This window comes from Hirundo rustica, chromosome 5 (assembly GCF_015227805.2).
Source record: "Hirundo rustica isolate bHirRus1 chromosome 5, bHirRus1.pri.v3, whole genome shotgun sequence".
NCBI classification, from domain to species: Eukaryota; Metazoa; Chordata; class Aves; order Passeriformes; family Hirundinidae; genus Hirundo; species Hirundo rustica.
The window spans coordinates 38,821,792-38,926,575 of NC_053454.1; the positions used below are offsets into that span (position 1 = coordinate 38,821,792).

General features: G+C 42.9%; 5 protein-coding genes across 16 annotated transcripts; 1 reads left to right on the forward strand and 4 right to left on the reverse strand.

Annotated features, from left to right (window-relative positions):
* Positions 1-1,143: 1,143 nt before the first annotated feature.
* Positions 1,144-60,274, reverse strand: SLC20A2 (solute carrier family 20 member 2). 7 transcript variants are annotated; one of them, XM_040065357.2, is made up of 13 exons: positions 57,374-57,520; positions 38,640-38,783; positions 38,473-38,557; positions 32,250-32,800; positions 27,402-27,542; positions 26,080-26,165; positions 24,005-24,101; positions 21,881-21,997; positions 21,008-21,211; positions 18,986-19,574; positions 8,234-8,419; positions 7,428-7,512; positions 1,144-1,590 (listed from the first exon to the last, which is right to left on the reverse strand). In XM_040065357.2, the coding sequence occupies exons 4-13, from the start codon at positions 32,536-32,538 to the stop codon at positions 1,426-1,428; spliced, it is 1,959 nt and encodes a 652-aa protein (XP_039921291.1). In that variant the 5' UTR covers positions 32,539-32,800; positions 38,473-38,557; positions 38,640-38,783; positions 57,374-57,520; the 3' UTR covers positions 1,144-1,425. The 7 variants fall into 7 exon arrangements, 6 of the variants coding, with proteins under 6 accessions (XP_039921291.1, XP_039921295.1, XP_039921290.1 ...); XR_005701047.2 differs by lacking the exon at positions 38,473-38,557 and adding an exon at positions 6,838-6,922 and having other exon boundaries at positions 1,453-1,590; positions 57,374-57,526; XM_040065361.2 differs by lacking the exons at positions 7,428-7,512; positions 38,473-38,557 and adding an exon at positions 6,838-6,922 and having other exon boundaries at positions 57,374-57,527.
* On the reverse strand, positions 58,069-60,558 carry SMIM19 (small integral membrane protein 19). Its single transcript, XM_040065362.2, has 3 exons — positions 60,387-60,558; positions 60,172-60,296; positions 58,069-58,984 (listed from the first exon to the last, which is right to left on the reverse strand). Exons 1-3 carry the CDS (start codon positions 60,548-60,550, stop codon positions 58,911-58,913), a joined length of 363 nt encoding a protein of 120 aa, XP_039921296.1. The 5' UTR covers positions 60,551-60,558; the 3' UTR covers positions 58,069-58,910.
* Positions 60,559-68,240: 7,682 nt separating this feature from the next.
* On the reverse strand, positions 68,241-70,937 carry POMK (protein O-mannose kinase). Its single transcript, XM_040065806.1, has 2 exons — positions 70,470-70,937; positions 68,241-69,962 (listed from the first exon to the last, which is right to left on the reverse strand). Exons 1-2 carry the CDS (start codon positions 70,755-70,757, stop codon positions 69,189-69,191), a joined length of 1,062 nt encoding a protein of 353 aa, XP_039921740.1. The 5' UTR covers positions 70,758-70,937; the 3' UTR covers positions 68,241-69,188.
* A 147-nt stretch (positions 70,938-71,084) lies between these two features.
* Positions 71,085-83,201, forward strand: HGSNAT (heparan-alpha-glucosaminide N-acetyltransferase; the record flags this gene model as incomplete). The annotated part of the gene is made up of 17 exons (XM_040063999.2): positions 71,085-71,309; positions 71,579-71,718; positions 72,228-72,349; positions 73,290-73,359; positions 73,953-74,022; positions 75,102-75,208; positions 75,666-75,742; positions 76,342-76,372; positions 77,238-77,398; positions 77,734-77,843; positions 78,550-78,671; positions 79,056-79,182; positions 79,302-79,388; positions 80,494-80,571; positions 80,683-80,753; positions 80,891-81,003; positions 81,997-83,201. Coding segments are annotated over 17 exons (1,893 nt in total), but the record flags the coding sequence as incomplete, so codon positions are not given.
* Positions 80,718-104,511, reverse strand: INTS10 (integrator complex subunit 10). Of its 6 annotated transcripts, XR_005700780.1 has the most exons (19): positions 104,359-104,511; positions 103,404-103,471; positions 102,616-102,719; positions 101,525-101,664; positions 100,944-101,025; positions 100,496-100,636; positions 99,907-100,078; positions 99,285-99,454; positions 95,639-95,772; positions 94,740-94,896; positions 94,012-94,094; positions 92,977-93,129; positions 91,759-91,867; positions 91,288-91,367; positions 90,676-90,838; positions 89,547-89,640; positions 85,576-85,653; positions 83,345-83,680; positions 80,718-81,087 (listed from the first exon to the last, which is right to left on the reverse strand). XR_005700780.1 is itself a non-coding variant. In XM_040063995.2 (18 exons), exons 1-18 carry the CDS (start codon positions 104,485-104,487, stop codon positions 83,524-83,526), a joined length of 2,211 nt encoding a protein of 736 aa, XP_039919929.1. In that variant the 5' UTR covers positions 104,488-104,511; the 3' UTR covers positions 83,301-83,523. The 6 variants fall into 6 exon arrangements, 5 of the variants coding, with proteins under 5 accessions (XP_039919929.1, XP_039919928.1, XP_039919931.1 ...); XM_040063995.2 differs by lacking the exon at positions 80,718-81,087 and having other exon boundaries at positions 83,301-83,680; positions 94,740-94,893; XM_040063994.2 differs by lacking the exon at positions 80,718-81,087 and having other exon boundaries at positions 83,301-83,680.
* Positions 104,512-104,784: the final 273 nt, after the last annotated feature.

Consider the following 104,784-nt stretch of genomic DNA (forward strand, 5'->3'; position numbering starts at 1 on the left):
GTCTTTTTATTATAAATTTGGTATGAATGACCAATGGAAAAATCACAATGGAGTACCAAGAACATTTTATCAAAATTTTAGCAGCATTTAAACAGTAACAGATTCCCAACCTCCTCTGGGCACCCCGTGCCCTTTGCCTCCCACCCACAAACCAGTAACCTTCACTCAAATGTGCTTTCCGAAGGCATGCAGGGGATGTAGCCGGCCATTTTCCCCTGAGCTCCCGCGAACAAAATCTCATCCCAAATTCAACCTGCATCTACACAGGGCCAGGCTCCCGTCCCCTCCTTGCTGTAGGCAGCACCCGCTCACATCCTCCCCCGCGGGGATCGGCACTCCCGTGGGCGCCCATCGCCTCCAAGCCCAAATCCAGGGCCGAGCCCTTTCCCTCTCGCTGCTGCCCTTCGCTTCTGTACGCGGGGCTGCCGCGCGCCCCACGGCCCCGCTCCGGAACCTGAGAGTGTGTGCTTGTGTCCGCATGGAGAGGAGGAGGGGAGGCTGCGGTCTGTCCTCCCGCAGGAATCGAGAGAAGGGCAACCGGGAGCGGAGACTCGAAGGGGAAAGGTAGAAGGTGAGCAGTGAGATACTCAAGTATCAACCCACAAAATGAAGTCAGTCTACTATCAGCTAATGTGGAGAGCCACGGGCTGCCTACTAAGTCACGAGAACTAATTTTTTGTGCGCGCTTTTTCTTTTAAAGTTACATTAAGACATGAACAGTACTATCCCAGCCTCACTGGCCGGAGCTCGGTGAAAACAACGTTGAATCGGAGGTGGGGAAACACAACACACGTGGAGACAACAACATGATATCGGCAAGCTATTCCCTGCTTCTTTGGTACTTCCTAAACTTTCTTATCCAAAATATATAAGGGAAATGCACCATTTAAAAGTTACTGTTCATAAGTATTTACACAGCCATAACCACCACGCTATGATACACGAAGATCAATATGATATGAACAAAGTTATTTTATGAAAAGCACTTCTGCACATTTTATTTTGTTCCAGTATCGTAATAGCTTTAAAAAAATTCATGTATTATGCAGTCCTGTACCTCGCTTCTTCTTATATCAAATGGACAAGAAACATTTCCTAATCCATACTCTTCTTCAAAAGATTAAAAAATAGCCACCAAAATGATACACTATGTACAAATTTTACTAAATATTAAGTTCTAGGCAATTATTTTCACCTCACTGATGATATAACTTAGGTATTGTTACCTACTATATGCATATATATTTCTTTAATATATAAGAAATGGCACCACATCACCATGTCACCAATATGACACATTGTTATGTACAGTAGATAAGAATTAGGTGTGGAAGATGGCTCCTCTCTGGCCGCTTCTTTCACGGGAACGCTTCTCCCATCGGTAGTAGCTTGGCCGTTTCCCCATTTCCCGGCAGAGGAAGCTCCTCAAATGTAAGGCAGGATCCCGTACATCAGCAGCGCCATCACGCCGGCGCTGAACAAGCCGGCCACCGGCACAGTCACAAACCACGCCAGGAAGATGTTGCGGAAAAGGCGCCAGTCGACGGCTTTCTTGGAGCGGATCCAGCCGACGGCCACCACGGAGCCAACCTTGGGAGCGTGGGGAAGAGGCAGGGAGACAAGGTGTGAAGGCTAGGTCTGAGCACCCCTACCATGCCCATGGCCACACCAATGCCAGCCAGCTGATACCAACCAATGCTCTGAGATAAAAAAGCCCCTGAGGATGACAACGGTACTGTTCTGGTGTGGTGGCAGGAGAGCGACACTTCCAGAGTACTTAAACCTTTGTTTTTCAATGTCCTCCTGTTTTTCATGGCTCTTGGGGTCAGCCAAAGGCAATAAAACATGCTGGTGAGTTTTTCTCTGCCCTGCCAACTCCCTTGTGGCAGCCCTCCACCTGACTCAGTCCACAGGGGAGAGAGCAAGTGTCCACTGACTCTGGCCTGATTGCAGCTGAAATCAGGAAAACACCAGGAAAGCTGTTCTTAAGGCTCTGCTGGAGAGCATTGCATGGGGCAGGCCAGGATAGCTGGTATGGTTCCTGTCCCACCTGCCTGTCCTCTTGCTGCTTTGGGACGCCCTGCCTGTTCCCCCAGCAGCGGCGGAGCCTCTGCGCAGCTCACAGCCCCGCATACAGCGCCGACACAAAACACCACATCCATATTCCAACACTGCAGCCTTCAAGCAGGATGGCAGCGGCAAGGTAAAAGCAGCTGAGCCCACCCTGTGGCAGCGATGGTGGCTTGGCAGGGGCCAGACAGACAGTGCAGGCTTAGACCCAGCACATCAAACCCAGCAATCTGAGCCCTGCGAGGGAAACCGGCCCTTCTGGACCAGCTAGCCAAGCAAAGCATCCAGAGATAAAATCCTGTCTTGCAGACAGAGACACCAATACTATGGGGCACACAAACTGTTCAGACATCAAGAGGATGGTGGGGAATGGATAAAACACCACGATATCCTTCAAAGACACCGCTACCAGGGCAGCTGAGTAGGTCAGTGTTTTTTAGACAAAACACACTGTGTTATGGGCAAAGCTGCAACCTTTTCTTCCTTCAAAGGTATTTTCAGTTCATAAGCTCAGGTATAAACCCAGCATATCAGTTTTTAAGAAAAAAAACATGACCGAGAAAAACATTTCCAATGAAAAATGATACAAAAACTTCAGAAAGACTACATTTTCTTTCTGCCCTGGAAGTGCTTTCCATGCTGTTAGCAAAACAGTGTAAGTCTATTCAAAGTGCACGGTAAAGCAGCAAGAAATGTGGAAGAAATATCCTGTTTTGAAGGTAAGGAAACTCCAAGACACAGCTGGGCATGTGCTCCCTGAAGTGCCATCCCTGCCTCCCTGCTTATTTTCTTAATGGGAGTATCAGTCCCTGCCTATAGATCAAAAGATGGGCTGCTCCCCTTGTACAGAGCCAGGAAAATGATACATGCCAGGAGTACAGGGAATCAGGGAAAGGTAGCATGGGGATATCAAATCTGCATATCTTGCTAACACCTGTTTAGCTTCTATCTACTGCTTAACATTTCTTTTTGGAGAAGAGTTACTTGTGGAAGACCCTGTAACTTTAGGGTGCCTCCGACAGAACAAGGGAAAACTAAACCTGATATTCTGTAACCAATAAGGCCTCTGTTGAAAGTTTGACCCAGTAAGGAAATCTGTTAGATAATATTTCATCTGAGTACTCCTGGAGTGCACTATATGCTGTTCTGTAATTAGGAGGCATAAGTGTATTTGGGGGGGGTGGAGGTGTATCTAGGGTGAAGAGGAACCCCACACTGGTGACTACATCAGAGCATTAACCTGAGGAAACAGCATTTGGGTTTTCAGCAGCTCAGCTGTTAGGCTCAGCTTTACATTTTGTGTGTCCTTAGCATCTGCCTGTCGTGCTTGTAACAAGAAGTGTTACTTATTGAACAAGCCTGCAGTCCAGGCATGCTAATCTCCGAGGCTTCCTGAAATTTAAATGGTATCAGCAGCGATGGCATTGGCAATCTGTTTTAAACATTATTAAAGTTTAGTTTATTAATAGTGATTTTTGATAGACTAGAGGTTAGGAGAGTAGCTAATCCTTGGGTGTAGGCACACTACACCTTCTGTAGAATTTCAGATGGTATCTACTTTGAGATTGGTTTGAAACCAGTGCAGTTTGCCTTCAGTATGCTCTGCTTACAGCATTACAGAAATGCTTTTGGCTCTCTTGTTCCTTGTTCCAATGGTGTATAATAAGAACACACAGAACATGATAATTCAATCATAGCAACAGAGAATATTTTTCAAAACCGCAAAATCATAATGACAAAATGGAGCTGACAGAATGACCTCAGCAAAGTCACTTTTGCAGAGGAAAAGCATTTAACTGCTGCACTCTTATTTTATCTGTAAGTGAACACACTCTGTTACAGCTAAGAAATGCTTATCTCTAAATCTCTAATCTGAGAACAAATAACAGGCACTCTAAGACTCAATATGACCATTTTTCCACCTGGGCAGCAGAAAGGGAAGGTATGCATTCACACCACACTGGCTTTTCAGTGCTAAATCCCAGGGGAGGCTGCTCAGCTACAGCCAGAGAAACGTGGCTACTGCATTCTGACCCACAAATTCCTTTGGAGGCTCAAAAGATTAGGTCTTTCCTCCAAGCCCTCTTGACTTGGAGGCTTTCAAGGGTCTTTCCTCTCCCCTTGGACCTGTGACAAATACAAAGGTGCAGTTCAGGCTCTCAGCAGGCACTGAGAGTGAAAAAAGCTGCTTGGTCACAGATGTGGGACAGGCACATCAGGCAGTGACTACCTCATGTAGACCAAAGGCTCTGATTTAGGACCAAAGGCAGATCCTGATCTGAGAGGGCTTGACAAACCTTCCCCAGAAGCTAAATGCTTTTATTCCTGCTACCAACCTCCAGTTTGCCTGCTACAAGATCTGAAAACTGCTGCTCAGAGTTTCCCTTCACACTTGGTTGTGGGCCTGACATTTCTAAATCTGAAGAGTTTTTAGCCTGCTAGCAGCGCTAACTGTTTCCCAAGGGAAAAGTTCTCAAAAAAGCCTCTTCTCAAAACAATCTTGGCAAAACCACTACCCTTCCCAAAACAATCTTTCTCCAGGTGGTGTTTTGCTGTTTCTCTGGTTTCACCAATGGTATTAGAGAGGTGTCGTTCCGTGTCACCAGTCATGTTGGGTATGTGTCGGAACACCTTATAAAAGGTAGTAAAAACTAGACAATAAAGCCTTCTATACTCTTTGCCTTCTGAAATACTTGGAGTCTTTCGTCTTTCTTTCGTGTCCTACAGTGACACTTGGGCTCCATTTTTCATTACAGTCCACTGTTTCACCTCAGAAAGGTTTCCCTCCACCTCGGCTGTTTCATGCTGCTCCTTATTTGCCATCGGTTTATCCAGCTGCTCCACATTCAGTTGACTGACACCCCTTCAGTAGGGTTCCCACTCGAGCAAATGTTATTTTGCAGTGAAGCAAATATTGAGGAAAATAATAATTCCCTATCACTGATGCTGGAGGCTCAAGATTAGGCTCACCTCAAACGTGTTTTCTTTTGGATTTCTAAGTCAAAATAATTATTTTGCTGCTTTTTAAGAAGACGTTTTTGACTCAGTGGCTGACAGCACTTTCAGCGAGGTATTTTCACATGGAGCAAATGGTATTTAACGACCCTTTTATTCCTTCCCTGGGCCCTTGAAGAAAACAAGGGATACAAGAATATATCCGTTACAAGTGTTTGCTTTATCTTGTGTTGCTCACTTAGGATCTTTCAACTCAGGAGCTCATTTTGCTGAAACACAGAGTCAGGTATAATAACACGACATCCCTGGAACAGTCTAATCCTATTGCAAAGTGGATCTTCCCATTAAGAACGATCCATCTCATGAGATACAGCAAGCTACAGGGAGCAGACACAGACTAACCACATTAGCTGCCTTTATGGAAGTATTTTTTAAAAAGAACTATTTTGTTCTGCAGTTAGAAAAGACCAAGCTTTTAGCTGCATTGAGTGAATGAATACCCCTCTCATTAGCTTATAGCTTCCAAGACATTTTCTTTTTAACTTCAGTCTATTTGTTTGGACCAAAGTATGTTTTCTCTTTTACAACAGTTGGCCAGAAGTGTTTCAGGCACACAACAGGGATAATCAAAGCTGTATTATTCTCCCTGGCAAATTCTTCATCATGCATTTGATATACCAGTCAGCTTAAAGGGAGGTGGTTTCAGGCTAGCATTTTTAGAAGTGGATAACATTGTTATTATTTTTCCCCTCCCCGCTTGATTTAGAGGAACCAGAGTTCTCTGGTCAATGCCAGGAAATCTCAACAGCCTTTCAGAGCAGCTCAGTCTTGGCTGCTTCTCAAAGAGCACCAGGGTAGAAGAAATAAATGATTTTGCAATAGAGGAAGGCCTTCTGAAGAAATGGTTTTCACTAGAAAAAGGCCAATTGAACCAACTTTGGGCATTTTGCAGGATGAGTGGATTTCATTGACTCTTTTACTGGAAAGCAGGTCAATGTCACAGGCAAGGCTGCCAGGCTTCTTGCCAGCCTGCCTGCCATGCCACAGAGCAGTTATCCCCAGAAACCCGCCTGCCCCAGCCAGGGGCTCCTGGCTCTTCAGGGTGCAGTGGTGAATCCTACAGAGATTCTCCTATGGAAAAACAAAGGAAAAAAGCTGGGATATTTGACCTAAGAATTTCCCGGGGAACAAAATTTCAAATTCCCATTATGTTCTTCCAGTACTGTAAATGTCCACATGCTCCCTTCATGTCTCCAAGCTTCATGTCTTCAAATGACACAACTAAATTGTGCTCATTACCCAGCCTGTATCTATACTACAAAGTGGTCTTTAAAAAAAAACCAACAGAAAAAAAAAAAAAAAAAGAAAGCGAAGTACCTTGTTCAAAGGACTAATTACAAGGGCCTGATTCTGTATTACAATGCACAAAAATGAGGACAAGTTGGTTTAAAAGAAGAGAGACATTAAAATATTAGCTTAATGATGTAGCAGTGTTTTTCAATACGGGTGGTTTTAAAATACACATAACTGGGTTCACACAGACTACGAATCTACGTTATTTTAATATGTCTATGTTAGTTCAATACAACCATGGAGGGGTGAAGGAAGTCCAGACTTTTGTGCAATTAGTTATAATGCTGACTTTGCTTGGCTGTACTGCCTTTAAAAGTGAGCCCTGTTATTTTGCGGTCACGGTCTGCAGGGCACGGCACAGTGAAGGCAATCTGCAACAGTCGGTATCTCCCAGATTTTGTTATGGTTTGTCCTAGTGATGTGATTTACTGATAGTATTATCACTGCAAACTCCAATACCTTGCAATGGGTGGAGCTTATTGGAATACCCACATTTGAGGCTACAAGTACCGTTAGCGCACACATTACTTCAATGCAAAATCCACTGTGAAGAAATAAAAAAAAAAAAAAAAAGACAGATGGAAAACCTGTAGTAAAAGAGTTATATGCAGGAAATCCCATGCCATGCACTTATCAAGAGAGTCAAGTATAAATGATGAATGGTGCGCAGCCTCTGAACAAGGGAGAAATGTTACCCGACCAGGTTCAAATGGCACTGTCAGAGGAAACCAGGCTCTTCCTTTCAATCATTTGCTTTAAAACTGAGGTCATGCTTTTGTACATGCTATTTTTCTTCACCAGCAGCTACGGAGTTTTAGCTGTGGCCAATTCCAGTGACTTTACTGTGACAAATCTGACGCATTTTTTGGAAGCCTGATTACTTTCCCACGTGGCTGGCATGACCGAGACGTGCTGACGCACCCCTACCTATCCATCCTCTGCCAGCGGCTGTTTTCCCCTCACCATGCCATTATCCCTGGCTCCAGCAGCACAATTTTAAGATGAATAGTCCAGACTGCCTTGACTGCAGTCGCTGGGCAAAGGCATACCTTGCAGTGTGTAGTACTGACAGGAAGTCCAACATTGGAAGCTACCACAACTGTGAACGCCGAAGCCAACTCAATAGTGAATCCACTGCGGGAAGCATAAGAAAACACTTCACAATCACTCTTTGCATCAGCTCGGACTGATACCATGCAGCGTGCCAAAGTCTTACCCGTTTCTTCTTCCGACTCTTTTATCTCCAACTGATTTTTGTCACGTGAGTAAGTTAAGAGAACAAGAAAGGGCTGAATAATGGGAATGGCACAGGCTAGTCATCTGCAGTACCCCGTCTGCACGGCTCATTGCGTCAGAGACCTCCACTACTCTACGCTGCGGTGAGTCGTGCCTAATTAGTAATTCGGTTAAGCACCAGCAGAGGTCGAGTACGCATTTAAGATGAAAATTACTGTAATAAATACATATGGGTTTAATAGTCTGAAGCACACTGGGAAAGCCACTGTAATCTTGCCATTTCCAAATGCACCTTCTACCACGCTAATTAGGTCATCAGCAGAAGACTCTGCTGTCTGTTCATGCAGACCTCTATGCCTTAAACACATTTAGTATTACAGTGTTATCTTTTTTCCTTTCTCTTTTTCCTTCCTTTTCCCATTCTTTCTTTTTCTCCTTTTTCGCTTATTTCTTTCGTATTTTATTTTAGAAAGACAGAGAAGTCAAAGCCAGGTTATCATTAAAATCAAAGCACAGCAAATACAGAAAACTGCATTACAAACGAAATACTGGAGCAGCAGTTTCTCAGACTGGCTCACACACCAAGTTCACGCAACCACAATGACACCTGTGGACCTACCTTGATGGCGTGATTGGAGTGAGGTCTTTACCCATAGTCTGGATTACTCTTCTTCCCCAGACCCAGAGACCCACACAGATCCCAACACCTCCATAGAACAGCAGCCAGACGGGAGTCGATGCTTCCTGCATTACGGCACCTTGCTCGTAGATAAGCCAGAGTGCGACGAGGGGACCGATGGCATTGCTGCAGAAACAGAAATGTTGCCACCCGAGTTATAAAAATGCAGATAGTTGCCTTGAAAGAAGTCTCTTATTTTCTGCACGATTTTTCTTCATCATGGGTGCAGCGCTACTCTGACTTGACCCTACAGGCAACACCCTTTCCAACTTGGAAAGAGTGCAGCAGGCAACTCTCACCATGTTGCTTTTCTGGTTGTCACTTCTTCACTGATAACTAGAGCAAATCCTGAAACAAATTTCTCTTTTACAAATTGTTTCCTGAAGTGTCAGAGTCGGTAGTACCTCACCAGGTCTGTTCTGTGACAAATATCATTATTTCTAGCACTGAAACCATCTCAAAATTTACCAGTTCAAGACCTGTGCATCTTTAAAATTCAAGTATCAAATTAGCTCTTTTTGTCAAAGAGGAGAAAATAATGAATGACATTACCACTGCAGACAAGAATATAGAAATATAATCTAGTTTGACAGCCTGTAATATTTGGGATATGATCTGAGTGCAGCTGGGAAGGTGACTGAGTTATCTTCAAAGGTGCTGTAGAGTGAGTTGGACTGGATCAGAGAGGACCCTTCAGTGACACAGAGCTGGTGTAAGCCCTTTTTGCTACCCTGCTGCTGCTATCTGGAAAAACAGTGGAAGTCAGCAACACTGAAGTTCCCACTCTTAATGCAGGTCATCTAATACTGGTGTCTGGAGTCAGACTTCTGACTCTTGTTTATTCTAAAAAAGCATCAAGTTTCTAGACAGAAACTTCTAGCTAGAAGAAGAACTTGAAAACCAATATCCAGTTACTTTGGAGGCTTAAATACTAAAAAGCAGATAAGAATTTCAACATCCCTTTTGTTTTCAGCTCTTTTACTAACCAAGTAACTGCTTGCGTTGCTGAGCAGTATTTATTCACCACCCAAAAAGCATAATTAGTGAAGCAGTGCTATATTTATGTCTAAATAATCAGGAGAAGAGCAGAACAAATCTGACAAATGTCATTCCAAAAATGTGAAAACCATCAGGGAAGCCCCCCCCCTTTGTAAACCAATGGGAAAGCAGGTCACAGCGAGCACCACAGGCAGGACTGACAGCCATGCTCGCCCTGGAGCCAGGACCTGCTAAATTTAGTTCCTGGTTCCACTCCAAAGCACACAGATGGAGTAAGGGCCAGTTTTAATGTCAAATGTTGTGCAAACCAGGCCACTGTATATGGCAGTTAATAATTTCCTTGAACCCCATTTTTACCAGAGATGAGGTGCCAGGGGCTGAGTGGTGATTGCCAAGAGACGAGGGTCGCCAGCAGTGCAAAGCTCGGCACATCTCAGCAACACGAGACCCTCCTGCTTTCATCTGGCCCTTGAGAAACTGAGCTCTGCACCCTGAGAAGTGATCCTGAAGCAATAAGGAAAAACTTTTCCCTCGTAAACACACATAGCAACATTCAAGCTGTGAGGGAAATGAAAATAGTTAAAAATGCCCTTTGATGTAAAAAAGAATTAATAATTCTTACGGTTTTTGAGAAGGCGCCTGAAAATAAATTAGTGAGCTAACACGAATAATAAAATCCAGTGGGTTTAAAGACATTGGGTAGTACGATGAAGAACTAAAGACTCTTTAAATAAAGAATGATTTCCACTAGCTAAAACACTTTAAAATTCTGGTCTGATACTGTGCCCAAGTAAGCATTCAATTTGTTGAGTTTTGGAAGGACAGTATGTGAAAAGTCCTTAGGGCCTAAATGCAAGAATTATTTTACTTCCATGGAAGAAGAGATTCTTGATTGAAGCATTTCTAATATTTTGAAATCAACCTGAAACTGCTTTTCCAGTGTTTTCCAGTGTGGATTAAATTACTTGAACATTTAAGTGCCTTCTTGGGCACAGAAAAAGAAAGGTAATTCAATGTATGAAGGTACACGAATAAACTGATGGATGATGAAGGATGGATAAAGGCAATTAATACATTGATCAGATGAATAAAGGCAAAACTGATCATCCCTTTTTATAGTGCTGTATGGCATGGAAAAAAGTTCCCTGTTGAAAATAACAGGCACATTTTGAGTGAGGTCAGGCACTGATTCCTGACTGTTCTAAAGAGATTATGCGTACGTATTTGTCAGTCCCAACGTAAATGAAAAGGCAGAAAAGGCTTCAAGAACTGCAGCAGCAAACCATGCTCTTCCATATCAAAATCCAGTTTTAATTATTTGCAAATGCTACGCCTCTGTGAATCAACCAAGCTTAATCCTGGAGAAAAAGATTCTTATTTGTGGCAAGGGAAGACAAGGCAAAACTCTCCCGACTTACGCTCAGCCTCAAGAATCTGATTGGCTGATTCTGTCCAAGGGATCAGAAGAGATAACACCATCAGAAGAGATAACACAGAGGCAGCATTTCTGTAAGAAAGCCGAAGAGCACTGGATCCATACAGGCTTGGAAAGGCAAAAATATAACTAACCTCATCTTCCTTTGTGAGCATCTACCTCCCTGGTTATCTACGCCAGAGGGACATTTCTCCTCTCCCAGTAAATCATGTTCATTGTGACTTCAATGTTCAGCTCTTAGGGATTGTGGCATTTCCCAGCCTGAGTATCTGCAAGTGGCTACAAACACCAACAACAATGGCTTGAATCTAGCACCATCACAGCTCTCCAAAGGGGCTCCTTCAGCTTCTAGATTTGTTCAGGAGGTGCAGTCCAAAGGCCTTGTGGTATCAATGCTCCCTATGCCAATGGAAAACAGCTCTAGAAGAAGCTGCTAGGCCTGTCCCACCATGAAACTGCCAAAAACTCGCAGCAAACACGTCTGACTGAGGCACTGCAAAAACTACGGTCTTGGCTCTGCACAGAGGTAGAAGACAACCACTCCCAACAGCACAGTAAGAGAGGGTAAGAAAGAAACAACACATTAAAAAAAAAAAAATAAAAAAAAATAAACAGCAACAAAAAAGGCATTGTTAGATAAAACAGTTTGCTTAACAGATGTCTCCTACAGCTGAGTGACTAACCAGATGAACCACAAGGATGCTGGCCAGACTGAGATGTGGCTTTCACAGTATTTCCCACTGGTTCTAGCTCATTTGATTCAAGACATGACTAGGAGGAAAGCAGACCTCAAATCTTCCATGCACTGGCTAAGACTCACTTCACAAGTCTATTTTCAAGAAGTTATTTTCTCTTACTCTCCCACACAGGTTTCTACTTACCTTAACTAACCCTCCTTTGTGCTGGAGCTCCACATTTTACCCATGGTAGTTTAGAGAAGAAAAAAGCCTGAGATGGTCATACAGGGGCTCTGAACCCCCATCCACATCTATCTAGAGATGTAAAACTGCCCACAGGTTCCCATGAAACTGAAGTGCTTTAGAGGATTTGCTGTATTATCTAGCCATTGGAGCTAAAACAGAAAATAAGCTGCCTCTGTCATGGTATCACTTTGATTTTGCACACTTACTAATACACACTTTCCCACTGAGCACAAAGTGGGGGGCCAGTACGAGTTAATTTCAGGATGAGTTTATAAAATGTTATGGCATTAGAAGCCCATCTCCTGAGTCTGCCTGCTGCAAAGTGTACTCTCCGACACCCAGTGCTTCCCCCCACCTCTGCCAGGCTCTGCCAGCCCGATTACTCGCTGGGCACAGGGCTCTGCAGCTGGGAGCTGCGCAGGGGCTGTCTGCCTTCCCTGGAGGCGCAGTGCAGGATTTAATGCCACCCACTGCAGTTCTTGCACTGGCAGATGTGTTCTGTGGTGGCTCACTGAAGGGCTGCTCCGTGTTTCTGAAGTGCTGCCTGACCCTCGTGATGATCTTGCTGGCGCTCTTGATTAACGTGAAACTGGCACAGCTTCTCTTCTTCTGCTCGCTCGTGCCGGTTTAGAATCCGTCACACAGCATTTATAAAACCGTTGTGAAAGACAGCATTTGACAGTGAATCTGAACTATAAATAGAGCTGGCTTCTCCTCTCCCCTGTGAGACAGATAGTATTACCAACAAAAATAACCACCCCACATTCAGCTATCATGAGACAGGCTTAGAAATGACAGCTTCCCATGCACACACACACACGAGCAGAAATTTCTAGGTACTTCTGGGTCACAAGTCCAAGACCTTCTCTGGAAAAATAAGAACTAACACTTTTTTTTTTTAGTAAAAAAAAAAAAATTACTGGCTTTTTCCCAGTAATTCAGCCATCAGCTGAACATGCTATGGCCAAACCCCATCAAACTTGTCATAACATGTTATGAAGTAGCAACACTGCTATTTCCCTGCTGTTGTTTGAGGGGAGTAGTGAGTGGCTCAAAAAGAAAATTTAATTGTATTTGAAAAACTACATTCTGAATATGTTTTGTGAATAATGCATAAACACCTTGATGACCGTGCTTAGATTCTCTGCTGCCTGAAAAAGGAGATTGCTTTTAGACACTTTTTCTAGTTGACTGAAAGAACCTTGAAACGTACATTACCAACAATTAAAGCTGAATGATGAGCAAAACAGCCATCTGAGAAATCTGTATTAGGTGTCCAATATTACAGATAGATTTACAAAATGTCCAGCCATTTGACTATTTCCCAAACCAGGATTTCACAAATCTTCCACTGGGAAAATCAGTGGGATGATATTTCTGAATAGGCTGCAGTTATGCCTTGAGACATCACCCAGCTGAGCAAGAGTGAAAGATACGCCTGTATGTAGCAACAGGAAAAAAAACATGCCCTAATCTCCAGGGATATCAGATTATCAGGAAAGTTTTATCCTACTTCAAATAACTGGACAGCCTTGAAATAGTGCATCTACCACAGCACAATAAAAGTGTGTCAGAGCTGTGCCCTGCAAAATGCAAGCTTTGTGTGTGTTAAGGAGTCAGGGTGGACATGCTTTTATCCCTGCAGCTCATCTCTGTGTCCTGCAAAAACTGGCCTCGAAACCCCACCTCCCTGGATCTGGGAGGGTTGGGTCCATCCTCCCCCATGTCCACCAGCATCAGCTTTTCCTCTGGCAAGGCCAGCCGTGGGCCCTGCTCACAGAGGGATGGAGAGGGATTCCCGTGCCCACTGGAGACCCGTTTCTTGCTGCTCTTCTCTGACTTGCCTGCATGGCACAACAAAAATGTCATGTACCTGCACAATTAAGGGCAGAAAAGAAGATTCACATCTGCTTGGGGCACAGGCTGGACTTACAGGATGGACTATTATTAAAAAGGGAAGAAATCAGAAATCAGGATTCCCTCACTAAATATAACAGACAGATTAGCTTCCTAAATATTCTAAGTGATCTTGACTGCAGGTCTCAGGGAGGAAATAAGAAATACCTGTTTTGTAATCCAGCCTTACTATAGCTCCTTTAGACTCCTTATTTAGCCAAGAGGCTGAATCCCACTAAGCTCTGCGTGTGCAGAGAGATACTAGCAATGTTCTGGTCCTTCCCTCCTTTAATCCCATTGCATTTACTTTAGGAAGAGGGGGAAAAGGCAAATCCTACTGCTCTTTGTGCGCTCTGACCTAAAACTCCAATGAAATCTATATGAAGGTGAGAAGAGAAAGCTCTTCTCCATTTTATTGGGCAAGCACACATTTCCTAGTTTCTCAAACTGTTTTGTTTAAAAATTAATTTGCTATGTAGTCGCAGTCAGCTTTCCTAGAACCACTGAAAGAATGTGCAGAAATATATAAAAAATATCAAATATTTTTACTATAGTTCTGAAATGGTTTTAAATCCCGTTGTCAGTTATGTAGCCTAAATTGTTTGGATAATGACAGCCATTCTTTCTCAAACTTGTGCCATAAATCCATAGGGCATTACCTGCAGACTCTCACTCCAATGACCCCCTTTTTCCTAAGCTCTAAGCGTGAATACGCAAGGGGAGTCCTGAAGTCCTCCACAGGAGATTTAATTAGAGCAGACACATTCAAACAACTCAGGAGAACTGAGACCCTGTGAAACGACCGCAGGCAGGTTTCTCCTCCTACAGCATGTACCTCAGCGCTGCCTGTCCCCTGGCACACACAGACACGGCGGTGGCACGGTCCCTGCTCGCCCTGCTCAGCTGGAACACCACACCTCCTGCCACCCTCACCTTCCCCCATGGCCCAAATCCACGGGCACAGGGAGCTGCCTGCCCACACAAGCCAAGGCACACAGCCCATTCTGACACCCCCAGGGTTTCTCCTGTGACAGCAGGAGTGACGGCCTGAGGAAGAGAAGGAGGGTAGTAAGGGACAGAAGAGGCTCCCATTTATAGGATAAGGAATCCGGGTGAGAAATGACTAAACGCGTGCATGGACAGGTGTGCAGGAGTACAAGGCTCAGGCTTTCCTCACAGCATAAACGGCATGTTTTAATCAGCAAAACTTGCAGTAACCTACAGCATCTCTCTGTGGGTCATCCTGCTTTGACTGCAAGAATTCAAGGAATAACAGGCTCCAGAGATTGCTTGAGTCAACAAAAGCATCTTCCCATTTGCCAGGACAGGACTGTGGGGCAAACACATTGTTTGCTCATAGCTTTCTCATTCCCAGCCCAGTAGCAGAGCAGCCACAGCTACTGCTGTGCTGGGCACCAGAGAAAACATGACTCCTGTTCCTTTTAACACACAGCTGCACCAGCCAGCATCCCTGCTGGTGTCAGCCTGAACATGAGCCCTGATGGCTACAAACATCAGCTCCTACAGCACAGATGGCTGATTTTGTTACGAAGCTAAAAAGCATCATCTCAGAAGAAACTGGGGTCTAACTACCCCAGGAGTTAGTTAAGAATTAGTTCTGCAGATTTAACCCTTCCAGGTCTGTGGGTAAATCCTGGACAAAGAAACAAGAGAGATCTCCGTATGATCTTCTGTCCACTGAAGTGCTGTCCAAACTATATGGGGCACTTCTGATCCATGAAATTTTCCTGAGCTGCATCATGGTTCAGTCTGTACTGTATGCCCCACACTTAATTATGCTCTAAAACAGGTCAATCATTTACCTTGCGATCACCTGCACTTTTTAAGTTTCATATTGGCTTTTTGGGGTTAGCAGTCCTTTCTAGCCTTGTCCAAAACAGCCTGCCCAACTGCCTTTGTTTTTGAGAACTAGTTAATTCAGACATGCTTCCAGACTTTAAAACACAGCATAAACCCTACAGCTTCAGCAACTGTTCTGCCATTTGTTATTACACAGGTAGGCTGCTGTGCCTGCAGCACCGAAGCTCCAGATCACAATTCCTGCTGAATCAGCCTATATCTACAGAAAAATAAGCTCAGTCCAACTCAGCCATAGGTGCATATAATCCCTGCAGGCCAACAAAGCCCAGCCTCCTGGCCTCTCTGGAAAGCTGCCTCTGAACAAGCATTTAGAAGCTGGCAGTTCTCCTTGTGTCACGCTCCTGGCCCAGGTCTTTTTTCCATCCTGCCCTTTTTATTCTCCCGTTGCCCTTGCAGTGACCTGACGCACTCCCTTTGTGCTCGGGTGCTGAGCCAGTGGGATCTGCTCACTTGGCGCCGCTAATTAAGTTCAACAACAACATTTTTTTCAACGGTTCTGTCCCAACACATTTAGTTGGGATTTTAAATTCTTCAGATTTCATTCAATCCATGTGCATGGTGGTGTCACAAGGCTCTTGGCCTGGCTCAGCTGGTCCCAGCCCTGGAAGGGCTCCAGCACCCTTGACACACTGCACATAAGCTCGGGGGCAGGAGCGGGAGAGGATGGTCCGAACAAAACAGTCACCCAAATAAGGAGCTACCATCGCTCCCTGTTTCCTTTAACACACAGCTGCACCAGCCAGCATCCCTGCTGGTGTCAGCCTGAACATGAGCCCTGATGGCTACAAACATCAGCTCCTACAGCCACAGACAGCTGATTATGTTACGAAGCTAAAAAGCATCATCTCAGAAGAAACTGGGGTCTAACTACCCCAGGAGTTAGTTAAGAATTAGTTCTGCAGTCAGGGCAAAACACTGATTCAGGGCAAAACACTTTAAATCCTGGACAAAGAAACAAGAGAGATCTCCATATGATCTTCTGCCCACCCAAGTGCTGTCCAAACTACATGGGGAACTTCTAATCCATGAAATTTTTCTGAGTTCAGTCTGTACTGTATGCCCCACGCTTAAATATGCTCTAAAACAGGTCAATCATTTCCCTTGCAATCACCTGCACTTTTTAAGTTTCATATTGGCTTTTTATTTTTCTCTCTTTGTTCCTCTTATCTGCTCCTGTCCCTTCAAGGAATACCAACAAACAGCCTGATGGAAAATAAATAGAAAACATGGCACAAGAGTAAGTTCCAGGATATGGAAAGAAAATATTGCAGTCAAGTCCAAAGAAAAAAAGTGGACAATGGAGGTGCTACCCTAAATATATGAGTGAGGAGCTTAAAACCAAATGCAGGGGAAAGCAGGATTTTAACAACAGGATTCAAGGCTGAGAAAAAAACGTTAGAGAAACAGCTTGATAGCAGCACCTAAAATGAGCAGAAGGAAAGTGTACGAAGGAGGGAGATGAAAAGATGGCAGTCGTCAGTGGAAGATGGACTGCCAGGGCTTACTTTCTTACATAAATGTGAACAGAAAGCTGTGCTATTCACTAGATTCTACTGCATTGTTTTTTAAACAATGCACTGCCTTTTGAGCAGATCAAAAGATGTTCATGCAACACGTGGTGGAGCCAAGACATCTTTTGCTCTGATAGACAAAGACTGGCAAAACATCTCTGCTATACAATCCACAGGATAGATATCTGCATTCCCAGAGAATTTTACCTACTAAATCTTTTAGGCATATGAAGGGGTCTTTAATTTTATTGTTTAGCTGGAATTCACTAATTGCAAAGATGGGTTCCTATCCAGTCCTAGACACATGATCGTCTCCCTGCTTTTCTACCAGCTTTGACAAAATGAAGCTGAATAGTTCCTTCGTTTTGCAATTACACGAACTCAGCTTAAGAAAGGTTTTGGAATAAACAGCATTTAATAAAAACATGTTTCCTGGCAAATTGATAGGATCACCAACAGAAGTAGGGATCTGAAAAACACTAAAAATGTGAATTTTCACAAAAGGATATGGCCAAGGTAACAAGCTAGTCCAAATGCAAAATTCTAAGGGAATTAGGCTGTAAGATGCAACAACACATACAGCACAGAGTCTGAACTTTGTAATTCATCCTGACCAGCTCCTGTCAACACCAAATCTGATTTCTGAACTAACTGCATCCTTACAGATTACTTCTAACTAAATCGACTACCCTTTCCTCCTACCTAACAGGCAAGTGATCCTTGCATAAACATGTGAGTCCTTGAGTAGTATGTATAAACATCACCTGCAGGGAAAAAAGGAGCTGCAGCACCTGCTGAGGTAGGCTCTGAACTTCCTGCACTGGTTTTTCCCAGGGAACATTACAAGAAATATCAGCAGTCTTTGTCCTTATCCCTGTGTTCCCTTCAGCACTCGCTGCTGGCCACTTGCAGAGCTTACATATTGACCCCCATGGATCTTTGCTCTTGGCCAACATGCTCAGAGCAAAGGTCTTTAACAACAGAGACCATCTGAGAGGAAAGAAAGCTACACCACTGCCCTTGATCCAGAGGATGAGGGGACTCTGGACTTTTTCCCAGAGCCAGATCCCTGCGGATACCAAGGAAGTACAAAAGGCTCTTCAGAAAGCCCTGTTCTGAATTCCCAGGATGCTGGATGGATGGGGAGCAAAGAAACTTGTTTGTAAGTGATTTCACAATGAGTGATGAGTTAAATTAGGAGGCTGACAAGAGCAAGGAGCAGTAAGTGTTTTCCTTGTAGAGTGGGACAGGGTTTGCCCAGAAGGCCAAGGAGGACAAATGAAAGTTATGAACGCTGTAAAGTCCTGCTGAAAACAGAAACTGACACCGTCAGGGCACGGCTACCACGGCAAGGGTCCAGCAGGAAGGGGACTCGGTACAGCCCCAGCCACAAATAAGGACAGCTGCTTCAACAAGCCACTTGAGAGAATTTCTCAGGGGATCTTATCATGATACTGGAAAAAGCATCTATTAAATACCAAATGGATTGCTCCAGGTCTAGGGAAGAGGCAGCCAAGCCAAATCCTAAAGGAAAAATACACAGTGCTCCCAGCGGCACAGCAATCCCACCCACACTGCTCTTTAGCCACATGCCACCAAGATGGTGAGGTGCGGTGTGACAAGAGATGAAATTCATCTAGCGACAAAAATAGTCTAAAACCTCTCGTCTGCTGGAAGTTTCTGTTTTGTAGTTAAAATAGGCTGCAAATTCTGCAGGGCTGGGACTCTCCTGTTTCCTTTTCCAGTGGTTGGCATGCTGGGTGGAGTCTCAATGCCTCCAAGACTGCCAAAATGAAACGTAAATTAAACTAATTACTTCACAGTTATTTAGCAGCGAATAAAAAAAAAGATTTTACCCTTGAGAAGACAAGAAACCATAGACTAAGCAGTGGAATTCCTGGAAAGCACCGAGGACACTGATGATACACAGCCCTAATGATCATCTACCTGCAGAAATGAATGGGCTTTCCAACCAGCCAAGCTAGCAAACCTTGCTCCACGTACTTAACCTGTAAAATTGCTGGCTTGTGAGATCTCATCCTCTTACCTGACATCATTGCCTCCATGGGCAAAGGATCCAAAGCAGGCTGTTAAGATCTGGAGGAAGTGGAAAAGTAGATGGACCTGAGAGGTGTCTTTCTCTTCCTTATCCTCTTCCACAGGATCAACAGGGGGCCGGTTAGGATCTGCGATTTCAGAGGCCAACTTCATTTCCACCCCACCTTCCTCTGCCTCAATCTCTGCCTCAGCCACCGCGTTGCAATAGCTGGAGTAGCTGTCGTAGCGGACCCGCTTCTTGGAGTAGGACACAGTGTCTCCCACCAACTTCTCACTGTCTTCTGGAGTAGAGGTATCGGCCGCCTTAAAGGAGGAGTGCACGGGCATGCCACAAATAGCAGCAGTGTAACAAGTGTAGCTGTTGTTGCGCCGTAAGAGTTTGTAGTTGTTTTCTGCAGTGGGCCTCTCATCGTTGGCCCTGTCCAGGTGTATTTTGTGGAGCAAGTCTTTGTATAAACCTGAGTCCTTGTGCACAGTGTGATAAACGTGGCCATCGCTCCTCACGTGGCCATCGAAGCTGAAGGTGCCGTTGGAAACAGGTGATTTCACCGAGGTGTGCGTCACTGAAAATGCCCTTCCTAAAAAGGCAGAGATTTAGAGGTTTTGTTTACACAAAATGCAATACAAAAGCCCCCTTCCTCCAACACAAGACAATAATGTGGCCAGCATCTGAGAATACAGGACAAAGAAGATCAATTTGCACTACATGCAGTGAATAAGCCAAGATTCAATTCGCTGCAAAATAAAGTCTCTCATCTTCTGTGCAAGAAGAGCTTTGTTCCAGTGCTGAGTCTCCCCAGATATGCTGTATGACCTGCAGCAAGCCACTTGGGATCAGTTGTTCGAATGTGATGCTTGATGATTAAATCCTCAGCTTCTTTGAAAATATAAATTTCCGTAAAATTCCTTTCTTGCAAGCTCTATTTTTCTAAGATTTTCTCTATATTGAATAAGAATAATTTGGATTTCTGAAATGTGGTTTACTTCCATTTCCTACTGGGACTTATCTGTTTAAGAGATGTTTCATTCATATTAATTTGTTAAGGAGAGACATTTACATAGCTTTTAAAAATAATTCTAAAAAAACAAAGAAAAAATTCCTGTTCTGCAGAAGTATTTCCTTAGCTATTGCTATATTTTCTATATACTAGTTCTATGAACATGAGAATGATTATTCCCACTGTATACATTTAATGTCAGCATACGCTGTAGGACACACATCAAAATGTATCACAGGTAATGTTTCTGAAGAAACTGTCTTTTTAATTTCCTGACTTTCTGGATTTTCACTGTGCAATATTCAGAATTGGGTTTAGCTATTTTTAAACTGGAAACACACACTCTAAGGGCTTCATGTCATGACTTATTTGATTTTGTAAGAATCGGTTGAATATATTAGGCACTCATTAACCAAATGACAGGGCTCTGTAGATGTTAGCAAAGTGATATCAAAATCAGCAGATCGCTAAGCGGAGGGGGATATTCCCACCACGTGGCAGAACAAAAAGAGCTTTATGCACTCAAGTCTACTTCTTACAAATATATATTCAGAAAACAATGTGTGAGATTTTTCTCGTGGACACGCTCCAAAGGGTCATACATTTGTCAACCAAAGTCCAAATCTTTTCATCTCATGTTGTAGTATGCTAATCATCTTTATGCTGAATTTAACCTTCATACATCAGCAATCTGCGTGCTCTGTGTTTTTCCACTGCTTCATAGGATGGAAACACCATTAAGAATACAAAGTAAAGCAAATCAAAAAGGCAAGTAATTTTTTTTCAGCTGTTTCTAAAACTGAAATACAGCCAAACAAAATGGAATTGATTTTATGTCCTCTCCAGAAAATGTCACTTGTAAATGAGCATCTTTCCTAACAAGCACTGAAAAGAGATTAGTGATGGAAATTCCAAATACTAATTTACTATTTACAGCTGAGACCTACTTGCAGTCAAGAAACCTCACTGAAACAGAAAGAGAACAAACCCTCTAAGTTGTCTTAGTTCCTTACCATATGGTACACGTGGATGGTTTCCATTTGCAATATTATCTGATGCCCCAGCAGCTTCTGTTACTGAGCCAGTGAGGGGAATCGTGCTCTCATCAGATGTTTTGGCACCAGGAAGCTCTTTAAAGACTGGTGTTTCTTCATCCTGAATTTTATCAAGGCTTTCATCTGATATCCTTGACAGTGCAGCATCCTTCTTTAACCGGCCTAAGGAAAGAATAGTACTGTAATTTTAAACCCAACCTATACCTCTTGTTACTTAAGTTTCCACTGTTTGCATCAACAGCATGGTTTGTAGGGCCACCAGCATTGGCTACAATAACCAAGCGTCATTTCATACACATACTAGTTACTTCTAACACTTCACTATGTTCATGGGTGAAAATTCTACATCTTTGTTTCTTCTGATAAAATTCACCAAAGTAGGTAACTGAAGTAAAACACTGAGCTGTTCATCTGTTAATGAAACCTGAAACTCTCCTCTGCATTTGCTGAGAGCAGCAAAGCAACTCAGAGCTGTGATCAGCCCGACTTACTGTAAAGCTAAAACAGTCACTTCAAGATGAACATTCTGACAGGCTTCTTCTCTTTAACTTTTTCTTAATAAAATAGAAACCAGATTATATTCCAGGTTTTATTTTCCTGTTTCTGCTAGCCTCCAGAACTGAGCACTGCAATGACTTGCCTAACAAGGTTTTGAATTTCCACCACTGCAGCTTTTTCATAGCAAATTACACAAATACATGAGGAAGAGTTTAGGCACATCCTGCTTGTGGGTGGGGACTGGACTAGGAGACCCCTCAAGGACACTTCCACCTCTGAAATGTAATATTCCATGATTTTATATCACTCGCATTTTATCAAGTAACTACTTACTTTCTATTTTTCTCTTCATCCAGGGACACACAAAAATCCAGACTAAGACAGCAAATACTAAGGACACACCAACCGATATTAGAGCAATGGCCCACATTGGCAGTATCAGTCCCAGCACTGTAAAGACAAAGAAATAAAACCAAAGCAAGCCATAAATTAACATGACTTAATTATCCCAGGCAGTGGAAGAGCAGTCTGTTGCAGAAAAGCCAGTGTTCACAATGTATTCAAAACCAAGACGAAGGAGCTGATGACTTTTAACACATCACCAGTTACTGCAGTATTTAAAGGTATAGTTGACATGGAAACATTTGCAGGTTTAGCCTTCCAGTTTCCTGTTGCCCCACTGTGACCTTAATTCCAAAAGAGCCGAGGGTAAAACCCCCACGTTAGGGCTGCTGAGCCAAGTTTGCAGGGCTTTTATACATGAATGCACATCAAACCACGTTGCCCATTAGGGTTAAGTGTTTACCTGACCTTTGCTCTGGTCCATAAAGCCTGATGCTTAGCTTGCTCTAAGCCCTTATTTGCTTACCATATGAGCTTAATGCAGCAGTCCAAAGCTGAGGCTTTGTCCTGCAATGCACAGTGACATCAACAACTCGTGTTTCTGTAATTATTCCCCCAACAGAGATCCTTGCACTTGTTCAACGAAACAATCTGACTCTCAGTGAAGTAAGAGCTTGGACTCAGATCTTTCAAACCCGTATATACATTGTCTATCTTGAAACCCACATGATTAATTCATCCTTGTGAGTAAATGTTGCCAGAACAGAGGCCTTGGAGAGTAAATATGTACGTCCCCAGTAACAAAAATGGAGTCCCACCTTTTTATTCACACACTTTAGAGACTGCTAAGCTGAAACAGAGAGAACATTAAGATTCTTATTTCATTTATTTTGCTTAATGAGTCACTGCAGAGTGCCTGACCTACTTCTGCAGTACGACTAATGAGGAAATGTGAGTTATACAGCTGATTTACTGTTAAACATCTTGGATACATAGCCAATTAGACTTAAGAAGAATAGTAATGCTACCTTCAAATTGGGAATGTCTCAAGTCTTTTATTAATTCCAGTAATGCTATGCTATGGAGTAGGGTCTACCAACTGCATTTACCTAGTACATCTAGCATGTTGGATTTTAGAGAAATATTTCCATTCAAAAAAAAAGGTCACTTTCTAAGTCTACTTTCTTAATTCAGGGCCATGTTCAGGAGTCTATCTTCAACTGCCTCCTCATTCATAGCTCCCGGACATACCTCATCTAATTTAAAGATAACATTTAATGACCAGAGTCTTCAACAAAGTAGTTGAGATTACTGAGCATCTTTGTTCTGAACCCTTTTGCTAGAAGTGTGTGTACACCACTTCAGTAAACTATAAAACTATAAATGCAAATACATAAACATAAAAGATTAGAATATAAATATACAAACATAAATATACAAGAATATAAAGATTCAACTAATATAAAAATTCAGATATAAATATACATATGGATAAACACAAACATGTAAGTGCACATAAAATATACAAATATACAAAAATATAAATGAAGTCCTTCAACTTCATTTCCTTCTACTGAGTTGCAATCAAAACACAACACCAAAGAAAGAAGATGCATTCAATGAAGAAAACAGGCTTGGGGACTCTTATCATTAAAGGTAAAAAAGAAGTAAATTTAAACAACAGTCTTGGAGCCAGACATGCCAGAACAGCGACTCTGCAGTCAAAGGAGTGACAGCCTCACACTGAGTGCAGAGAGCACCTGCTCTCCCACCCTGCTCTGAACCTTCACTCCTTGACGCACAAACCTAGAATACCTTTGAGAGCTAAACACGTGCTCAGATTTACGACGCCAAAGCTGCATCTCAGTAATTTCCCTTCCTCTAAAGAGGGATTTCTTCTGTAGCTGTGCTCTTCCCCACTAACCAGAGCGATCGGGAGGGTGTCACAAAAACACACGCACAAATGGGGACGGGGATGTGGGGAGGTGAATAATTTACTCTTGTCCTCATTAACTCCTAATGCAGGAGATAACCCTGTGGTGTCTGGGTGATGCTGGCAGAGCATCCTGACACACTGGGGGAAGCCTCCCTCTCGTGCCTCCGCGGCTCACTCACCTGGTGCCCCAGTGTACATGATGGAAAACACGTTAATAGCTATGGTAGCAGCATAAAACACCGGGAGCGCATGGAGCCCGTTGGGCACAGGGTCTTCCTGCAGAGAAACCACGAAAAAAAGGAAACGTTAGTTGGACTGCGCACCAGATTCACGTCAGCATGAATCTCCATGTGGAAAACATGCGCTCCCAAGTCGGTGTCGGGCAGGTGCAGCTTTTGGATGTCGAGGAAAGGATGGCGACCTGCTTGGTTACACCCAAATCCACAGTGCTGGCCCTGGCAAGCACCAGCACTCTGGGGGAGCTCAACACTGTCAATGGGAACCAGGGACTTAGGTTATACTTTCCAGTCAGCTGCTGAGGGACCTGGGGGCAGGTTTCTTTCTGCAAGCGTGTTCTTATTTATTTAGTGTCCAAGATGAGGAATCCCTTTCACTCAGCATGACTGAAGGGTGCTAAGCAGGAGAGGGCTTTGATGTTTCGGACCAGTGCTACAAGCACCAGTGCAATGCATCCATCTTAAAACCATATCCCTAAGCTCCACTTCTTGCCAGCTAACAGAAATCTCTGAAATCCCAAGTGTCTGGCAGTATTGAACAGGTAACACACACAAAGTGAGCAGGCAGTGTTCTGCTGACCACTGCGCTCTCGTGCTCTCGGCACTCACAAGGAAAGACTCAGCTGACGGCGCAGCGGAAACGCACCGTGTGAGCCCCGGACAAAGCCTTTGTGAGGGACTGCTTTGGCCTTTTGAGGGGCTCCACGTGTTTGTAACGAGCCTGGCAAAGCTGAGGGCTGGCTAATGTGGTTTTATTTCTTGCTGCCATGAGCTATAAAAGGGAGCTGAGAAAAGGCTGTGGCCTCCCTGTGCTATGTCCCCATCCCCAAGCGGGTTGCAGATGGGCTGTACTTGCAGGGCCAGCTGCTATTCACAGACACCCCCAACCAGGGCAAGGAGCCCTATAACAGACCACAGACTCAGAAGCTAGAAAGCTGCTCCTTTTTAAGCATGCACCCAAATCAGTACCGGCTTATGTCAGAAGCTCTACAGATCTTACCGCTTTGTGAATGGCACAGACAGAAGTTGGGAGACAATTTCCTTAACCTGAACTTTTCCTGCCTCTTGAATGCTTAAATAGGTGGCTTTAATACCAGGGTTCACATGAACTTGATGGCTAATTTCTTAGGTTGCTAGGCTTTAAATACAATAGTGGAACCTCTCCTTATCTTTCATGCAACTTGAGTTATTTTTTATTCAAAGCTGAATCTGATCAAATCTATCATCTGTTTTTATCACTGACATTTATTTAGAGCAGAAATAAAGAAAGATGAAGCTGAGGTTACAGGTGGTACTATTTATAGCCAAAGAATTAATCCCTCATCTATTTAAGTTCCCTGTGTAACTGCTAATATAGTGTCCCTTATTTTAGGTCACTGTCATGCACTGCCCTTCCCCATTTTAGCAAGTTGAATGGTGTGAAAGAAATGGAAAAGGCAGATAAAAGTGTTCAGGTTTCCAGTTCATGCTGGGTGGCAGGCGAGTCATCTTTTGCACTGGAGATACGTGGACTGATGTTACCTCAGGTCACTAAAACGCATTGATTCAGGTTTCTTGAGAATCTACAAAATAGGCAGATTCCCATCTTCTAATGCCTGATGTGCTGGAAAACCAAGGCTTTAAATTTCACAACTTTAAAATACCAATTAGAGTATCACCAAGGGAGGACTGTTCTGTTTAAATTACAGTCAGAACAGCTATTGTGAGGCTAAATCAATGCCAGCAAGCTTGTACTAATACAGAAGCAGCCTCAATGCACCATCCTCTGACCAAACAGAATATACAATATTAATTATCACATAGCACCTTCTAAGCCTCAAATACTTGTCAAATTACTTACTGTGAGCTTTCACAACTGCTAAGAGCAAGTATAACTTAAACGGCTATTAAAAAAATGACTGGTCTCCTGTCCAAAAAGAAGTCACAAACTTTCAACTCTGGAAATGCCAGCACTCAAAAGGGAGGCTGAAGCACAACCTTCATACTAAGCACTCTTTATAATAGTGAGACTTCTTTACCTTGTTTAAAATGAAGAATCTGATCAGCACAAAGAGGATTCCAGACATCAAGCCAGATAACAGCGGGGAAATAAACCAAGAGGCAACTGTGTTGAAGAAAGAATGAAACTTGAAATAAACAGTATTCTTGCATAATAGTTAAGTATGTTGTTAATGAGCAATAAATTTAAAACTGTTCTTGTACAATTAGAATGAATGTTCTGTATGTTTACTTACAACTGGTGCAACTCAATGTCCACCAACACTCATGAAAGTCAAAGTAATGCTAGGCACCATTAGAAACAACAGCCAAAGCATTTCCTGCTAATTTTGCAAGTTTAGCAATCAAACTCATCAGGAAAGTTTCTTGTAGTTTGAATCAGAGTAGACCAAGAAAGCACTGTAATTTCCTAATCACCATGACCATGAATTTGTAAGCAAGTGGAAAGCAGGATGCCATCTAGCAGGATGCCATCCAGGAGGATGCCATGCTGCTCACAGAGTAAGTCTCGAGTTCCAAAATGCCACAGAAGCATCAACTGTAATGTATGATGTGTGTACACTTTTTGCAAGCCAGCACTGCAAGTCTCCAGGACTGATTTAACTGAAGTAGGTGGCAAAGCTCCCACTGATTTCAATAAAACCGGATTAGGGCAGCACTCTGGCAAGCTCATCCACAGTGATTTATTGTTTGTAGCATGGTTAACAGATTGATTCTGCTGTCATTGAAAAATCTCTTGCTATTGACAGAATTTAAAAAAAATACATGCATTGCTAAAATTCTAATATATTACCATGCCTTCAGCATAAAATCCTTTTAATAGAGACTTCAGTCTGCACCTCGAATTATAAGGTTTCCAAAACAATACGAAAACACTTCATCACATCTCTGCTTGGATGTGCCACTGATCTTGGCAATGGGAGGCTGTGAGTTAAACGTGCTGTGTGCCCTGAAGGTGGTGGGTGGAGAAACACGACTGTGGGCATTCACATGATAGCATTCACATTGTTGAGAGCAAGAACAGGGTCGTATGAGCTACCACAAAAAGAAATTAGAAGAGGAGGAATGTCACCTTGAAGCATGTTTCTTGAGGGAGACAATGTGTCTGTCCTCAGCTTACCACTGGGGAAGCACAACTTTTGTCTTACCCCTTTCTCCACTGGAGACACACTGCAGCCCTCAATGAACATGGCACCAGTGCATTGTCTGAATGACACAGCTGGGGTGGAAAATAAATTAATGAGGGAGTGCTATCAGCACTAAGCAGATTTCTGGTCATGTTTTTTGCAGGCAGCACACACTGTTTCACATACCCTCACACATAAAAGGTGACGGCACTTACCAATCTTGACAAGCTGCATCCACTGGACACCCTGCGTGCCAATTGCCACCAGAGAAAATCCAATCGTAGCACCTACAATGCAATGGGTCCCTGATATTGGGAGTTTCAAGAACGATGCAATTAGCTGCCAAACAGCAGAACCTAGGAACAAATGAACCATATGGTATAAACAACAACAACAACAATAATGTAACGCAGAAAATTCTTTGCCATGTGCCCACATTCTTTTACAAGTGCTGCCTACACTCCTCATGCATAAGAGAGATCTTCTAAAGAGAGTTTTGCTCCTGTTCTGTCTCTAGAAGCAGATACTAAGACAGTTTAATAGCAGCTTTGAATGTTACATCTTACTTATGACTGTTTATGACTAACAGCTCCCTACAATTCACGACAGTTCTGCTTTCAGTATTTACAGCCTGTCTGATTAAGTACACGAGCTGCTCCCAGTGTACATCAAGCTTAGAAAACCTCATACTTGACAGCTGACCCTGGAAGCCTCCAGGTGATCAGCATGAGGAGGCATTCACCATTTCACCAGTGAACTACCCATGCTCCTAAACTTGGATACTACCAGAGAAAGGTTCAAATTGTGGGACAGAGAGATTTTATGCGTCATCTGTCTCAGTGATACACAGCCATCCAGCCCTCTATAGGAAAAATGGACTGAGGAAAGAATAAGGACTCTCTCATTGCCTTCATCTGCAGCTCATTGTTGCACTGGAAAAATTCAAGACTGCTGAAAAGGCTTATGTTAGAAGCCAAAGGTACCCTTGGCATAAAGAAATAAGTTCCCCTAACTAACTAAGGGACAGTGGTTAATGGTTTATAAAGTAAATGCAACATCTGGTGTTCCAACAAGTCATCCAGGAAGGACGCTGGCCAAGAGTGCAGGGGAAAAAGAAGTACCCCAAGCACCTGTTTCAGGAGTTAGATGAGACACAGTTGGCCACCAAGCTCTCAAGCACGCAGCTCCATACTCCAACTCCTTTCCACTTTGCAAAGACACATGATCCCTCCTCCTCTTGCACTGGCACTAACCTCAGGATATCAAAATACTTTTGAGACCAACACAAGCTTTCTGTGGACCTCCCCTAACATCAGAGAATTCTTACAAAGATCTCTTCTTCATTGTAATACTTCACGGCCTTAAGAGACTAAATCTTCATGCATTGAGTCACCAATGGCAGCAATCAGACTGCCATAAGAGATCCTGAATTTTCTGGCTCATGCCACCTCTCCTAAGAGATCTGCAGCAGATATGGGTGATAAAGCAAGGTCACTGAACATACACTGGCAGATTACCAAGGTTTCAACCTCCATCCTCAATTCCAACATGAGAAGACGGTTTGAAGGTCTTGAAACAGAGCCATCTGCAAGTGGTGATTTGCTGGTATCATATATGGCTACATTTGGAAGTCAATCAGCTTGTGAAAGTGATCTCTCCTGGCATACTATCCCAAAACAACTGTTACTTTTGCTAGTGGAAATTCCAGATCAATCAAGGAACACCTGCTCTTTAATTTTTTGGCTTTTTTTCCTCTGGACTAAAATAAAAATTTTAAAAAATAAAAATAAAAACACTTTGAAACCTTTGAAATGAACTTGGACAGCAAATGGAAGTGAGGAGAAGGAGAAATCAGATGGTTGCATCGGAAAGAAGCCAAATAAAAAGATAAGCTACCCATAGACAGGTAATTACAAAATACTCAGTATAAAATACAGGGGAAATGCAACCAAGACACAGCTGCACTGCAAATGTCCAGTAGGGACTGGGGGTTTATTGTCGGGGGAAATAGAGGGAGTATGGAACTATTTCTTGTTTATTTAACTTCACAGAATCACAGAAAGGTTTATGTTGGAAGGGACCTTAAAACATTATCTAATTCCAAACCCCGTGCAATGGGCAGGGACACCTTCCACTAGACCAGATTGCTCAACTGAAACCAAACAGGAGAAAAACAAAAAGGTGGTGGAGGACCAATGGTTGGTCTGAAAAGGACAATGCACAATCTAAAGAAGTTTAAGCGAGCACGTTAAGGAACGGAGGAAAATACAAAGGAAGCCAGAGCAGAAGTTTACTCTGGGACTTGCAGTGCTTTAACATAAAATGTATTGTTCTCAATTTTTACCTTTGCAAAACTAACTTAGGAAGCAGAAGGCTCACTAGGTTGGTCACAGAGTCCTGAATTCTGACCCCTTATGCCTGCTGACAGTGTGGCCCGTACCTTTCCCTCTCGGTTAATATCCCCTAAAGACAGAGGGCTGGCTGCAGACTGTCCTGGCCAGGAGCTGCCTGCACCAGTCTTTGGCCAGGGTGCATTTCATGCTCCCCTGCTGCTGAGGGCACCTCACTCATTCTCCTGTGGCTCCGGTGCTCCGTGCCAGCCGTGAGCCCCCACCAAACACCTCATCACCTGCAGGACTAGGTTAGTACTTGGCTCTGCTAATCCTGGCTGGGATGTCCTCTGTGTTGGTGGCATCTCCTCAGGCCCATCAGCTGCTGACCTCAGCTCACACCAGAACCTCTACAACAACACACGGGCAAGTCCTGACAATAACCTGACAATTAGTTAATGCTGGGCAAGTACTGGAATTTACCCCCAAGAGCAACAGTCCTTAACTTCTCATCTGCCCAACAAACAACGTTTTAATGTGATACAAATTACTACAAAATGCTACATTTTAAAATTTTAATCCCATTACTTCTAGCTTCCTTTTCTCTTAGGAGCTAAGGTTGACCTGAAAATTACATCTGCTGTTTGCTGCAAGCATCAAAGGATCTTCCACCGACATCTGGAAAGAGGATACAGTGACTTTTGGTCTCTCCCAGACCGTTGACTCATTTAAGCCTCATTGAAATTCACAAGCTAAATCCATTTGCAAAAACATGATCATGAGGCATGAGAGAACAGGGTGGGGGAAAATGCAGAGCAAAAACAGAAAGAGGAAAAGAAAACATCCAAGAAGGCTCAGAGAAAACACAGAAAAAATATCATACATCCAGAGAAAAGCTGGAAATGGATTTGAGGAAAAAAAAAAAATTGAAATCTGCATTTTGTAACTTGTGATTAATTCTGCGACTAATAATGTGGAATTTCTTCTTAATGCCCCTCCTGGAGGAAGGGAATGCAACTGGTCATGAAGTTCACACAGGCTTATGTAAATACACATGCAAATAAGTTGTTTTCTTTGAGCTTCTGGCCAGTTGCCTCTGCAGGGGGTATCTGAGACTTCAGACTTTGCCCCGCCAGGATCAGGATACCAGAAATAGATACAGAAAGGAAGACGGACCCTTCCTTCAATGGGAACCAAGAGACGCAGGTCACTGACATCTCAGACGGTGTGCAGCGCTCCCGGCTCACACCCATGGGAAAAGACAAGGGCATCTCAGCAAGCACAAGGATAAAAGATGCAAGTGGAATGGTGCTAAAAAGCCACCCTACACCTTGAGGGAAAGACCAGACACTCACAGCTGACCCTGCAAGGTATCAGGAAAGAGGAACTGATGGGGAGGGAAGAACATTTGAAGTGGTTTAAGGTGAGACCATCTGTGGGAGTGGCTGCTGTCCCAGGGATTTCTTGGTAACCAACCCCTCCTCCCCTTGGGCAAGGAAAGGTGGCCAACCTTCAGGAGGCTCAGGAGCAGCCAAAGAACCAAGGGAACTACCTCCGTACTCTCAGGAACACAAAGCCACCTCTGACAACTCCAGAAACTGTCACTCAGTGTCCATTTTGATCCATAAAAATAAAAGAAATTTAAAAAAAAAAAAAAAAAAGCACTCAGTTTTCCCTTGGAAGATAACCGTATGTAGTAAATCTCTCCACAGACTCAGACTCACCTATCTCCTGTGCAGGTCTTGCGTAAAAAGTGTGAGGAGGTTAGAAGGGACAGGTGGAAATAACATTTAGGTCAGGTTTAAGTAGGTTTAAGGAAGAAAAGCTTTAAGTGGAACATCCCTGTCAAGCAGAGGATGCCGTGGTGCTTGTGTAAATCACAGCAGCCTGTCACGGGGTATCGCCAACCTGCCAGACTGAGGTGGGAGGGCTGGCCCCTTGCCGGGGCTGCCTCTCCCACAGGTCGAGGGTTTCCTCCCTGCTGCCTCCCGCCCTTTAAAAGCAGGTTTGCTCCTCGAGGGAGCTCTCTAAAAGCTCCCAGCACAAAGCCTCTTGCACATAAACAAAGAGTAAATACCGTGGCTTAATGTTACTTACCTCAGAATATGCTGTTTGTTCTGAACAGAGATTTAGTTAACTACAAACATAAGCAAGGGGGGGACTCTAAGGTACGCTGACCTGCTGTCTTTGGGACAAAGAAAAACTAAATAGACCTTAAATGTGTGGTTATCTTTACTTCTCCCTTAGCTTTGCCGTGGGCAAGGGTGAAGTGTAGGACTAATTGCAATCACTTAGCCAGGCAATCGGTTTACACAAAAATGTTTAGATTTTCTGTAACTTTTTTTTTAAAGGATTCCTTCTCAATTGCACTCATTGCAAACTGCTGATTCTGTAGAATCTTCTGTACAGACATGAATGCTTAGGCTTTTCCATTTACCATCACAAAAATCTCCAAAATAATTTTTTCCAGTATCTTATACATATATAGGATTCCTTGTGTTAAACATTTCTTTTCATCTATTAGTTAAACGGCTGAACCACTGAAAAATGTAAATTATTAGAAGCATTAAAAAAAAAACCATAGGAGACTTAAAAAGGAATACAGGCCCCTGCATTCACAAAAAACCAGATGTGCGGGTCCAGAAGATGGGAAGACTTAATTAACAATGCTCACAATGAACAGGGTGACAAATACAGAGCAAACGTTACTTGAAATAGGAAAGTACTACTTACCAACCATTGCACTCACTTCTCCTGCCATCAGCAGCGGGACGGTGTTGTTGTACAGGTTAACATCAATGATACCTTTCCGAATCGTTTCTCCCACTTTTGCTCCCAGTAGTACTGAGCCAGTGGTTTCAAAAACCGAAGCCAAAATGCAAGCCTGGCGTAAAGTAACAACACCAGAGCCCACAGCCGTTCCAAAAGAATTTGCAACATCATTTGCACCAACCGAAAAAGCTAAAATAAAAGCAATGATAAAACCCACAATGACCATCCACAGGTACTCATCCATTGCCATCTTTCCCCTAACTGTAGATCAGCTTCCCCTTTGCAAATAGTTAATAGTCAAGGCTGGAGGGCACCGCAACGGATTTGGAAAGCAGATTTCTTGTAAACAATGAGTTCTCTCTGGAAAGTGCTGGGTAGTGTTAGAATGTGAAGAAACTGCTAACTGCTGATTTTCGAACTACTATAAATACTGTTCATTTGGCTGCCTTCGGTCAGCAGTGAAACACATTCCATATTTTGCTTCCAAACCGGTAGGACTGCGATGTTCTGTCCTGCAACAGAGGGAAAAGAAAAAAAAAAAAAAAAAAAGAAAAAAAAAAAAAAAAGGAAAAGAAAAGAAAAAAATTTAGAAAAAAAAAGGGGGGGATACTCAGCAGATCTCATAACAATGCGCGTTTTCAGAAGTAAACAGATGATTTAAACCCACTAATGGGGTCCTACCTCAGCATGTGACTGCTCTAATCATAAAGCAATTCAGAAAAGATTCAAATTAGGTCACCCCCAAAGCAATATGTTTCTTGAAATATCACTGACCAAGAAAATCTTTTGAGCAATTTAAAAGGATTTAGAAAGTTTGAGACTTTTGTTTGTGTTGAATTTACCAAGCAGAGCAATAAGCCCTCTTTCTAGCAGGATGATTCCTCTTGGATTTTGCACCCAGTGAATATAAGACATATAAAGTACATAGACCATACCACACAGCCTGACTCCCAGCTGATATATAACATCTAGCTCCACTGATCTCAGCAGAGCTCTCAACATTTTATCAGCTGCAGCCATGGATATGCTCCTTTGAAAAATTACTTCATATGTATGTCTGTCTAGAAAACACCACTGAAAATACTGTGAAGAACATTAATACTCATTTCTTGTTGTTATCACATTCCATGCAGCAAGAATACACTTTCCTTACAGCTTTTCAGTCACTGAAACAGCACAAAAATTGCAATATTTCCATGCATCACTACCGGTTTAGAGAAGCTATGAAAAAGGTGCAATGAAAACATTGAACTCTAGTTTTTTCCTGTACATAGTTACCAATTATTAACAGTTATCGCATTCAAACGATTGTCACAGATATCTTTGGTATCTTTATTTTGACAGCTTCAGTTTTGACTGCCTTTTGAATTACATCTTTCCTAGTCCAATAGAAGGGTAAGTTCTTTCAAAGCAAAAAATGGACACAGAGAAAGGGAATTTAAAAAATAAAACCTTCATAATCCAAAAGACTGTTAAACAGAGCAATAAGACCCACAATGACATGAAGTTGGTCAAAAGCTGGAAGCAAATTTTCCCCAACCACCTGCCTCCTCCAAGGGCTAATTCTCCTCTGCTAGTGGCCACCATAAAGACACCCTCTGGTCCTGTGGCAAGGGATTAAATGAATGTTTAGCAGCGAATATGCATCAGCCAACACCACCTCTTTTAAGAACCGCTTCTAGAGAGCAGGGGGTGTCAGAATAAAGCCCTGAGCCCACCTCCTGCTCACCCTCTATTTCCCCACAGTCACTCCAATTTCATACAATATTCCCACGTGTACAGTTTCAAGATCGCGCTTAATTTCTTTCAATGACCCAATGCAATTTGGGTCCTGTGATAGCAAGGAGGAAGGGTCTCTGAAACCCCTGAAATAACAGCAAAATTAAAAAATTAAAAGAGATTTTGCATAGTCCTGAGGTGCTGGATCCTTGAGAACAACCAAGAGGAAAAAAAAACATCTATCCATAAGTGTTTCCTAGAAAACTCTTAAATTAATCTCAAGGATTGATGCTTTCTCTACAAGCACATATTCAGCAAAAAAGATGTCCCTCTCTTTTTCTGCAGGCTCCAAACAGGCTGAACAACTGTTGCTCCAGTCTTTTCCAGACATGGAGCAGACATCAATCCTCGAATGCCTTACACTCTAAAATAACATTTCAGAAGGTCTTAATGGCTAAAAACATTTGTATAAGGATTTTTATACTCTGAGATAACATGAGAAAATGAAGCACCAAAGCCCGTTTTCTGTTTAAAGACTTGTTGCTTTTTTATAATTCATGAGCACTCAGCCCATTGCATGGAAAAGGACTTGACAGAAACAGAAAAGGCTAATAATTGGAAGAAATAGTTATAGTTAGCACTTGTTTGCCTGTGAATGAAGACAAAACCCCACTAAAAGCATTTGTTATAAAATTTCTATTATGCATGTCAGATTTTTGCTGAGAGGTGAAGCACTATACTAGGGTCCTTCCTCGATCCTGGAGATTAGAGATTAAATTCTTCAACCTGCATGCATTTCCACAGTACCTGTGCCAAGTTAGCCTCAGTGCCCCACTTTCCTCTCCTGAAAATGGGCAAAGTTGACTGAGGTCCATACATGCATCCACAGACTGTGATTATACAAGATCCATTTCTTTGGACCAGCTAGATAAAAGCACACCCTTATTCCCAACAGAGATCTGTCTTTTCTCCACTTATCAACCAACCTACCAATTTATTGTGGTGACCCAATTTCTGGGACTGAGTGGAAGAGCAGGGTAATTGTGACATTCCCCCACCACAACAGAATTCATGGGACAATGTTTGCCAAATCTGGCTCCTCCAGCCACAGCGAGTTCCTGCAGTTTCCAAAATAAACCACTAAGTCACAAGGTTGCCTCTATTAGCTTCCCTGGGAAAGGGTGGGGTGATCTCCTCCAGATGGTCCCAAAGAAATTAAGACTTCAAGTGCGTGTATGTGTGCTCCTAAATCGCCTCAAGAAGGCCAAAGAGTCTCCAAGAGACTGCCAGCAGCGCTTTTGGCAAAGGGCTCAGAGAGGCAGCTACATAAACTCCCTCCCTGTGAAATAGGATATGTGGCCTCAGGAGAAAAGGATGTCTTAAGTAAGAAGTCACCCCTCCTGTCATCTTATGCAAGGTGATGGTTCAAAACAGAGCTTCCTCCAAAACTCGAGAGGCTCAGCTCGATGTCCACTGTGTTGGCACAAGGAACAGCACAGCAGCAGCCAAGCTGTGTCTTTAACAAGATGGAAATCAAAAGGAGTAAGCACATGTTTAAAAATTAACATGTAGGCTGCCTTTGAATGGCTAGGTGTTACTACTTTCAACCTTAAAAAACGGTAAGAGATTTTAAATGCTTATAAAAGAAGAAAGGAAAAAAAAAGGCACATCTCTGCTGAGAAAGTTTTCAGAAATGCAAAATATCCTGCAAAGCAGGCCAGTGACTAAATACAGACTAAATCTCGTAGCACGCTTCTTTCTAGAGCCCAAAATATATTTGGCATGCTCAGACACGCTGAACTATGGCTCTCATCACCTAATGTAACCCAAGAGCCTGTGGTATTTCATGTTGTTACTGGGATGAAAAAGAAACTGGAAAAAACACCATGCAGTAGGGAATGGCAGGTGATCTGCTCCATGTGGGACACCTGGAAGTCACCAGCCTGTGTCTCTCCTGCTCTCGCTTATATTTCATCAATGTGCCTCTATGCAACCCAAATGCAACTCGACGTGCTGGATGCTGGGAGACCCTTCCATTTACCTCTGGGACTGGTACCTCCTCTGCAACCAGGTGTGCTATGCTACCACACCAGACTCCAGATCGAAAAGTACATTTTCCTATTTAGGCTTTGGATAACTCTTCCTGAACCTGCCCAAACTGTTCTGCCATGCTTCAAACTCACACCTGGGCATCAGCAGAGCGGAGGAATTGTGTTAGGACCGGGGAGCTGCAGGACCTGAAGCTGGAGCATGCATCTCTGATGGCTACTAGAGTGGGGAGAAATGCGTAGAGATGACATTTCAAGCTGTAAGAAGCTAACTCTTCATTAAGGCAAGTTTTTTTAGCTAACAGAGTTTTCTTACAGGCCACAGTCAGTGGACCACACTTAGGAGGTTCGAGTTGAAACCTTTTAAGCGGACTTAGAAACTTCCACCTCCACAAGAAAAATGTGATTTTTGGAAATGCTAAGCACGTCCCTCTGCCTCACTGGCAGATGATCCAGACACCCCCCTCAGACTGTATTTTGTTGTTAACTAAACAGTTTGTTATAAGTCTGTCTACACAGAGTGCTATTTCTTTCCTAAGGGAGAGATGAGAACAAAACCTAGGTAAAAAAAGCACCTCGATTTATGCACACTGACAAGTGAATCCTCAGGAAAAAGTTAGAATCTCATGGTTATCATGAGATCATTTTAGGACATGCTTATATACAGACATTTACTAAGACAGGTCTCCTGGAAGCTAGTCACAGTACACTACTAAGCCTAGACAAGTTTTAGTGCAAAAAAACCCCCTAAATTTGAAAATCAGAGATGTCAGTCAGGGTTTGGGTATTTTTGTTTTTGCTAAATAAATTGCTGCTACAGAGAACAGAGAAGTATTTAACAGTAGGAATGAATGGATAAATAAAAGCTCAGGACTAAGTTCAAATTCTAGGGAAGCAATCAGAGTGCATAACCCTCCAGCAATCCAACTGTGTGACATAAAGGAACAAACAGAGATCCCATAAATGTCCTTTAATCTTCACTGAAAATTAGGGAAGCACTTACAGCACTTGTGAAACACTGAAAGGTATGCAGCTCACACCATATATAAATCATACTATATGCAGCTCTCCTGCTCTCAGAAGCTGCCCCATGCTGCAGCTGAAAATTTTCTTCTACTCTGGGTGGGACAGAGATTCTGCGATGTCCCAGTTTTAACCAATTTGTTGTTGCCCAAGTATGAACAAAAATCAAAGGACAGCAGCTAGTGTAGCATTTCCCAAAATAATTTTTATGACTACTCCACTTTGCATTATGGCAAGGCAGACAAGGGAGGACAATTTCTTTTCCTCTGCCGTGTTGAAAACAGCAGACGTTTCATGATTGACAGAGGCACTGAATTTGTGCTGACAGGCCGGTTCACTTCTAGTCACCAGTGGCGTAAAAGTCTGTCTAAAGTGCTTACCAGAGACTGCAGCTTCTGGGAGGTTAGTCCATATCCTCTCTACTTCTGTATGTTGCTTTTTATATAAAACCGATCTGTCAGGTTCCCACCTATGTGTATAAACTCAGGCCAGATCTGGCATTCCAGTCTATGGGTACAAAACACAGCACTGCACAGAAACCAAGCCTGATTTATAACCAGAGCTACTTACATCGTTCATATCAATAGTCCTTATCATTTCCAGTTCATGCTCAGGCCACAAGGCTCACAAATTATTTACTTTAAATTACCAACGCTACATTCATGATATGAAACGTAGTATTGAATCAAGTGGTTCAAGACTGAGAACATCCCTATATGGCTCTAAATTACATGCACAGGGCTTGTCACAAGGCCAAACATTATGCAAGTTTAATGCTCCAGTACACAAAAAGCACTCCCAACTTACTAAAAAAAAAATCAATTACCACATCAGCAGAAGCAGGTTGTGTATCAATCAGTTCCTATTTTAACACATTTACAACGTGTTTAAACATACTTCATGCTACTACTTGATATGGAAACAAGACTGAAGTTGACAGCTTTCCAAGGATTCCCATCCAGTTTAACATTGCAGAGAGGGACTGTCACTGTCAGCTCCCAAAACTTCCAGGGGATGCTTCCCTTTCCTAGTCCCTATCAACCTTTTGTTCCCACCGCTGAAAGGTCAAAAACGGATATAAAATATCTAGCATGAGATTTTGTTGCTGAAAACATTCACTAAACATACAGACAGCAGTCACTTTAAGCAGTTCTACAAACTAGTGAGAAAGGTGAAGTATCAACAAGTTCTCATGCATTTGCTGATAATATCTTTTTCTCTAACTAAAGGACAACTTGATCCTTCAGTGACTGAATAGTCTTTCTAACAAGCAAGTAGTTTTTTATGACTCAATACTACAGATTTTCAAAATCCATTCAGAGAAAACAAGTGTTCATAGTTACAGAAAACATGTTTTATAAAAGAAACCATGCAGAGAAGGCTTTAAAACTCACCCAGTATTTAAAAGTTGTTTCAAGAGAAAAAGGAGCTAAGTTCTTCTAGCAACCTTCCCTCCCGATTGGAAACAGAGGCTGAAGTCTAAAATAGACATCCTATCATTCAGCACAGTCACATCTGAACATGCAAACTTTCAGAGGGTAGAAAGAGGGCTATAACTTACACCAGGCAGTCCGGGCATAAAATTCACTCCGGCACAGGAGAGCACACAAGACAACACTGAGAAGCATCAATGCGAGTCCAGATTCTTATTCAGTAGGTGAAAATCTGCCTCCTCTTAAGCAAAGAATTCTGCTGGGGGTGGGCACTGATAAAACACAACACTGCGTCACGACTGCACCAGAGAGACAAACCAATCCAATGAAGCTCGTATAAAGCAACAAAACCTTCCCTTCCCTTCCCTCCCACCCCCTCTCCCACCCCCAGGCATAGGCATAGACAAGAAAGGAAATCTCCTTTTTGACTGTCAGCTGGGCATTTTGGCGAGCTCAGGTAATCTCTGAGGAGTCCCAGATCTTTTATTTGCAAGCACGCTTAAATGCACTTTTAATTCAAGCGCGTGTGACGCTAGGGTATGTACATCCAGTCTGGGAATGATGCTGCACGCTCGCTACTTTATCCATGTCAGCAGAGGTCCCACAGGCTACACAGACTGCGGAAAGTTAAAGATGTGCACAAGCTTTGACTGGATCGATGCCTAAGCAAACAACTTCATTTTCAACAGTTCAGCCTAAATTTCCCAATCCAGATTCCTTCAACTGCTTTCCTTTAAGTGGGAAACATTTTTGCACGTAAATCAAGGCAAAACTAATGTTTGCCTAAAAGCACCCGGCTTGGCTTTATATAAAATGTTTGCTTTAAGACTATACAATGCAATTAAGCTACCACATTCAGCAAAAAGGAATTAAAATCAAAACTGCATTGTCACAGTTAAAAATCTGACAGACAAAAATTTATTTGGACACATTTATGGTTTATAAATTTATCTGCTAGGTTTTACTACATTCTGAGTCACTAAAATGCGTGTAATGACATTCCAACTTAATGAAATTAAATCTGCAAATTTTCTGCATCCTGAACATTTGAGAAAAACCAAACCAATTCAGATCTGTAAACACACACATGGAAACATAATCCTTTCCTCATCTATTTTTTCAAGTTTGAATAGAGGATATTTCCTAACAAGAAGTCAAAAGTTTTCTGAATTGGTTAAATTCAGCTGCACATCTGCAGGGGTTATTTAGTAAAAGTGTTTAACATTTCTTAAGAAAACTCACATGGATTAGCAAGCCTACATCACCTTCCAAAAAGAATTAGGGAAAAAAATTCCAACTACAAATCTGCAATGAAGACATGACACTAAAATCCCCCCACAGGAAAAAAAAAAAAAAAAAAATATATATATATATATAGGGCCATGATTATTTTTAAGAAATGCTGATTCTTTATTTAAGATTGATAACCAACTGCAATTAAGTCTGTGATATAGCTGCCACCTTTATGAAAAGCTACATCTCTTAAGTCTGGTTCTGATGTCTTTCCTTTTGCTTCTGTAATAGCTGGGAAACACGCTTCCAGTTTTTAGAAAACTGAGAGGCTAAGACTTTCACAGTGGCTTTCCCTTATGGACAAAAGCAACATATTTTAACAAGTACATTAATATTTTCCTGCAGATTATGTATCTTAATACCTTTTCTTAATTTTTTATTTTTTAACAGGTAGCATCAACCAATTCAAGTGAGAGTGACCATAACTGTAAACATTAAGTCAGCTTGTATTTATAGGTCTGGATTCCAAAGTTTTAAGAAAGTGAATAAACAAGCACAGAAACTTCTCGTAGCACTTGTTTAACTTTATAAAGTAAAAAAACTAAAAAAAAATTAGCAAAATATTATTTCATGTTCTCTTTATAACTGGTGTCTGCTTCTAACCCAAAGGGTCCCAGTAAGCGTTAAATCCATCCTAATTCTCCTCAAAGCACCAGCCCGGAGTATTTTTAAATGGGGGAATTAAAATTCCCCCAGCCTAGAGTAACCACCACCGGTGTCCAGGTAAAAACACTGCCGAGGGGATGTGCTATTTGAGAGGTATCCATTTCAGTTTCAAATCCCACAAGCTGACAGCCTGACCTGTGGGAAGCATCTCAGACCCAGGAGAGCCACAAACTGGAACCATTTGAGTGCTGCTTCCCACGAGCCAGCCTGGCCACAACGGTGGTTTCTTGTTGACCTAAGCTTCAAAGCTCGGTCTTCACGCAAAGCAAAGGATATAATAAACAGCACAGAGAAAAGGAAATATCTTCAAAGTTTTTGTTCTGCTAAATCAGCATTGTGGACTTCAGGCATGGGAAAATTCAAGCCAAGATAGGTTGACCATTAAAAAGAGTTATAATTTGGGACACCACTAAAGAAGCAAGCAAAGGAAAATTTGTAAGACCACAGAATAAATTACGAGGATTGGTTTTTGGAAATGGCAGCACCAGTTTGGTTCCCATCAAATCAGATATTTGTAGAAATGATAAATTGCAATCTCTATCAGATATCATAATTTGGTTTTAATTGCAATTTATTTTGGTAAATCCAGAATTGATAGATCTTTGTTTGATTCAATAAACTCATGCTAGGCAGATTTATATTCAGGCTTAAATAATGTAATAGGACAAGTCAATTTAAATATTTAAACTCCCTTTGTTTTACATTTCTGCATCAGCTATTTTCTGAAAGATGCCCAGGTTCTCACTTTCCAGCGTCCACTAAAACAAAGTTAATTTTGCAACTCAGTGTAACTTTTATATCAAATGTAACTGGCCTTTTTTGCCATTCAGGTTGGAAGGCTACATATGTAAACGATTATTCATATTTTAAAACACATACATTTTGAGTAGAAAATAATGGGGGATGAGTACACTTTTCTAACACAAAAACCCCTAAGAATTGGAACCTGAATGCCTGCAAAATGCATTTAGTCAGGAACAGAAATACAATTAAAACATCCAAAGGCTGCGAGATGTTGTTCCTGTTACATTGTGCCAGCTTAAATAAGGTTTCTGACCCAGCCACAGGAGCTTCTGAGCTCTCACATAGCTGCTGGTACTCTAAAACTGGGAGCCATAAGCACCTGGAACTAGGGACCCTGACCCTGCCTGGGAACCCTCATTCCCTCCCAGTCTATAAACAAAGAAAATAAAATTAATGAGGAGGAATGAAAATGGGTGGCAGATGGCAGCCCTCGTACCTTGACAAGGAAATCCAGCTCTTGTAATACCCTCTGCTTTCTGGTACGGAAGGCCCTCATGACCATCTCCACCATGGGGGCTTTGAAGCAGGACACCACAGGCCAATCATTACCTGAAAATCAGCCCCGAGGTCCTTGAGACTAACAGAGATTTAACAGTGCTCTACCAAACATGGCACCTCTTCTTGGTGCTCTGGTAATTCAGTTACGCTCAATGAATACCAACAAAACTCTGAGTGTCTGCTCTGCAGAGAGCTGCAAACAAGTTAAAAAGAGCCAATAAAAGCACATCTGCTTTTGCACATTTGATAGCAAGCTCCAAAACATTCCGTTATCTATCAGGATAATCTCAAAAGAGATGCATCCATGTTTCACCGCCAGGAAAACCATCTCAGGGACTCTCTGGAAAGTTTAATGCAGTAGACATAAAAATTAAAATGTCTTTTAGCATTCAGGGATGGAGCAACTCCTCTGCTCTGAGGAATCAAACCCCTTGGATGGGATTTCTTGATGGCTCTGAACTCTGTCACCCTGTCCAAACATTTTTTTTTTTTTTTTCCCCAGCGAGCTTGCGGGCTCTCAAAGAGGACATCCCACCCCCGTGAGGGGACTTCCACTCCCAGCGGCCGAGGTGAATTCGCTGTGCTTGCAGGGGCATGCATGGAGAGCTGCCATGTTACAGCATGTGACTCTGCTTGAGATCACACTTGCCTACTGAGCGAACCCGCCTTGGGAAATGAAAGGGAGGAACCCACAAGTGGAATTGCTGGAGGCCAAGGCTGGCACCGAGGATGACACAGGCTCTGGGTGCCGTGTGGCCTGGGAGAGCCATGCTGACTCCAACCCCTACCGCAGCGCAAGACCACGTCAAGCCAGGAGTTCAAAGGCAGCAAAGCAATTCTGAAGGAGCGAGGCTTTGGCCAGCGCTGATTCAAGCACTGCCCCAGTTAATGCTGGGAACTGGACTCGGATCGGCTGGGATTCCAGCCGACTGACCAGAGACTAGAGCATACTCATGTCCATACTAAGACCAAGGAAAAGGGTGAGCTGCTGCTCAGAGCCACTCTGAGCTTAATCTTCCCCTTCCCAGACCCATATTCAAAAACAGTCAGTATGGGCACAGTACTATAAAAGCCCTGGCTACTGCTGACAACTCAAAAGAGCATTATCCTGAAGTACTAATGGACCTGTACTGACTTTACACGGAATATAAAAACTGACCATGAAACACTCCCGTGGCAATCCAAAAATACGCATTCTGCAAATTCAGAGGCTTATGCAAAGATGCCCTTGGTGAAAAGCCAGAGTGTGGTTGCCAAAAGTCAACAATGCAAATTTTTCAGATAAAGGAAACCTGACACGTCCAGCCCCAGATTGCCTGCCATTTCCATTTCAGTTTGGGTTTCAGAGAACAACCACTGTGGAGCCTTCTGTTTGAGCCAGAAGAGATGGCAGGAGTTCCCTTGAGTCCAGCAACCCCCTCTCTCCAAAGAGAGCTGGAGTGAGTGAGTAGCTATCAACATGCCAAACCACACCGGCTGGCTCTCACTGCCAACCTCCAAAATCGATGTGGCCCACAGGACAGAAGACTTAGCACTGATGAAATGAGCTAGCTGTATGTCAAAAGGAGGAAAGGACCAGGGGTATAACCAAACAGAGGAGGGACAATGACACTCACAGAGGTGTCAACCGGGGTTTTGGGGGTAAAAGGAAGTAGATGAAGCCAGGAGATTCCAGCAATGGAAATTTTGCTCCTTTTTTTTCCTTATGAGAATTGCAGTGATAGAGATATAAAGGGGGAAACTGCAATGAAAGCTGTGACCTTGGCTTCATTTCACAGGTATAAGAGCCAAATATTACACCAGGAGGCTGGTGATCATGCTTATGCTGCCTGGGGACCATGCAAAGCATGGCATCTGCCAATTAATAGGCCTGTTTCCCCCTGAAAGTCCAATAGCTGCTGACCTCTGTTCTCGAGTCCATGGAATAGTCCAAATCTGTCTCCTACAGCCTTTGCTGCCAGAGGCATGGGGAGCATGATGGTGAAGCAAATACCTTGAGTTCCACCTACCAGGCAGCATTAACGTCCTGGTAGCTTCACCATAGGCTGACAAGCGCTGAAGCAAAGCGGCCAACAGACTTGTCACACGGGCGAGAGATTAAATCACTGTCAATGCAACATGCCAAGGAGCGTCCCACAGCTGAGCTCTGGGCTTAGCAAACACCTCCAAGAGGACTTACTAAGGGTGCGTGGTCATATGAAGCAGATGGAGAAAAGTTAGGCTTTATCTCTCAAGGAAGGGTGGAGAGCAAACCCAGCGGTCCAGTGCCAATGTTCAGGTGGAGCACAAAGAGTCTTCCTAAAGGTTTGGGCAAGATAACAGGACACATGGAGTGACGAGCGTATTCATCTTCCAAAAGAGCTTGAACAACTAAAATTTCTCTGCTTGACACACAGGCTGTAGGGAAGAGGCAGTTACTAGGCAGCAGACGGTGTTTGAGTACTTGGCACCAGCAAACAGGGCCGGCGGCTACTGTGCCTCAACCTCAGGAAAAGGTGCTCCTAGCTAAGCCTCGATGACAACAGTGACGCATTTCAGCAGCCCGACCGCTGCCCAAAGGAGAAAAGATCGAATGGATGCTGCTGAGAGGTGAGGAATGGCAAAGGGGATTCCATGAGGAACCCTCCCCTCTTCCCTGGCTTCTGGTGTGAGAATCAGAGCTAGTCATGGCAGGATCCTGCTGTGCCCAGCACGGCTCAAGCTGGGACTTCTCTAGACTATGCCATCTCCCTCGCAGAAAGTGACCAACCCAACAACGGGAGTGGCGCAGCACTGACACAGACCTCTCCACTCCACACAAGCCCTGCGAGAAGAACCACACCACTCCAAGGAAGGCTGCAAATTCCAGAATTAGCTGAAAAAATCAAGCAGGAAAGGAGAAAATAACCCCCAAAAACCCCTAAAATTAAGTCTATGGCAGCCACGTATGACAATCACACCATGTTCAAGAGTCCTCTGAAATATGGAAGAACATTTGCAGAGCACATTTCTTCCAAGACCTGGAAGGGACCAAGGTCTACCCCTGACATACTGATAAGGAAAATTTAGCCACTGTTATCCATAAAACAAATGAGCAAGTAGATAATCATATAAATAAAGGACACTGAATACACAGGCAAAAAGAATATAAAGTATTTTTTTCTTTGAGGGGGTAATCAAGGAATGTAAAATTAATAAAAAAATGGTTTGTCACCAGGACCTTCAGAAGTCATATAAATCATTTCCTCTTCCATCTCTTCTACACATAAATTAAAAAGGGAAAAATTAATTATGCCATTTCTTCAACTATCAATCAGTTTCTCCACTTTGAATTAAGCAGATATTTAATTAAATCAAATTAATAAAATTATGTGAGGAAAAGAGTTGCTCTGAAACAGTGGAATACATTACTCCCAAAATGGGCTTAATTTTCCAATCAACACTGTCTCCAAGCCTTCAACCAGATATCTTCCACAAATTGATTTTTTCTTTAAAATTTCAGCAGATATGAAGATATCTTAATTACTTAATTTAATACTAATAACTAAATATATTACAATAAATTTGGGCTATATTATAAGTTAGTTTCTTTCAAAACCAAAGTACTATGGTTTTACAAGAAAAACAATCCTTTTCAGTTTTAAAAATTTCTCAATTAAGCAAAAAGTATTTTCCATTCTCTAAAATAATCCAGAACTTGGACTATTTTGTTCACTAATGTACTTTCCATCTGGGAGACACCGGTGCACTGATCAAATGTGTAATTTGCAGAAGACCATTCTCTATCTACTTTAAAACACTATCATCAATTACTGAAAAAATCTCTTTAAAATTTGAAAATAATTACAAACTGATCCATTGGCTACTCTAATCCTGGGATTCTCTTTTGACTGAAATTCTCTAAGGTTTATTCAGAAAACAGAGTAATTGCACAATCTCAAATACACAGTTCTCCATCAATAAAGTCTTCCACAAGAACATGCAGGAACCCACACTGAGAGTGCCTCATGGGCAAACACCATTAAAGGAGTAATGCTGAGAAAAACACTAGGTGAACACAGAGGTACAAGTAACATGAAGAAAACAAATGTGCAGATTTACTTGTTCCAGTAAACAACAGTAGCTAAACTTTATTGATTTCAGTTTCAGCAGCTAAAAATCCATTAAAACATTCTTATATGATACAGACAATACTATCCCATATTCAAATTTCTATCAAAGTAATAAAATAGGCTAGGATTTTCTCACAGTCATTGCAATTTACTAATTAATTAGTACAATAATACCTATTTTAAAATGTAAATATTATAAAGTGCAAATAGTTTTTGTATCCCATTGTGATGTAGCAATTTGATTGTATGGAAATATCTAAGTAAAGAGTCTGAAAAAATACAACTGTTAGCTACAAAAATAGCTGGACACATTCTCAGCCACTGTCTCTCAACTGTTCCTCTTATATCCGCTGTAAAATGATTTCCAACACAGTAATCACATCTATTCGGAAGAAACTAAAATTATATGATTTCAAACTATTTTCATTAAAAAAACCCAGTCCTTTAACAACTGCTTTTACTCTTCCATCTAATTATATACTCTTAAAGGCCAAATATTCAGTCAGTATACAAAAATAACCATAGCCTTTTATTAAGGATAAGACACCAGATAGGAGTTCTTAAGAAAAATAAAGATGTTCTTTGCCTGCCTCTACCAGCAATACTTTTCAATATAGGAAAATACATTTACTTTTTAAATTTTAAATACATATACGTCAAAGTCTTAATAACTTTGTATCAGAGACTTACTACAATCAAGTCTGTTCACAGTATCATTAAGTTGTTGGACTGCATGGCTAGTACTTCCTTCGAGACACTTCACAGAACAGCCAGGATGCTGAAAAAACTACCTCTCCCAAAAGCACTCTCCTAACTCAATACTAAGTAATCTGCACTTATAACCCCACAACCCTGGCAAGAAATCTTATCTAGAACATTTTTCTGACCGACTGTCAGATAGAAAGATAAAATTGATTAATATTTGATTCTGACGTCTAAGGACACCATAAGAACAATACATTAAAAGGTTACTCAAATTAGAGGTTTAGCGCTGTTATTTTTTTTCTTTTACCTATGCACCTGTCGTCATACTTTCTATGCAAATGCTGTTTATTAAATGCAAGCAAAACCCCTAACTTCCTATTTTGTAGTGGTCTGAGCTTTTCCACATTCAATGTATGTTTCAACAAAAGAAAAAAACGAAATTGATTTCAAGTACAAAGCAGCAGCTATCTCATCCACAAGTAAAAACTACAGCGATGTTCTGCTCTTCCTAAAACAAGCTTGAAGCCATGATTATATTAAAGACACAGATGTGAGGGGATTTTTCAACTTCCAAACAGACATGCAAGCAAAGTATTACAGTTCAGGGGTGCAGGTAAATGAATAAGCAAACAAACTAGGTGACGTTTGTGCAGCGTCCTCTCAAATCCTGCAATCCCTTCTAGAAAGTCTGGGTCTACATGTCCCTCTTCTTTACTCATGTTCTTCTCACATGGCTTGGTCTCAGAAACTTTCCATGCCTGTAACGGAAACTTGAGCCAACTTCTTAAATGTATGATTTCTTCATCTCCACTCATCATCCACTTCTGTTTCTGAGAAGCTCCTCATCATGATACCTGTATCTCAAGAAGCAAAACAGGAAACATCACAGGGATGAAGCAATGAAAGATGAATAATAATTTGCCTCTGTGTCTTTAATAAAATCCCAACTTTCATTCAAGTTCCTTTTAGGAAATCAGAGTTCCTTTCACAAGCGCAAAGCTTACGAACCTAGTTTGGCAAAACATCGCGTGCCACAAACGGGGTAACCAATGCAACCTCCCAGTCTGCACCTCTGATCCTGACACGACGAGCAGGAGAAATCCTGTACCAGCTAGCCTTACATACTGTGGAAAATAGTATCGGGTGCCAAGCTTGCAGAACTAGTCTGCGGCAGCCAGCTCAACTAAAGGAAACTGCTGACCCATCTGCTGACTTACCCGCTACTGAAAACAATGCCAGTTATCTTTACCCGGGACTCATTTGTCCAAGTAGAGCTTTAGCCCACAAGTTAGATGAAAAACAAAGATGTAAGCAAGCCTCTTCCTCTACTTTTCCCATTGCTCCCTAATCTACACAACTTGCACAGCGCACAGTTAGTGTCTTTATACACTTACCAGGTACAAGAGAAGACAAAGTTTTCTCTGCATTACAGCAGCTTAGCTACAAGGTGACAAAGACCTGTCATAAAATTTGTCATTGGGGTGGAGGGCACTCGCCTGTCTGTTTCTGCCACCCAAAACTTGGGATCAAGCAGGCCCAAAGCCAAGAGCAGCACTGTTTAGAGTCTAACAACAAAACAGCAAAGGGATGACTCATCTGCAAAATGGAGACGCAGCCGCAGCCGTCTTGTGTCCAAAGATGCAGCTTAAACCATCTGCCTGCCTTACAGTTTTGCCTGAATGCTGAACGAGGGGGTACAGGAGAAATACTTCTGCAGCCTCCCCAGCCATGAAGCCTTCAGGGCAGATAAGCAGGCACCAAAACCATTCTGCCAGCCAGCTCTCAGTGAAACAGAAGCACGAAAGCAATTTTATCTCTCCCTTTTAGGGTTAAGGCCACCTTTAAATAAACATTTGCATCAAAGCCTCTTTGTACCAGAAGCAGAGCAGACCCTACATCTTATCAGCTACCACCTTAACATCTCAGAATTCTATATCCCATCTAAAATCCCTCTTTATTCTGCAAAAACACTAGACAGCAGCATGCTCCATATGCACGAATCAGAAAGACAGCATGGTCCTTCCCCAACTCCTCCCAGTGAAAGGGGGCTCAGTTTTGCGTTCTTACAGCAGAAATGAGGGACAGCTGTAAGGACAGAGTCCCACCAGAGCACAAAGTTTTGGCTTTGCTTCTTGCACATCGCAGTCAGGAAGATAACTGAGACCTAGTCAAAGCAAGAAGCCCTCTGAGAGTGCTCTGGGTATTGCAGAAAAAACAGCTTTTAAGTAACTGGACAGAAATGCTATTTGCTGTGCTGGGATTACATGTCAAAGAAAAATACGTATTCCCTCAATTCTGAACTCTTGATTAAGTCTTTACCCTCAAAAGTGCTTAGAAGGCAAACAGTCCTGAAAGCTTGTGACTCAGGGATCGTGCCTGCTACTGAGACATGTTACTGCCTCTGGAGGAAAGGTAACTATCAGAGATTTCAAGAGTTTAAAAGCTTTCAAAAGCACTAAAACTGAGGAAGCCACAAATGTCCAGCTATCAGGACTATAGAATAGAATTATTTTGTAATGTATATACCATCCAATAATTTTAGACCACGGTGAGTCTTAATCTTTTATTATGATGATCACTGTATACAAAAACAAAAACCATAATTTTACTGTTCCGTAGTCATCATAACTCCACATTCTCCCTGAGCAGCAGAAATTAACTGAGGACAAGTAATTCAATCTATTATTGACATCCTCACTTGTTAATCAGATGTCTACAGTCAGCATACACACCATACCGAGTACGAGACATCCAGGCTGCTCACTGTTGCATGCAGAAAGAGAAGTGCAGGAAAAGGTTAATAATAATAAAGGTTAATCAAAAAGATCTGATGCTGGCTGCCACCTGAAACAACTGAGGAATTTTCAGTTTTCTGTTGAACAGACAATTTACTGGCAGGCTGGTACTTCTAACTTTGATCTTCCTTCCTTCCAACACCAGCAGAAGCTCAGTAACAGAAGTTCTGAAGCTTTGTAGCTCAGTAACAAAATACAGAAACCTCCCAGAATGTTAACTCAATTATAGAATTTTGGCAAGGAAGCCTTCCCCTTATACCTTGGGGAAAATCTTAAAAGATTAAACAGTACATGTTTTAAAAGTACACATGCCTCAATTACTTGGTGTAACTCTTCATGCACCTAATTTCTTTGAGAGAAAAAATATTCTACAGTAACTTGCTTGAAAGACTGAAAGTGTTCCTTGTTTCCCAAAGAAACAATGGTTATACAACCACACTGATTGTCCCATGCACAGAAAGCAAACTATAAGGCCAATTTCAACCTAATCTCATGCAAAGTATAGAGATTTCAGAGGTGCTCACTTCCTACAGCAGACTTGCAAAGTAAGCAACCAAGGCAGCCCCCTGAGCAACAAGTCTGGTTCTCAAGCATCAGGGAGACAGCATGTTTTGATTAAATACATCCAAGAACTAACTCCAAGGCAGCGAGAAGCTGCTCAGGCATCTTACTGTTGGGAAAATCAGGGATGCTAACAGCACTGCTGTGTAATGAAAAGAGAGAAAGAAGGAAAGATGTTTAAGGTACTGCAGTGACACCAAAACCAAGAAAGCTGCAGGAAAGTCTTATCTTCACTAGTTCATCTGCTCACAGAGCTCCCTTTGAATCTATGGAGCAACACAGCAATGCCTTATGAGCCCATCACAGCTTCCATTTCTATGTGGGCTGATGCTGACATTTCAGCAGGCAATTCTCAGGATCCATTAAAGGCTCTTGGTCAACAGCTGTCCTGTTTCACCAAAAGGAATCTGGAAAAGCAGACATACACTGCAGCACAGGTGGCCTCAGAAAACCCTAAAAAAACCGTATGCTTCTCAAACCCTTCCAACAAGATCCTACCCAGGCAGGGTAAGCTAAGCGCTGGCACGACAGGTCAGCCTGCTGGTCCATTTGCCTGCTGGTCCATCCTGCCTCCTATGATCAGGACCAGATGTTTCAGAAGGTGGAACAGCTCAGATAGTGAACAATTATGTAATTCCCCCAAAAGGGAAATTCCTTCCTGACCTCATCAATTAGCATGAAGGTTTATGTGCTTAATTTATTTTTAATCCTATTTACAGCAACTCTGGACATTGTCATTATATATATAAATGCCAAAGCCTGCTTGGAATCCGACTAAACTTTTGCCCCTAGTAATATTGTGTGGTGTATTTATGCCTAATGTCATTTAAATATCCCTTTGTTCTTGCACTATGGGAACTAGCATTGCCATTAACAACTACCTCTGTTTCCCATCCAAGAGCTCCAGCCTGCCTCACACCATAAATTTCCATGCCACACTATGACCTGTGACAGGACAGGAGCACAATCTGAGGATCTTTAAGGCAACAACTGAGCAACTTTCATCAGATGTCTAGCAACATTTCTTTAAGCTGTATTTATGGGATCTGCAGGGAAGTTAGCAGCTACACCATGATTTCAGCAGGCCCTACCCTCTTCTAGATCTTGCAAGCTCTCTTCTATGATGTTTCCCACTCCAGGGCTGCCACCCTTATAAGCAAGATGCTATGCTCTATGTTGTGCACTTTGAGCTCTCTCCCCATCAAGATTCTGATAAATTTACTTAGAACAGACAACAAGCATACCATGCTCAGCTTTTTAGGGGCTGTACAGGAACCTCTCCGAGCAAAGAACTGCCCTCTCATCTCCACACCTGAATGAACAACAACAGGGCACAACCATGCAACACCAATCCCATTTTGTTCTTGGCTGATGTTCTTCTGGGCTGCAGGTTCCCCTGCGCAATAACTTTAGCCTATTTTGCTACTTTTGTTCATTATGGACGAACACATGGCACATTCATCATGATTATTATGCCAAGTACTTATTAAAGCTCCAGTGCTCTCTGCTGCTTAATGTATACCACATGCATCAAGGTATAAAGCCACACCTTCATTCAATAAAAGCTCAGCGGGAAAAAAAAAAATTTATATGCAAGCAGCAGACAAGAAAAAGAGACTCTTAAAGCACATTTGACGTTCTGGATCCGCCCGTCTCCCCGAAACACAGTCCTGCTTTCCATCATTAAGTGGGCTGCATTTTCTTCTCCAAGCCTCTGAAGCTAAAACTTTAGGCTCCACAGGTTCTCGGTCTGAAAGTCTTCAGGAAAGAGCAAAAGGCTGGTATCTCACGGGAAGATGGCCTCCCAAGGAGATGACAGAGTTTTTACAGCATCTGTGAGAAATACCACACAGTCATCACTGTTTTACCACAAATGTTGTGATTACGGGCTTGGAATTGGTGAGTTATGGTAAGAGAATACTTCTTTGCCTCAACCAAAATGAAAATTACACCACTTCATCTCTCTTTGGAACAACCTTCAGGCAAGCAAGAGGGTGAGAGAAAAAGCCTGTTCCAGCTTATGGTCCAGAAACAAAGGGAGTTCTTTAATGATTAAAATTGCACTAACAGAACTGGTAACATGCACCACTTTGTCAACAGTTACCTCATTAAATAATTCAAACACATTCAACTTTTTTCTCTATTAGAGACTGATTAGTCAATAAAGTGATAGGTCTCATAATGGCAGTAAAATTGTCCTCTCGTGTATTTCTCAAGGACCTCTCCATGCTGTTTAATTACTAAGAGTGGTCTTAGAAACTCTGTTTCAGAGCAAGGATTTGTGTTTTTCCAAGAGGCTATAAACATTTTCCTGTTCTTCTGCCTCACATGTGTAAAGACGATACACTGAGCTGGGTACTTGTACAATGCTCTTAGGCAATGCTCAAAGAGTGGTCCAAGCCACAAGGTTCAGAGCACTGCCATACCAGCACCGCCAGGACCTCTGATCAGCCAGCGCGTGGTTTGCCTTTGGCATTCCAGAATGTGCTGAGGTTGAAAGGGAAGACAATAATGATACAGAACAATTCTCCCATCAGCAGTGGCAAAAGTAATCTCAGAGGCACGGAGTGCAATGCTTTCACCACTTTGGGGTCATTACTATGAAGTCAAAAAGTGATATTTTCTGTTTGTCACACACAGAAACAGACTTTGGGCAAGGAGACTTTTTTAAACGGACTCAACTAAGGTATTTTTGGCTGCTAGAATTCTCAATCTGTTGTGATAAAATTTGTTTTAAATTAATGTACAATACAAGCAGTACATACTTTGCCTAAGAAAAAAACCCGCTGGCCACTTACAGATCATGTGAACTCAGTTATTTAGCTGAGCTAAAACCATCAATTATTCCAAGCCTTATCTGACTGTAGATTCAGATCTGTTTAACAACAGCACTGCCACATATCAAAACGCGTGACAACCCACAGCTCTTTACTAAAGCAAGGAAAAGTTCCTGCAAACAATGGCTGCTGCCAGTTAATAACACGGCCTTGAAGAAAAGAGGCAAGAGTGAAAAACCTGTACCTCTGCCTCTATCCTTCTGACCCTTCCCTGCAAAGAAAAAGCAACTCTTCCTCTTATGTCAGTCCACCCTTCCTTCCATATTACAGCAGAAAGAAATGGGTTGCATTCAACTATCTCTCCCTGATGTCCACCAACCAAAGCTATGGAAGATGATAATCTTACTTTTTTTTCCCCCTGCAAGGTTTTCATCAGCCAGTAAAAGTTCTGGTCTGTTCTTTCAACCAGTGTCACAGAACCTGGCCCTGTACTGCTTACCACCATGATCCAAGCAACAGCAAAATTGTCACTCAAACATACCTAGTGCTCAGTGCTGGGTAAAGTTCACAGCAGCTGTCTGAGTCCCAGAAAGACATCTGAGAGAAGCGCCATAAATAACAACATCACATGGAGTCTCCCATTGCACAACCCACATACATCTTTCCTGCTCAGGAATTTACGCCTCGCACCCTACGTTGTCAGTCAAGAGCATATTAAAAACCATGTTTCCAAGATGATCCAGAGGGTATTTTGGAAAGTAACACAGCCCTCCTGTTGGCTGGGTCTTTTCAAAATACCTGTTCTACTCCATTATGAAAATGACAAATGTTGCTATTATCTCATCAAAACCATGTTCTTTCTCAGGAGCAAGATGTGAATCCATTTGTGCATTTTATACATCAAGGAAGTCCAAAACCAGTTCCAGCAAGTCTGACAGCATGGCAGAAACTGAAGGGGACTACTCCTTCGCAGACTCAGGATCTAAGTTCTTCTTCAGATATGCAAATGTAAAGTATTTTCCTGGACTACAGTTTCAGTAAATCCCAAATCTGAACAGCCCCTTTTCAAGATTAACTCATTTTACTGCTAGATTAAAATTAAACCAAATTCTCTTAAAACACCTCATTCCTAGGCATCTCTAAGGAGAGAATCACTTTTCAAACCAATGCCTCGATATAATTGAGAAAGAAGATAAACAGCTATTTTATAAAAATGAGATTTTTTTTTTTTCCTGGAGTTTTGCCACAAATTGCCTTTGAGGGCTTGGTTCAGAAATTTCAAAGTTAGTTTATTGTTTTTCATATTGAGAGCTAATTCCTTTTAGCAATTCTGTTAATCTTGGAGTTTAAAGTTATTTTTATTAAAGTAACGCCCAGAGTTCAGATATTCCATAAAAAGATCAGGAATTATTTTTATTAAAGTAACACCCAAAGCTTAGACATTCCTTGCAAAAATAAGGCAAAGCACCTTCATTCTTAAAAAGGTTCTTAGTCTTTTCAACACAAACACAGATTTCACAGAGACAGCTGAGCACTGCGAAGTTTTATCAGCCATTTTTTTATCAGAGACTTGGGGAAAAAGTAACTAAGGCAGGATTTTTCTGCCTTAAAAAATCATGACCCTTTCGCTCCTAACAGTACATGTGTCTTCTTTTTTTCTCTCTTCTGGCCCTCTGTTACAGAAGAAGTAGCATCCATTTCCACTCCCTGATGTCAGATTTCTCATGCGACATTTGTGCCGGCCCTGGGCTGTTCTGCCAGCAGTCAGCACCTCTGGTCATCCTCCATATCTCTCCCTCAGCCAGGAGGGAGTCCTCTCGACCCAGGCAATGCCAATTTCTGGTAGAGTTTGTTAGACTACAAATAACTGATCACAGCCCTCAACTCTTATGCCACAAGAGATGCGGGGCTGCAAAGTGAAGGATCTTACCTCCATTCTCGAGGGCCTGAAGCACTGAAACCTTCTGCTCCTCAGCAGCAGCTCTGCCTTAAGGACAAGATCAAGTGCTGCCCTTTGTTTGAGTGACTATGTTAATAAACAACACCCAGGTCTCTTACCATGACTAAAACAGTTTAAGTGTTTGGAGGGGAAAGGGAACGCCTTTTGATCACTAGTTCTGATCTGGAGCATAAGCAACCATGACCTACGACTCCACTTTGTCAGCAAGACTCCTCCAACTGCTGTTGCTCTTTAGTCATAACAGGCCAAAGACATCATGGATTTAATGACACGTTTTCGAACAACGTGCTGCTTCCCTGTTGAGGAAGGCATGCAATGACAATTTTCGATCTCTTTAATGACGAAATTAGGGCTAGGGCAAAATCTTTTCAATTCCTCTCAAAGAGATGTTAAGTTGCAACATCCCCACCTTTCTCCCTGCAGCGTGTATAATTTCAGCTTGCTCAACAGCAGCGGCACTCCTGAGTTCAGGAGGACTTTAAAAGGAGCGATTAAGCTCACGGAAGTAAGTTAACATGAATAAACTGCCCAGGCAACAGGGAAACATTCCAGAGCCCTGTGCTGTCACCAGGCTTTTGGCCAACGCTGCTTAATCATATGTGCAAAACATAAATTACAGAAAGATTCATCCCTGGTTAGAATATTTTCAATTAATAATTTTGCACTGCACTGAAGAAGCTTCCCTGCAAACTGTCCTCGAGACAGAAGCACTGGGATGTTATCCCAATTCTCAGAGCTTCTACTGCCATCAGCAGTACCTAGTGGTACAGCAAAGGCTTCCTCTGTTGGTCTTCTCAATGCATCAGGCAATTTTGGAAGTGAAGTTTGAGAGCAAGTTTAGGACCACTCGAGCATCACTCTGCTGAAATTCCTAAATCCTGTGGCTGGTTATAAGGCATCATGGCATCTGCTGCAGAATACGTTCTCAATCTGGGCTTGGCCTGCACGTATCAGTTCATACTATCCAGACATGTAACACTGGACTGAAACTCAAAATGCTTGTGGCCCAGGGGAGGATATTTTCACTACAGGGCTCTCAGAGTTTACAACATCTTCTTTAAACACAGACATACTCATGGCTTAAATATTTAAGACCCTCTTGAGCCTTGTTACAGAATTTATACAGCTCTATCTGAAAACCTTTGATCTTCTGTGCAGCGCTGAGTAAAAACCCTAGCCAGCCACATTTTGCGTTACGAGGAGAGAGATGACTTTTCCACCAGTTAACAGAAGACTATAGTTTTCACATAAGATTATAGAGTCAGGGTTGTACTGCCATCTGAAGACTGCATTTACAAAGATCTGACATTCAGCAGCCCACATGGAGACAACAGAGTGGTCAGATTCTCAAAAACTTTGGAGTTACAATTGAGAGCAACTTGTTAATGATTGTCTGCAGTATCTTACAGATGTAAAGTTTTGACTCCTTAGAAAACCTTCCCTCACATGCTTCACATGATCAGACACAAGTAAATCTACACATCATAACAGCTTTTTAAAGAGTATTGGGTAAGCTAGAAACAGTTCCCCCTGTACAGCATTCTTAAAAATAAATGTAACTGAAGATAACTTTGGCCCAATTTTTGTTAGGTCATGAACTTTCCCCATCTGAGACATCCAAAATTCTGTATGAACAAAGTTCCATGAGAGTTTGAGAATCTGTTCCCGTGCATGCCTATAAGCCTGACTACTAAAAATGGATGCAAAAAAAAAAAAGAAATTCTATTGTCTCTCTACCTTATCAGCCTTTGCTTTTAGAATCATTAAGTAACAGGTAAAAATCAGTGCAGATATTTGAGGTAAAATTTCAAAAGCTGACTACACCTTCTGTCCAAGACATTCTTGTACTGTACAGATGAAAACATAAAGCCCCCCTGCAGAGCAGGATATCGTTTCACTGGAACAGAACTTCCGTGGCTGCACTTGCCAGGAAAACAAAATACGACCTGCCCTTCGCTCACGGCTCAAGCAGCATACTTCGAACACCCCAGGACATGCAAAAGGCAAGGGCGATGGAAAACTTTTCGCTTTTGGTACTTCTCCTTACAAGCTTTTTGTTCTGGATAAGTAAGTTTGAGATGCTCGTACCCGTGCCCCAGGTCCATGAATACGAACGAAGCCGCACGCTGCTCCAGATTTCTAAGCCTTTCACGGCGCTTTCAGCTGAGCTGAGAGGCAAACCGTGAAATTACTATCTGCAGCCCGAAAGACGGCTGCGCTGGGTAAGCGGCAAGGCGCGCGTTCATTCTGCCACGGTGCTGCATTGAAGCGAGCGGAGCCGCACCGGGCGGCTGCGGCGGGCAGCGGCGCCGGCGGAGATGTGCCACCGGAAAGGCTCCGTTCCCTGCCTGCCCGCCCGGCTGGGCACGGCCGGTGGGGAGGGAGGGCTCAGCTGTCCGGACGGCCACGAGCCCCCGTGCCGGGACATCGCTGCGGCGCCCGCGGCGCGACCCCGGCCACGGGACACGCGGGGAGCGCTCCCGCGGAGGACGGAGCGGATAGCCCGCCCGGCCCGGCGGCGGCACGCAGCCCTCCCGCGGGAATGCAGCCGGACCCGAACATCCCATTCCCGCCCCCGACCGCGCTTTCTCCTCGGGCGGCCCCTTCCCGCCTCGCCACGGCCCCCGGCGAGGCGCCCCCTGCCCTGCCCTGCCCTGGGCGCGGACGGGCCGCGGGGGGCGGCGGGGGCTCGGGCGGCGCGGCCCCACTCACCGCCCGGCGGGCGCCTCCGGCCTCCGAGCAGCTGCGGCGGCGGCAGCGGGAGCCGGCGCGTCCCGGAGACGGAAGCGCGGGAGGAAGTGAGGTCGAGCGAAGGGAAAACAACGCCGTTTCCGGGGGGCGAAGGGCGGGGATGCTGCCCGGGGGTTTCCCCCGCGCCCGGGGAGCTCTGCCGGGCGTGGATGTCTGTGCCTCGTACACCCCGCCGAGTGACGGGGACGCCTTGCGGAGCGGGGTTATCAGACGGGCAGAGTAACGTGGGAAAGGACACGGCACCGGCAGCCCCGGGGCTCCGCGCCCCCCCCCGAGGAGTGACCCCGCGGTTTTCCGCGGTTACACGCGAGGAAGCTGTCACAGGGGGCCACCCTTCACCCAAAGGAACCTTTTCAAGGGGCAAACCCCCTGAGCCTTCTGCCACTCTCAGTTCGGCCCAGGTAACGTTTTACAGTCCCTACAGACACTAAATTACAGATCATTTCAATATAATAAAATTTGGTGCTAAAAGCCAAGTTTCTTAATAGCCAAATGTAACCGCAGTGGTATTCACCACTGCTCCAAGACTTAATATATTTCAGTGCATAACAGGTGAAAACCTCTGGACATAAACTCCCAGCACTGTGCTGGTTGTTCATCACTTGGCCAACTGAAGTTGTGTAACCTTAGGAATTACAGCATGATATGTCTTCAAGTAGTTTTCATGATTAGTTGCTTTTATTAAAAAATAATTTCTGCAGAATCCTTTCAATTGACTGATTTTGAGATTCACCTAGAAAGAAAAAATAACTGCAGTGTGAAGTCTCTTCTGGATAAGCTGTGACCTGCTTATACAGATTTTTACATACAGACCCACTCTTTACAGCAATTCGACTAAATTAAGCTAACCACCTTTGCTATTAACATTAAAGTAGTGGCTTTAAGTGTCTTCTAGATGTGTAGTTCACTGTGTCCTTCTCAAAGTTTCTCCAGGAAAGGTTCACAGTATTGCATAAGTAACTCCCAAATAAACAGAGAACAGAACTTTTTTGCACTACCACCAGCGACACTGGGCTCTCAAAGCTGTTCACCTTCACCAGGCAGTAGGGCCACAGTGCCTTCATTCACACTTACTGACTGTATTCAGCAAATTCAACAATTCACGATCAAGGAACACAAGGGTTTCCAGGCAGATAGGTACTGCCTTGCTTTCTCTAGGGTGCTGTTGCCAGAGAAGTTAGGAGCTGATTTCCAAGGTGCCAGCAGAGAGAGAAACGATTTCAGACACTGCTAAGACTGCACTCCCCTACCCTCAGGTTCCTCTGAGCAGGGCTGCCCTGTGCTGGGTACTTTCATGCTGAATGTTCCAGTGGGCACCCACTTTACCTCACAAGGGCTCAGAGAAAAGCTACTAGGAACAAAGTTTTAGGGACAGTTCCCTTACTTTTCCCCCTTGCCTTCAGGTATGTATCAATAAAAAAACATTGAAAGTAGCTCCACACTGACTCTTAAAATCAGCACTGGATATATGTCCTGAGTTCCTACAGAACTGTGGGCTTCATTCCACTGAGAGCTGCACGCTTTCAGCCTGTTTTGGTGGCTGCTGCTGCTGCTGCTGTTCATACTTCCTTGCTGAAAAAAAGAAACACCAATCAACACCGATTATACAATTTATTCTAGATTACTATTACTATTATTACATACATGTATATATATGTATTCATAGATGTATGTATATGTATACGTATACATACATGTTTATATATACTCGTATAACTATGACAGCAATCAAGAGACAGATGTAATATCAGAGAATGTCATTTCAGCCACACAAGCGGGAAGTTTCAGTCATCATGTGGAACTTCACCTTTAGAGTGTGGCCTTGTAAATGCTGAACAGTAGAGTCATAGCAAAACGTCAGTAAATCAATGGCAGAGAACTATGATTCCATTCAGGTCCTCTGATTAAAATAAAAATAAATAAAATTAAAGGCTATGGCTTCATAAGTTCTATTACAGATGACCTGAACAACTCAATAGTCACAAGGCTGATGTCCGCATTTCTCGTCTCCTCCACAATATACAAGCCACAAGCTAACAATTACATTGACTTCAAAATTAATTTGGTTAGCAAGGCAAAGGGAGATCAAAGAGTTGTGTGCGGTCCTACAAACACCATCAGCGAATGCCAGCAGGCATTCCACCGTAGGAAGAACATCCAATTTTGTTCCTACGGAATGCAATGGCCTGGTGTAAGAATCTCTATACGATGTCTTTGCGTTCAAAAGGTAGTTTCAGATCACTAAGGGTTTTTTTTGCCATATTTCCTCTAGGCAGGCACGTAGGGCAGATGTGAAGCAAAGTCACATGTTTTTCTGAAATGGACCACTGGAATATCAGGGGCTCTTTCCTGCCTCCATCCTGACCTTCAGCAGTAAGATGGGAGCAGCAACACTTGTTGGTACAGTAAAATTCTCATTTATTTTCAATTTATGTAATTATTATGATTTATTACGATTCCACAGTCCTCTCAGCTTTTACAAATCCGTTCACTTTTTGAAAACATCCAGACCTTCCCAGCTCTTTCAAAGTGCAACATGGGATTCGGGGTTCCTTTTGACGCGCGCTTTAGGGTAACTGCACAGCCGCTCCCCCGCTCCGTACATCCACGCTCAGCAGTGCCGCGGCGCGGCTGCTGCAGAGCCGCTGCTCACCCGGTGCCCCAGGGCCGGGGGCGTTCCCACCGCACAAGGCTCGAGGCCACCCCTTTAGGAACGGCCCCCAGTCGCCCGGCGGAGCCCCCTCTTCCCTCCGACTTACCGATGGAGTACATCTCCAGCTGCTGCCGCAGGCGGATTTTCTTCATGCTGTCGTAGAAGTTGGGCTCGGGCGGCGTCTCGGCGGCCGGGGGCAGCGTGAAGATGCGCATGATCCTCCTCTTGTTCCTGCGAGGAGGAGGGGGCGCGGCGGTGAGAGGCGTCCCCTTCACGTGGGGGCCCCGCGGGAGCCCCCGCCCCGCCCGGGCCTCCTCTCACCGCCGCGCGTAGACGAGGAGGGCGAGGCTGGCCAGCACCACCAGCAGGTACACGTTGGTGGCCTCGTTCCACGCCTCGTGCACCGAGTAGTCGATGGCGCCGCCGTCGCCCAGCGCCGCCGAGGCGCCGCCGCCGCCCGCGCCGCCAGCCCCCGCCGCCGCCATGGGGAGCGCGGCCGGCAGCGCGGCCCCGGGAAGTGACGTCAGCGGGCGCGCGGCGTGGGGGCCCGCGGGGCGCCGCGAGTCGGGATGGGCGCTGGCGGCGGGCTGTGTGGGGCGGCGTTATGGCCAAAGTGTCTGGACGGTAGAAAACATGGATAGGCGGCGCGCCGGATTTGTGGGACACCACCCGGCACCTGGACTTGTGCAACTGTGAAATGAATCATAGAATCACAGGACCAATGGGGTCAGAAAAGAGCGCCTAGACCATCGAGTCCAGTCTATGACCGAACACCAACCACCTCGTCGGCCAGACCGTGGCACCTGGTGCCAAATCCAGCCTTTCCTTAAACACCTCGGGGGAGGGCGACTCCACCACCGCCCTGAGCAGCCCATTCCAGTGTCAAATCACCCCTTCTGTGAAAAAATCCTCCTAATGTCCAACCTAAACCTGTCATGGCACAACTTAAAACCAGTCCTCTTGTCCTGTCGCTTGTTGCCATGGAGAAGAGGACAACCCCCACGTGGCTACCAGCTCCGTTCAGGGAGCTGTAGAGGGAATAAGCAATGTCTCTTCCAGGCGTGTTTCTGGCTTATTGCACGCTGGGTAACAAATCCAATTTTTCTGGACTGTCCGTGAGGCGCTGGGGTGCCTTCCCACACTTTCATTTCCCCTCCAGATACCAGACCCTAGGAGAGAGGACACGCGGAGGAGGCCACTCCTCTCCCAGGGACACGGGCGCCGGAGATAGAACAAGGCTTTTGGGTTTGCTGTGCCATTGTCCAAGGGAAAGGCACAGATGGGTGTGGGGCCAGGAGAAGTGTGAATGCAGCAGCTCTAGGAGCCCGGCAGGCGTGCAGGCATCTGGCCGGGCTGGTGCTTATGCAGCGGCAGTGGAATTATGTGGAATGTCGTTCGAATGTGCGAGGTGTCGGAAAAAAGAGGTTCAGATTGTCATGAGCTCTCGCTTTTCACATAGGAACTAAATGTGACAATTTAAATTTGTCAAAATAGAACGAGTGCTTTCTGAAAGTTTTTGCACCTTTTTCACACCCACCCACGCTCCCCCCCTCCCCCTTAAAATGGGAGTTGCTGGATATTCAGGTGCTGGAATAACATAGCTTCATTGATGGTCCATATGCTCCTGATGCCAAAAAGCACAATTCTATGATTATGCTTTGACAGAGAGAGTGTTTCAAAAAAGTTTTCTGAACTGCTTAATGAGACGTAAGTAAACCAGGCTGCTCTAACACTCACGAAATCACAAAGTTTTCCCCTAATGCCTGATGTGGAGTGTTTGTGCTACATGAGAGGTTGGGTGTGCTTTTCGCCAGGGCCTTCTGCTTCTATCTGCCTCTCTCCCTGATACTTCCTTTTACCATAGCTTCCTTCAGATACTGGAACTGCTACAATTTAGACATCAGTGATATGGCCCATGTCCTTCTGCTTAGCATGTATCTGGGCTATGTGCTTGTGTTATGGTTATCCATCTTCACCCTTTATAAGACAATAAAGGGAAAAACCCCACATTTATTTACGGTGTGATTTATTTAACCTATGTCAAACATTCAGAATCATACCTCCTGTGCCCAGGAATTGCTCTGATCCCTTACTGAATGCAAGGAGTCTAGACACCTCATTTGGATGGCACTTGCTTTGCAGATGTCAAATCAGCCTGAGGAAACTCCATCCCTTGGGGAGCTGTGTTCTCACTGCAAGATGTTCCAAGTCTTTCTCTTTCCATGGTATGGAACAGATTCATTTTAAGAGGCCTTAGATCAGGACATAAAAGAATATGAGTGAAAATTACAATATCAAAAATAAAAACCTAAGGCACTGGTGTCATGAGAAAAGTTCCTTGCCCCACATTGTGTGGGAAAGGAGGATAGACAACAGTTAGACATAATTCTAGGTCATTAAATTGGGATGGCACCCATGCACAGAACTGTGGAAACCACTAAGAGAGATTAAAAAAAAAAAAAAAAAAGTCACTTATGCAACACGACAAAAGACAGTTAATTAAGCATGGTTTCAGAGGGATTTTAAGCAGTTTCTTGTGAAGTTGAGGCTTTTTGTTTGCTTTTTTAGTATTCTATTTAGTTTCTGCTAACAAGCCCGACAAGAAAGCATTGCACATCTTTGAAGAAAAGTGGAAAGAACAAATGTAAGTAATCTCAGTACTCTTTATATTGCATTACTGTCTCTAGACCTCAGCTGAGATGAGGCTCCCTTGTATGAGGAGAAGAGAAGCTGTATTTAACCTGGAACTAGAGGCACTTTTTGTATTAACCCCACAGCTTGCTCCGGACAAGCTGGGAAGGGACTGGGATGCCCCAGGACTCTGTACACAGCCTCCCATGCAGAGGAAACCAGGGCCTGCATCCACAAAGCATGACCTCAGGTCCTGGGATTTTTCTCTGCAGTCTCCAGCACACAGAAATAGAGGGCCTCACTAGCGTTGCCCAGTTCATTTGATTTAATGAAATGCTTGATTTAAGACTTTGATTATCCACCCACCCCCAACCTACAAGACAGGCAAAGACAGATTTTCTTCTTCCAGATACTCTAAATTTAGTAAATGTGAATCAGTGGATAGGATGGGGTTGGACTGAGGAGCACAACACCTGGTGCTGCCCTGAATCTGACAGCCTTCCAAACCTGAGGAAGCGAGTGATCTTCCCCTTACTTGACTGTAGAAATAGGAGTTCTGGGGGTGCAGGCCTTCTGCATGACTTCTTTGAGAAATCTGGTTCAAAACAGCAAAGTTGGCTGACTTAGGTTAGCTTGTCTGGTACACTGTTACTTCCTTTTAGAGCCTGGGCTTTTGTTTCAGTCTTAGGCTCCTAAAGCACATTCATCAGTGGGAATGCAAGCTGCTCTTGAATTTGGTCAGAGCATAGTCAGGCCTTGCAGTTTCAATTTCATGTGAGAAATTGTGTTGCCTGTCCATGTAGGTTATGTAGCATATTTATTTGTGGCTTGGATGAGGTGGGATGGGATAACCAATACTTGTGTATGCTGTTCATGCATGAGGACAGAAGTTGTTTTATATTTTCTTATACAAAAGTTGCATGTAGGGAAAGGACTGTCATTTTGTGCTGTGCCTTCATAGCATCTGACCAACAGGATCCTGGCCAATGACCAAAGCCTGTAGGCATCAGACTAATAATATGTAATAATAATAATAATATACGGCACTGGCATAAGCTAAGCGATTAATGGAGACCTAAGACAACATGATCCAATCTCAACATTACAGGCAAATAAGCCTGGGGGGTTTCAGTTTGGGTTAGACACAACACCCCACTCTCCCTCCATCCCAGGAATGAGCTCTTAGGGAGAAAATCACTTAAAAATCCCGACTTTTACAGAGACTTTGTTCATTCCCAAAGAAATCCAGCGTGTACTTGATAAAAGTGGTCACTTCAGTCTCATAGATTTATCAAGAGAATTGCTGAAAAGGGTCTTTCAGCTCTACAGGGAAAGAATTCACTTTCCAAAAGTTATTAGCATCCAGCAACTACTAGAAATTTGACTGAGAGCTACTGAATATTATCAGTTTTGAACATCCAGTTACTGCATATCCAAAATGTGAATACTGGAACCGTAAGCTTGGTCTTTTAAAAATTATGGCCAAAGGATCTGTGTGTGTGTGTCTATATATAACTATATAATTTTTAATGCATTTTGAGTTGCTCAGAGCTAAACAAAATCAAAAATTGCTGACACATAATTATCTCTGTAATGTAAATATATTTACCATTTCATACTGATAAATACTGGACTGTAGATTTCTGAACAGACTGACAATTACTGGAAATCATGTGGTCATCTCAAGTATACAGTACCTCAATTAAAATAAAACCACAAAATCCTTTTCCTTTTTAAAAAGTACCATCTAGCATATAATTTATTTTGTTGGACTCTACAAATATACACATTATATCACACTAGAAGAACTCGAGAACCACTTTTTTCTTGTTCCCAGGCTCTCTTGACTGTTGGTAAGACGTTACAGTCATAATGATAGAATCAGTTTACAGTGGCATATTCTGCCAAATAGCTCACAAATTATATTTGGCAAACAACACTGCCTCTGTTTCACAAAGATAATGATCTGATGTTTTGTTTATGTGGTAGCAAAGGAAAATATTATTTTAGAACTTGTGACAGAATTTCAAAAACTTTGTGTGGTATTCTAAACTTCTGATATATTTAAAAGTTACCACTCTATTAAATACAGAGTAACAAAGATTTTCAACAGTTCCTTCCAAAAGAAGAAAAATTCAAACAAATGTTCACTTAAATACATTGTGTCCATCTTACTTCCTCCACATTTACCCAGACCTACACAACAGGTAGTGCAGATATTCATGCACTACTTCTTACATCTGATGGTGTCAAACATACAGCTGAGTTGCCATATAGGCTGCTCACCCCTACAGGATTTAGTGTTATAGGAGTGCTTTCAGGATGGAGTCTGAAATCCATTGTGCAAAACAGGAAATGCTCCAGCAGATTTGACCCCCCAGAATAGTGCAGCCAGCAGGCAGCTTGGAGAGGAAAACAGCATAACCTTGACAGTGCTATTTGTTATTCTCCTCTTTCCAAGGAGAAAATGAAAGGAGCAGTGGGTTTGAACTGAGTCTGGGACTCTGCTCTCAGACAGGTGGTTTCCATTCTGTAACCTGTGGTACAAACCTACCCGGTAAGGGCTAAACTTTAGTGGGAAATCCACTGGGAATTTGTTTTGGCGACAGCATTGGGCCAAGGATAGAGCGCACTGTATCAGTAGTGGGCCCTGACACAGCTGACACCCGCAGCCAGACTCAGCAGGCTCAGCTCACACGCCCTAAATGTCCTGGTCTCCCACACTGCTCACACAGCAGTGTCCCAGCAGAGTTCAGTCTGGGAACTGGGTGCTATTTCTTGAATCTGGGAGACAGCTTCTGCTTTGATTCTTTGTCTAGCAGCTGGGTGGGTGAAATATGACGTGGGACTGCTGCAGGGATGGCAGAGGAGGCATTGCCCAAAAGGGATGGGTAAGGTGGCTACACTAACCTCAGCAAAAGGGTCGCCCTACCCCTTGGAAAGGGGCCAGACCCAGGGCCTTCATCTTGACAATGACAGCAAATAAAAGCCCTGGAATGACTGGGATCATATCTGCCTTGGCACTGACTACCTAGGGTAGTTTGGGGAACTCCTCTGTAGTTTTTTGAAGGAGATAAACATCAGTAGCTGTTCTCCTTGTGTGACTTGCATCCTTGTGCAGTTTCTTTGACTGGACTTTTGGGACGGAAGAACAGTAATACAATGAGAAACATGGCAATGACCATCCCCAGAGAAGCATCTTTTGTGGGAAAGGACAGGGAATGTGAGACACTTGATCTGGTCCTAAGATAAGAACCAGCAGCTGTTGCTGAGGTTATGCAGAACTGTGGCAGCGGTCTTAGCAGGGGAGGTCATGTCCACTGGTGTAGAGCTGGCTGGGGAGTTGGTGAACAGAAAGGGACTTGCAGGCTCCCTGCTGTGAACAGGCCTCTTCCTGCCCTTCATCATTTGATGTTTTCCATTAGACAGACACGAGCGGCTAGTACGAGGCAGCAAAGTTCCTGAATATTTATCAAAGGCTGTGATTGGTGGTAAAGATTGAAATGCCCAGAAAAGAGAATTGGAAAGAAGGAAGACTACTGCATGTAGGGCTGTCCTGCCTCTTTTTCCCCTCTCTGTGATGCCTTGCCTCTTCCCTTTAAGGGAAAAGAAGCCGGAAATGTAGGAAGGATTGTATTCACGCAATCTTGAGATTGCGGAAGGAGCTAGCAGGGAAGAATAGGAATATGCACAGGGTACAAACATCTGATTTTACTGAAAGTCTGGAAGGAGGTGACACACAGACTTGGTTTTGGCTTCACCAGGTTGACATGGAAATGGACAGTAAAGTACATAAAGACCATGAGCAACTTAAAAGGGGAAGTGGCATGTGTGGCATTTGTGGTTAATAGGCCAGTCCCTATATCTATCTGTCTTTTTCCTTCAGACTCACTAAAGCAAACACAATGAGATCTTTAAGGGGCTTATGGAAGTCTGCTAGGAAAATACTGGCTGCAAGGCCAGAATATGTCTGGGCTTCAGAGGCAGCTGCTCATAACTACCGCTAAACTGACCTTCATGCTGCCATCTAGCGTTTCCTCACACACAGAAACAACATCCCAAAAAAGAAACTGCAGCTCCATTATGCTGTATTCAGAACAAACCTGATTTATGCCCGCTGAGATGCAACGCTGGACAACACACAAACTGAAGGAGAGGGAACGGGAAAGAGACATGGAGAAGCCACTGCTCTGGGCGAATGTTTAGGGAGACACGTTTTCTTAAAAAAAAATTGTAACTACTTCATCCAGAGAATTACCTCCATGGCAAGATAATTATTCTGAACCAGATTTTTTCCTCATTTTTTTTTCATTCTGTGAATGCCGCTTGCAAGGTGCAACAGTACACAACAGGGCAAGAATCCCAGCAGAAGCTTGTCTTTACCAAGAGAGACCAGCACAAGACTTTTGTCAGGTTTTTATCTGTCCTCACTACATTCATAAAAATCCCTCATGGGATGGTTATCTACAGCTACCAGATGATGATTTCCCTTTCAAGTGTACATGATGCCTAACAAAAGGTAACAAGTTTTTCTGGGGGAAATATGCAAAAGATTTGACTCTTGGCCCTTTAAAGTCTTTTCCCTGGCTTCAAGGAGCTGTAACAGGAGACTTTTCCAACTGTTGCACTTTGCATATTCATGCTGGAATTGTATAACTCTATCCCTAATAATAACAAGTCATGAGTTCATGGGGTAGATGATGCATTTACAGCAGAGTGTTTCTTTTCCCCATGCTTCTTTTAGGCATTTCGAGTCAAATTCTAAAACAAACCCGAAACGTCCACAATCGCTGCTCTCTTTTGGAGAACTTGATTTCTGAGCTTTGTCTCCTAACAACGTGAGCAGGAAAGATGAAGGAAGGAATGGATAAGTGAAAAATGGCAAAAGTCTAATTTAAGAAAACAGACTGCCCAGAGGGAAAGGAAAGGCATAATCAGCAGCTTTTAAAGGGCTCCTGGTGGCATTGTATGTTATGAATGAATTTACTAATTTGCATGAAATTTTTCCCATTTATAATAAAATTCTGATACCAGGATTTGAACATTATAAATATGAAATGACTGCATGGTCTCAGTGCAGTCAGAACATGGCTGATTTATGCGAAGATGAATAGCAGCACAGAAAAGAATAGAATCAAACTCTTCAAAACAGGGCAAAAAGGACAGTGTACTTCTCTGATTACCAACCATCTCTCAGGTCAAAACATGGAAGTTGTCTCTTAGACCTTTCAAAGATTTTATCCCCAGCACAGAAGGTCCTCAGGTGGACACTGGTGGAGTCCATATTTCTCATTCATATCATTCCTGGTTTTTCACCAAGAAAACTACATCCCGCATCCCAGTCCCACCAAACAGAGCCTACTGCTGTATTAAGGCATCATTGTTCTTCCTCTCCAGCTGTTGGTGCCAGGCTGTTACATCCATGCAGGTTACCTCAAGCTTTTTCCTAACGCACCAAACGAGGCTACTTTTTAGCAACTTTCTTTTATGCTTAGTGGACTTTGAATTCAGACCCAATAGAGTTGTACACTCAGAACACAGGAATTTTCTTTGCCAAAGCTTGTGTTTAATGCTCATTGCTGTGGAAGTCACATTCTCTTTCAGTTCCTTTGTCTTCCTTTCCATCAAATCATGAAGACACTAAGCAAGGATAAGTGAATGAAAAGACACATTTCAGCTCTCTTCCAAAGTGATCAGCATTTCTGTGGATTGCAGAGGAGCAAGAGACTTTCATTCGACAGCTGCATCTCTAAAGAGCACATTTGAGAATACCACAGGACAAAGGCTCGAAAACCAAGAACCTGCGTCTCTAAGCAGACTCTTAAGAATCTGCATCATCTTCTTGCTTCCAAAAGCAGCCACACACTTGCTGGTGTGGGATACAGGGCCCACAGAGCAACATCCATGTGGCTCCAAAAGCAAGCCATGCCCAAGCCAGCAGGGAGAGACTGCCACTGTGGCTCTGGCACTGCGGCCACCAAGATCTGAAGTGAAATGGGGTACTTCTTTCTGAGTGACCACTTCTTTTACTGTGTGGGAAAGCAGATGAGGGCTTTGTGGATACAGCATAGGCAAAGCCACAGCAATCAGGACAAAGCTTGTGGAGGGCTTGCCACGGTCTCTGCTCTCCAGTCCTCTGCCAACAAGTTAAGGTAGACCAGTAGTTTTTTTAGCTGTTTTTCTTTAATTTTTAAGACTTTTTTTGTGTAAATGTTGCAAAAGAAAATTTATAATTTCTTAAGGAACAAATTTCCTCTGCACCCACACAACTTCATTTCTCTCCCCTTTCCTCTTCCAGTGGTAGATTAAATATGCCAATGGAAAGCTTGCACAGCTCTTGGATCGGCGGGATTTATTTTTATTTTAAATCAAGAGGTACAAATTCAGTTCTTTTCTTAGTTTTGGGGACATAGATTTTGCCCATCAGACAATCTACATAAATAGGAAGGACATCAGTTTAAAACATCAGTATGTTGTTTGCCTCATGATTCACTATAACATTTCTCTAGTACCAGGCATGGCTGCCTCCCGAATAAGCAGAGTTAAAACCTTCCTGTAGGTGTCTAAGACCTCTTGGGCAGAGGGCCGTTCTGCCGGGTCCTTCTTCTTACATGCTGCATGGATATCAAACAGATGCAGTCGTACAATGTCACTTCCTTCAACGTGGCCCAAGAAAAAATTTGAGACATCTGGGATTTTCCAGATGTCCGTTTTTTCATCGTAGGGAGGCATGAGGTCGTCTTCAAATGGCACATCTTCTCCGTAGGGCCAACGCTGCTCAGGAGCTACAAACTCACCCCGGAGCTCCCTGTGACCACACTTCACCAGCCTGCCAGCACTCCTGTTCACAAGAGGCAAAGCGTCCAAATCGTTCACCACAACGTGAAAGTCACTCGTTAGGAGATACTGGGAGAGAACCTTGTCCAGGTCATTCGAGTCACACATCACTAAGGTGCCCAGGGGGCTGCTGTGCAGGTACCGAATGACACTCACGTAGTCTATAGCAAGCATCAGCCTGCGATGCCAGGTGTTCATGCCCTTGTACTTGGGAATGTGGAGAGTTTCATTCAGGCCTCTCAGTGAACCAAGAGGATGGTACTCGGTGAGGATTGTGAACTGCTGCTCGCAGTAGCCAAGCAGCCGGACAACATGCTTGCTCTGAAGGCCTTTCAGCATCCTCAGTCCATGGAGAAAGTCCTCCTTCAGCTCTGAGTTGGTGAGTTGTGAAAGGACCACTTTCTTTTCCTTCCACTCAGAAAGGAAGACCTGAGAACACACAAGAAACAAATAAGACACGTGGAGAGCCTTCTTCTATGAACCACTATCAGCTGCTGCTGACCTCTTCCTGTGATTAGTTAGTCACAACTGCAAATTACAGTCACCAGGCAGTCAACTTTAGGTAGAACCACGTACCTGCCACAGCAAGCCCTTTCTGACGCCACAGCTACATCATGATTTCCTAAATTTTCTTTGGAATGGACAATGCATATGAATTAGTTATTTTATATCACCCAAATAGCCAGTCTTACTCTGCCACGATTGTACCAATCCGTGATTTTGTTTGTGTAGCCGGATGTCGTTTGGTGTCAGAGAGGTGGCCCAAGTCATGCTCTCGCACCTGTTGTGTTTGCTTATCACTAGCCATATGGTCCTGGATGCCTACAGTAGCTAGCTGCTGAGAGGATAATCGTAACAGCAGCGCTGGCACTAATTAGCCAGCAAACTGTGAAAGATCTTTATCCAGAGGAGAGAAGAGAGGAAATCCAAACTCACCTTTTTCACAGCACCTTCACCGACACACTTGAGTTTCCTGACTTCCCTATTTATGGCCTCGCAGGAAAGCCACGGGGAACAATTCTTCACCGCTCCGAATTTGAAATGCCCAAAAGGGCAGAGGCCAGGCTCCGTTTCGACACGTCCCAGAGAGCTGTAAAACTTGTTGAGGTACAGGTAGAGAAAGGCATTAAGGAGCAGGACGGCCGCAAGCAGTAACGCCAGCGAGATGGATGGCACCTCTCTGGGAAGAAACTCCCTCCTAACGAAATGCGGTTTCTTCTCCATGGCCGTGCCTTCCTCATCCTCCGTGAAAGACGGAGGCTAAGCAGGACCCTCTTCCCAGCCCGAGGATGAACGCCCGTACGGCTTTTTCAGCGCCGGCTGCCCAGCCGTCCCGCGGGCACCGCGGTCCGGAGCCTGCATCCTGCGAGGAGAGGCCACGCGTGGCGGCGGGACGTGTCAAAGGCGTCCTCGCGCGTTTCCGCGCGGGCGGGCCCGGGCTGCGGGCGGCGCGGGCAGGGACGCCTGACCCCGGAACACAGCGGGAAGCGCGGCCGCGCGGGGCGGTGGCGGCGGCGGCCCCGCCCCGGGGCGGAGCGCGGCGCGATGGCGGCGGCGGCGGCGGCGGCCGCGGTGGCGCTGGCGGCGGCGCTGGGCTCGCTGCTGATGGCGCCCGGCCTCTCGCAGCCCGACGGGCGGGGCGCGCCCGGGGCCGCCGGCGGGGCGGCGGCGGAGCGGCGGCGGTCGGGGCGGATAGACCAGGCGCTGCTGCTCGTCCGCAACGAGCTGCCCGCCCCGGGCCTGAATCTCGCCGCCCGCTCCGGCTCCTGCCACCAGGTGAGGGGCTGTGCCGGGCGGGGGTCGCCCCCCGGCCTCCGCTTCTGACAGCCCGGCCCCGCGGCGGGGGCTGCTCGGCTTCTCCGGCGTCTCCCCGTGGCTTCGTCAGGTCGCTTCGCTTCGGTTTTACCTTTGAGCAGCACGCAGGGAATTCCCGCAGCAGGAGATGCTCCGTGGCATCTTTCCTTGTCTTAGCCACCACGCAAGGCAGAGATCCCTTTCAGTCTCTTTGGGCACTAATGAGCTCCCTTCACCCTCTTCTTCCACAGTGCTTGTATCAGTTCCTGGCGTTTGTCCCACCAAGCAACGAGAGCCTGAGAAAACCAGGCACGGCGTCGGTAATGGTTGATACCCAGCATCCACTCACCCTGCTGCTCAACAGCTCTGTGGGTGACAGAGAACTCTGCAAGTAGGTGGCCCGGCCCCAGGGAATACATGGATAGCTGTATCCCGTATTGTGTTGGTTTGTTGTTGTTGTTTTCTTCCCCTTGGAGCCATGTACCTCTTCAATGCCCGCTCATTGCCTCCTTTTTCCCAACTGTTTAGACCTCGAGCTCAGTCTTCACCCCACTGCTGTAAGAGTGGTACTTTGGAATTGTGCTGAAAGGATCTAGGCTCAAGCAGGAGCCAAAACAGTGTCCACTGAGGCAGTATGTGCAAGCACCTGGTTTCTCTTGCAGGGAGTCTCTAGCTCAAGAAGACAAATGATGGCAGTGCATGTGTGGTAAAGAATTGGTGTTGGGCTAGGGGAGGGTAATGCTTGAAGAGGCAAGTTCGGTGCTAGATCACAGCGTTGGTCCAAGTTTTTGGCTTGCCTTTCCTAAAGCATTCAGGTTTTAGAGCCCCCTTAAGTGCTACGGTGGTACCTGCATGTACTGGGGGTGGCTCAACAACTTTTGTTTCCTTTATCATTTGCAGGATTCAGTATCATTTTGGAGAGTTTGGCAATTACTCCCTTGTGGTAAAGACCCTAAGTACAAGTACCCAAACTGTTTCTTGTGACCTAGTCATCAATGAAGGCCCTATCAACAGCTACCTCCGTATGTAGAGCTCTGTTTTGCCCTTTCATTCTGCAACTCACATTTCTCTGAGCAGAACCAGCTTCCCAAGAAGCCTGTGCAGCCATTCATGCTGTGCTGAAGAGCTGTCATGGCCTGGCTCCTCCTCTTTCTCAACATCCTTGCCTCCTTATGTTTTATATAACCATCTTGAGGCCCTGACCAGGATCAGGCCTCTTCACGTGATGTACTGTCTGCCCACAACATTTTTGCAGCAAGCATTAGTACAGAAAAATCAGTGGGTATGTGTCTGGAGGAAGATATTAGTTCCTGTTTCCCTGCATGTTTATATATATACACAGAATCCTCCCTCTTTTTCCCTCTATCTTCTCTCACAAAATGGGAAACAATTCACAGAGTGTTTGGATTTTTGTTTGTTGTTGTACTTTTCATTTAAAACCTGACCTTTTTGTTTTTTGCTCATCTCTTATCCAGGACTGTTTCAAAGTCTTGTCTATGTTCCATTTTTTTTCCTTTACATTACATTACTCTTCAGTCCTTTCAGTTTCCTAACTGTAAAGAAAATTTCTCCATGCTTGCTAACTAGGTATATTGCCCTTTCCCTTATCTTCTTCATGTTGAGGCTGTTTTTAAATCTCTGCTTTCTTCTTCAGAACATATCGCAGCACATCAACTCTCACTAGTGTCTTGTGATGCAATGCAGTTTTATTTTGCTCTTTTTATGCCAAGATGTGGAGTCACTGAGCTGCACTTTGAAACTAGTCTGCTTTTGTGTTGGGTAGTCTGGGGGTTTTGCTGTGGGTTTTTATTTTCCTCTGGGATGTGTATTGCATGGAGAAGGTGGTATGATGATAGGTGAGTTGGGCTTTGTGTCGTGTTTGTGTCACACTTGGCCAAGCCCAGATTGCTGAATGGTTTTGTTAGATCATTTATAGAGCTGTGTTCTCCTCTTTTCATGTAGCTATTCTCTTTGCTTTCCTGGTTTACATGGGGATCCTTGCTATCCTGATTGCTGGGCGCCTTCTAATGAAGTAAGTGAACTTCCTCCTTGCACGTGCCAGTTTAAGACCACACATCTCAGTGTGGCAATGCTTTGGAGTCTCACTTGTAGCCCTGCTTGCAGATCAGATCCATGTGCACGCTGTGGCACATGTGGCAAGAAATGCAGATGATGCGATTTCACTCGAGGGATATCTTGCAGCCTTGGTAGTTTGTGTGCAAAGCAGCTGATGTTCACTGTAAGCTCACACACGCCCTGCTGCACCCTCGTGTCCCTTGTTCCTTGTCCAGCTCTGGATCAGTAATCCAAGGCAGTGGGACCAAAGTGCGTGTAACAAATGCAACCTTCTACCCTTTACTGAATGGTGTAAGTCATCCTTGCCTGTAAGCAACTCGAGAATAAAACCCCCAAACATGAGCTTGTGTCACTGTGTTTCCACAGCTGGACTTAACTGGGATGCTAGGTGCTGGCTGAATCTCGGTATTACCTATGGGAGCTGTAAAAACAGAAATAGGAACTGTCCAAGCTTTTGTTTTATGCTGCTAAATAGCTTCTATCAAGATGAAATTAACTATAAAGTAATTTTGGCTTTGTTTTGTGTTTTAAACTGTTACTCATTTTCAGAATTGATCCAGTCAGAAACTGGGTTTACAAGAAACTGAATCCCAGAGCAACTGATCGTATGATTAACTCCGTGAGTGACCACAGTATCTTTAGTTTGATTCTCTGATTCATCTCTGAGAAACACATACTATCTGGACATCTGGGGACTTGTTTATTACTAATCATCTTCTCCTTGTCTGTGTTCCCCTTAGCAAATCTTGTACTGATGTCAGATAGGCAATTTTATGTCAATGGAGAGTGCTAGACTGGCTTTCCATGCAAGTGTAGTGGATTCCCTGCAAAGTTCTTGCAAATTTTGAACATACAGCTTTGTGCCCTCTTTAGTTCCCTTGAAACAAGTGTGTTGGTGAAAATACTGTCCCCTTCTGACATAGTGAAAAGGAAATCACAGCCTTCATGGCTGCTTCCAGCACAGCAGGAATTTTAGCAAAAAAAAAAAACCCACCCAAACAAACTTAGAATTTCTCTGGCATCCCTTCAACTGGTATTTCTGTGTGATCCTCATTTTGTACTAGAATCTAGATAGTTCATCACAGTCTGGGCTTCATATCTAAGAGGTCCAAACCTGTCTAGAATCCAAAGACTTGGAAGCAGAGCTCTACAGCAATTCTTGTAGCTCATCTCTATCACTGGGATATAGTGATGTCTCCTTCTTTATGCTGTCACTGGTTCTGATCAGAGTGGTTTAGAGAACTCAGTTGCAAAGAAGCCACTCCTGTGTTTAAAATGATTAATTTTCCACTGGTTTAGCTCTAAAAACAGTCTCTCTGTGGTGTCAGACAAGTGCTGATGGGTTGGGGCAAGTCCTGTTTGAGAGCTGGGAACTGTATCTGCTCAGCTCTGTTGTAAAGCAGTACCTATAGTGTTGGCAAATCTCTGGCTGATCTGGAGGGGAACCAGCTCTGGTGAGTCTCAAGCACAGGCTCATTTCACTGCACTGTGGTTTCTTCCCAGTCAAAGGTAGAGTCTGGAGCATCTGCAGGCATTATTGCAATGTAGTGAAGCCAGGAAGAGGTCAGAAGTAGACAAAAAGGAAGACGGAGAGAATAAAGATAGTCTTGTGAAAGTTTGCAGTTTACTACCCTTTGTTCCCTAGTCAGCTGGTGCAGCTGCTGACTTGCTCTTCATGTGTCTGGCTTGTTCCCCAAGGAGCTCGGATCCCCGAACACAACAGACTCCATTAATTGTGATCCTGCCCCGCAATCGTGGAGCACAGGCTCTCGGCAGCGGCTGCGTTCCCTTGACACCTTCCGAGGGTGAGCATAAGAGCTTGCTCAAAAGCAGCTCTTCCAAGGGGAATGAGATTTTTTTTCCAGTGGCAGTTTGACAGTGCATGGCAATATATAGCAGATGGACAGTTCAAGGTGATCTCTTTTACTTGGAAGTTAATTAAGGTTTTAATTCTCACAGTTTCCAAAATACTTTGTAATTGATCTAATTTAAGGAAACGTTAAAGTTGTGGCAGGGGGTGAAAAAGAACAATGTGTTAAGTGTGCAAATGCTATGCAAAGGAGCTTGCTTTGGTTCACCACCACCCATGATTTTTGAAACACAGCTTACTGGCTGATAAAGCTGGAAATCTTGCTTAAAAAATAAAATAAATCAAATCTCAGAGTTAGAAATGCATTAGTGGAAGTAGTAATCATTAACTTTGTATTCATAAATATGCATTTTATTCACATGTGATACTTTGTGGTTTTGTTGTCTTTTTAGACTCTCTCTTGTAATTATGGTGTTTGTTAACTACGGAGGAGGAAAATACTGGTTCTTCAAACACGAGAGTTGGAATGGTAAAGTACAATTGAGACAATTACTCTGGGTTTTAATGCAGCAGTGTCTAGAAATGGTTGTGTTGCAGCTGCTGCAGCAAGCTGTTGCTTAGCAGAAAGCTGGGATGCAGTGTTGGTTTGCCTCAGCAGGGAATCTGCCTGGTATGGTCCTCCTTGTCATGCAGTGACAGGATGGTTTCACATCACAGTCTGTGTGCAACCTTACCATTTGTGATACAGGGTTTTATCTTTAACTTTCCTGTGTTGCTTACTGGCCACAGTCAAGCTGATGTTGCTCAGTGCTGTAAAAGCAATGCCTTGATTGGTAAGCTGATGGGGATGAAGTCAAAGATTGTAATGCCCTAGTGGAGAATAGCAAGGATCTCATCCCTGAAATCCTTCTCAGGGTACAGCAATCAGTTCTGACCCTATTCTTCAAAAGTGGCAAATGCAGTGAAGCAAGATGATTGCCTCTTTGTAGGTTTTGTTCATAACATGTTTTAGATTTTGGGACACGAATAATTGCTAGCAGTCTGCAATTTCCCTAGAAAATCAACAGTAATATTGTTAAATTTGAGGAGTTCAAGGTAAATAACATGCTCCTTTGTATTTCTCTGTAGGATTAACAGTGGCAGATCTGGTGTTTCCATGGTAAGTTTTTCTAAAGAATAGTTTCTGCATCTTTATATTAAACATTGCAGGTGGAACTTTGTGTGCACCTTGTCTCCGTGTGGAAATGTATTTGGAGGATGAATTTGTGTTAAACAGTTAATAGGAATCTGCCCCTACAAATAACGTAACCCTTATGAACCACTAGAAGAGCTAAGTGGTTTTGGTGCCCCACATCCTCCTTCTTTCCACAAACAAGGCCCAGGCCTACCCTGCCAGAGGAAGTGCAGTATCCCTGAGAAGCTCAATGCCATGCCACTGTGTTAAAAGCTGCCAGTCTGGCAAGATTTGAAGTTGGACTGGTGTGTATCCATAGAAAAAAGAGCCAAGTAAATTTTGGATTAAGCTAATATTTCTGTAACCAGAGAATGGTCTTTTGGGGAAGCAATTATTCCATTTGCCCCTAACATGCTTTTCTACACCAGCTGTGGTTTCTGTTGGAGTAGGGAGCTGGACTTAGACTGTGAACCTAATCTAGAGGAGAAGAGTGGGTCAGTTCTGAATTTGAATCATAGATTTGAAGCTGGTGTTTGACTGCTCTGAAGATGCTAATTTAATTATGGGTAATGGAATTTTTTGGTGGCATATGAATTGGTGGAAAAAGAGCAGACTGCAGTTACAACCCTACCTCAACTGACCACCAAAAAAGGTAGAAGTGTCCCATAGTGGAAGCTCACTAGCCTGGAAATGCCTAGCAATCAGAGGAAATAAAATCACCCAGTTTCACTCAGTGCACGCATCTCTGTTGGGCCAATGCAGGCCGCTCTGTCAGCTTTAGTGTTTGCTGTTACTCATACGTGTTATAAGACATCTGTCAGCTCCACTTACCATCTGCTCTGTTCTCCAGGTTTGTGTTCATCATGGGGACATCAATAGCATTGGCACTGGGCTCCATGCTGAGGTGGGGAAGTTCCAAGTGGAAGGTGCTTAGAAAAATCATCTGGAGGAGTTTTGTGTTAGTCCTGCTGGGAATCATAGTTGTGAATCCCAATTACTGCCTTGGACCGTGTGAGTGGAACTTGCTCTCTTCCTTCCATTTCTGTAACTTGTTCCTGCCTCCTTGGCTGGGCTGTTGCAAAGTCAACAGTTTGATGGTATTCTGTGGAGTGCTGTTCAGTTCTGCTCTGATGCAATTCTCTCTGTTAGACTCTTGTGCCAACCACTGTTGATTGTCTTAGTGCCATTCCCAGAACTATGATGTACAGAAAATTGGGGTGGCAGAATGGAGGTATCTCATATCTGCATGTGCAGTGGATCTCAGCTCTCCCTGAAGATGGGTCACTTCTGTATTTACAACAGAGCCCGTGTCTGCTCCTCTTTCACATTGCTTGCTTGTCTTCCAGTGTCCTGGGACAATCTGCGTATTCCAGGGGTGCTCCAGAGGCTGGGATTCACATACCTGGTGGTTGCTGCTCTTGAACTCCTGTTTACAAGAGCTGATAGTGGGACCTGGGTGAGTTGTGGGGAAATGACAACTGAACTGATACTGGAGCAGGGTTTGGGAGCCTTTGCTCTTGTTTGGGCAAAAAGAACATAAGAGAAATGATAAGAAAACATGTAACACCTTACTTGATGTGTAGTGCAATGTGACCTGGCAGGGGTGAATGTTGGGTATGTGCACCCTTCAGTGTCCCAGTCTGCATTTTGTCCCATCTAGCTTTACTTATTTGAGGATTTCACCAATCCATTCAGATGGTGCTTAAAAACAGGCATTCCAAGATACTCTTGATGACTTTTCCACTGCCAAGGAAGCCCAGGGACAGGCATCTCTATGCTGAAGCCTGTAGTCTGTGTTCTGTCCAGTTAATTTTGGCAAGGTTTTTTCACAGCAGGGGAAAGTAATACTGGGTTTTGGCCTCTCTAGAGTCTGTTTTCCCAAAAGGCTTTTGTTCTACTCATGAATCAAAGTTCCTTTAGACATTTTCCAAGTTAAAAAATATTAAGGGCTTTTGTTTTGGTTTGTTTGTCCCCCCTGTCCCAAGTAACTAAGTGTCTGCAAATTGCTTGTGAAAATGAAAGGTCTATTGGTAGAACCAGTTTTGTAATGACATCTCCTCTTGTATCTGGGGTACAAGACTGCTTGCCAGGAAGTACAGGTTGTCCCCAAGGGCATGGTTTTTTATTTGCCAACTAACACCCCCTTCCTCCACCTCATGCAGGAAGGACGATTCCCTGCTCTGCAGGATATTCTCCCCTACTGGCCACAGTGGATTTTTATTCTGGTGTTAGAAACCATTTGGCTCTGCCTGACCTTCTTGCTACCTGTGCCAGATTGTCCCAGGTAAGACCGTGCACTTGGACAGCTTAATGTGGGGTATCATGTTGAGTAGAAGTTACATTTTATCAGCCATAGGGAAAGAATGAAGGGAAGAGCTTTCAGGCCAGCAGGGTTAAAAGAAGCATCCATCATGTGAAAAAACTTTGTTTACTTTGGTACTGAAGTGCCAGGTGTTATACAGGTGATTTCATTCTTCCTTTCCATTTAAAGAGGATCAAAATCTCCCTGAGGTCTGTGTACAGTAATATATGATCACTGCAATGCCATCAGTGTGTGCCTCTAGCCTGAGAAAACATCAAGCATTTAGTGTGCTGGGTGAGTGGGCCAGCTGCTGTGCAGCTGGACTGTAACACCACTTTGTACTGCAACCTCTCTGCCTCTTCCTAGGGGATATCTTGGTCCTGGGGGCATTGGGGACTTTGGAAAGTATCCCAACTGCACTGGAGGAGCAGCAGGTTACATTGACCGTTTGCTTCTTGGAGAAAATCATATGTATCAGCATCCCTCTTCGGGTGTAAGTAGTCTTTGGTTTGGACTCTGTCAGGAGTGGCTTGGGAATGATATGTGCAGGGGGATTTAAAAGAAAGGAGTTCAGTGGCTTGGATGCTCCATAACAGCTGTTTTCTCTCTAAGGTGATATACCAATCAACGATGCCATATGATCCTGAAGGGATCCTGGGGACCATAAATAGCATTGTTATGGCATTTTTGGGACTGCAGGTACCTCTTTTTCTTTCTGTCTGCATGCTATAATGGGAAGATTTGAAGGAAACTTGGAAGTGGGGAGGAAACTTTCTTCACTAAAGGCTGAGACTGGTTCTAACAAAACCTTTTTCAGAGCAATGCTTTCGCAACAACTTAGCCTGAGGTGAGTGCCAGAGAGGTGGAAGCTACCATAGCAGTAGTTTGCATTAGATACACTGCAACTTCTCAGTTTTTGTAAGGGATGGACACAAGAAGCTTGCAGAATAGCCAACTGATGTTTCAAGGCTGGGCTTATGCTGGGAGTAGGCTGGCTCTGTATGTTGGAAAATAAGGCTGAGACACAACCTTCGCAGCTTCATTGTAAGGGTTTCAAAAGTTGCAGGTGTACTTGTTCCCCCTTGCTGATTTTCTGCTTGTTGTGCAGTGATAGCCATCTTGCACAGGTGCTGTCTGCTCACCTTCCCTGACAAGAGAGGTGAGGGGTTCACATTGGTCTTACCAATACCAAAAGCTCTCAGCTCACAACTGTTTAAAATATGGCACTTTTTGATGCAGTTTTGATGCATTGCTAGCTTTTCTGATAGTGCAGCAGCTGTGAACCAAACTGGAACTCTTGTGCTGGGAATATTACCACATGTAGCACTGGGTAAAAATTGATTGGGAGGCAGAACTTGGAACAGAAGTGTGATGCTGAGGAGTGAATTATCAGGACACATTGCTTTTTGGTGTATGAAAAGAAGCACATCAGGGCAGGTCAAGGATGCTGTGGAGAAGCTCTTGGGGCTAGCTCTGGTGTTGTTCCTTAATGCAATCCTTACCAAGGAAGAAGGAGGTCAACTTACGTTGTGTTGACCTAATAAATATGCTTGTTCCCTTCCTCAGTTAACACAGTAAGAAAGGGAGAAAAAGTGCACCTCTACTGCTGATTGGGTTGCATTTACATATTTCCCCCTTGTGTGTCCATTCTTTACAAACAGTCCTCATTTTGAGCCTTTCAGCCACATGGAAATCTCATTTGTGGTCTCTGTCTTAGCACAGGTAGTTGGTGGAAAATATATCTGGCTCTTGAAATGTAGTTATATTAATGGGCATTAATTGTTTTTTTGTATTTTTTAATAAGGCAGGGAAAATTACTTTGTTCTACAAAGACCAGCCCAAACAAATTATGAGTCGGTTCATCATATGGGGCATCGTAATGGTAAGTCTGATAGTTATGTAGCTCTTTAAAAGACTTGTATTTTAATGCAATACAGACAGTTCTGAAACATGTTGCAGTGGTTATATAAACTTTAACAACTTTCTATTTCAGGGAATTATTTCTGCTATCTTGACAAAATGTTCTAAAGAAGAAGGGTTTATTCCCATAAACAAGAACTTATGGTAAGCAAAGAGATGCAATGTTTTGTATGATTTTGCTGAAGTACTATTTTAGCTCAGAGTATGTTTTACCTTTTGTACATTGAGATCTGTATCACGTAGTTCTCTAAATATTACCTTTCTGCTGAAAACGTTTGTAGGTCAATATCATATGTGACAACCCTGAGCTGCTTTGCCTTCATTCTCTTATTGCTGATATATTACCTTGTGGATGTCAAGAAATGGTGGTCAGGTGCTCCATTTTTATACCCAGGTCAGTAAAATCACATCAGGAAACATATTCCTTATTATTCTCTCTGCACTGATATTATCCTTTTGTTTTCTGTGCTTCCCTTGTCTGTAAGAGAGTAGTGATTTAGAATGAGGTAACCTGAAGGATTCTGGCATTATTAAGTTGAGCAGAACCTTTGCATAGAACTGGGACACTTGAGACCAGATATTTATGAGAGGGACAATCAGTTCTTTAAATGAGAGCTGAAAGCTGCTATTGCCTAAAGACTGTTCAGAGTTTGGTATCAAGTCAGTGTCCCAGTGAGCAAAATACCACAGCTGTTCAAAGCTAGTTTTGGAAGGGACTGCTGTGACTGGTGTAACCTAATGGGAAACTCAAAGGCCTGTCAACAGAGTAATACCACTTCTGAAGATGTGGAAGACGAAATCCCCTGGGCAGTTGTGTAGGTTGTGTCTCTGTGATTCTAGATAAGCATGTTTTGCAATGTATCCACTGTGGTTGTAACCACAGTGGGCACACAACGAACATGACTAGAGAATGTAAAGCCACAGCAGAGGGGACCTGTCAGCAGCTTTGGTCCCTGGTGTCTGGATAGGAGAATAGGCAGGGTGACAGCAGGGTATCATATCTCCTACCAGAAACCCCAAAGCTTTGAAGGGCAAGCCTGCATTTGTTTGTAAAGGCAGCAGATCTGACCAGATTGGTTGGCACCCATCCACCCTGAAAACAGTAACTGTTATTATTCTCCTTATTAATATAATTGCAGCGTACTGATTTGGTTGTATTTTCAATTTAGCACAGAGGTTATTTGTATTTCTTTTAATAAATGTTTGGGGGGAGAGAACCCCTCAGACAGTATTTGAAAACAGTGTGTAGCATCTTTGGGGCAAATGACATTAGCTGCTGTTGTCTTGGTGCCACTCTCTTTTATAAGCCTAGTCCACCTCTGCCTGCTTGCTCTGAAGCAAGCCCATACCTGCTCTTTCATATGGTGTAACTTGTGCTTCCTTTCAGGAATGAACTCAATCCTGGTCTACATTGGACACCAAGTGTTTGCAAACTACTTCCCTTTTAAGTGGAAGATGCAAGACAGTCAATCCCATGCAGAGCATCTGACTCAAAACCTCATTGCAACAACCCTTTGGGTCATAATATCATATATACTTTACAGGAAAAGGATATTCTGGAAAATCTGATAGAGGTGGTCAAAGTCTAGCAGGCCTAGATTCTGATAAGGCAAGTAGATTAGCCTGAAATTTGGTGGATTAGCCTGAAATAGTGCCACTCAGGCTGTTTTACTAAAAAGGGATACTAGTTCAAGTTTACAGTGCCATGGAAGTCATCATGAAGACTTTTATGTGACTCAAGGGACAGTATTTTCCTATTTAGCAAAAACTTACTAGTCTATTACAGTTGCTCTGTTTTCTGTCTTTTGTAAATATTTTACTGATTTCCCTCCTTCATATGGACATGCTGAACACACCCTAACAGCTGGGCAGTCTAAGACACCCTGATGGTGCTCATGAAAGGAACTGCAAGGGATAGGGGTGGTGACTGCACGGGGTTATCAGAAAGGGCCTGTGGTAACAGTTCCTGCCTGTGACACAGAACCCCCTAACTCAGGTGCTCTGGGGTTTGTATATATCCTTGGCACCTCCTGCATGCCTGTGCCCTCTGGCTACTGGCACATATGTAACTTGGCCAGTGACTATCTGGGAAAGCTCTAGGGCACCTCTGTCACAGCCTGGTGGTGCTCTCAGCTGATCATGCTTCACTGTATTCTTCCCATTTCTTCAACTAAACCCTTAGGTTTAGGATTCTGCTGAAGCCTAAAATCTGTCCTACTGGCTTATTAATCAGCAGGCTGCTCCTACAGGTTTAGCAGCCCACGTGTGCATGTTCTGGGCCTTTGTGTAACACACCTCTTGCATGGACGAGGTCTGAGTATCGTGCTACACTCTAGGAGTGCAGAAAGGCCATTTCTTACCGACTTTGTATAATCACTTGGATATTACGAGATTTCAAACAAAACAATCCTCTTTCTACATGAATTTACTTAAGGACCCTGAATCTGAAAACCAGCAATACAGGTAGAATTCTGCTGAGAGATAGAAGACCTAACAGACCCATTCAATGCAGGATAAGTTTTTGGAAATTCAGGAAATTCACTCATACTGTGATTTCCAAACTAGTGCTAATAAAAGACCTGAAATACCTTACTATGTTCTCTGTGTATGTGTAAAGATGGAAAGAACTATGACACACACCTTAGTAAAATGCTATGGAAATAAACCCCCAAACAAACAGGATATTACAAAGACTTCCTAAACAAAATTTTATTTATAAAGTTTGATCTACTCACGTAAGAAAACGAAGCAGTCAACAAACACTGAGTAGTGTTTGTGTATTGCAGAACCTGTAACTCACAGGGAACTTCTTGACCCTCTGAACAAGAGATGTTCCACTGCTATGCTGCTTGTTCATACAAAGAAGAGCCTTCCCCTCTCTCCATAAAAGACACTGCATCAGGATCCACTCCATTCAAGCAAGAGTCTGCAGCAGCAGTATTTTCTCATTAATGCAGAACCTGTGCAAGACCACCATGAGATTTTCCCCACAGCGCGAGACCTGGCGCTCCATGGCCAGGCGGAAGTCTTCCTTCACTCCTTTAGTTATACCCCGGGTAACTGTGTGGTGCCTTAAGCCATGAAGGAAAGAGAGACAGACAAAATCAAATCATGGTTACCTAGTGAACTACAGTCATTGAAAAGGTACTGCATGTCACTTACTATATATTTACGGTCCATGTCTGAGTTTATTTAATAATAATCAAAGAGCCTGTGCTATGCTGTTTTTTAAAAATCTTGTTTAGTAGCTTACAAGCCTTTCAACAGTTAGGAGCTACAAAACAGTCTATGTTCTCACTGTTTTGACTATGACTGCTGAAGGTGGAAATAATGTCAGTCTTCTGGATAACAGGAAAATCTGTTCTCTTAACCCAGCAAGTAGAGAGTTTTCCTTGCTTGGGGAAAGGAATTTTTCTTCCCTCTTTTCCTTTGCTGCCCGGGACACTTCTTCCCTGGAATCACTTCTATAAATGGCTGGGGTTGAAAGAAAGAGTGAAAAGATGAACTTGCTTTCTCTGGAGCACAGGTGCCACCATAAAGAGCAGAGGGCATCTTCTACCAATATCAAAGTGCAAGAAGGAGCCTTATAATCCTGTGGGCACTGATAATGCTGTGACTATTGAAAGGCACAGTGAGTACTTCACAAAACCCAAAACAACCCAGGCTGTAAGTCTGTATCTGTAGAAGCCAGCTCTTAGGAAGATACTAGACACCAGGCAAGGGGGTTACATTTATTCTGAGCACAAGTTCAGGACTTATTTTCAAACAGAACAAAGGTCCAGCTACTGAGCAAGCTAAAGCAGTGCTGGCTGGGGAAACTTACGGGATACTGCCCTGTTAAAGGCCATTTTTCTGAACAGTTCTTTGTCCTCACGCTGGCCTCAGCACCTAAATCTTGTGCTTAAAACAATGTTCTGCAGCACCAAAGCACTTTACTTGCACTGGCCCAGAACTGGGTAAGTAAGATGAAGACTTCATAACATCTACCTGCAAGCCCTACTTGGGAAGGAGAGGAAAAAGGCATGCCCTGAAATGAGAACCTTAACACTACTGAAGGAACCAGCATAAATTAATTTAGAGAGAAAAGCATAATGCTAATGCTGAGAGGAGTCCTGAGTCATGGGTAAGAAGGGAAGAGCTGGTCCAAACCCAGCAAGCCCACTGAACGACAGAAAGAAAATAAAAAATAAAGGGTGAGGGCATCTGTGCCCATCCAGAGATGCTGGGAACAAGGAAGGGAAACATCTCAGAATTACCCTCACCAACAATACCACCCAACTTTCATGCAAATAAAGAAGTCTGGCATTTGAGAAGGGACTTCTCTGCCAAAACAGTAGAGACCTTTGCAACACATGGAAAAGGTAAAGCCTGGTGGGCAATTCTTTGGTGAGCTATGCTAAGTGAAGCAAACCTGCACTGAAAACACTCCAGTATATTCAGAGGCTATGGGATAAGTCCTGTTTTCAGTCTTGTCTTAAACATTGCTGGCAGCTGAGTGCTATGCTCAGTTACAGCCTAAAGGAGAATATCTAACCTACAGCTACTGAGCAAGCCAGCAGCACTTTGGAAGATGTGTGTTATATTACAGCTGTAAAACACAAAACAGAATTCAGAACAACCTAAATGAAGAAAAGTTGCTACAAATGGATCCAGAAACCAGTATCATGAAAATAAAGGGTTATGCTCTTGCTAATATGTGACTGAACATCAGTAGAACTTTTGAGGATTTCTACATTACTGTTTAAATTCAACAGTGATTACTAAATTGAAAGGACACGGATACTGGCAACTCATGGGAAAAAGAAAAATAAATGTTATAATAGAACAACATGGTTTGCCAGGCAATGTAGGCACGAATGAAGAAATAAAAAGAAAAATACTGAGTAACAAATTGCTGAAAACCATGGGCAGTAAAACATGTTGACAAAACACAGCACACTATGAGCAGGGTTTTTCCACTTGGTACCTGTCAGCAGTCTGTATGCTGGGCTGTAGCACAGGTATGAATTCCTGCTGCAGTAACCCCATGGGAGGGCTAGAGGTCCTTTAAAAAACAGCAAATAGCAGCATTCAAACACCCACACACCAACACCCCCTCTGGTGCCAAACAACTCTCCAAAAAAGGAGTATAACAGAAAACCAGGTTGAGCTCACACAGCAGTATGACCACCGAGCAGCCAAAGGGGTGCAGGACTCTTAACAGCATCAAACATGCAAATATCCCCAGATTTCATTGCAAGGCTGTTCTACAGTTGTGGTCTAAATATATACACATATTTTTGGACAGTTACACCAGGAGAAAAAAACAGCAGCAGGTGCAAAACCAAGACACAGCTGTACTACAATGAACTGTCACAGCTCCTCCAAGGAAGCACGTCAGTCAGAAAAGACTTAATCAGAGGAGCATTGCAGATACCACAGCTTCCTCCAGTACTGGTGAGAGCATGTCACCAAGCTGGGGGAGCCCACAGCTTGGAGTTAAGGGGCTGGCTGCTGAGCCCAAGCCGAGTGCATGCACAGCAGGTATCGGCCAAGTTGAGAACATGGCGGTATTTGTTAAAGGTTGCCCAAGTATCTTTTCATTAGCCCACAGGTGGACTTTTCCACCTTTACAAATTCTAACTGCAGATACACACAGCTGTTAGAGCATGGCATGATGCCAGAGCACAAGTGGCTGCTCAGAGCAACCTCCTATCTATGACCAGGGCCACAGGAACTAACCACCAAAAGCTGTCTCAGCTGAAAGACAGTTTGTCTTCTCCAGGAAATTAACTTTTTATCTCTGTGTGCTATCTGGAACAAGATAATAACCTAACAGGCTTGGTCTAGAGCAATACCCCACTTAAGGAGAAGAGAAAGGAGAAATTTGGTATATAGGAGAGGGGTTTAGCTTCTTAATCTAAGTCTCTTATGAAGTCATCTAACTCTTACTAGGCACCCGAGCAGTGAGTGCACCATTCACCCCCAGAGATGCTACAAAGAAAGCAGAGAAGCAAAACTTTCACTTAGTTTCCTGTAATTCTGAGTTAGATGCCTACCTTCAGATCTTACAGGGAGGCATTTGGGTTAGCATCTACAGTCTATTAATAGATATGGAGCTTATAAATGTCAAATAAAGATGGGACATTTAACACTCTATCACAACTACAATAATCTGAAATAAAATAGCCACAAAAATATTCAATCAAATGAGATAATTTTTCAAGAGTTCTTGGCATGAGTAAATCCAGTACTCGCAAAAGTGGACAAGGGAAACAGAAAATACAAAGGACCAGCAAGATGTAATTGGTCCCAGAGGTGCAGATGCTTGCAAAAGGGACTCTGTGCAATTGTGTCTTCACCACTGTTAGCAAGATCTGCAGTTACAACTAAGCATACCCATTTGCACAGAGTAAAGTAAAGTAAAAATTACACTTTCAAGATACTTTGTTTTACTTCAAAGCAACCTTCTCTGTCCCCAAGGAGAGATGTGATGGGAATATGAGTAAAAGGAAGGACACAGCTTTCAGACCAAGTTCATGCAATTAGGTAGGCTATGATTAGATTAATAAGGGTAAGATTTATCAAAAAGAGGAGCAATATATTAAGCATCAATTTCCTGCATATTGCTCTTTTCCCCTTTAGCCTCACCAGCTAACACTGCCCACACTGACATGAATATCAGATAAACTGTGAAACTTGGCTTTTCTAGAAGGGAGTTCAAAAGCATTTAATGGTGCTGGATTCAAAGCTCATAGAACAAATCTTGTTAACACCAAAAGAAGAATGAGCTGGCTTTATCACCAGTTAAAACCAAATTCACGGACCTTCTCATTCCCACAGTAGATGGAAGCAAAGGGAAAGGTTACAAACTGTAACTATGTATTTTGCAGGACCCAATTATAAGTCTGCAGACTACCAAGATCTTACTTCATCTTTTGTAAAAGCACACTGCAGTTCGTTTTACTGAATTCAGAAAAATGAATATAATTTCTTATGAAGTATAAAGTACTTAAAAAAAAGTACTGGAAGAAGAATGAGGAATTCACCTGGGGAGAAAATGCCCTGTAAGTCATCAAACAAAAAGCAGTCCTTATAAAAGACACATAATATCTGCAATACATTTCCCATCCATTAAGATGCAGGATTGCTACATTTATGTTGAGAAAAGATCAGACAAAGCAAAACTGCTTTATCTTTAGCCTGTTGTGTGAAACTCAAGAGTCTTTCTGAGCATGAATGAACAGCATCTGAGCCGTCTCTGCTAATTCATGGGAGGATGGTGCAGCAGCTCATCCAGACAGACCTGGTGACGTTTTTGAAAGATGTAAGCAGTCGGCAGATACTGAGCCTACCAGCCATCATCCCAGGAAGCAGGGCTACACTAGCACACTGTATCAAAAACCCCACCTGGGGGAGGCTCTGAGCTAACCAGGTCAACACTGGTGGGTGATACCATCCCTGGGCCTCACAGCCGGCCCAGCTAAAAAAATATCTGCGGTACCAGGGGAGTAGACATCATCTCCGAACAGTGGCCTACGCCCTGAACCTTCCCTTCCATCAGCTCTCTGATGAAGTGCTTCCAGCCCGACACAGCCACATAAAAGACTCTGTACACAGCTTTTCCAGCTGGACAGGATATCTGACTGCTTTGGCTCAGTGAGCACAAAGAAACGGACCTCTCTTCCACAAGCCCTTCCATCACTGAGGAAACATCACTGATCAAAAGGAGGTCAAAGAGAGATTCTGTCCTGCTAGAAACACTTCTCATTACCTCCTTCCTGACTGGGGGATGAGAACAGAAAGTAACTGCGGCCACGCCAATCAAACGGAGCCAAGAGAAACAGCGCTGAACTACTGCAATGAAACGGAGACTGCAGGTAAGAAGCTACCAGATGGAGCCTTCAGTGCCAAGCCCTCTTGCTGGCAAAGCCTTTTACTTAACACCATATGTGGTACAGCATGCCCTGAAGCTTGTTTTCATATAGCTGGTTACAAGAGTGAGATATGGCAAGGGTAAGAGTTTGACAATCTAGAGCTTAAAAGAGAAAATCCTCCGTCGCATAATTAAGCATTTGAATTTCTACTTTTCCTTTAATTATACCTAGTATCCCATTTTTGTGTTGGTTAAATCTCTGGAAAATCTATTTACTAGTTAAAATTTGGATCCCGTTTTCTGATATTAGGCTCCCATTTTGAAAACTTCAGCTCATTTCTGGTTAGTGAATTACCAGAATACACTAATCCTATGTGGAATTTCAACAAACTTCATGCAGTTCCCCTTTTACGAAGCACAGTACTAAAAATTCTCATAAACAACCAGGATTCCAAAACATTCTGCCACTAAAACCCTGCAGCAGATAGTTTTGAATCAAGACTAAACAAGAACACCTAGGAAGTTAATCCAAATTATAATTTACTTAATCCAAATTATAATTTATAAGATGACCCGCTAACTCTAACAGAAAGGTTACTGGAGTGTAGCTGGAGTGCAATTTAATTGATATTTTATACCAAAGTTTTTCATTGTTCAGTGGTCTTTCATAAATTTTGTTTACAAAAATAAGAAAAACAGTGCTTTCTGCTCAACTTTACTCTTCAGCAAAATTAGTAACACCTTGCACTCATGCCTAATTATTTGAAGAATTCCTGCAAAGTGCAAGTGTCTACTTGAAAGAGCATAACTGTAATCACTTTAATATCAATCACTCTAAAGCAAATGCCACACTCAGAAATGAAGTCCTGTAAAAGCAGGAATTAAAGCTGAAGAACCCCCCAATAGAATACAGATTGGTAGGAGAGTCAGAAAAAGAAACTTAGGGCCTTGTTTGAACTCCTTAAATTTAAGCCCAAAGACATGACACACTATCCAGAAGATAACATGAAAGCAAAGACAACCAGAACATACTCCCTTTGTTTTTTTGCCAAAGAAAACAGTAAATGCTTTTTTATCCTTACTTGATCAACATTGCTTGATTTGGCAGCAGTTCCAGATGAATTTTCCCTCCTTCCTGTGTTCTTAAATAAGCAAATTCCTCCAACATATCAATATCTGAAGAAAACGTTAAAGAGTTGAGTAGGGAAACAATGACTGAGAACATTCTTTCTTATGCCTCACATCTGAAGCCACACTGCTGAAAGGAGAGTCAAAGTGAAAAGCTATTGAAGTACCTCATTATTAAAAGTGACACAATAGATCACAGCATGTGTTCCCAATCCTCCACAAACTGATGAGAAATGGCTTTTCAAAGTGAAGAACACATCGTTAGTTTCTTTTCTTTCTTTGTTTCTTCATATGTAGTCAGAGGTAAAGAAGGCTGATCTCAAAATTCCCTGGGTTTCACTTCCTTTTTCTGCACTGCAGGTTATCAAAGCAGTGCAAACTGAGGCCACCATGGTGGTACATTATCACCCTTTTTAGTTTTCTATTTTGATCCCTTATTCAGCTGCTTGTTTTGTGGAGTTTTTGTTACAGTTTTTTTCCTTTCCTTTAACACCACAGCTTATTTAGTTGTCTCAGATAGGAGTTCGATTCCCCCCTGCTTCCTGAGGCCCATGGCTGGATGTCTATTTAGGTTAAACATTAAACTGTCCATTTGTGTGTACGATGATCAAAATTTATGTCAGATATCTGAATAGATAAATCAGACATGCTTTGCACGAACTCTGACATAGCTCATTATCTTACTCAACCCAAACATGCTAACCACAGAACGCATTTCACAAACAAGAGCCAAAACTGTTCAGCTCTGCAGCACAGGTACCACTTTGGCTTTTTTGTTAGCAGCCTTGAACATAATGCCCTTAATGAAGAGATTGCTGTCACTTGCACAAGCAGCCTGAGCTGCTGCTGTTTTTTGGAATGGAAATGCAATGGCAGTGTACTTAGGGCTACTCTCAAGTGCCAGGGCAGGTGACAGGAAGCACATCTACAGTCCATCATGTACTGAGCCTACTACAAGAGGTTTTCATGGTATGAAAATAAATACAAATTATCATGCAGGGAAAGAGCTGCTGTTGAAACTAACAGCTTTTTCAACACTACAGCACAGGAAGTGAAAGACATTTTTGGTTAGTGAAAGGATACTTGTGACATAGTTGAAAAAATTCTCATACTGGAAGTTTCCTTGCTGGCAGATTTTGTTGATAGCTTTCAGGAACAAGTTCTCACCCCTCGGCCACTCATGCTGAAGCAGAACAACTACGTGGCCCAGTGCCATATCATCTCTGTTGTCTGTGAAGGCTCTGAGCTTCAGGGGAAAAAAATTACATTCAGACAATCAGGACGTACATGTTGCTTTCAAAAACATCTAAGATTTATCTCACCTAGATCTGTGCAAATATAGAAGTTCTTTAAAAGTACATATTAAGGCTTAATGAAATACACTTCTAAAGTAGGTTGGAAATTTCCAGCTAAAATACCAAATCCTCTCAACTGATCTACAAGAGAAGTCTGAACAGAGACAAAAATTTTGAGATCTGTTCTATCTTCTCTGCTCAAAACTAAAACAAATAGAGAAAGAAAGAGAAAACAAACCCTCATCCATCAACACTCCACTCCCCTGTCCAAAAGAAGATCCTCCCCCAAGCCATTTTAGGTAAGAAGGATTCAGCCAAAGGACCGGGGTACGGCCACGGAGTTTCAGGATACATAAACTAGGCCTTAAGGACATGAAAGCTCCAATTGACCCTATCTTACCTTGAAACAAGCTAACAACAGATGAAGGCAGTAAGGCATGATAGCTCTACTGGTACATGGCCAAAGCTTCAAATCAGACCCTGCAACAGAACAGTTCTTTAGGGGGGTCTCACAACAGGTAGGTTGAAAGAAGTTGAACCGGAGCAAAACAAATCCAAAATCCTAATCCAAAATCAAAAATCAAAATTCATCTCAGGTAGGGAAGAAAGCTTTGAATGTGAATTATGACTGATTCCAAATGTGAAGTTGAACATTTAAATTTTTCTTCTTCACTTCTCTTTTCCTGTGGTAGGACTTTGCCACCAATATACTTTAAAAGGTATAAGCAAGAAAACCTCAACACAAAACCAAGAGGGAATAAAAAACTTCTTCCCTTTTTGTAATACAAAATGAGAATAATTATATACTCAAGCAGAAGGCATGAACTAAAATTCAGCTGACACTGAGTTTAGGGTAATAGCAACTCCTTACCTTTCCTGAATTTTGACTTGACTTTAGGTTGCTCCTCTTGTACTTTACTTCCTTCTTGTATTGGAAGTAAAATACAGCACATGAGGTCAAGCACTTTTTCACACGTTTGCTGTAAAAGAAGGGACATGATAATGCTAATTTTAATTTAATGTTCTTAAAAATTCAGATATGTTAACAATTAAAAATTTCAGACACCACAAAAGGAAAAAAAAAAAAATCAGAAAATTCTTTGCTAGAACCTGAGATGACCTACTACAGTCTGGCTAAGCAAAAAGACTTAGCTGTCACTAAACAACCTCAGAGCCTATATATATCATTTTAATCGTGAAAAAAAGGGTATTGGCATTTTTCATTTCAAGAAAGTAAGATCAATATAGCTGTGATCAAAAATTATTTTGTTTTGAAGAATTAAGTTTTCAAATGGATTCTTAGAATATTTTAGTAAAATCTGTTCTTTTCATGGCAAAAATAGAAAGGAAAATGGCAATCTGACAGCATGATGGAAATTCAATGAATTTTTAATGCTATTTCCTAGCAAGAGGCCTGTGGGAATACATGATCACATTCCCAGTGAAAAAGTGTTAAAGGGGAAGGGACAAAAGCCCTTGTCCAGCCGTACTCGGATGATGTTAGATCCTAAGAGACAGAGCCTTTATTGTCAGTGCTGACACTGACTGACCTCAGGCCACCATGCCATATTAAAAACACAAAACTGTATTGCAAAACTAGAGCAAGTGCAGAGGTCAGGCCAGACAATATTGTTCTGGTGTCTCTTATATCGTCAGTTAATAACTAACTCTCTTTTAAGATGATTACAGAAGCTCCTTTACTTTTTCTTTCCCCTGCCACACGAAGCCTGTACCTAAAAGAATTCCCTCCCAGTTTAAGGAATTAATTCAGTAAAGTTAAGGAATTCAAGTTAAGGTTACATTTATAGATGACTCAAACACATGTAGCCATGAAAAATCATAACTAAGCCCCCAAATCTTCACTATCAAACAGACTATACACACATATATATAAAGAGTTGCCAACAGACATTCAGTTAACATGGCAAGAACTACAATTCTCCCAGTAAAGCATGGCTTTTTCAGTAGATTCTGGCTTATGTTCGATATCCTGCTGAAAGCAGGCTAACAGGAAAATTCTAAGGAAAAAGAGAAATGGGAACCACAGGGCCAGCTGATGAAGGCCCAGTGTGTGGAAAGCTGTACGTACCCGGTACTCTCCAAGGGCAAAGTGGCACGATGCTAACTGGATTAGTGCTCTCTGATTTTCTAAAGATCCTTGTCCTGTCATTTGCTGGGGAGAATGAGAGCCCTGAAGAGCTGCCAAATGATGTAGGCTGCTAATGGCTTTTTTGTACTGCCCCTTTGAAAAAGAATATTAAATAAAAACCTGTTAGGGTCTTTTCTATACAATAGATAGAGAGAGAGAAAAAAAAATCTCTTACAGAAAGCTTTCAAAATGGAGTGAATCCAAGTAAGAACCTTCAAAATTTTAATCTAAACTAGTAATCTCCAGTGACGAGTTGTGTACAAGACTGTGGGTCAATCATTTGCAAGGCAGTCAGAAGACTAATGAAATTCTGCTTTAAAAAGCCAGTTTACAAAATCATATTTGTAACTGAATAAAATAATTATATTCTTGAGTTAAACGTTACTTTATTTAACTTTAACTTTATTTCAAACTAATAAAGTTTGAAATAGCTCTTGTTCAGGGACAAGTAGAAGCAAAAATAAAAGACTCCCTAAGGAAAAATAAAGAACAAGCTTTTTTCTGCAGATGGTATTGGAATGAGCACAGGCAGCCTAATTTTTGTGGAGAAGTTTAGATGTTAACCGAGACATGTTAAAACCTTTTACTGTTTGAAAATTCTTCTCTCTGACTGTGTTCCAATATAATGCACTGACAGATTAATTGAATGCACTTATCTTCCATAACACCGTGTACATATCCACTGGTCAAAATGCCAACATAAATTCATTTTCCACATGCCAAAATTAGCTGGACTCCAACAACATCTATTGGAACAGGAATATCCAAAGCCAAGGTACCAAGCTTGTGGTGCAAACAGTGTAGCTCTATCCCCAGAAGAGTCATACTTTAAGGCATAAAATCAGCAGACACTATAAGCAGTCAAAGTGGCTAATCAGAATTCCTATTCACAGGAAGGAAGAAAATTGCTATTTACTAGAAGGAAGAGCAACAAAATAGTGGTGGTTTTCCTACTTTATACCGTATTTTTTTTACCTGGTAGATGATCATGTCTGTAAGAAAGATTCTTAACCAAAGCCAGGTTTCTGTCTTCCACGACAAACAAATTCTGGTGAACTCTGTTTTAAGTGGTTAGAGAAGAAAAAGTAAAAGAGAGTATGAAACATTTCACAGCTTTGGGTTAAACATCAGTAATATACATAAAAAAGTAGAATTTAAAAATGGAAAAAATGGCACCAAAACAGTAAGAGGATGGAATCCTTCACGTATAGGATACTCTCTTCCTAGACACTCATTTTTTGATTTCGCTTCTCTTCAGAGTGTCCAACAAACCTAAAAGCAGCTAGGTGGTACTGTTTGCCTGCTTTTTAGAAGAGAAATTTTTTTTCAACATTATCACACCAGTTATTATCAGATAGGGAGACACAGTAAAAACACATGTTCCTAATCATGAACTAAAGCAGCCATTAGCAGCACATCCTCACTGAGCACCATCAGCCCTACTACTGTCCAACTGCCCCAAGAGAAGTGGGGGTGAATAAGCAAAGATGCATCAAGAATGAAATGCAATATAGGAACAAAATATTCAGAAACACAACTAATGATAAAGCTTCTTACTGGAACTTCTATCCGAAGTACTTAGGACCCAAAGCAATTTCAATTTTAAGGATTTATAATGGCAGGAATTCCATTTTAACAATAAAAAAGTGATTTCCACGCAGAGCAATGAAGTTTATATGCAATTCTAAATGCAGTTACCTTACCTTTGTCAAGTGATTCCAGAGAATAAAGCAGCTCCCAGCTCTCTCTCGCCAATTTGAAACTCTCTAATACTTCAATGGAGTTTGCAAGATCAGCCTTGTTTACTGTAATATGGCGACTTCTTGCCTTCCCAGAAGGATCCTCATCATCTGAGCTCTGCTTAGAAGTTAGTACAAAACACAAAGATTAACTTCTTAATCTACACTTATTTCAGAGGACTCTAAAGTCACAAAAGTTCCACTGAACACAAGAAAACAATTATGTATAGAGGTGCCATGGTCTTAGTTCAAGTGGCTTTAAGTGATTTTTCACTTAGCTTGTTTTAAGGTTAGACCAATCTGGTTTGCTACCAAGAACTCAGAGGCAGAGTGTGATGAGCAGTACCCCAAACAAATTTATTCTGTTAAACAAGGTGCACCACCACTGAGCTTCAGCCAGATTATCTGCTGAAGTACATACACACTTTATGACTCAGTTTAAGCCTACAGTGGCACAAGGCAAAGGAAATCCTTGTATTCCCTTTATAGTAGAGAAATTCTATAAAATAGCTATTTTCTACCATTAAAGCAATAGATATATTGACGATTCCAATCATGAAAAGTCAATTACTTTGGAAGTTTACCTGTAGAATATCTGACTGCTAAAGCTACCTTTTTAAGTGCCTCTGCTGAACTCCCTCAAGTTAATGCACTCACAGCAGTACACGTGTCTACAGCAATTGCGGCAAAAATGGGTTTATTCATGCTGGCTTTAGGAAAAAAAGGTTTGAAAATCGTGGTCATAGACAGCTAATTCAGGGTAGCTCTAAAAATGTCTTTTACAAATATGTCAAAGCCACTGTTGTCTAAATTCCAGTAGCAATGCCATTCTTGTTATGAATTAAAAAGTCTACGAAAGTTACCATTGTTTTTTCTCTTCCTTCAGCAAGTTTTCTTTTTTTGTGTATGTGTTTGTTACGATCAATATCTGCATCACCATAGATGTTGGGTACATCCTCGAGAAGAACCAGTGGAGTTTGGTTTGGAGCATTTGGACCTGGATTTAAAGATAAATTAATTCACAACTGCCCTAAATTGATCTGAAAGGTCTTATGCCTACAGCAAGCTGGTTTTTTTTCCTTCACAGGTAATGACTATAATGCTACAGAAAATAATCTTAAATTAAGTCGCTTAAATTCTTTAGGCTAGTAAAGCTATGGCTTCCTCAATGCAGCCATACTGTCAAGGTCAGAGTACATTTACCAGATATCACCACTCTGACTGAGAGCTTCAGAATATTTTTGAATCCCTTTTTCTGAAGCAGTCAGAAGATACACTCAGGCAGCAGCTGTTCTCTGATCAAGCATTATTTGCTTTTATATAAGTACAATTATTCAACAGATGAATGGCACAAATTACTCTGAAGTTAACAGCCACAAATATGGCAAAGCACAACAATATTCTCAAAACATTTCTCAGGAGAAACCAAAGCAATATGCTGACAGGCACTGACCCCACAACGAAGTTTGTGTATTTTATGAGAAGATTTCCCTAGTAGGATCACTCAGTGTCAGCTTTGGCCCCACTGATTTTAGTAAACAGAATTAAACCTTTCGTTGACTGCCGGAGATCATCTTCATTCCCAAAAGATAGAAAACCCTCATTTTTGAAACAAGGAAAACAATTTCTACTTTCACTGGTTTCACAGAACATCCAGTGGGATCTGGTACTTTTTATTTCACACCCCAGTGCTTAAGTTTCATTAGACATAAAATAGGAACAATACTTCTTAATCTCAAACAACACTGATATGCGATCACTACTGAGACAGCTTCCCTTCCTTTTTCTCCTTCTGTACAATCAAGCTGCATATAGATGTGACAAGTTCAGTCAAATAAAAGTATAAAGGAAAGAGGAATCCTTTAATTTGTTTTCACTTTCTGAAATCTCTCTGCCAGGTAAGACAGTAGAGCAAACAAGTATTTTCAGTTTGTGCATTTCTTCTATTTGCAGAAAGATATGAGACTAAGGCCTCATTCATAACTGCAAAAACTAATTTGAGAATTTAGTAGAAGAACTATTCATTTCATCTCTTGACATTAAAAAAACTCCCTTGTATTAAGCTTTCCCCATCTACTCAAAAGTGATGTGTGTAAGGAGCTCACTACAATAGAAGCTCCTGTTAGAAGAAACAGCCAGTCTGCTCTAACTAACAAATTCAGGTCAGTAAGTACAACCACAATGACCAGGTCAGTAAATACCACCACTGAAATTGCACCCACAGCACATTGCAATCAGCTCTCCTGTACCACCATGTATTCCACTGTGTCAGAATCTAACCTGTGTGACTTGAAAACAGAGCCAAGACATAACACAGGAGATTCATATCTGTTTCTCATGGATGCAAAGTACCACAACTGGCATCTGAAAGAGCTTCACTACTAGAACCTCAAGAGCTGCCTAATTCTAACACCTGAGAAGAAAAAAATTGAGTATTTCTTTTATTCACACTGACTTAAATTAATGCCAGCCAGGTGCTTTGCTTTCCAAACAAGTGCTCTCTTCCCAGCACCAGAAGTGCACTGTAGTCATTATTCCAAAGCCTCCAGTCCTAAAAGAAAATCCACTGTCACCCTTGACTGGGGATGCAGACCTTCTCTTACAGTACTGAAAGTTACACAGTCATACAAAGAGCAACATCGTGTTTTTCTATCTGAGCTCTAGAACCTAAGCTTACAGAGTTTTTAATTGTTTTCTAGCAGAGAGTGTTATAAATAAACCCCCAAAATTATCAGCCCAAATAGCAACTCCTGCCAAGCCTAGAGGCAGCCTCAAATTTATGAGAGGTGTGAATTGCCTCATTAATTTCTCAAGTCTCCAGCAAAGCAGATACAAATTATTTAAGAGAAATGCATTGAAAAGTTTTCCCTCCAGAGGCTTCTTGCAAATCCATGCACACGAGAAGAGAGTTACAGATCTAATCCTCACAGATGAGGAGACAGCGTTTTTCTCTAAAACCATGCTTCCAAAATATGTAGGATTCTACATTTCTACATTGAGCCCTCCAGAGAGAAGGAGGAAAAATTTTAATGATAGGAAAGAGATGAAAGGCACTGAATACCACTGGACTTCAATGCTAAAGCAGAAATGACTAAAAGATGTTTTGGAAATACTTCCCTGATATCAGAAAAAGACAAAGGGTACCATAAAAGTTGCACCAAAGGAACTGCACTCTGAGACCTCAGTATACATTGTTTTTCTGGTGGTTTAGTCAGAAAATGTGAACTTTTAAATACTCAACTGTGCAACTTAGAAAGGAACATTTTCACTAGCTCTTTATTTTCTTTCTTCTTTTAACTTGGAATCAAGCAACTAAAACTACATGCACACCTGAAGTATCCTTCTGCCCACCATAACCCTTCCTTCCTCTGGACAGAACAAAAAATTTGACTCAGTTAATTAGTATTTGTTAAAGTGACTCTATGTTCTTTGCATACAAGCTGCAATGCCATTTGTCCTCAGAGCTTAGCTATCTACTGACATTGTTCAACTGATCATCCAACACTTTGTAGAGTTGTTTAAAATCCACCATTTGTACTGACTTCTTCCTTACTCAAATGATCATTTGCTCCATGCAGAAAAATGTGATGAAACTTATGACTACAACACACAGAATTACAATTGTCAATTTAACATAAATCAATAATCATAGTACTAGTAAGTACTAATTACCAATGGTGACAACTGTTATGGTTGCAAGGAATTTCTTATCACATTATTAAGAGGTGAAAGTCCCTCTTTGTGATGCTGTTTATTTCAGTAAGTTCCAAACAAAATGGAGCTTAAAAAACTTTCTTCAGCTTCTGGGCCACTCCTGAGAAGTCCGATCAATCCGAAAAGAAGCAAGCCAAGGTGTTCCAAACAATCTGGTATGTCCCAAACGCAGATGCGAGTGGGTAGGAAAATGCACGAGTAACACATACGTTAAACATCCAATTTACAAATTAATTACAAATTAGGAGTAATGTGCAAAACACACCTCAAAGATTATGCTTAAACTATATAAAGAAAGACAAGCTGGAAGCTTGGGAGTATCAGGAAATCTTTTCTTATTCAGCTTTTTTTTGCTTAATTACCAATTTGTTTTGTGCTCCCAATGCAAAAATATCTTCACTTATTTTGACTGAAGGAGAGCAGGAAAACGTCAGCTCCAAAGAAACAAAATTGGAGGAGGAAGTGAAACAAACACGATGCTCATGGAAGAGTCTGAATCAACCCTAGGGATGTTTCCCATAACATCTGCTCTGCTACTTTGTTCTTTGCTGGACAATCAACTGCTGCAGGCCAAGGCTGAAACCAAAGTGCTAAGATAGACTGATCTTTGGTCTGATCCACTACACAGTTGTTAGGAACTACTGTTGGTAAGATTAGCTTGAGAGGATTATAACAACATGCAAATGTTGCTTTGTGAGATGACAGTTTCAAAAGACTAATGAGAAAATATCTTTAAGATATTAGCACTGAAATCACAAAGGGCTCATTACAGAAGTGGAAACATTAGAAACTAACCTTGAAAGAGTGATGGCTGGATGTTGCTGACATACTGAAAAGCGTTTTTAAAGAAGACCAACATTGTGGAATACACTACTTGATTCTTATATTTAATGTGGGCTTCACTATCAAAGTTACTGATGTATCTGCAGAGATCTTTCATTCGATGCAAAATGTCACCGTAACTTCTGAGGAGAAGAGAGATAACAAGAGTTCAGGATGTTACACAGACTCTGCAACTAAAGAAAAGAATGCATAGTGAATATGAAAAATCAATGTTTCTGCTGAGGATACACCCCAGCATCAAGTCAGTGGAGGCTGGGAATATATGCTAGTGAAATTTCACAAAACATTTGCCATGTTTCTCTTTACTGAGGCACATAGGGAAGGTTACCCCACAGCACTACAGTACTTATGCAGGAATTTCATCATCAAAAGTTGATTTTAGAGACATATTTGAAAGTGATCTCTAGAGCCACGTTTTGCTTTACTTGTACAGTCTTCAAAGAAAAGCTGCTGTGAATTTACACTAAATGTTCTCGTGTTAAAATTGCTCTTCAATGAGAATTGTTCTTATTAAGAATTAAAAAGGTAAGTTTTCCATGAGGGGAAATAACCCAGCAAAGCAGAGCTTTCTTACCTTCTTCCCTTATCCATTTGCCACTCACACCTCATTCCCACCACAGACAGTATTTTAAACAGCCTGTCCCAGGGATCTGTAATCTGGGAAGATTTCTCTGTGAGACCATCGATTACATATTTCTGAGAGCTGCGCTTGCTTGGAGACATAATATCAGAGGAATCTTGTGAACCTAGGAAAACCAGCACATTTTTCTCTTCATAACAAAATCAAACAAACTGATCCACTTTCAAGAAGACGACGTGTAAAAATTATGTTGGAGCTTTCAGGATAACCATTCTTTACACAGAAGGCTAACAAGGAGCAGCAGGCATTTCTGCCTCTTTGTACAAGAGAGCTGATAGGCTGGACAAGGACATCTTGAACATTCTGTCCCACCTCTCATGTGCTGACGCATCGTGAATATAATGACTAAGTAGCTGAAGCACCATTTTGGTATTCTGCAATCAAAGAGCTAAGAAACACTAAATACTACTATTAATCCTTGTCTATGGGATACATTACATAAAAACAATGCATTTTTATTTATGGACATCAGTGACACTAAGACACATTCTAAGAAAGCTTGATTTTGTAAAAGTATTCTTACCTTGATATTGACTTTCTGTCTGTGTAGATCTAGTTACGTAATTAATATAAAATTCTGCTGCTTTATTCAGATATTTATATAACAAGCTGGCAGGAAGTCGTACATCAGGGTTGTTAATTATCAGAGGAAGAACATCACAAACTAAAATAAAAAACAAACAAAAAATCCTTTAGGTTTGCGGGGTTTTTTGTTCTATTTCTCCTAAGTAAGGTTTCTCAATCAGCAGTGGGAGACTTCACCTCTGGCTGACCATACACCAGAAAAAAAACTCACATGAAGGCTCTAGGACCAATTTGTATCCTATGGTCAGCCTGGCTTGACATGGTCCAAGCCTCTTCTGCCTAAAGTGGTTTTCTAATCATAGTATCATGAAAAATGTTGACTGACCTCAGCACCTTGTCTTACTAAAAAGTTCCATAGTAAAACAAGAACATTAGTATTTTCTTACCAAATAATTTCCTGAAACAATTCACTGGAGATTCTTGGTCTTCAATACTTTCAGCGTCTAATAATGTTTCTCCAAGGCCTACCTGTGTGAGCAGAGGTGAAAATCAAACACTGGACCAGTGTTTTTAGAAACTTTTTGAACTGCAATGCAGTGGGGTTGAACAGTAATCCAGTAACAATTCTATGGTAACAGCATGTGCAAGTCACCAAATATACAGTTAAACTGTGCACACTTAAGAGCAGGTGAAAAGCAATGTCAGAAGATAGCAAAACAAGACCAAGAAAAAAACTGTGCATGAAACTGTGTCAGTAAAGACATGCACAGACAGATGAAAGCAATATATGACTGATAATCTTTCATTTATGAAACAAGGGATTGTTTTATTTGCTTCCATTTGTATTCTGCCCAATCCCTTCCTGGTGGCAAGCTCAAGATACAGCAGTCTGAACGATTAGCCACAATTAAGCATGAATAAAAAGACTTACCCTCCCATCAAGGCAAAGGAAAACACATTTCAGGAAAGTCTCAAAAAATTGAGTGCCAATATCCTGAATAATTACTTTGAGTTTCTCTTCTCTTACCCCATGTTGCACCACAGTCTCTGGGAAACGCCGCAGAAGCAGAAGGAGCATTTCTGCCCTTTCCAATGTGTTAAAGCACTGCTCTGTTGCTTTCAGGAGCATTTCACACTGGACCCGACCAGGAAGGGTCTCAAATAATCCTTAAAAAAGAGAAAGCATTTAACTTGTGTCTGAATCATAAAGATGACTGACAAAGAATAAAAGACATCCCATATGCTTTTTCTGCTTTTAATACACATACCTGAAAAAAACAAGTCTGTTTCTTTAGAGAAGATAAAATAAATATTTATCTCTAATAGTTTATTTGGGTGCAAGGAACTTGAATTGACTAGTAAGATTGCTAGTAAGTAGAATACGCAAAATCCTAATACTTAAGTATTTGACATTTCATGATGCTTTCATAAACTGTTCATTTATTTCTTGACTTATATTCTCCTACAATTAATACTTTCATTACTAAAATGTAGGGTTTTTTAACTTTAAACATCCATTGAGACACTAAAAATAAACTCACATATTTTCCCTGTACGTTTTATGTATTCACTATGAAAAATAAACACATAAAACCCGTGAAAAATCAAATATTTTCTTAACTGGAATATTCTTAGAGCTTCTGAATCATGTATTCAAACAGCAGATTATGGTTTGTCAGGGGTAAACCCTGCTTTCAAAACTGCCTGTGGCTGCCAGCAGTGAATGCCAAGCCCTTCTGGACACCATTCATTTTTATATCCCTCACTACATAAATAAGAATACACCCCATTTTTACAATCATACACTGTTCTCTGCAATCTGCGGAATGATGATTTTTAAGCCCCATTCCACTTACTTCCCATTCAATTGCTCTTCTATGTGCTTCCTCTTCTGGCAGAATAAGCCTACCAATATCAGAGACAAAGCAATGGGAATCAGCTTGTCACGTCCCTTTGCCTTCCTAAGCCCAACACACCAAATGAACCCTCTAAGGCTGAACTGAGGTAGAAAACCAAACCCTACAGTCCACAGGCAAAGTTAGAAAAACTGACAATTCACTTGCCAAACTAGATAAATCAGAGGGCTTATTTTAGATTACTTCAGGATAGAATCCTCACCTCTTAAAAACTGTGTCTGCTTGTCCTGGGAGTCATTCCTTAATGCTGATGTTATAACACTGATCTCCCTCCATACAGCAGGTTGGTCAGGAAAACTCACAAACCTGCAACAAAGTTTAGGCAAGGAACGCACAGTGATGTCAAAACCTGTCTCAAAGACAAAACCTCCCCACAAAAGTATGTGTTTGGGCAAACCAGAAAATAAAATCTTCCTTTTTACAGTTTATTCCTAACTAATTACATCTTTTGTGCTTAATTTATCCACATGGATTTTCAAAAACATTAAGTTTATATTTTTGGAAATCCCTACACTTATTTGTCCAGAGAAGGGCAATGAAGGGTCTAGAGCACAAGTCCTGTGAGGAGTGGCTGAGGGAGCTGGTGTTGTTTACACTAGAAAAAAGGAGTCTCAAGAGTGACCTTATAACTCTCTACAAGACCCTGAAAGGAGGGTGTAGCCAGGTGAGAGGGTCAGTCTCTTCTCCCAGGTAATCAGTGACAGGACAAGAGGACAAGGACACAAGATGCACTGGGGGAGGTTTAGGTTGGACATTAGGAGGAATTTCTTCTCAGAAATGGTGATTAGAACTGGAGTGGGCTGCCCAGGGAGGTGGTGAAGTCACCCTCCCCAAGGTGTTTAAGCGAAGAGCAGATGTAGCACCTGGTGCCATGGTCTGCTTGATAAGGTGGTGTTTAGTCTGGACTCAATCATCTCAGAGTTCTTTCCCAAGCTGATTCCATGAATGGAGCACCTGGGATAAAGGTAGAGTTCCAGTCTGATTACTTACATGTCATACAGCAGCCTGCCTGCAGATGCTGTCCTTTCGGCATTCCTCTCAATAGTGTACATCTCATACTGCAGGACGCAAGAACAGAACATCAGCTTTCCCAAACACACTCATCAATCACATTAGTCCTTCCACTCTAAAAATCTGCCCTCGATTTGCCACAGCAGCCTGCATAACAGAAAATTAAAGGACTGCAACACTTCCTAGAGAAATTAGAAGGTGTATTTACACTATTTAATCACACATTAATTTAGGCATAAAATTATGCATGACAAGATACGTAATATTATTAACACTAACAACCTTCTAGTATCTACACGAGGCCAACAGAGAAGTCAGAGAAGGACTCTTCATCAGGACGTGCTAGGACAAGCAGTAATGGGTACAAACTGAAGAGGTGATATATCATGAAGATGATATATCATGAAGAAATTCTCTAGTGTGAGAGTGGTGAGACACAGTAACAGGCTGTCTGGAGAAGCTGTGTGTGCCCTAGCTCTGGAAGTGTTCAAGCCCATGCTGGATAGAGCTTGGAGCAACCTAGCCTAAGGGGAGGTGGCCCTGCCCATGGAAGTGAGGCTGGACTAGATCATCTTTAAAGCCCCTTCCAACCCTTAACACTCCTTGGCTCCGCGAACAGGCTGGTTTAAATTTTACACAAACTGAAAACGCGGAATTCAAAGAGTTCTTTGACCAGGGTTAGCACCCCGCCAGACGCAATGCAAAGCCCCCAAGCTGCCACAAAAGCCATAATCAGGAGAGGTACTTCAACTAATAGTAGAAGTAATAAAGGGTTTTGTTTCCTAACCGCGAAGTCAACGCCGCGCGCAGCGGCCCCGCCCCCCGCCCCCATTGGCCGAGCTGCCTGTCAGTCAGGCAGGGCCGCAGCGAGGCCGCGCGGGGGAGGGGCGCGGGCACCCCGGAACCGAGCGTGTGCGACAGCGGCGGCGCTCACTTGAATGTTGAAGTCGGCGGGGTAGAGGCTCCGCGCCGTGATGAGCCAGGCCTTGGCCGCCCACAGGTCCCCTGGCACCAGCTCCCGGGCCCGCTTCACCAGGAACTCGCAGTCCCCCTGCGCCGACATCTTGCGCCCGGCGCGGCCCGGCTCCGCCCCGGCCGCCGGGCGGCGCGCATGCGCCACAGCGCCGGCCGAGCCGGGCCCCGCCGCGCTTCCGCCGCGGCCGGGCGCGGGGCGGCGCCGAGGAGCGGGCTCGGGAGCGGGACGGGATCGCTCGGCTGCTGCGCCGGACCGAGTTAAATACTGATCTGTATGAGCCGCAGGGCAGCGCTGAGGCTGGTGTTGCTGCGAGTCAAAGTCCGCCCTGAAAGTCCAAGGCACGGCTGCCTTGGCTGGTGCTTCTGTAAAGTTCTTACAGTCCGC

Bases quoted from the DNA above. Each gene is read 5' to 3' on its own strand.
- POMK (XM_040065806.1), bottom strand. From the start codon at position 70,757: ATGGAGAAGAAACCGCATTTCGTTAGGAGGGAGTTTCTTCCCAGAGAG. The intron at 69,963-70,469 runs GTGAGTTTGGAT...GTGTGTTCTCAG, and splicing joins GTGAAGGTGCTGTGAAAAAG to GTCTTCCTTTCTGAGTGGAA.
- SLC20A2 (XM_058420810.1), bottom strand. From the start codon at position 32,538: ATGGCAATGGATGAGTACCTGTGGATGGTCATTGTGGGTTTTATCATT. The intron at 19,575-21,007 runs GTAAGGAACTAA...CTGCCTTTTTAG, and splicing joins CCATCCACGTGTACCATATG to GAAGGGCATTTTCAGTGACG. The intron at 7,513-8,233 runs GTAGGTCCACAG...TGCTTCCCGCAG, and splicing joins ACTCCAATCACGCCATCAAG to TGGATTCACTATTGAGTTGG.
- SMIM19 (XM_040065362.2), bottom strand. From the start codon at position 60,550: ATGGCGGCGGCGGGGGCTGGCGGCGCGGGCGGCGGCGGCGCCTCGGCG. The intron at 60,297-60,386 runs GTGAGAGGAGGC...TCCTCCTCGCAG, and splicing joins CTCCTCGTCTACGCGCGGCG to GAACAAGAGGAGGATCATGC. The intron at 58,985-60,171 runs GTAAGTCGGAGG...TCTTTTTTTCAG, and splicing joins GCTGGAGATGTACTCCATCG to CAAGGAAGTATGAACAGCAG.
- INTS10 (XM_040063994.2), bottom strand. From the start codon at position 104,487: ATGTCGGCGCAGGGGGACTGCGAGTTCCTGGTGAAGCGGGCCCGGGAG. The intron at 100,637-100,943 runs GTAAGAAAATAC...TTTTTATTTTAG, and splicing joins TTGTTTCAGGAAATTATTTG to TTTGTGATGTTCTTCCTCTG. The intron at 85,654-89,546 runs GTAAGGATAAAA...TGTTTTTTAAAG, and splicing joins AATCAAGCAATGTTGATCAA to GACCTCTAGCCCTCCCATGG.